Source organism: Saccostrea cucullata, unplaced genomic scaffold (assembly GCF_032062105.1).
Source record: "Saccostrea cucullata isolate Sc308-1 unplaced genomic scaffold, CSIRO_AGI_Scuc_v1 ctg105, whole genome shotgun sequence".
NCBI classification, from domain to species: Eukaryota; Metazoa; Mollusca; class Bivalvia; order Ostreida; family Ostreidae; genus Saccostrea; species Saccostrea cuccullata.
Window position 1 is genome coordinate 6,916 of NW_026919155.1, and position 144,179 is coordinate 151,094.

Consider the following 144,179-nt stretch of genomic DNA (forward strand, 5'->3'; position numbering starts at 1 on the left):
ATAGTTTACGAATGATAATCTAAGTTTATCTGTCTGTAATAAGCGTTAACAATAGATTTTGTTGATAAACATATATTCACGTTTGTAAACTATAGTTTACAATCGTAAACTATAGTTAAGAGTTGTTAATCATAGTTTCACAAATCGTGAAATTAATAGTTATTGTATATTTATTATGGTGTATCCTGAGTTATTTGGACGAAGGGCGGTGTCGAGTGCGAAGCACGAGTCTCCGCCCTTCGTCCAAATAAATCAGGATACACCATAATAAATATTCAATAACTTTCTTGTATCATGGCCAATCAAACGTCATGTCACAGATTTTCAGCATGATTTTTAATTACACCAATGGAAAATGTAGTTTTTGTCAGGTGACCGCATGGATAATCTCTCCTTCCTGTCAGTATTTTTAATAAACATTTTACGTGCGTGTGTTCGTGAGAAAGGACGTCGGATTGCAGCATCCCAGCCCCCCCCCCCCCGGATTTTAGAGTGTGGTGCAAGGGTTTTTTCCTTGTCAACTGTTTCTGGAGGCCCCCTTTCTTTTAAATGTAGCTACGGACTTAAAGTGGCCGAGGTGTGATTCTGAAGTTTCTGTGCATGAGTGCTGGGGGCACCGACCTGGAGCCTCCCCCCTTTCAAAAATTGCTGGATCCACCCCTGGATTGTTAATGAAATTCACAAGAAAACCTTTGGATATCAAAGAAGAAAAATTCGAAGTTGAAGAAAGTAAATTCAAGTGTTATTCGAAAATCAAGAAAAAAAGATACTCGTTGATCATTTGACATATTCGAGAGCTGTCGTATTCACGAAAACGCTGTGTCAGGGTCAATTACTCTTCATCTGTGGATGCAGTACAGCTTAAGCCTATATAACAATAGGTGGGATATTTAATATATTTCTGTGTGGAATTCATGTCAAGAATTTGATTTCTCGTTGCTGTGGATTGAATATTTGAAGAGCTCCGTAAAATCATTTCGTAGTTTGGGATATATACGTACTGTAATTTATGTGAAATACTTTTATTTCACTTGCAGAAATTTTGCATTTGTATATTACAATATTTCATTCTGTAATTCAGATTCAATATACATGTAATTTAAAATGATGAAATCGCCTTGGTGTTCAATAATTTATTTACACGGCACAGATTTTGCTGGCTCCGCCCATTGGTGTATCTCCAGTTATTGTACACTTGACTTCAAAGGAAAAACACCGCAGCCATGATATAACTATATTTATCAGATCGTTAACTATAGTTAACGGTTTGTAAACTATAGTTTACAAATCGTGAAACTGTATTTATCAGATAATCTATGTTTTGCAATCGCAAATGATTGTTTTCGGTGTTAAGTATAGTTTACGGTTGTGAAACATAGATTATCGCGTTAACTATGGTTTACAGATGTGAAATATAGATTAACGTTGTTAACTATAGTTTACAGTCCGTAAACTATAGTTTACAACCGATAAACCTAGTTTATCGATTGTGAAACTATGATTCGCTCATTTTTGTGAATTTGGCGTGCCATACTAGGGACTCCAGACTGTTTAGCAGTCTGACGATACAGAATGTCAGTCTTGTACTCCAAGTAGCCAAGACAGCTTCTGCGTATAAAAAGACCCTACTAGAGTACTAGTATATATCACCTGAAATGTAATGCATAATACATGTAAATATACTTCGGGAGTCATACTCAATATTGTTCTGAATCATTTTACAGATTTAATTGATATAGAAATGCATAACTGTAAAATAAATCTATAAAGTATGGGGAAAATATGTATTATAGGTTAAATAGCGACAAAGTCGCCATATATTAGACAGAAAATTGCCACTCTTCTCGAATCTTGCAAAAGGATCATGATACGTCAGACATACTACCGACAATTCAAGGCAGCAGAACGTGGTCATTCTTTGGTAAAACCATAAACGTATAGTGTTATATACATAAATTAGTAGTAATATTAATTAGGAGAAATTGAACTGTTAATGAAAATAAATTATCAAGTGGAGTTTTCACTTCTTTTATGTTGAGTATACATTCTTTGGTATATACATGCGCGGATCTAGAGGGGGGGGGGGTCTGGAACCCCTGGAATTTGCAGAGTTAATAAATGTATATTGTAAACCAAGTAAATGTTGCCTTGGACCCTCCTAGAAAACACGGATCTATGTGATATTGGTATGAAAAAGTCATTAGTAAGAAGATTAAAGTCATCCACTACCCCTATCCCACGAAATAGGTTTTTCACGTTTGTGAAATGAGTTTAGGTTTTTTTTTTTTTTTTTTTTTTTTGCTTGTCAAGACTCAAATTTCTGGGTTGGAATTTTTTTTGACTGGGGTGGACCTCTCCTGGAAAAAAATTATGGATCCGCGCCTGATATGAAATACTTCAGCTCGACATAATTTTTGTTCATAAAGTCATATTACACCAGAGACGTAAAATATACGTCTCTGATTACACAGAGGCATTCTTTCTTTTTAAAAAGCTGACAAGTACAAAAAAAGTTTCCAAAAAAACTTTGTACGGAAACAAACACCCCCTTAAAAAAAACCCCCAAAAACAAAAACCCAATAACTTAACTTCCAAAATTCAAAACATTCTATTTTATGATTGATCATTGATGGGATTGAGGTCCTCTCCTTTTTTTGGACAATGAATCCAGTCTGATAAGTTAGCCTCAGATGCAGGAAGGATAACTGAATCTGTTTGCAAGTTACTACTGGAACTCTTCTACGTTTGAAGTTACGATATGGCGGCTATGGAAAATGGCCTCCAAATCTGAAACCGTAAGGATAACATACAAAGAACTGGAATCCTCTGTGCAAGATAAAGACAGACTAAATCGAAATTCTGACAGAAGCAATAACGATGGTAATATTTATTTATATAACGCTCGTACCACAACAATTCTTCACTGAAACATCATGCAGTGCTACTTTTGTTTTCATTTTGAATTTTAAGAATTCTTTTCACCATATTTTGCCCAACAGTAGCTGCAGGTCTGTGGCTCTCCGAAAAAAATATATTAATAGACCAGAGAGCTACAGTGCCACCCATTGAAAAAACTATATATTTATTGCGCACAAAAAAAGTGCTCTCGGTTCTTGATTAATTCTTCCAAATTCTTACCTGAATTGCAACAAATGGAGGATTTTAAACATTCCTTTCTCCTCTATCAAGTACTCTCGTAGTTGACATCTAAACGAAGCATATTAGACCGAATTATCTTTGAAACCAAAATGGCAGTATAAATAAGCGAAATGTTCTATGATTACAATATTAGGGTCAGGAGGACTATTAACAACAATTATGAGGAATGTTTGGTTGTGGAAACAGCGAAAGAATATGTTCGGAACACGCGGTTAGTAATGCTTTGAGATCACAGATTAAAAACATGATATAAATTGAGAACCGAGCGCACTTTTTTGTGCGCAATAAATATACAGTTTTTTCAATGGGTGGCACGGTAGCCATGGTAGCTCTGCGATCTATTAATATATTTTTTCGGAGAGCCACAGACCTGCAGCTAGCCCCACAGGTACCATGTTGTGAGACTTATACAATATGCATATTACACTCTTATGGAGACTTGATAGTTATTAACTGTTTTATTTCCCCCCTTTTTTCCTCTTTACGTTCGTAATAGTAATGTGTTGCAAGCATGTTCTCGTGGTTAACTTACCAGGTCCAGTAAAATCATTAGATTTAGTTATATAGCTTAAAATTTCCTTGACGAATATACACAGTTTTCAGTAGAAATTTCCTCTGTTTTTACATGTTGAACTATTGAGCTTGCTTTGCAAGCAGCAATCCATGCTCTAAGCTGTGCTAGCAATTATTTTTTTAATTTAATCATAGTTTTTCAGCTAAATGCAATCAAATTTCATTGTGTGTCTTCAGCTCACTGCCAAAAAAAAATTGAGTGGAGTAATAGGTACACTTTGATATAGCTGCAGAACTGTAGCTCTCTGCTTGAAAAAATATGGACAGATGAAGAAGAGAAATACATATCCAAGCGTTTTATTTATGGCTAACGCCGCCGCCTTTTCATGATTTTTGTCATTAACTTCACTGTTGTTCTGTTGAAAGGTAACTAAAATATCGGGAATTGAAGTTAAATCTTAAAAGGAAAGGTTAATTTTAAGACACCATTTCAAAGCTGGGGAAAGCGTTTAATACAAGAAATAATACCAGAAGTGAGCAACAAAAAAGGGGCACCATATATCAAAGGTTTTTACAATGCTTGGATCTGTATCTCTCAATCTGCTTTATCTCTCTGAAATTAAACAAGCAGATAACTACAGTTCTGCAGTAAGTATAATAATTAAAAAACAAACTTGTTTACCAGTATGCTCTGCATTATGATTCATGCTGCACTTTCTACCTACAATATTGTTACAAAATGTATATGCAGCATGATAGGATGTACAATAGTACAATTCTCAGTTAATCTTGGACTTTCAGGAAGGCGTGGCATTCTTGGTGCTAAGTAATAAGTGTCTGTAAAATGGTGAATAGATTCTCTTTGGTTAAGAAATTGATAACATCAGGAACTTTAAAATGTTGTTGACAACGATGAAACGACTTAAGCCCCTTCTCTTTGCTGTACAAGACGCTGTATTGTTAATTTCTACACTTGTTGATATTTGCTGAATTTCTATTCCATGTATATTTCAACAGTGAATGAAAGCTGTATAAATTTCAGACGTTAATTATGTAACATCGAGAATGCCATGCCTTACTGAAAGTCCAGAATTGTACTATTTTGTTTCTAAAATGTCTTAAGCAATTATTAATTTATTTTACATGTTTTTCACTAGCTGCAGAACTGTAGCTCTCAGAAAAAATATATATTGACACTAATATTTTCCCTGAGAGGTTACATACAGCGTGACGGTAAATACAGAATATTATGTGCATTTCAGAGATTAAAAAAAAGAAAAATAAGAGGCCAACCCAAGGTATATACCAACCCCCGAGAAGATCTCCGAAAGTTTTAGAAGCAGGCCGAGTTCCGGAGGGTGAGAGCTGGGAAGGGGATGAATTTCCTAGTTCAGACAGCAAGGAGACTAGTTCAGAGAGAGAGGTGAGAAAGGCATCATACAACTAAATCAATGATAAAAATTTGTAAAATCAAAAATAAATGAAACTTAGAAATGGAAAGATATACATGGTAACACCAGTGATGTAATGTAAATCTGGGAATTTTTACGTCAATTTATTTTTGCGAATTTAGGTCAAAAGGCTGTTGATTAATTGTTACGTTTCAAAATTTAGCGCATTGTCATTGGCGCTAAAAATAAAAAGCACTTAAGGTTTTTGTATCTGTTTATGTTTCACTTTAGTTACTTAGCACAGTTATAATACCACCAATATACTCGCAACATGGTCAAAAATTGCAGAATTGCTCCGAAATAATTTTGAAGAATCAAAAGGATTTGCACTGAAAATAACTTCCGAAAAGATTAATTATAACAAACCCTTTTGAGGTTGTGTAAGCATTTTAACCTAAAATATTATCCAATGATTAATATTTCTGAACATTGTTGTAAAGAATTATCATCAGCAAATCTACATAACATAAGTCATTGTTGTAAAAAATCATCAAAAGCATAATAAGACGAAAATTCAACTAATTTTCTCAATGTTTTTTCTCACCTAAAATTTAAATGCCATGTTTACACAACGGTAACCATGTATTTAATACATGGTAATATAAAATAACTGGTCTCTCTTTCTTGGCAAAATAATTCAAAAGAGCCATCCTGCCTCAGTGCGTCCGAAAACCATTGGACGATATTGAATATAGTGAGGGTAAAATAAACACACAATGCCACTCACCTATTTTTCTGAGTACACACTTTTTTCTTCAGTAAGCAGTACTTAAAAAAGAGTGACAAAATGGCTAATTTAAAAACAGTTTCTTATTGGTAATAGTTTTTGGAGATCAGGTCTTCCAACAATTTATTGGGTACTGATTGCACCCTGTTATTAGCAGACCTTTTTTTGTATCGATATGAAGCAGAATTTGTCAAAAGAATTGAAGTGTAAAACTTTACATGAGGCAAAAACATTTGCTGTCTCCTCCATCTCAACATTTAGATAAATTGACTACATATTATTGTTGCTTTCATTCCTATGTAGACTCAATACACCCCAGTGATCTTGAAATAAAAGATACCACAAAGTCTGACACATTTGTTTCATATTTTGATATTTTACTAAAAAAATATGTTAATGGTAACCTAACAAGTTTTTTATCATCAACTTCCCTTACATATGTCATGTAGCAATGTATGGTAAACCAACTATTATTCGCATGGGAGTTCTGTGACCATGCAACTTCAACATGTGAATATTAATCGCTATGGACTAATAATTTTGCTTATTATTTGAAGAGAATGTTTCCTATGTCATGAAAATTAATCATCGCAGATTGATTTCAAACGGACGAATCGCAAATGAAAGATGATGTGAATGATAGTTGATTGACAGTATACACTTATCATCTGTATATGGGGTTTATGTCTCTCAGTTGATCTGATACACAAATGCATGTTCTACATATGAACAATTTCTTAAATGAGGCAAACAGACTTTGCTGTATAGGAGCCAATTTCTTAAAGCATTTTACCTACATTGAGAATGTACATGTAAAGTATCAAATAGAGTGATATCCTGAAACGATCTGATGAAAAATTTAAATTTGCACACATTTTCTTGCTGATTCTGACTACATGTAAATGTATTCATTTAACTCTATATTTCAAACTATGAATTCTGTCAGAAGCAGTAATTTTTTCATTTACATTTTTTGTAGATTGATGATGTAAGTTCAAACATAAGAAACCTAAATCTTGGCAAAGAGAAAAATGAACAAAAGAAACAGAGATCCAAAAAGCCAGAAATTCAGAGATATGTTCCAAAAGGGAAGATACTGGAACAGCAAACAAAAGAGGATGACACATCAGAAACCGAACCAGCCCAAAATGTTTCTCCACGAAAAATTGATCTAAAGAAAGACCAGCAAGAGTTAAAAGTAACAGTTGTAAATGAAGGGGTGCCCCCAAGTGGTCAGTTGAATGCGGGTGGAAAGACTGAGGCCAAGGAACCCCCAAGCCCTCATAATCCACTGGACAGGTCAATATCAAAGGGGGAGTCTCCAAGATATCAGTCCAAATCTGATTCTCTAAATCAGTTCAGGGGCAGTCAGCAGCCAAATAAACCAAAACATCAAAAAGATTTTGAAAATAAACCAAGGAGTGGACGAAATGTAGAGGAGAGAAGATTTGGGGGGAGTGAAAGTGAATATAGGAGAGGGAAACAGCAGGGAAGTAAGGTACCTGATAGACGGAACCGTGAGGAGGAATTCAAGAGGGGGGAGGGGAGGAAAGGGGAGCATGGCAGACCAAGAGATGGAAGAAGATCTGGCTGGCAAGAAGAGGAGCCTAAACCACAAAGACAGCCCAAGGAAAGGAGAGACAGAGGGGCAGAAACCAGCAAAGGGAACCAGCAAAGAGTGCAGAATACAGAAAGTGAAGAAGGTATACAAAGTGTCATACCAACAATGGTGTTTGAGAGGAAAAATGGGAACAGTTCTGAGGTGGATAGCTCTAAACAAGTCCAGAATGCAGCAAGTGTTAGCAGTGGAAATGGCAAGCCAGGATCTAAAAGATATTCACTGTCAGCCATGAGGCGTCCTAGGGCCGGCAGTATCAGCAGTGATGTGAGCAATACAAGTGATCTCAGCATGGACGAAGAGACCACAAATAGAATTCTGGACTGGAGTGAAGAGGTGGAGAGGGAAATGGCAGAAAATGTTCATGATGAAACAAGAAAACTGCAGGAATATCTGGATCAAAAGGGTGGATTCAATGACTGGGATGGGGCCATAGAAACAGTGGACAAAGCCAGGCAAGCTCTGGAGAGAGGTCAACAATCACAGAGAAGTATGGAGGAGGAAAGGAACTTTGGAAAGCAAGGAGGCAGGTCATATGGAAATGTCAAAAATGTTAAGAATGACAAGAATTTAAATGCTGGTCATAAGGAATTTGAAAATGGTTTCAGACAGAGAAGGAACAGTGATGGAGCTAGAAGTCGAAGAAAAGACAACCGTAGAAAGGGCTCCAGTACTGGAAGGCGGAGTCGTGATTCTAGTGTGTCTAGTGCTCACAGCGTCAGGAGCTACCACACGGAGGATGATGTGTACGGCACAGACACCTGGCCCCGGAGACGGAATCGTAGGAGAGGGAGTAACGCCAGTGTCAAGGAATCTCGCAGCAAGGAAGTTCTGAATGATCCAGCCAGTCTCAATCTGAAGGTCACATTCGCAAGAGATGACAAAAGACAAGTTATGATGAAAGACAGAGAAAGTCCTAAAGGAAGAGGAAGGGGTAGAGGAAGAGGACATAGAGAGAACAGGGATGAATCAAACGTTGGGAGACATTCAGAGGATTATCGTAGAGGATTTGAAAATGAAAAACAGGGAAGGTATAATGATAAATCTGCTGGGAGTGAACGTCAGCGAAAATTCTCAGGGGACCAGAGAGATTGGCATGGACAGTATGAGACAAAGGGAGGGAGAGAATATGGCCGACGTTATGAACATAGAAACTTTGGAGGTCATCAAGTAGATCATGAGGAAAAGAAAAGCCCCGAAAGCCCTGCCCACGGTGGAGGAATAATAAAACTCCCAGCCAATACCGATACATCAGAAAACCACTCTCAGGGCCATATCAATTGGCATCATGGAGAATTTCATACCATGGGCCACAGAGGAGAAAGAAACAGGAATAGCCATAGGGATACGCATGCCCATGGCAGCCCAGGTCAAAGAATGTTGTTTGATCCCAAGAATCCTGAGAAGATGATAATGGTGCCCACCCCCACATCTTCTACATCTGGATCCCAGCTCAAGTTCAAGGACCCCTCTGGTCAGGAATCCCCCCAGTCTCCCCCTACACAGCAGCACCCCCTGATGCCCCCACCTGGAGGTTTCCCACCGATGCCACCCCAGTACAGAGGCTACCCCCCGTTTTATGCAGGCTATGATCCTCGCTATCAGGATCCTATGTATGGGGGACCGGCTATGCCTGGTCCTTCCATGCCAGGATACTACTATGGATACCCGGCTATGTACAGAGATAATCCCATGTTAAGAGAAGATGGTACAGAGTTTTCAGGGTAAGCTGCATATAAAACTAATAAACTATTATAGAAAATGTAAATTTTTGTCATAGCTATTTATAAGTATAAGTAATTCATTTAAAAAATTTTAATAAAGATCACCCCTCAAGTAAAGACAGGTTTCTGTCTTTAAGACAGGAAAATTTTTTTGAAACTGAATGCTGGTTATATTTCAGGGATGGTGAATTAGACCCTATGTATGCAGGTCGATCCAGGGCTCAGTGTAGGATGATGGCGGAGCATCTGTTCCAGGAGGCGTGTCACATGGACTCCCAGATGACAAACCTTGTGTCTAGGAGACAGTCTACTGAGTCAATGCAGCATGTTTACAGATTAAGGTAAGGTCAAAGGTCAGACAAACCTTGTGTCTAGAAGACAATCTACCGCGTCAATGCAGCATGTTTACAGATTAAGGTAAGACAAACTTTATATATTGAAGACAATCTGCTGAGTTATTGCAGCATGTTTATAGATTAAGATAAGGTCAGAGGTCAGACAATTCTTGTGTCTAGAAGACAATCTACTGAGTGCAACATATTTATAGCTCAAGATAAGGTCAGTTAGGTCACAGGTCAGACAAATCTTTGTCAATAAAGCAATCTACTTAAACAGTGCAATGTTTACAGATTCAAGTAAACTTTCACACCATTACTGGTATAATTTTGTGACATTCTGTTTACAGACAGGAACTGCAGCAGAAGTTGGAGCAGATTATCCTGCTGGATGTGGAGGTGGCCAGTAAACACAATGTGGAACAGCTGTTGTGGAAGTCCGTGTATTACCAGGTCATAGAGATGTTCCGCAGGCAGCTAGCCGAGGACAAGGAAGACAAAAACATCAAAACCGAACTCTCCAAAATCCTGGATGAGGTATTGTCAGTCATCTTAGGATGTGCCAAAAATTATATTTGAAGGAAGTTACAATTTTAAGGTTTTGTGGGTAGTTTGCAGTCTTATAGTGTATATCCTTTGAAGGTTAGGTATGCAAAAAAAAAATATAAATAACAAAACCTTTATTTCATTATTTAGGGGACAACCTTCTTTGACAAACTCCTCCAGAAACTGCAGCAGAAGTACGGGTTTGACGTTGAGGATTACCTGGACTCGAGTCTAACTGTTCAAGAGAATCAGAGTAGAAATGTTAAGCTGGCCGTCCTCAGTATACAGAGACTGATGATCAACCTCGGAGACATCGCTCGCTACAGGGAACAAATGAATCACACCGGCAAGGTCAACTACGGGCGCGCCAGAAGGTCAGATTTCTTACCACCACACAATGGAAATAGTTTATAAGAGATAAGGAAATTCTGTATGTAACCTTTTCATTGAAAGGTCAAAATTAAGAATTTAAATATATTGATGAAAAATGAAGATGTACCTATTTGATGTTGTAATTGTGATTTTTATTGAAGTAAGAATTTACTTTAAATGGTGTAACTTTAGTTGGTATACCAAAGCGCAACAACTGGCTCCAAAGAATGGTCGACCCTACAACCAGTTAGCAATTCTGGGATTGTACACAGTAAGAAATTAGTTTATCAAAGGAAACTGTTTAACTATTTTAAGTTTTTTGGCTGCGATACAGATCTCAACCCTCCTTGTAATTTTCTTTTTAAAAAGTCAAATTGATTATTTCACTTGTAAAAAAAATGATCATTTGATATAATAACAGAGGAGGAAGTTAGATGCGGTTTATTACTACATGAGAAGTCTGGCAGCCAGTAACCCCTTCCTTACTGCAAGGGAAGGACTCCTCAATCTGTTTGACGAGGCAAGGAAAAAGGTATTAAATAAAATGAGATTTTTTGTGTTTTTTTTTAGACTGAAAAGAGCATGTAAAATATTTCTTGACTACCTTTGAATATTGTTTGTTGTAAAATGAATAAATAGAGAATCCTTGGCATTAAGACTAGATAAAAATGAAATGGGCTAATAAATTCATATGAATGAAAGACGTTTTCTAAGGTAACTACAGTGTATATTGTCCCTATTTGATCAGGCCCTGGCTGTTGAGCAGAAGAAGGAGGAAGAGAGAGAGAAGCTGAAGAAGCTGGCCCCCCAGAAGCCTCACCACGGACAGAGGATCGAGATCTGGGTGTCGCCGGACGGGACGAGCTCCGAGGGGAAGACGGAGGTCGGAGGGGAGGAGGACCTGGACAAGCTGGAGGCTGTGGAGGTGAGAGATTATTGCACAACAATGACACATTTGAACATACTAGTACATATATTTATTATATTTGCATATAAATTATTGTATTGTATATTGTGCAGTTATTTAATTCTGAGGGCTAATTTTTGAATGCAAAAGATTTGAAGAGTGATATATGATTTCACACATTTTTGCTAAAACAAAAGTTTCATTAAAAGAAATTTGTTTGGAAGTCGGTTGAGGTTAAATTTGTTAGTGAGGGTTACTGCAGAAATTAAACTTGTATGAAATACATGTACACTGATTCCTGAATAATCTAGGTATGCTGTAAACATACAAATGGTTTTATAAAGAAGTGAACATAGCCATCAAGTTACTGGAAAACAAGAATTGTTTTGAAACAAAGTTTTAAACTTTCTTATATTATTATCATATTGTCTTTGGCTTTTGCAGCTGAACAAGAGATTTAACCTGAGCTTCCTTAATGTTCATGGAAAGCTGTTTACAAAAGTTGGGTATGTACTTGTGAAAATAATTTCATTGTAGTTGTGCAAATAATTACAATTTTAAAAATAAAACCAAATTTACAGATACAGTAAAACAAGTATGAGGCTATTTTAAAAGACTGCTAGGTGGTTAATTTAAATGTAATCATGATCAGGTAGTGTATAGTGTGTAACAATCTTCTAAATAAATGAAAGGCTTTATTTTGAAATTTATTTTCAAATGTTTACACATGTTATTTCCAAATTACACATTCTTTTACATTTAGAATTGTTAATTGATATTTGATATTACTATTAATGTGTAATTGCAGTTGCTTCTTAAATAAGTACTTCATGTTTGGAAATAATTTAAATTTATTGTGATATCATTAATCAAAGTCATAATGTAAGATGTAGTAGTTCACTATATCAGAAAAAATATCTTTTATCATACTAGCACATTTTTCGTTTTTATGAGTTTTTATTTACTTGATTCATGTATGAAGTATGTAAGTTCAAAGATCTAGAGAGCTCTAAAACTGAGATGTGCTCTTTTCAGACGCGAGTCATTTCCAGAGTGTTGTGGGCAGATGTTAAAGGAATTCCAGGCCTTATTGAGATACGGAGCCTTGCCACCAAGCCGACTCATTCAACTCATGGCCATCAACATGTTCGCAATAGAAAATACAGCTTTGAAAGGTTAAACACATGTTCAAGTGTTATTTGCTCAATATCTTGAGAACCTCATGCTTGACAGACAATAGAATTGGTACACTTCCCCACCCCCTCCCCTCTCAAAGGAAGACATGACCCTTGTAGATTAGATCAAAAGATCAAAGTCAAAACCTAGACATACAATGTAGGAAGATATTAGGGTCAGGGGGATAAATGTTCCAAACTTTTCTTGTTTTACAGCAAAAGCTGAGAGTGAAAACTTGTTGAAATAATTAATTCTCTTTATGTATTTGTTTAATACAGATTTATCGATGGCGGAGGACTTCCGCTCAGAGCTCCAGGAGCACGCGGTACAGCTGGGTCTGGACATGTTTGGTATCTTGCTGGACTGCTGTGCCCAGGAGCTGACCAAACATCTGGCCTCCTCGGACTACCCCAGTCACATGTTCAGTAGCGAGCTGGAGGAACTGATCCCAGGGGTCAAGAAGTGGACAGACTGGATGTTAGCCAACCTCAAACTGTGGAACCCACCCCCCTCTCTCAGAGACACCACACTGGGGTAGGTCAAAGGTCAGAGGTCAGCACAGACTGAAACAGTGAAGTTCTTGTATGGGGAATACTTCAGAATCAAACAAAAGAATGTATAAAAGGGCTATCTTAAAATTTATGAATTAGTTTAATCTTTAATCAGAGTGCTGCTTTAATGAATAGGTTATGGATAATTTCATAAAAATCTTATTTTTTTGCTTGAAAATTGCTTTTGTTGTAATATTTTGAACTGTCTGACCAATTATTTTCCTTTCTTATCATCATTAAATGCTAGACTGACTCTAAATGAAAAGTTTATATTTATAGTGAAAAGTTAAGCAGCTTGTAAAGTTTCTTATTCAGTTGAAATAAATATCAATTAATTTGTAATCATTGAAGTGGACAAAATACTTGTACTTACGTTTTAATTTTTCATGTACAGACCTGGTGTGGACGTTTGGAAAGTAACTGCCAAGTTTGCCAACATTTTAAAAGATGTAGACATCAGTCATGTCAAGTTATATGAAGATAAAATTGAAGGTAGGAAACAAAGTCAGAACAGCTATGTGGATACACTATCTAAAATCATGTACTCCAATAAAATTTTAGAAATGATAAAGAGAAGCTGTCAAGATGAAGGTTTAAATGCAGGATAGTTAACTGTAATAATCAGGAAGCACAAGTTGGTATTCAGTTTTTAGATGTTTACCTAATATCTCGAAAGCCATTTATTGGTATTTACTTTCAGGATGTGAATCTGTTGTTTTATTTGAGGACACCATGTTGTCTGGGTTTGTTCCCCTCATGAGTGCCCCAATCAAAGTGGCCTATGTTCACAGTACTGTAGACAAGGTAAGTGATAGGTCAGAACATTGAAACATGGAATGCATGATCTGAGAAAAAAAAGTTTTAAAAATTTTATTATATCTATTTTCAATTTTTTAAATTGAATCATTCAATATTAAGTGTAAATTTAATTTTGAATCCAATGTTTTGGATCATGAAGACTGTTTTCAGCCTTTTGATCTCTCTGCAGGACATCGCTCGGGACTGTCTGAGGATACAGGTGTTACAGGAGTTTGCTGATTACCTGTGTGGAGTGGAGCCCCCCATGTTAGAATATGACGTAGTGAAGAAGGAATACTACTCAGTGGCGCCCTCTACTGACTACAGCGAGGCTCCCCATGGGGACCTACCCTCAGATTCAGATGAGGTGAGACACCTGAAAATTTCAGTCATGAAGGGTTGTCTGTTTGACTGTTTACTATAATTTTCTGACACCTTCATGTGTCATTCATCTATTTTTCTCATAGCTTAAGTCAAAAGAGATATCAATTTTTGCTTGTTGATACAGGATGTATTGTATAATAACTTAACATTTAAAGCCTACTCTCATCAATATTCCATTGGATTGAGGTTCCTTAATACTTATATATATATATTATATATGAAATGCACATAGTTAGGGTGGTGTTATTGTCTTTCAGGAAGCTGATGTAATCATTGAGAGTGAGGAGGAGGTCGCTGAGGGGATGGAGGGAGATGAACATGTCCGACTGCTGAGACAGAAGAAGGAGGAACTCAGGAAAAAGAAGGAACAGCAGCTCAAAGACAAGGAAAATATACAGGTACACTAGTACATGATTTATCTTAGACCAGAGAACAGCAGCTCAAATACAAGGAAAACAATTTACCCCACCTCTGTCGATTTTTCCATGAAATCCTGGCTTACGATTGGTTGAAGTCTGTCACGTGAAGGCGGTGGATTACTTATACCCGGTCTGTTGTAAATCTATACCCGGTCGATGTATTACGTCACAAACACAAACGTTACGTCATAATAGGCACATGATAAGCGTGATGAAGCATTTAGCAGAGAAAACCATTTATAAACTACAGATAAAACTTAAATGTTTCATCGGTGGGGTAAATTCGTTACATAGTCTTTTAGTGACAGGGTATGGGATGATTCCTGGTTAGTAAATTTCATACCTGACTCAGCTCCGCCTCGCCAGGTATGAAATTTACTAACCAGGTATCATCCCATACCCTGTCACTAAAAGACTATGTAACTAATAATACAGGTAGACTAGCACATGAATTATATCAGGCTAGCAGCATAACGTAAGGTAATAAAGCTTAGTCCCTCTAGGTGTTAGTAGCTATAGAACTGGAATGTATTTTTTGAAGTATAGCACAAATCTCTTTTCTAAACAACATATGTGGTGAGTAACAGTTGGTTTCTTTCACTGTTTTATGAATTTCAATGCATAACGAATTATTTTATTTTACAGAAACTGATAGAGAAGGACAGACACCGGTGTATAGAGTTGGAGATCCACCCCATTTTCTTGATTCCGGACACCAACTGTTTTATTGAACACTTTTCAAGCCTAAAACAGCTCATTCAGCTGAAGAAGTTTACTGTGGTAGTGCCTTTAATAGGTAAACATAACATTATCACAGATACTTGACAGTAATGGATGTAGAACTGATATCATGTTTAACTGTTTCTAGTGTATGATGTATTCAAAATATACTTGTTGTAGTTATTAATGAGTTGGACGGATTAGCCAAAGGTAGCAAGGAGGGACAATACGACTCAGCGGATCAGGCCGTGAAGGTCGCCGAGAGGTCAAAACAAATGGTGGAATTCCTAGAGGAGGAGTTTGACAAAAAGAACTCACACCTGAAAGCCCTGACCTCTAAAGGGAACGTACTGGAGACCATCTCATTCCGAAGTGAGGAGGGGGATAGTAGCGGGGTAAGCTCTAACGAGGGTCTATTTATATACATCAGTGTGGTATGCACTACTGACAGTCTATTTATGTAATCAGTGGGGTAAGCACTACCAAGGGTCTATTAATGTACATCAGCAGGGTATGCACCAAGGACTGTCTATTTATGTACCTCACCTGTTGGTCATAATCTTACATGTCAATTTGTGAGGTTTATTCCGAAATTTTATCTTTCTTGCGACAGTTTATTATTTGTTTATTGTTGTTTACCTCTCTTATTTGATTTTTTTTTGTATTCAATTAATTTGTACTTATCAATACAATAGTACATGTGCACTATATTTATTATGATTGGGGCTTTTACAATGGTGACATCAGAATATGGGTATTGTATTGTAGGGAAATAATGATGACATCATCCTGTCCTGCTGTTTACACTACTGTAAAGACAAAGCCAGAGAGTTCATGCCAAAGGAGAAAGGTAATCTCATCGGACCTTATATCAGCAAGGTTTCTGGAAGGAATTGAACACTTAAGGGGGCTCTCTACACCTATAAAGTATAACTGATTTTTGTTGCATGCATTTGTTTCTAATAATAGGCCCCATATCCAATAAAATAAGGTTCCAAAGTACTTCAATTTATTTTTTAGAAATATTTGAAATATTTTATTTATTTTGTTAAAATCCCTCCTATCTATATTTTTAAAGGCCCAGTGCTTTAAATTTCTCTTCAAAGTTTAGTGTTATAAAATATTGAAATAATAACTAACAAAGATAAAAATAAAATCAACATAATTTTTATTAGCTCACCTGAGCCGAAGGCTCAAGTGAGCTTTTCTGATCAAAATTTGTCCGTTGTCTGTCGTCGTTGTCGTCGTCGTCGTTGTCGTTGTTGTCGTCGTAAACTTTTCACATTTTCATCTTCTTCTCAAGAACCACTGGGCCAATTTCAACCAAACTTGGCACAAAGTATCCTTGGGTGAAGGGGATTCAAGTTTGTTCAAATGACGGGCCACGCCCTTTTCCAAGGGGAGATAATCATGAATTTGTTAAAAATTAATGGCATTTTTATAAAATCTTCTTCTCCAGAACCACTGGACCAGGAAAGATGAAACTCATGTGGAATCATCCTCAGGTAGTGTAGATTCAAGTTTGTACAAATCATGACCCCCGGGGCAAGGGTGGGGCCAAAATGGCCGACCCAAGTTTTACATAGGAATATATAGGAAAAATCTTTAAAAATCTTCTTCTCCAGAACCACTGGGCCAGGAAAGATGAAACTCATGTGGAATCATCCTCAGGTAGTGTAGATTCAATTTTGTTCAAATCATGACCCCCGGGGCAAGGGTGGGGCCAAAATGGCCGACCCAAGTTTTACATAGGAATATATAGGAAAAATCTTTAAAAATCTTCTTCTCCAGAACCACTGGGCCAGGAAAGATGAAACTCATGTGGAATCATCCTCAGGTAGTGTAGATTCAAGTTTGTTCAAATCATGACCCCCGGGGCAAGGGGTGGGGCTAAAATGGCAGACCCTAGTTTTACATAGGAATATATAGGAACAATCTTTAAAAATCTTCTTCTCCAGAACCACTGGGCCAGGAAAGATGAAACTCATGTGGAATCATCCTCAGGTAGTGTAGATTCAAGTTTGTTCAAATCATGACCCCCGGGGCAAGGATGGGGCCAAAATGGCCGACCCTAGTTTTACATAGGAATATATAAGAAAAATCTTTAAAAATCTTCTTCTCCAGAACCACTAGGACAGGAAAGGTGAAACTCATGTGGAATCATCCTCAGGTAGTGTAGATTCAAGTTTGTTCAAATCATGACCCCTGGGGCAAGGGTGGGGCCAAAATGGCCGACCCAAGTTTTTCATAGGAATATATAGGAAAAATCTTTAAAAATCTTCTTCTCCAGAACCACTGGGCCAGGGAAGATGAAACTCATATGGAATCATCCTCAGGTAGTGTAGATTCAAGTTTGTTCAAATCATGACCCCCGGGGCAAGGGTGGGGCCAAAATGGCCGACCCAAGTTTTACATAGGAATATATAGGAAATATCTTTAAAAATCTTCTTCTCAATTACCACTGGGCCAGGAAAGATGAAACTCATGTGGAATCATCTTCAGGTAGTGTAGATTCAAGTTTGTTCAAATCATGACCCTCGGCCCTGGGGAAAGGGTGGGGCCAAAATGGCCGACCCAAGTATTACATAGGGATATATAGGGAAACATTTTAAAATCTTCTTTTCAAGTACTTCAAAGCTATGATTAGTGATACTAATATGGAATCATCCTCAGGTAGTGTAGATTCTAGTTTGTTCAAATGATGAACGCCTGGAAGGGGGAATTCAAGCCCGATGTGCTCAGGTGAGCGCTGTGGCCCCTGGGCCTCTTGTTTAAATTTACAAAAATAGACAAAAGAAAAACTAAAACAGCATTTTCTTGAGAATAGCTGGTTGGATCCTCTTCAATATCTGAAAAGATATATAATATCAAAGGGTAAAAACAATGAAAAAAAGAAAATGAAAAAAATTGAAAAACTGTCAAAAATTTATAAACATCACAAAAATTCAGGTGTGAGAGATCCGCTTTAAGAGTGGACTCAAATATCTTGGTACTGTTGTTTTTAATATAAACTTCAAATAAACTCTACTTGCACAAGTATTAAACAAATGTCACGCAAGGACATTGAAAGAAGTTCGTATTGAACATGTATTTGTTTTCCAATGAGTTTAAGCAAAAATCATCGCGTTTCCAGTCAATGACAAAGACATGCATTTAGTGAATTCATGGCATTGAGAAAGGTAGATTTACTTACTGTTTTTATCCAACTTGCATGTGTTATCCAGTGCTGTATATAACAAAACAAGTTAAGATGGTAAAAGGCCAAAAGCGGTAAAAGAAATTCCTATAACCAAATGCACATTTCGTCTAAAACCTGCACATTTCCCATACTTGTAAACAGCTGACAATCAATGGTGATCAAACGTTTGGGTCATGCGAAATTTCACCGGGTATAACCATTCATTCGGGTGTATACAAATCGAGAACAGAGTATCCTCTAGTCGATGGGAAGATAATACATATGTCTTATCTTATCAAATTTGCATTTTGGGGGGATATATTTTGCTGAAAAGCATATATGCTTATTGGAGAAATAAATTTCTGAGTGTATGGTGTTTTGACACGTAATGATGAATTAGCATATGGACAAGCCATGTTTTATATCATTTGTTCTCATCTAAAAATCTTAATTTAATAAGTTTGTAAATGTATTATTTAACAATTAAATAAGTAGAAATTGAATAAATTGACAAACAGTTCATTTTTAAAGAAAGTATACGTATTGGGCAATGCACTGTATTAATTGATGTGATATAATGCACATTCCATCCACAGTATCGCATGATGTGTTATACTCAGTGATTTATCGGTGTTAAGTGAATTTGAATCTGATCATTTGGGATCAAAATGGCGTTTTTACGGAAGTACGCCATGTTGTGACGTAGAGAGCCCCCTTAACATTTTTCTAGCTTTAAACATATGTTTTAGTGTTTGATGTAAGTCATTCAATTTATATTTTAAGCACATGCACACAATGTATTATGTTTTTTGACACATTGCTTTGCAAAATTTTATGATGTTTCAGATGTTTGCCCTAAGTTTCTGTATTAACCCTTTGTGTGCTGACTTGTTTTGCGTGCGCTGTAACCTCAGGACTGAGTTGTTTTGTAATATCAACAAAATTATCACAATGGTGTACTAAAATGCAAATATCTAAAATTGTTGACAACCAATTTGCTTGAAATTTGGCAAATATGTAGCAAATGTTGCGTTTTTTAATCTATACTATTTTTAAAAAAAAATCTAATATCTTATGTTGCCGTGGAAACCAAATTTTAAAAAAAAATATTTTAAAATGACTTTTTAGCATTTTAACTATATTTTTCAGGGGAAATATTGCACTTTGATGAAAAAAAAATAAATCAATTGCTTTAAAAATTCAATTTTAGTTTAATATTATGTAAAAAAAAAAATTAATTTAAACAATAACTCAATGATAAAGTCAATGTTATATATACCGTTATGTTGTAAAAAGTCATTGTATACTTATCTGAGTAAGGGATATATTCATGTAGGTTTAAGTGAATTCTGGATTTAAGTTAATGGATTTTTTCAGATTTTAACTAGAAAGAGTATAAATTAAAGATTCAATAAGCCTGTAAATATAAAACCAGTGATTATTTTAAGAAATATTGGCAATCATATAAGAAAGTATGATCCTCAAAGAATATGCAGTTTTCGAGGTTGGGAAATCTTGGAGCAAATTGGCACAACAATGAACTAATTGCTGTTACTAGTATTCATTTTCAAATTAAAGCAGTCAATATGTTAAATAAATTTAAAAAAAAAATAAAATAACATTAACACTAAGTTATAGAGGTCTTATTTTCTAATGACTGGTATCTAACAGCCCTAAATATATACTCTAGTAATTCTCAGATCTTTTTTTTTTATTTTGCTTTTATTGAAGAAAATGTATTTCTCCGTGTTATTTGTAAAGTTAACATATTCATCAACTTTCCTCCCACAGTACTTCTCACTCTGTAAGAAATGTGGCATTTATTTTAGAAGTTTTATTCCTAGCTGGCAACAATAATTGCCAGCAGGAAAACTAGTATTTCAAATTTTAGAAATTTATAAGCACCTTTAACAGTCAATTATAACGTTTTCAAAAATTACATCGTTCAATGTGGTCACTGGTGAATAACAGTTTTTATTTTTTTCAATTGATTTTAGTTAATGATGGTTGACAGATATGTACCGTAATATCAATCAATATATTATGAAACACTTTTAAGTTTATGCAAGTCTAATGGTATGGGTCATGGATATAGGCCAAGTAAGCTCAGTCAGTAGAGCATCTGACCAGTGATGCAGGGGCCCCTTCTTAGATTCATGGTCCAGCCCTGCATTTTCTCCTTCCTTGTTACAGATTTGATGCTATTGACCCCTCTGGATTTGCAAGTGAAAGTCCTGTCAGGGGCTAATAAGAATTTAGGCTGTGTCTGCAAGGATAAAGATAACTTTAAGGAGGGATATGTAATGGTTGTGCTATGGGTATCAACCTGGGTAGCTCATTCGGTAGAGCACCTGACTAGTGAAGCAGGGTTCCTGAGTTCAATTCCTGGTCCAACCATAGTTACCATACATTTTCTCCTTTCCTATTACACAAGTTTTGAATGTGCCTGAATTTTTACTTCTAAATTAAATATTATTCCTAATACTAGTAAAGAAATTTATATTTCATTTCCATGATGGGATTTCTTTGTATTCTTAGTAACTATTCACATTTTCATATTTAAAAATAAACATATCTTTGGAGACCAAAATGTAATCTTTGTTGATAAGTAATTGTACAGGAATTTGCATTTTTGAAAAAAAAATTTGACCATCATTAAAAAAAAATTCTCACAGTAAATCTTAGCTTTTTTACTTTATTCATTCAGGCATATATGATTATCTCTTATATCAAATGTACCTATCTTACTGTTACATATCTAGAAGGGATGGAATGTAGAAGCTTCTTGGGCCTTATAAATTTGTAAACTAGAGGATATATTACATATTAACAGGTAAAAACATGTACAATGTGTACAGTTATAACGAAGTCACTGGGACCTATGAAATTACTTCACTATATCTGTAATTCGTTATGTATGTCGCTATATCCGTAAATTCGCAATATTTGTGTTCATACTAAATGAGTTTTGCTGTATTACCCAGTCTTTATTGTAATTTATTGAACAGATGTACATGCAAGTGTACAATTTACAAATTACTCATTCTAAAGACTCTGATCTTATGCCTACAAAAATGACAATTCATCTTAATTTTTGTAGAGTTACCATATATTTAACCAGTGTTATGTGTGCATGTATAGGTTGGGGCAGTCTCGCAATGTGCAATTTCATATGCTTTATTCTGGCAAAAGTCTATTTTAAAGAAAAAGAAAATGTCTCCCTGATACATGTTCTTAAACTTGGTTTAAAAAAAAATATACTGATACATGTAGTACCAATTATTTTCACTTACTAATTAGGTCCCATGCAAACTAGAGTATGTAAATGCCTTGAAGAAATCTAACTCTAAGATACCAAAGATCCCGGAACATATATTGGTTTTGAAATTAATAGAGTCTATATAATACTCGTCAAGGAAATAACAATGGTATTTTATTACTTACTGAAATAAAACAAAGACCACAGTTTACACAAATGACAGTCATTTCAGGGAAAATTAGAACTTCAAAATTTTTTCATCACTTTTTACCATTTTCAGGCCTATATGCACATGATCAAATGCATCAATGCATCTTTTTTGATAACTAGCTTACATTTGAAGACACTTTATAGAAAATATCAAGTTTATTTTTAATTTTTAATTGTGCTAAAAAAATTTACAATATATCTGACATACACTGTTATAAAAAAACATTTGAAAGTTTTCCCAAATAGTGGAACATCAAGCAGCTTTAAACCAGAATTTTTAGGTGTAATTAGGGCCACTTAATTGACTCAATTATTGTCAATTATAATCTTCATATTGTGTAAATTTCGAATACGAGTATCATGAATTAATTTTGCTTGATCACAAAAATATGTTAATGGATATATATTCTCTATATATCTCTTTTGCACTTACTTATTAATGCAATAACTCATTGGAAAATTTTCTACAATGTTCAAGGTCCTCCACATTTATTACTTTTATAAGGTGGAACCTTTTTTATCTTTCAACATTTTTGAAATGGTCTTTTGATTTTTAAAAAAATTGTTTACTTATTTATTTATTTATCATAAAAAAACAAATGCTTTTAATTAACAAGATGCTTCAAATTATTTTTTGCAAACCTTTATTTCAAAGCAAAACTTGATTTACGTATGTAAACAACATGCACAGTGAGGAAAAGAAAAACGTCTGTGACTTGCCGGTTCAATCTCGCGCATTAATTTATTGTTTTCATTTAGACGATGTAATGTATGTCTACTTACAAAACACCATATAAACAAATAATTACCACCGTATGTCCAAAATATAAAACTTTGCCGACCATATAAGCTCTCGATATGCTTCAGACTCAAGTTGTGCAAACTTTCGTTTTAACAGCAAGAACTTCGCAAGGTTAAGGTCAAGTCAAGTTAACCAGAGTTTTTCTGCTAAAATTTCGACAATTTCTAAGTAATTTTATGTCTACTAACACAAATTTATTAGAATTATTGATATTTAACTATTTTTTGGATTTATTTCTTTATTTTCCTTTATATTAGGGCAAGTTAGTAGATATTTATTACATGCGCGTTTTTTCCCTGTTTCCAAAAATAGCGGACTGACTTTCATCGTAACAAACGCCAAACACCTTCACTTTAAATCACAATTTCACAAATAATTCGCATATTTTCACATCTTAATTACCTATTTTTCAATGTTTTGTAGTTTTATAATACATATTGATAGATTCTTAATAACTCACAACTCATTTATACGTTTTATACTACGTTTTATGTGACGAAGCGCAAATTCCAGACTCAGACCCAATATATTGGGTTCCCGCACGGTAGCGTTTGTGGTCAGACCCAATATATTGGGTTCCCGCACACAAAGGGTTAATAGAAAATAGATCATTTCTCATGGCAGAGATGAGCATGAATATCTCGAGTCTGATTGTATCAAAATTAAAGTGGAGACTACAGTGTATCCATGATTTATAAAATAGTCATTGGAAAAGATGTTCATAAAATATTTTACTTGTATTTTGCTTTTTTTTGTTTAATATCTTTTGATACGAATAGTTGCATAGATATTTGACTAGCAAAGAATGCTTTAAAATAGTTTGGAGTAGCAATGTGCATTAAAATTGCCAGAATGATGATAATTGACTTTCATTTTCAGATGCCCCCGTGAGGTTGTACAGAGAAGTGGTGTTGTTGACGGACGACAGAAATCTACGACTGAAGGCTCACACCTGTAACGTACCTGTCAAAGATGTCCTGTCGTTCCTCAAGTGGAGTAAGATCACCTGAACTGACCCGTGAGATGATGGCATCAGTTCTCCTAGGACCCGGGCCTCTGGAATGCCAGCCTAGTGTGTCAGCTAATGGCGCTTGGCTCATGTCCTTTATCTAGTGTGAACAATTTGTCTGTTTGGCTTGTGTTAATTATCACAATGGCCCGTACAAGATAACCAAATAATTTCAAGGATACTACTTGTAATACTGAATGGAAATTTCTACTTTTAGCTTAACCCACACAGATTTCAGGAGTACGTCAGAAGAGTGGTGTTTTCTACTGTTGTGTAGATAAATTATCTTTAGCTCTAGTGAGTAATGGAGGAGATTTTTCCTTCGTGTATTTATAAACTGTGACTTTTTGAACTGATGGGACAGTGAGTGTTTGGACTGCATTGACAGTGAGTTTTATATTAACCTTTTTAACCCTGATAATTGTGAAATTTGTGATATTGTCAGTTACATGTTGCACTTGTTCTGCAACATTCATTGACATTTATGGAGTTTCTCAAAGTTCTTAATTCTGAGAGGAGGAAAAATTCATGATCTGGGAATCACCAAAGAAAGAAGTAAATGTTTGAAAAAACAGTTCTGGTGTGAAATATTATTATGGCAGTTACAGAATGACAACTTAGGATAATATTCTAATGAAAGAAGCAGCAGCTTTAAACCTTTTTACTGTTTTATGGAGTTATACAGCTTTAAATGGTAGAATTCTTTTCCTGAACCCCCAAGCAAACTTGTGAAGACTTTTAGTTATACATGTAGTTTCTTGTTAGAGAAGTTGTAAATGTATAATTTGAAAACATATACCTATGTTTGTACAACATGAACAAGCTTTAGAACCTGCTTGTTAGTCAAGATCAAAGACCTGAACACAGTTATGTACACATATACGTATCACGATAGGATTTTTTTTTTACTGTATATTGAAAAGCAAAGATTCCCCCTCCAAAATCATAATAATTTGGCCGGAATATAAATTGGCAGTAAGTGTATTCATTTGTTTGTAAATGTCCTTTGTAAAGAAAAAAAACAAAAACAAGTGAACTTGTAAAAAAAAAAAAAAAGAATTTAAGGTTTGAATAGATTTGGTTTGTTTGAATTAAGATTGATTTTAAATTTTAATCAATTTACTAGTATAGGCAAGAAACTAAGGTTTGAAAGAGGGGTGGGGGGTTACAATGCTTAGGGCTGGTCAATGAAATGTACTGGAGTTTTATTATATACCAGTATACTAGTATCACTGCTCTGTATTGTGAAATTAATAAAATAATTTCAGTGTTTACTGTTTGAAAAAGGTTCAGTAGAAATGACATCACTATAAATCTGTGACTACAGTGTACATTGAGTTAACATTAAGAGGTTTGTGACATGTTTAGGGTTTACTATTTTAATACTTTTAGTCTCTATTAACATGATTAATTTGTTATTGTGGGGTGTTATATTTACTTAACACTTTTATCATTATTTTATGTAGAGGTTACTGATGTTATTCATTTGCCTGTGTTGTTTTATGAACCTATAATGAGAGACTTAAGGATTGGTGGTCCCCTGCTTACACCAGGGAGTGAAATCTATGGGAATAGAAAGCATCTCCTCATAAAAGATTTAAATACTGTAAATCACTTTTAATTCGAGAGGATGTTATTTTCGTGTAATTATGCAATATGGTCTACACAGGAAAATTTTATTCTTACATATATTTTTATAATCAATGGATATATTCAGTGATTCCTGACAATTTAAACACACTTACCTGGTATATTTACCTATCTCTAACAAAAATGAGATGTCATGGAAATTAAGTGATCTACAGCATGTACAGTAGCTATCAGAATTTATTTGTTTAATAGCCTTCACTTCTCACCGTGGTTATAGCACAGCTATAAATGTTGTACAAGATGTACAAACTTGGGGATGTTTGTCAATTCTTTGCTCGTTGTCTAATTTTTGTTTTTACTCTTATCAATTTCAGGTACTCTCATGTCCATTCAATTCAAGAAATAAAAATGTTACATTTTTTAATTCATCTTCTCCAAGTTCTATTGAAAAGATATACAAAATTATATTATTTATATACAAAAATGCTCACTAGATGGGAAAATAATTTTATTTTTAAAGGACCACTGAATTTCAGAAATATTTTATTTCCCTTCTCTCTCTGTTTTGAACAGTTAAAAATGTTAAATTCAATTTCATAATAAGTTTTCAAGTCAGTATAACAGGGTAATGTTTGGATTAATTTTTTTTTCAAATTGCATGATTTATTAATATGGAGTGATGGTTAAATTTCATTGTGTATTTAACGCTTATTTGTTGACATTTTTTACATTTATACTTTATCTATTTTCTGTATATCTGTGAAATGTCAAGTGCTCCTGACCTTCGTATTGTGTCAGCAAAATTCCTGTACCATTTTACTGATGGTTCATTATGTATAATCATTATAAATAAATCAGGTATATTCATTTACTGTGTCTTGTTTCATGCAACTGTTTTTTTGAAAAGAGAATTGTGCATAGGTATTGCATGATTTTGAAGTTTAAACAAATCAACTTTAAAACAATAGAACTTCAAAATGTGTGTTAACTGGGAACATAACCAGCATTAGGTACTTTTGGTGTAGATTTTTTTTTTAACTATAACGTCAATTTTTTCTTGTGTGGAATACAGGTACTTGTGGATAGTCCCCTCTCTGCACCATCAATGGCTAAAGAATCATGACTTTTGATGTTAAAGGGTTGTATTATAATTACAGTGAAAATGCATTATTTCTGGAAACCATTCTGTTCTGCTGCTGCATATTAAGCAATTAAACTAACTGAATAGTTATGACAACCAAGGATGCTTGCTCCTTTATAAATTTCATGGCCGTTGGGTCAGTTGTTTGAGTAGTGCTATGTTTATTTTATAGTGAAAATGCATTTATTCTTTGAAGATCTTCCTCTCTGCTCCTGGGAATAAGGCAACCAAAGAAAGGCTTATTTTTTGCAGCCTCTTGTTCAGGGGTTAAAGGTCTAGGACAGGGCCTTATTGTTGATTATCGTAAAACACGCTTTAACTCTTTTCCCCCTGTTGCCACCATTTGACGCACTTGCGATTTCCCTAGAGTGTTTATCTGGCTGCCCCCTGAAGCCATTTTGAGTGACTTGAAATGACTGACCATTACATTTAGAACATGCTAATTAAGTACCTAAACATCATCAAAGTGTCACATATTATATATCAATGTTTGGGGAATGGATTGAACTTTAGTATTGTCATATAATTTTCTAAGAATAATTAATCTACAATTAACAATATATAGGTGAAACCAGGTAAAATGAATTTTTCACAACTAATCTTCATATTATCCTTTATATGAGAGAAAGTTTCTATAAAATATAACTGTAAACTTAAAATATAATACCAAACCAATAAAAAGGCTCATTATTTTATGTTAAATTAATATTAATTAAGATAGATTAATAATGATAGGTAATTATCTTCGACTTGAGCCAACTAAACTTCACAATTATGTTCAAGCAGGCATGTTTATAAATATTTTATATAATTATTTAGTTGACCACTTCTTGCAAAAGTCTTGGGGAAAATAAATTAATACATGTTTTTATCTAAATCAATGCCCTGATGAAAAAAATGCTGAAAGTAGATTATTTAGTACTCATAAAATGCATGGGAAATCTGTGGCCGCTATTGTTGTTCTTGTTAAAAAGTCTATGATGTTCTTCCTCTAATTTTCATTGTAAAATTTTATTTCTATTAAATTCAACTTTAGAACTGATGTAAAAGCATTGTGAATGCTAATACAATCCAAGGTGTGTTACATAAAATGCAATATTAAGGCCGAATTTTGCTTGTGACAAGGCCCAATTTCTTCTTGAAAACAGACTGGGTGCCATTGTTTTCACACATGTAAATCTCAAGTGAATTCACACCAAGCTGTGACTTCACTAATTATAGTAACATTACCTAATGTGTAATACACATGATTGGCTATCATTTAGAGCTGAATTTATTTAGAAACAGGGGAAATCACAGAGCTAATTGAGGGTTGTTGTGTGTATGCGTCAAATGGTGGCATCAGGGAAATGGGACATAGCGTCAAATGGTGGCATCAGGGGGTAAAGGATGTAATGCATTATTAGGGGGAAAAGAGTTAACATAAGGAAGTGCCGAGATTGGAGATCCATCATATCTGTAAGTTTACAATATATTCCGCTTTTAATACTTATACACATGTATATGATAGATATTCACTGTAAATATTGTAATAATTAAAGGTTGACATTGGAAAGAGAATTAGACAAAAAAATTATTTATATAGTAAAGAAAACGTATTTTATTCATAGTTTTTAATGGTCAGGTGGAGTTGTCAATAATAAATTAAGAGACAATATTGCCTTATCCTCGTACATTAACTGTTCTTAGAACAAGAGAGTCCAATGTGAGAAGGAATTAAATTAGATTTCTGTTGTTTTGTTTCCTCAGAATGGTGATAAAGACAAAGGGGGTTAAATCCGGACAAGAAAAGAGATCTACTTTGAGCACTGCACTACATAATTTGATGATCATCACACTACCCTTGCATTTGGTCAACATACTGTCGTTTATCAGTTAATTTGTTTTATTTTACACTTCTTTGGATCTTTTACGTTGAACTCCGACTAACTTGGGAGTTGGATTCTGTGAAAGGAAAATCCTGTGTACAGCTACCTTTGCTATGGAATAGGCAGTGAACAGATCGTCAAAACAAGCCCCTGTTTTACATCCTAATTTATGTTTTTGAATCTATCTGGTCTACCCACTACTCTCTTTTACTTTTAGTTTATTGCAGAACTAAGAGTCAAACAAGTCAGAGTAAGTATCCCTGTCTAATTTCACTAACTCAATCTTCCCATCACGCCCTGCTAAGAGGAGACGTGACGAGGTCACGTGATAGGACATCCAACCCACATCCACCAGTCCGGTCTCTCCGATCTTCCCGATCAACTTTCCCAAAGTATTCAGCTGATATATCTCGCCATTACTCAGTAGGACCAGGAACTTGTTTTCAACTTCCACAATCCATGTCACAGGATGCTTGAATTTCCTCTCCCACATCAGCTCTTTTTTCCACGAAATGCACAGAAGTTTTCTCTGGTTGAAGTCCGGAAACAGGAATTTATTACCAAGTTTGTTTTCAAGGAAGCATGAAACGACACTATGTCCTCTGATATGAACAGATATGTCCACAGCTCTGCTTCTTTGAAACCTTTTATCGTGTAGAATTACTTTGTAATTGTTAAGAATGCAGACCTTGGTTCCATTCAAACTTATTAAGCGTCCATTGGAAGCCAGTAGTTTGCTGTCTTTTTCTGTGATATACGTACCACAGTCTGTGTCAATAACTTGGAATGTTACGAGATTCCTGCCTGACAACACGTACAAACTGTCATCCGGGCGGACGGCAATGCTCGAGGGCCTTAGATCGTCACTTAGAAGACACACGCTCTGTATTTCGTTTCTTTTGCTAAACAAGATCAGACAATTATTGGCTTTGTCCATCGCAAGAATTCTTCCATCGGACATAAACGCTGCTCCACAAAGCTCACATTTTTGTTTCTCATAATTTGTTTTGCATTGAAACTCGGTCAGAAACGAGGTCCTCCACAGTACTTCGAACTCAGAACCTTCCACCTGATACACCGAAGAGTCAGTAGAAGCACTGATATCAAAAAACGCGGATACATTGTTCCCCTGTGGAGCATTGTTTGTAGACCGGCTCCTTGCCTCCGGTTTTGTCTTTGATGCGTTGGATTTCTCTTCAAACAGTTCTACCACGAGTTCGACGTACTTGTGGTCCTTTGTAGATCGGAACAAACGGTGGAAATCACGGCAGGCTGAGCATAGGAATTGTCTGCAGTCCGTACAGATGACCACAGCTGATACCGTCTGGCCTTTACCTTTACAAACCTCGCACAATTCCGGCATTTTAGAAAAAAGTTCAGGTTTCGTACAACTAAAACGAAAGCGACCTTTATGTAGATTTATAGAAAAATTGTCCACGTAAATAGTACACAAGACTGTTACATTTTCCTCAGATCTGTTGTTGTCATACAACAGTACATTTCTCCATAAATGCAAGCCCGAAATGTTTGTGAAGTTTGATATTCTCCTTTGTCAACAGGTATCTGGGCCAAAATGTCACGTTCGATAGTAACGAACAATTCAGGGTAAACGCAACTGATAATAATAATACCAGTGAAGTTTAAACTCATATCTGTGTTCAGTCACTATTTCTGTTGGTATTGCTTGCCAGAATTGACAAAGATATGTTTGTAATGTTTACAGAAAAATTGCGATTTCGTGTGATTGTTATAAACTCTTCTAAAGTTTTTTTTTTTGGAAACAATGAGACTTTCACAAAAATTATTATTCTTTTTGTTTATTTATTCTAAATTACCAATGATACTCAACAGTTGAGGAGATATTTGATTGTATTATAGACTCCTCCCCCTTTCGACCGAAACTTGTATATTACTAAACTGTTCACATAATATTGTCATGACATATTAACTCTATCTTCTTTTTGATATCAGAAGTCAGAATAATTTTGTTGTCTTGCTCTACCTTGTATGACAAATAAAAAGTCATGGAAGAAAGTAAAGAAAGTTCCTTTTTAAAGATAAAATAAAATGACCATGCACTTTTAAATTTGATAAATTGCTATTGAAAACGATGCCGTTTATTTAATCCCTCTTCTCTTATGTTTTCTACTAGGAAATCTGCATAACATCAACTATAGAAATCTACCGAAGAACCCTTAATTTGTTTTATTGTCCCAAGCACTGTCCTTAGCGCATGAAATTGCTGTATATATTAGCTGCAGAAATCAATTATCATGTATGAGATTCTTAACATACAGGCGTTATCGTTGTCAAACAATACAATGTCAGATTCTTATTGGCTTAGAATCATAAAACTTTGTCAGTTGATGCACCTTGGGTTTTCGGAGAATTCCGACCAAAAAGTAGGTCACAGTGACCTACCTTTGAAATAATATGGCTATATTTTAATATATATCAGGTACTTGTTGGCTTAAAATCATCAAACTTTGTCAGTTGTTGCATCTTGGGTTTTCGGAGAACATCGACCTAAAGTAGGTCACGCTCAGGTACTTAATGGCTTAGAATGATGAAACTTTGTCATTTGATGCACCTTGGGTTTTCAGAGAATTTTAACCAAAAGGTAGGTCACAGTGACCTACTTTTGCAATATTATGGCTATATTTTAATATATATCAGGTATTGATTTGCTTAGAATCATCAAACTAATTGTCAATTGATGCATCTTGGGTCCTTGGATAATATCAACCGAAAGGAAGGTCATGTTGTCCTACTTTTGAAAATTTCTTTATCTTTCATATAATAAGGGGCTTAAAATCATCACACTTCGACAGTTGATTATCCTGGGCTCTCAGTGATTTAACCAAAATTTAGGTCATGATGACCTACTTTTGCAATTTCAAGCCTTTATTCATATACAGGCTTCCAATAGAAGTGATAGATTGTACAATTTATCGGAAGAGCGATTCAAGACCCTTGGGCCTCTTGTCTCACTAAATTCACTATTAAAGCATAATATACATGTATGCACACTGAAATAGGCTTTTCCTCTATTTTATAATATTCTTCAGAGTTGCTGACATCAGACACGTCAAAGTGTTGATTTTAGTTAGGATATAATTTCCAAGTAATGTCCTATACCTGTAATAGTAATTATTATTTTCTAACTGAAAATTCATCAAATGTCTGTTATACAGAAGAAACTCTCTACTTGATAATTAGCGAACTCGAAGAGATATTGCCTACGACAACACCTTATTTCTAATTTGAAAACATGAATTCAATACATGTATTTTTAAAAACTATTTATTGTTTGTTTTTATTCTCTGTGGTCGAATTTTCACACACCATATTGAAGAGAAACTAGTTTTTGTTAGAGTTCTTTATTTGGAGCAGACGCTACAGTACAGTTGTTGTCCATCTTTATATGGCGGGCACGGTAAACTCCCACATTTGGCGCTGACGATGTAAAACAGTTTGCCGTCTTCATCAGCGCTACTATGATCCAACACCTCTGGGTGCCGGTGTAACGTTGAATTTTGACCCGGGTTGAAAATTGACCCGGGGGTCATTTTTCAACGTTGAATACTGAGACCAAAGGTGTTAAATTTAGACCCTAATCTGTTGAAAACTGAGCCGGGTCGTGGAATTTTGATCATGAAACCGGTTCAAAATTCAACAGCATAAAAACACATTTTTATGATTGGGTTTTCACTACTGTGACTTAATTCAGATAGGTATGAGGCCCTGTTTTGGTATTTACTGGAAAAAGTAATATCCCCTATTTGAAAAAGTGATATCACCTGTTCCAATAGAAGATATCACCTATTTGATTTGAATTTGTGATATCACCAATTCGAAAAGTGATATCACTTATTCGAATTGGTGATATCGCCTATTCGATTGGGTGATATCACCTTTTCCCGTCGAACAGCTGTAGTTTTTTTTGCTTACAAATTAATTTATTTCACTTATATATCATGTAAACAACAAGAAAATCGTAGAAAACGCATGAAAACTGGGTAGTCCGAATTTTCTTGGTTCCAGTGGTAATCTATATATTATAGGGATCATTCATTAATGACTGTTGTAAGAAACTCAAATAGGTGCTATCACCTATTCGAATAGGTGATACCACTTATTCAAATAGGTGATAGCACCTATTTAGCACGAAAAGGTGATCACATGGTTAAGTATATAACAGCATAAAGACTTGAGTTACTCTTTATAGAATCTGAAATGCATATTGACTTCATGTTTTTTTTCTTGTGATCATATGCTAAATTGCAGGAGTCCTTTTAGAAAATTTCATTAAAGTGAGTGACATCGATCCCCCCCCCCACCCACCCCCCGCCTGGTTTTCTCATAGAACAAGTGTTAAAATGGAGATAATTTTTTGTAAAAACAGAAATAGTATTGATTTCTCAATTAAAGATAATAAAAAATATGACTTGATGTTTCTGAAAAAAAAAATTACTACAACTTGTATTAATATTTTTTAATGTTCCGTAATTGATGAGACGTAACAATGCCTTGAAGTCTTTAATTAGGATCTACATGTACTTTATATTTTAAGACATATTGGATATCTTTGTCAAAAATTGATACGAGACATAATCAAATAATTAAATTAGCATTCTGAATAACTAAATCCTCTATAATTACTCCACCAATGTATAAAACGAAACACATTTATTTAATATTAAACAGCAACAGCTTAATTTATGCTGATCCCTAGTCTCTAAGTCTTGAATAGAGAAAACTTGTGCCTTATTCCCAAAATTTTCAAATTTTGTTTTGTCAATCTATGTGATAAAATGATTTATATTCGATAATAATGTGAAACTTTACATTCCTATTTAATTGAGTTTACAACCAATTCTAGTTTAATTTGTCATATTTCCCAGAATGCAATCATGGCAATTATTGAAAAAGAAAAAAAAAACATCGCATAGGAGATCATAGAGATAAAATTATGTAATAAGATGAGAAGTTTATCGAATAGGAATCGTAGAAATGGATGCTAGTATGTTTTCGAACAACAACTTTTTTGCATATGAACCTAATAATTATCGAATAAAAAAAAAATTATCGAATAGGAATGACAAAATTAGCGACTAGCAACCGATTGTTTTAAATATTAATGACATCGAATAGAAACGCATGTTTTCGAGAAAAAAAAATATAAAAATTTTATGATATATGAATCATATTGTCACATTTCCTGTAATTGGAATAGCAATTTATCGAATACAAATTTCAAATAATGGAATAGAAATAACAAGTTATCAAATAGATATCACATTCTATAGAATAAGAATGTTTTAGAATAAGAATAATCTCATTCTCAAGGTTATGGTCCGAAAGCGATCAAGCCTGAGACAGCCTATCGACAAATAAGTTAATTGTTACAGGGATTTCAACAATTTATTTAAAGTCAGCATTACTTACATGCTATGGTCGCTATATTGCTCTTTTCACAAATATAACCTATCATTGGAATCATTTTGGTCGATGTGTTTCATTCTAATTTTTAGGCTATAAATTTTGTTATTTTTATACTGAATTTGACTAGATGGGATGGGATGTTCCACCCACCTGATCAATATATATAGGGCTACTTTCTAGATTGCAGATTTTTAAGATTTTTGTTTTATGCCCTATTCGTTGTTTTGTAGTTATTTATGGATGCCATGGATTTTGGAAAGTATTGTCAAAAATAAAGATGTCATGCTTGAAGATAACTAAAACCGTGCACTGTTCAAAATGTACATGTATACACGGGGTGATACTGTATGTTTATTTCTATTATTCTTGAAAAGGGAAAAAATTGAAACCGAAATATAAATAAAGTGATACTGATAAATCCCGTAAAACAACTTCCCAGCTAAAAAAAATGTTCAAACTTTGAGGTGGGGTCAATATTCAACAGGGTCAATTTTCAACTTGTTGACGTCATCAGGTGTAAGAAAAAAAATATCAAGCTGTTGAAAAATGACCCCGGGTATAAATTCAACGACTTTTGGTCTCAATATTCAACGTTGAAAAATTACCGCGGTTCAATATTCAACGTTGAAAAATGACCCCAGGGTCAATTTTCAACTCGGGTCAATATTCAACGTTACACCGGTCCAAACACACAAACTGTGAGGCTGCCACATGGCTCATAGCGCCACTGGCTAGAAACCCCGAGTACTCGGTCTTCCATCCGCTGTAGCAATGTTCTCTACTAGCCAGCATGATGACACTAGTACTACGTAAACTTCTACAGACGGCACACGGAACGTCGTCATTATGGATTCCAGAAACAAAATTGCCCTGATACTCTGAACCGTAAATGGAGCTGGAAGAGGACAGGATATTATGGAAGGTGGGATCACGTGGTAGACAGACATACTCCGCCGCGCCTCCTGTCTGGCTATACGGTGATCCTCCTGTGTAGCCTAAGAAGAAAAGATTGATATGTATAGGATATATTATAAATACACAATCCAATGTTAAAGACAAAAATACGTTTACATTTTTGAATCTTTATCTTTTAATGGCTCCGGAGGATATAATTTTTGAAAACTAGAACATGTTGCTTCTCACCCCAATACACCAATTCCGAGTCGGCGTCGGGACAACTCTTTTTTCCCCATCGAACAAAAGTAGCCCCACCGAAGGCTGAAATTAAATGTTGAAGGATTGTTCAAAAAAGTTTAAAAACTGAAACATTTTGATACATTTTGACTTGCAAGATATTCTTGTTTTGTAACAAACTCTTGAGAGCCATAGAGCAAAATGTTCGAACCAAATTACATGTATATATTCCTTCTTATACCCCCCCCCCCCCCGGCTGAAAAGTTGGAGGGTATATAGTGATCGGGTAGTCCGTACGTAGGTCCGGGGGTACCCATCTCTTGATAATCCGCAACTCTTCATTTATCACTGAATGAAATTTTGAAATTAAAGGAAACTTTCACAGAATCTTTGTTACATAGTGCCATTGTGAATGAAAAGCCAAAGGGTTCAAAATTCCAACTATGTAATTCATAAAATGTGCACATTTAAACCTTATTTGTAAATTGTAAATCATAATTTCATAATTTGTCAATTGTTCTATATCAGTTTGTCAATTGTTCTATCACAATTTTTAAATTGTAAATTATCCAACATAACTTGAAAAGTGTAAAATGTAAATGCAAATAAATTGTGTAATGCGTAGACACACAGAACTTTTCGTATATACAAAGGGCAGGCGGGGGAGGGTCCATCCATGTCAAAATATTCCAAGCCAGAAATATATTTGCTTCAGTATATACATTAAATAACTCTGCACATTTCGGGGGGGGGGGGGGGGCTGTAGACACCCAAACCCCCCACTAGATCCGCGCAGGAAGAGGTGCCAAAAAATAGAACCCGAAAGCTTTTTCAGGTTTATAAAGTAGAATCAAGACCATGCACTAGTATCGAAGGGGGGGGGGGGGCTCCCCCTTCCCGCTTTTTCCCAAACATAATGTTTTACTGTAATTTAGTACCAAAACCTATCATAATTATGGATCGAAAAATTGTCTTGTGAAATATAAAGTACCATACTACTCCCTCCCCCATCCCCGCCGGGTTTCTCAGATAAATGTGTCAATTACTTTTCTATGAGCCCTTTTAAAAAACGATGCTACATACATGAAGACTAGATTTTTTTCTATGTTCTGTTTTTGTGTGATCGTTGGTCCCAAGGCATGGAAGCTTTTTTCTGAATTTCATTTTGTCTCAATAGGGATGCATGGAATAAACTATATGTGCCGATGAACACCAACAAAAAATGCTTCATAAACTTCTGGGATGTATTAGGCTCTATAGAATCATCTGATTAATGTATAAAAACTCTTTGAGGGGTGCAAAGAGGAGGACCCCTCCCCTTCCTAGTCGTGTGGTAGTCTTAAATCTGAAAGTTTTTACTTTCCAAAAGGCGTTATTACGCCTTTTTTTTAAAAACGCGTTATTACGCCTTTTTTTAAAAACGCGTTTTTACGCCTTTATAAAAGACGTTATTTTGCCTTTTAAAAAGGCGTTATTACGCCTTTTAAAAGGGTTATAACGCTTCCTGAATAACCATTATTTTGCATTTAACAGGCCTGTGCTTTTACCCCCCCCCTTCCCCCTCCAACCACCACAACCACCCCGCACTCTACTGGCCAAACTCGTGGGGGGACTTCTCGGTAAAACTTTGTTTAAATGCAATGATTTGCCACAGTTTTACACACTGCAACAAAATGTTCAGGAACCAAGCACCCAGTAGTTAATTATAATATCTAAACTGTAGCACTTTGGGGGGGGGGGGGGGGTTACCCCATTCGCACTCGTACCACAGGCCTACTTGAAAAGGAAAATGGAAAGGCGTTATTTTATGTTAATAAATATATGAAAGATTTAATTAAAACCATCTTTATTACATTTTCAACAATGAAATACTGTAATTTATCCATTGAATAAAAGTGATATCTTGTCACAATGTGATAGGATATCAAAATGATATCCTGTCACAGTGTGACAAATATCAGAAGTGCAGCAAAACTCTCGATTTACCTTCCCATAACAAAAAGTGTTGTAAAAATATTCCTTGGACTGTATTAATATATAGAGAGAGTAAATAAACCATTCTGACAAAGAATAAGACTGTCTATGTTACTGAAATCCATGTTTAAGGATGACGTTTACTCAGGTTTCAGAAAACAGAAAGGAAATTTTAGAAAGTATAATATGTTAGATCAAAAATTGTTCTAAATGGATAAAATGAGCAAGTTTTAAATCAAAATCAATTTAAAAATTTAATATTTTATTATTAAAAGAAAATACACAGGAACAAAAGTCAACGCATGGTAATGCAGAGGAAATTCGGACTAAAATTTTAATTTTTTTTATTTTTGTTAAAATTTTTTATTTCTTGCCATTTAATTACAAAGTAAAGGTAACATGTATTTTTAAACATCATTCTGCAAATATTATATGTGTTAAAGCTCATAAATTATTTCAAAATGATCGAATACTGTGAAATAAAGAAATTCCAAAATATGAACAAAAACCATTCCAGACAACACATCTCAATAATTTGATCATTGACCCCATATAATATTAATACCATGAGGATAAGGGCAACAATAGTAATCTGAAGCTATAAATAATTTAGAGTTCTTATCAGTCAGATTTTTTCAATATTCGATTAAAAATGGGGGAAAATATAAATATGACAGAGGAAATTCGGACTGTAAAAATCATCACATTTACGGCCCAAACTCCAATCATTTCTTTATAAGAAGCAACGCTGTTCCATTGCTATAATATTTCATTATTTAAAGAGTTTAGTTGCTTGTAATATTTTGTGTGTGAAGAAAAAATTGGTCATAGTGTGAAAAATTGAGGTATTTCTCGAGGAAAAACTCAGGAGCCACTAGCATGAAAAGTAGGTCATTGACCTAGTTATTTGAAATTGAAAATTCACACAAGAATCATAGGTGTACAATGTGCAATAGGTGGTTTTTCGTTCTTATCAGTGGAATTTTTGGTCATTTGAGTAAAGGTATACCTTAAGGTAGGTCACTTGTCAGCTTTATGGAAAAGTTCACGCAGAACCTCTTACTTCAAAACTATTTATCAAAATTCAATTTTTATAACATATTTAATTGCAACAATGTTAATGTTTAAACATTCAACGAAAAAACTGCTCAAAAATCTACAAAGAAGCAAGATTTGTGAGGGACTATATTTTGTGGTGGAAGGATATTTAGCAGATAAATCTGCAAATCTGCACATTTATTAAATTTAATATCTTGGAACTTTAGCCTCACATACTTTTACTCAGAGAATATTTTCCATTATGATATTGCTAGGAATATTTAATATAGGTCTTAATTTATAGTTTTAGAACAAGTATTACACCTTCCTTCAACAAACTTTGCCAAAAAATGAAGATATGTCAAATAAGTCAATGTAAAATTTGCATCATTTTTCGCCTGAAAATCACATATTTTGACCAATATTTCAAAATTAACATCACTGACCCCAACTTTTTCTTTCATTATTTTAAAGTACTCGATACTGATCAGCACTAAAGTTGTAAAAAGCTTGATTTAAGAAAATGTTTCATTGCCTATTTAGTTTTTAGTACCCCAAAATATGTTACTTTTTAGTGCAGAAAGGTCACACAATAATTTACGCGCATTAATTTGCAAGATTTTTTCAATTATAAATATTATTCAAAATATTTTACATAAAATAAGATAATATTTTTTGCCATGGTTACATCTGATAAAACATAATTAAGGTTTAAGTAAATAACCAAAGAGTTCAATTTTAAGTGCAAAAAGGTCAACTTCATTGTACCGTAGATCAGTAAGATGAACACTGACCACCTACTTTCTCTGTGATTTTGCGTCACTCTGTATGAGTACTTATCCAAAATATACTTCACAATAAATCCTTGATTTAACAAATTTCACGAGTGACATACCTTAAAATGTTTTCAATTTCGTATCACTTAGCTATGACGTCTCAACCGCTCAACTATGACGTCATATAGCCTATGACTGTATAGAAAAAAAGACAAATAGGCAACGGGAAAATCAAAGAAAATGTAATAAACAGAAAATTCAATGTTTTGTAGTTGAATATGGAATTTATTTCACTCGTGAGACAGGATTTTTTTTTTAATTTTCACTCGTGCTTCGCACTCGTGAAAATATAAAAAAAATCCTGTCCCACTTGTGAAATAAATTCCATATTCAACTACAAACATTGAATATCCTCTATTTATTTATGCAATTCTCTATATTCCTGCACATCTCACTGACAACCGTTTGCATTCGTATTAAGAGAAGGCAACACTCTACTTGTGAAGATACGATATAGGCAGATGTATCTTGGAGCTTTGCTTGCCATGTATTAAAATTCATGTCATTTGAAGATATTTTTCTCTCTTCTTGGAAAAAAGCAGGCAAACTATTTGCATAGGTACTAGTATAATGAGCAATTGAAATCAATGATCCTTGGTAGGGGTGTTCTGGTATTAAAGAAGGACTTAGTTGGTTCAACATTGAAAATATATGACGCATTTAAAAATCTTTTCCCTGGAAATCTAATTGTTATCTGTTTTAATTATTTTTTGAGAAATTAGTCCTGTATCAAATTATGAAATTCATATCGCAAAGGTAAGATTTCTGCAGCCCCCCCCCCCACCCCACCATTTGGTTGGGCTAAATATGTTTCGTCATGTATTCAAAATAAAGACGTAATAACGCCTTTTGGAAAGGCGTAATAACGCCTTTTATAAAGGCGTAATAACGCCTATGGAAAGGCGTAATAACGCCTTTTCAAAAGGCGAAATAACGCCTTTTAGAAAGGCGTAATAACGCGTTTTAGAAAGGCGTAATAACGCCTTTTCAAAAGGGCGTAATAAAGCCTTTTTAAAAGGGCGTAATAACGCCTTTTAGAATGGAAAGGCGTAATAACGCCTTTTTTCGCGTTATTACGCCTTTTCGAAAGGCGTTATAACACCTTTTAATTTTTTTTCTCTCTAGATTGATCCTAGTAGGCTTTCGTAAACACATGATCACTTCAAATAATTTTGATTTAAACTTTCCGTATATACAAAAAATGTGTACTTTACAAAGACATGAAAGGGTCTGTCAATACATTTTTCGGGATGTTCCGGGAATTTTTTTCTAAATGAGGTGGTAGGTTCATGTGTCCACTAAAAAAAGTCATCCAAACGCAAAATTCCTATTTTTCGTGTGTGTGGGAAGGGGGGGGGGGGGGGGGGGGGGTAATGAACATTTCTCGTTGATAAACTGCTTCAAATATTTATATGATACTTCTACTTATTTACATATACGAGATGTCCATAATATTGAAAGCCAACGTGTTCAAAATTCCAACTCTGTAATTCCTGAATTTGTAAATTGTAAATAATAATTTCATAATTTGTTAATTGTTCTCTCACAATTTGTAAACTGTAAATTAATCAACATAACTTGAAAAGTGTAAAATGTAAACGCAAGTTATGTCAATGATCACGTATAATTCGAAGACTTGCGATTTGTCAACCTGTGAAATGTAAATTGTACTTTCGTGTATTTGAAAATTATGCAAGGTTGCATTATTCTGACGCCTATTTAGACGAAAAGGGGGCGCTATAGAGGTGACAGGTTAATTCGTTGCTTAACAATTGAATCATTTCCCCAATTCGTCCTACCATAAAAATATAGAGAAAGACTGATGAAATGTTTATGAATTAAATTTCATGTCTGTCCGTAAGACTCTTTATAAATAATAATATATTAGCAGGGGTATACTCTAGTAAAAACTCCCAAAAATCCTGTTTAATTTTAGATTTTGACATTTTAAAAAGCCTTTTCTGGAGTGTTACTGGCAGATTCGGCAGAAGGGAGGTTGGGGGTTGGAGAGGTCTGGACCCCCTAGGATTTTCAATAATCAATTTTGTAAAGTAAAACAATCAAGAAGTAAATAACCTTGACCATAACTTTCAGGAGTTATGGTATGGAAAGCCAAAGGGTTCAAAATTCCAACTCAAGGTACCAACATGCAGAAGAGAAAATCAATGTACTTTTTTTTTTTTTTTTTTTTTTTTTATAAATTTTAAACTTTCAGGACTTGATTTACAGAGTTGGAATTTTGAACCCCTTGGCTTTCCATAATTGTGACCTCTTGTTTTACTTTTTGATCCGACATATATTTGGGTTTCCCAGAGCAAAACATGGACACTGCCATTCTTTCTATAATTATATTGAAGTGTACATGTATGCCCATCTCTTATCTGCAACTCCTCCTATACCACTGAATAAAATTTAATGATACTTTCACAGATTCTTCATTACATAATGCCATTGTGCATGTGCACCTCTTATTTTACTTTTCGATCTGACTTATTTCGGGTCTCCCAGATCAAAACATGGACTAATGCCATTATAACCTTTAGGGAGGCGCGGATATCATTTAGTGAGCTGATCTTGTTTTAGCTTTGTAAAACAGAGTTTTAACGTACTGTACAGTCACTTGATCAAAGAAACGTCATCTCCGTTAAACCAAAAACCAAACACAAAAAACTTATCCTTATGTATGTTTTTCAATATATTCCCTTTACAGCTTACCAGTTATTTGTTTGAACATATAAAGTATATAATTTTGATGACTTGTAGCTTGAAATTCTTACACAGATTTTCCAGAAACTTTTCATATTATTTATATTCTTTAAAGCTACATTCTGGCGTTATCAGGAAATAATGATAAAAAAATAATAATCCTAAGTTTATAAGAAATATTCTGCAGTTATTTTTTCTATATCTTTCTATAAGTTTTTCTGTATAAATAATTTTGAGAGGAACCACAGACACTTGACTTACATATTTTTCTTATTAAAAATATCCCCCATACCTAAGAATTCGTGAACTATTAGGAAAGGGGTTATTTTTTTTAAAAAATATGTAATTGCAAGTGCCTCTGATATGAACCTATCTTAGTTTATACATGGTTTTTTTTCTGGAATGCTATGTAATGAATATATTTGTTATGGGTTTTCAAATATAAAAAGTTTGACTAATCCTAATTAAAACGCACCTTTAGAATTGTTTGCCCTCAAAGTTTCCACTTCCCTCGTCAAAGACTGGATTTTAGATTCCATTTCCTGAAGCCGATTTTCAAAATATTGAGGATCACTTATCAGTAACCGTTTCTGCTTCTCGGACTGAGTGCAAACAAAATTCAGAAGGGGGAACACCACAACGTAGAGGAGGAAATTTCGCGACATATTGCTAATTGTACAATATGGTCTCTTTTAGTTCCTTAGATTGTTAGAATTCCCTTATCTTATCTTTCTAAAGTGCATGCAGTTGTAATAACAATGAAGAAAATTTTCATAAAAAGGACAGGAGTTTGAAAATATTTAAAACACAATGTAACTTTAAACGTTTATGATAGTTGAATTATGATTTTTTTGTCCCCCGCTTGAAAAGTGGGGGATATTAATTTGGGTCTGTCCGTCCGTCTAGCTGTCCGTCCGTCTGTCCGTCTTTCTGTCTGTAACGCTTTCGTTTCCACACGATATCTCGAGAACCCTTTGAGCTTTCGCAATGAAATTTGGCATAGCAACTCCCTATGGACTAAAGAAGAATCCTATTGATTTTGAGGTCAAAAGGTCAAAGGTCAAGGTCATAAATTCGCAAATTCTGTCTTTTATAACACTTTCGTTTCCGCACGATATCTCGAGAACTCTTTGAGCTTTTGCAATGAAATTTTACATAGCAACTCCCCGTGGCCGAAGGAAGACCCCTATTGATTTTGAGGTCAAAAGGTCAAAGTTCAAGGTCATAAATTTATACATTCTGTCTGTATGAAACACTATCATTTCCGGGCGATATTTCAAGAAGATTTTGAGCTTTTGCAATGTAATTTTATACTAAAACTCCCTAGGACCTCTCTCACCCCCCTCAAAGTGTCCCGCCCTGTTTGTTTTATTAGTATTTATTGAATTATATGTCGCTATTTTTAGCACAGGGGCATGAGGAGAGTTATTACGTATAAAACAGGTTCTCGGTGGACTATATATTCTTATTACATCTATTAGAACTGTTTAATACAGGTTAAATTAGATATCATGCATTGTGTAAAATTTTCACAATATCGAACGTGAATATATACCTATGTGACTTCATAAAATAGCATCATAATTTATATGAATTATTAAAACACATCTTTTTAAGGAATCATGGTTAAATAAAGCAATATTTTGGAATTTTGTGCATTGTTGCCTCTCGAATATGATTATCCAATAATTGTTTTTCGAGTTTTGCTGTGTTTCAACGATTTTATTTTGACTTCTCTAACAGATTTTATTTAATCAAAAAAAAAAAAAAAAAAAAAAAAAAAAAAAAAACAAACAAAAAAAAAAAAAAAAAAAAAAGGATTGCTCCAATAAAATTAATTTTATAATCACAATTTGTAAGCAAGACAGTATATGCTAGTACACGTAGGTTTAAAATGTAATACTAATATTCTAGTCCAGTATAGGTACATGAAGGATATGGAGATAACGAACAGTATTCAATATCAAATTCCTTAAAACAATACAAAATAGGAGCATAGCAAACACATCGGAGGTGGGATCAGGTGCCATGGAGGAGTGAGAATCCCGCGCATGCTGACCGGTCACACCCGCCGTGTGCTCCTTGTCATGATCGGGAAATAATGGAAAAATCTGTCGTCAATTCAGTGTATAAATAATCGACTAACAATTAGTATGAACAAGCTAATTCAGGGAATTTTTGTCCCCCGCTTTGGGAAAAAAAGTAAACCATGCGCAGTTCGAGGGTAAAGGGGGGTGGAGTCGGATCCCCCTGACTGAATTATTATGCCATTATTGTAGAAGTATTAAATGTATACATGTATACTGAAACAAATAAAATATGCCAATATGGATATAAAGATTTGATTGCTTATTCTTTATAATATGTGTAGAAGATCCTTTTTACATGTATATGGAATATTTATCACACTGTAATGATGATTTTATGAGTTTGTGCAAGCCAGACCTCATAAATTTTTCATTTCACATGTTGAATACTATCATTTTGTTAAAAAAAAAGTATTTCGGAAAAAAAGGCAATGAATCATCCGAGATTCGAGCCCAGGACCTCTCACATATGAAGCGAGAGACATACCACTAGACCAGGAACCGCTTTTCTTGATTGAAATTTATATGCAAGGATGGAGTCACATACATGTATATATTTACGTTCGAGATTGTCAAAATTTTATACACAATGCATGGTGTCTAATTTAACCTTTATTAAACAGTTCTAATAAATGTAATAAGAATATAAAGTCTGCCGAGAACCTGTTTTATACGTAATAACTCTCCTCATGCCCCTGTGCTAAAAATAACGACATGTAATACAATAAATACTAATAAAACAAACGGGGCGGGACACTTTGAGAGGGGTGAGAGAGGTTTTAGGGAGTTTTGGCATAAAATAATAATGCAAAAGCTCAAAATCCTCTTGAAATATCGCCCAGAAGGGATAGTGTTACACACAGACAGAATGTATAAATTTACGACCTTGAACTTTGACCTTTTGATCCCAAAATCAATGGGGTTCTTCTTTAGTCCATAGGGAGTTGCTATGCCAAATTTCATTGCGAAAGCTCAAAGGGTTCTCGAGATATCGTGTGGAAACGAAAGCGTTACAGACAGACAGAATGACGGACGGTTAGACGGACAGACGGACGGACAAACCCAAATTAATATCCCCCACTTTTCAAGCGGGGGACAAAAACGTCAGTCAGCATTTGATTCAATGATAAATTGTATTTTCTGACAAGGTCATTGTATCGACCAAAGAACTTACGAAATGATGACTTTAAACGAGACTGCTGATATTCTTGTTTTATGAACTCGTTTGTCAATAATTTACCTCGTTTTAGAAATTGTTCATGCGTAGAGCATGCTCTTGCGTATCGAATCAACTGAGATATATAAACGCCGTATGTAGGTGATGAAGGTATATTGCTGCATAAGTAAGGGAAGTTAATTGACGATAGAAAAGTTAAAGTTATCACGTTTATCATAGAGCTTGGTTTTTAGATTACCATTAACGTCTTTTTCAAGTAAAATATCCAAGTATGAAACAGATGTGTCAGACTCTGTGGTATCTTTTATCTCAAGCTCTCCTGGATATATCGCATCGACATACGAATGGAAATTACCATTGTTAATTGGCAACACGTCGTCGATATATCTAAATGTTAAGTTCTTTTCACGCATAAGATTTTGCACATATTCTGCTCCATATGAATACAAAAAAAGGTCTGCTAATAACTCCTGCATTATTGGTGTGAGAAAGCTTCTATTCGGTGAGCAGAGTTTTGACACTGTTTTTGGAGATAAAGGAAATATACTGAAAGGAAAAAGAGGGTAGCAAAATATTCGAAATTTTTTTGACCGCATGTCCGAAAATTGGTCAGATGAGATTGAATGTTAGTTACTTTGCACCAAAATTAGTGTTTAGAATTACTCAACCGTGAAATGTATGACCTCACTTAGAGAAAACGTTAAAAAGCCCAAAACACGTGCAAATTGATGACGACGAGTTTGTCAACAAATCTTTCTGTACCATTTGATGCACCTGAGGTATACACATTGTTTTTCAATATTTACGGACGATATAAATCTCTTGCACATTTGGTACAATTTACGGAAGTTCCATGAGGTCTGGTTTTCGAAATGCCTAAGTTAGGATAAAGGCAACAACGGGTTACTGAGTAGCTTCTTGTAAATTTCCCCCCATAGATCGTGTTGCGCATTGTTAGAGAGGGCATAGAATGGTTTCCAACCAACCGTTACGATGACGTTGACGCGAAACAGAGTCACGTTAAGATCGGGTTATTCGATCTGCCACCTGTTTAATCGCCACCTTCCTATAATAATCATTTTATTCACCCCAAAACTGAAAGAAACCTATTGTGAAATTTGGGCTTTTGAGTCGGTAAACTCTATGTTGCGTTCCTCTCATTGGCGCATACGCGCGCCGTCTGCCTTATTTTTCGGCGTAGTTACCCATGCCCAGTATTGCCAGGGTTTGAAAGATAAAACACTTTGATGAATTCCATGCAAAGGAGAATCAGGAGAAATTGTGGCAGATGCACGGGGAAGACATTGATAAAATTGAGAGTTTTCGATTTTCACTTTTGGGGGGTATCGTCAAATAAGTTTCAAGAACTCATGAATTATAAGAAAAAATCAAATGGGATTTTGGTAACATTTTCTTTAAGATGATTTTAAAGGTTCGATAGGAAGACGGAAAAAAAAAATAAAAAAAGATAAATATATTTAATTCACCTCAAAAGTTTACCCTGCGTTTCTTTTTCCTTTCAGCATATAAAGACAAGCATGTCAAGTATGGTTTTATTGATAATTATTGTAGGAGAAAATAAAAACGATCAGTTTTTCAGCGCATTTTTTCTGAAAGTGATTCTGGGGAGAGGGGTACTCCTTGTAGTTCGGAGTTGGATATCATTGTGTTATTATTATACTAAGAGAAAAAAAATGCATGTTAATAGGATAGAAATAATTGCTTGGATGTTGACTCTAAGAAGAGATGCAAACATGATAAAGAAATGAAACCCATGGAGATAAAGAACAGTACTCGGTCAAGATCAAAAGTCCACAAAAACAACACAAAATAGGAGCAAAGCAAACACGGGTCTTCAAAACATCAGAGGTGGGTTCAGTCCCCTGCCGACTGGTCACACCCGCAGTGTGCTCCTTGTCACGAACGGGAAATAACGGAAAAATCACTTTCCACCAATTTGTTTTTAGCATCTATTTCTTTGACGATTAATTACTAGTATATCTCTCAAAAAGAGTATTCAATTATGAAAAACGCAGAGATTCGGTCGACGCTAACGCAAATAACGTTTTTTTTTCTCAGACTCGATCAAACAGACAGGATTTCAGTGATATAATAGAATTTATGAGACAACAATACCAAATGTACAATATACAGTTCAATAGCAACAATTCGTATAAAGTATGTTTAATTATCTTCAACAGGAGCACTATTGGGGAATGATATTTTTAATTTGGACGACTGTTGTTTGTTTTTAGGTGGACCTCCAATTTTGCGCATTGGTAATCCATCTCGACTAAACAAAGGGAAATAACTGGGTGAATTAGTTGTTCTCTGAAACCCTGCAATCGGTTCTCCCGCCAATTTCGTCACCGGCGCCGTGTTTGCCGGTTTCACAGGGGGCTTTTCCTCAGATGGAATATCAAACTGCACTCTGAGGGGACTTCGGGAAGTTACAGTCTGTGGTTTCCGTTCTGGATAGTTACTGCTGCTGAGAACATTTTGTCCCTTCGTCATAGACTCTCCGAGTGGTCGTGTTCTAGGAGTTCTGGCGAAGTTGTCGTAATTAGACATGTCAATTATTTCCTTATCACCCAGTACCTTCTCAAACCACTCTTTGTCCACATCTACTCCCGGAAAAGTTGCCGTCTCTACGGTTCCGGTTTTTCTCTCCTTTTTTGACCTTTCACCCATCATTCGTGCGTCGGATAAATGGTTACCGTTGATAATATCCAGTAGCGAACGCGGTATAGGTTCAGTAGTATGCTGACTAGAGTGCCCGTAATTCACATTTTCAAAACTTTTTCGGGAATTTTCTGAGGTCTCACTTGCATCTGAATACGGCGAATCACTTCTGTTGTCAGTTATTTTTGGAGAATTGTTTAAATCGTTCGTAGAGAAAGACACCACCCTAGATTTGCAAAGAGGTTGTTTTATCACTGGCAATCTAGGCAAACGAGATTCAATTTTTACTTTACTGGAACTTTTCTCTGACTTTTCTTGGTCGTCCGTTCTTCTGCGTTCTTTCACCTCATCAGGACTAATACTATTAATGTTGTCTACTGAAGTATATCGTATTGCACTATTTTCTAAATTCTTCTGACTCTTCTGTTTCCCTACAGGAATGATATCGTCATTTCTATTCACCGTTCCTAAGGGTCGTATTTTTCCATTTCTCGTCGGCGATTCAATTCCACACGGGGAAATCTTTGGAAGAAATGACTCACTTTTCTCATTCTTCGAAGCCAAATCTTGATCCGACTGGCTTCGTCTTTTCTTATTCTTCCCTATTCGGAACGGAATATTTGGTAAACTTTTCACTAACGACCTTAAAACACCTCTGTTCTTTTTGTGGTACGACCAGACCTCCTGCCTCTTATTTTGGCCCGAGTCTCGAGGATTGTCGATCAGGCATGTCCGGATCCTAGCCCAGCTGCGCTCCGGTGGTTCCCTCTCTGTGGCAAAGCCGCCGACCTGGAACCGCACAATCGGAGGCAATCTGCTCGTGTTAACACCTTCCATTGTCAATCCAATACGCTACAGTGTTGCACAAAGACAACATGACCTATACCAAAGATGGATATCAGCGATATTTAAACGGAAGCGCCGATCCGAGATAACCAACACTGAAACAAGAAAAATAGAGGAATTCATTGCTCTTTGACATGTGTTTTACATTTAATGCTTTAGTTAATCAATACTGATATTTCAATAGCAATGACAATAGCAATTGGAATTTTGTTACAAATGCTAAAAGATAAGATTGTACCCTAGCTGGAGGAAGGAGAATATTACAATACGGTAATTACAGCAATTAATGGGTTTATTAGAATTAAAAAGTAACATTTAGTGTATTGAATAAAATGTCAATTGACGTATTAACCAAACTGATACATAACTAAAATGACGATATCTCTTTGAACTTAACATAAAGATAAAAATAAGGCTGGCATTAACATTTGTGAATTAAACGGAAATCATAACAATTCTTTCAAAAGATGACAAATAAAGTATTTTGAATTTGTTTGCTTTTAAAGATATCAATAAAATTATCTTTTCCCGCCATTATACTCCAACCTCGCAATTGTTTTCATAGAATTGAGCCTAAAATTTAAAAGTTGTCCACTTTTATTGCAATATCTACAGGGATGGTCCGATTTTAAAGTATTAAACTTATTCAACAATTTCTACAGATCGATACAGTATTTGGTACAAGTGTTTACTAATGTAAGCGCTTTAACTGAATTTCATCGGTAAACCTTTACAGAGTCGAGGATAATAGTTTAAGCAGGCGCTGTGAGAGATTGATCGAGGCAGTGCAGTGGCTATTGATCAATATATCAGGCCCTGCATACTATACTTGGTCAATCTTCGTAAGGTGCCTAAACTTCCTAAACACATCTTCATCAGATCTTTTCCGTGTCAAGTTAACAGGAAATACAACAACAAAGAACACCCACTCCAAGGCACATATAAACTCATTCATAATTTCAGCGAAATAGCGAAATCCCCCCCCTTTGACATCCCCCCAAACACAAACATAAACAAAATTCAAAACTATTAATTAATTGCAATAATTGCTCCCCCTCCCGTCCCACTCGCACCACATTTAAACACCGAAGAACTAAGGAGAATGATTACCCCCCCCCCCCCCAAAAAAAAACCCACCCTCCTTATAACCCCCCTCACTTCAAACAAACACTCACACATCCAAAATTCAATAATTCAGTGCAATTATTGCCCCCCTCACCTCCTTCCGTCCTGCTCACACTACAATCAAATTTCAGCACACCGATGACTCAGGAAAATGACCCCCCCCCCCCAAAAAAAAAAAGCCAGAAAAGTAGGTTTGTACTGTTTGTAAAAATAAGTTTTTTTTATTGTGTTTTAATCATATAATTATACCAAAATTTTAATATATTTTCCCAAGGAGGCATATGATACATATATATTAAAACTTACCTGTTATGTTAATTCCTTGGTAATATATTGCATCTTTCTGTTTCCTTCAGGAATCTGTTATTCCAGTTCAAAAGAAAGTAACTATCTGCTCATAATTGTTACTGGAAGAGAAATAATTCATTTTACAACGTTAATCTTTTTAAGATTAATTTTATAATCCTGAGAAGGGGGTCTAAAAATACCACACTCTTCTAAATAGCTTGTATTTGACATACTTTTCCAATACGATTCAATACATTAATGTATTGAAGAAGATCAATTCTGGCGAGGTATATTGCTTGTTTACGATTGCTGGTATTGTGTAGCCGCTACAGAGCCAACATTAAGGCTATCAAATACCCCCAACAAAAACGTGAATCGAAATTTAAAATTGGTAAAATAAATTGTGTTGGATCGTCAATATTATTTCTATTCATACTCTTCAAAGGATAAACATGTAAAGCCAAAGATGTATAACAAACTCGAGTGGAGGCATTTTCTTGTCCCTCCACTGAAATAGAATATTAATATAAATGTTAAAACTGTACACCGGCAATGATTTTTCTTTACAGAAGCAAAATGTAACGATTTTTTTTTTTCGATGTAAAGCAATCTTGAAGTGTCTAAAAATAATCTCTAAAATCTTGAATGTTTCTCGATTTTATTAACACATCGAATCAAAACATTATGATTACTTGTAAAATTAACTTCAAACAGAGGAAAAATTATTGGAAATCTGTTTTCTGATGCCCTTTTAAAAACAGGCGATATCCTTTTATCAGAATTTTTTCCAAGACACACTGTATCAATATAACGATACGGAATGTCAAGAAACTTTTAAATATTCTTTTATTGTTTATCTAAAATCCATTTTTTCCTTGTGTATCATAAGCCTAGAAATGGACATAAAGTAGTATACTCACTACTTTAAATTACGATTAATCTTTTCTTAATGCTGATGTTTTGTTTTTATAAAATGTCTTCACGTACTTATCGTCAATTTAAAAACAATTCCTCGACCCCAAGCAAATATATATATATGCTACTCTAGTGTAATTTAAATCTCTTTTCGAATATATATTTTTAATGTTTATCGATAAAAGTCTTCAATACCACTGAACTTTATATGAAAGAAAAGTAACTGAAAGAAAATTCAGGTAAAAATATCGGAGAATTTAAAAAAAAAAAAATTAAATATCCTAAAAAATACTGATATAGTTACCATTTTTTATACATAAGACTAAAGGAAGAAATTCGAACCCAACCTACCTTGTTTGTGACGATTAGCGTTTTTACCAACCGTAAAAATTCAGATGATATATAAGTATACACGTGTACTTTAATTAACTGAGTTTTCCGCCAGTTATATATTATTCATTGGATCTGTCGGAATCACATTCGTTAAATTGGACATTGGGAAGAGGAAGTCGGGGATCACGAGAGCTGTCAATCCATTTAGGGATAAATAATGTATATATTTATATATCAAAAGAAAGAACAGCACATTACTTATTCAACATTCCATGCAGACCCTGGGGTCGTGTATTGAAAGAATGAGACTGAAACAATTAAGCAATAAAATGGTGAATTCATTAAAAAAAGGAACAACTGTAGTTTTCTAGCATTAAAAAAATTGATTTCAATATTACATGAGAGAGAGAGAGAGAGAGAGAGAGAGAGAGAGAGAGAGAGAGAGAGAGAGAGAGAGTTAAAACACAACTTTTTAAAATCCAATTAAATATAATTCATCTATAACACTGACCTTAATATTTGTCGGCGTTCTTTTCGGTCTTTAAAATAAAGGTGACCAATAGAGAAAGTTGGCGATAAAAACCTCAGCCTAAATCTTTAATCCCCCACCCAGTTTATCATTTTTAAACACATTCATTCTCATTTAGTGCAAACAAACCCTGATTACTGGGTCTAATTCTCTATACCATTAATCGATGAAAGACTAAGTATACTGAAATAAAATATCGATTTACAAGCAAATGAATTGCACCCTTTTGTCATATTCCTGTCTAGAATTGCAGTTATTTGAAGTGAACTGTTGATATGTGTGGACATATCTAATCCCAAACAGGTGTAGGATAGATGTGTCCTATGACTTGTTAGCTGCAGTCATTTAGAAGAATATATATTTGACAGGCCTCAAATTATCATGTCAATATTATAGCTTTATCGTACATGTACTCCCACACCTCCACAAAATTTCTCTTTTTTTCGGAGATCTACAATTCGATTGTAAATACTTTTTTGTGTTAGTTTCATTAACCGTATAATAATCAATTGTTATTTTAATTGATACTGATTAAAATTTCATTAAAAAACTATATGTTTTACATTGCTAGTCAGATTCTGCCAGGAATTAAAAAAAATATCATTGTGAAAAAAGACATAGAAATGAAACAGTTGAACTTTCTGCAAAATCTTGCTCTCGATCATTTTTCTTGTTCCCTTGATCCCATACACATTATCTGTAATTTTTATATAATCTATTATTTTTAAGAAAATTTTTTGTCAAAAAGGCATATAAAAGGCCATGAAAACAAAGATAAAATGTTTTCAACTATAATAAGATAAGGTATCAATAATTTCAATAAATATAATGACTTCTTTTCTTTTCTTTAAAAAAACTTTTCAGGTTTCAATTGATTTAGTTGATGAACTTTTCAGTTAAATCGTATATTCTTATTATTTCCCAGATAAAGAAAAACATTTTCTATTGTTCATTTAGAATTTGCTTTCCATGTTTATATAGACAGGTCGTTTTCAACCTTTTTCTCTCGGATACAAGTCTGTTTTATCAATTGTCGTGTTGTGTTATTGACTTCGGTATAGCTTCCTTCCTCTCCAATTTTTTTTTACCTGGGACAATAGACAGGAATCCAATGGATTTTGATGAAATGAAACACATGGAGATTACGAACAGTATTCAAGATCAAAAGTCCATAAAACAGTTCAAAATAGAAGCAGAGGAAACTCCGACCTCCAAAACACCAGAGGTGGGATCAGGTGTCATGGAGGAGTTAGCATCCCCAGCCGACCGGTCACACCAGCCCTGTGCCCCTTGTTAGTATCGGAAAATAATGAAAAAATCCGTCGTCAATTCAGTGTATAAATAATAGACTAACAAATCGATTGAAAAACGTCAGTCAGCATTTGACTCAAAGATAAATTGTATTAGCTGACAAGGTCATTGTATCGACCAAAGAACTTACGAAATGGTGACTTTAAACGAAACTGCTGACATCCTTGTTTCATCAGCTTGCTTGTCAATAATTCACCTCGTTCTAGAAATTGTTCATACGTAGAGCATGCTCTTATGTATCGAATCAACTAAGATATATATTAAATCCGTATGTATAGGCGATGAAGGTACATGTATATTGTTGCACAAGTAAGGGAAGTTGACGACAGAGAAGTTCAAGTCATCACGTTTATCATAGAGTTTGGTTGTTAGATCACCATTAATGTTTTTCAAGTTAAATATCCAAATATGAAACAAATGTGTCAGACTCTGCAGTAGTATCTTTTATCTCAGGCTCACCAGGATGTATAGTAACGACATAAGAATGGAAATTATCATGGTTAATTGACAATACGTCGTCGATATCTAAATGTCGAATTGAAGGCCACGGCAAATGTTTTCTTCTTTACACGCAGAAGATTTTGCACAAATTCTGCTTCATATGAAGACAAAGATAGGTCTCTTAATAATGGAGCGTCATTGGTACCCATGGGAATTCCAGTAGATTAATGGAAGACCTGGTCTCCAAAAACAGCATAGATATTTTCAATCAGAAACTCAGAATCTTTTTGATGTCAACTTCAGAGTACTTGTATGTGCAACCAGAGTGTGTTTTAACATAATAATTTTTCAAATGACCAATTACTAGGTAAGAGAATTTACGAGTTCTATTTTTACTGAAAAAGCAGTTGTCAATGATATCAAAAAGTCTAAACTTTAATTTAACATGGGGAATGGTTGTGTATAAAGTTGAAAAGTCGTAAGATTTTAAGCTATTAATGTTGGTAAATTCTCTTGATTTCAAATTGTCCAAAAGTTCCTTGGAATTTTTAAGTATCCACATCTGATTTACACAACTTCTTAAATATATTGTTGCATAGTACTCTTGAAGTTTCTCCTTCACTACTTTTAAAATCTTAGTGAATCTTATCTTATGAAACTAATGACTTACAATGTGCAAAATTCTATATTTCTGTACTATAAATCAATGTAAACTATTATATGGAATGTGTCTAGTAATCTTATGGACTTGATCTTTGATCTTTTCATTTTAACTTAATTGAGGTCATCTTTGAACCACAGGGAGTTCAATGACTTTTTGGAAAAAAAATATCACCTGAAAATGAAAGTGTTATAGACAAAATGTATTACCGAGTTAATTTATATTCGTCTCTTTTGACCTCAAAATTAGGTCATTTGGAAATGTGATATAAAATTCCATTGAAAAACCTCAAAGACTTTTTAGATATCGCCCGAAAACGAAAGTGTTTCAAATAAACAAAATGAAAGACAGACGGACGGACAGACTCTTTATATCCTTCACTCTCATGGAAAAAAAGACACTTTAATTTGTTTTTGCATGGTGCACAAAGAAAGACTGGCACAGTAAAGCCAACAAGAAATTAATACAAAATATAACTGAATGTGAATTTATGTGAATGATTTCATTGTGTCCTATCTGAGTTAATCTCAATAAATTATGGACAAACTAGTAGAAAGACAAATCTCTATATCCCCAACTGTCACTGATAAGCAATTATGATATAAAAGGACTAAAGGGTTACATGAAACCTAACAATACAAATCTGTATTAATGTATTAATTTCCTTAGCGAATTCGGCTTCTGAAAGAATGAAATCTATATAACATTACATAAGGACAATTATCATGAATTGAGACCACTTGTGTAGTTAATCTTTCTAGGACAGATAATGGTGTTTGAATTGCCATTATTTCTGATCTAAGTCCAGAAAGGTACGTGAAATGATCAGGTAAAAATGAATTTAAAAAATTACAATACAAATAATTTATCAAGTATCTAACAATTCATCTATCGAGGGACTTTAAAAAGAACTTACAAGTAGTCAAAACATTTCACAGTGCCGTTTGTTTACACAGCTTTGCACTCTTTTCAGACTGACTTAAATTTTTGTTCAAATATTTTCTAAAAACCGCTAAAAACCGTACAAAATTAAAATATTTCTCTTGGTGAAAAGAATCAATCAAATTGAGAAATGAAAGAGGAATTTTAAAATAAAAATTAGTTTGCTAAAACACTAATTACAAGGTTTACTTGAAAATGACCTCGGAAGAGAAAAAGCTACATGTTTACAATACTTACTGAATGCAATATGTCTTCGTGTCCAATTCATGACTAAAACCGTCGGTTTTAACACCTAGATATTGCCAGCTATTTCCTGTCAAAATATTGTGTTTTAAATCAAAACAAACAAGACGTAAAGAACTTTAGTGACCCGCTAACACTTATAAAAAGATAATAATTGTGCAGACAATTTTATACTGATTTAATATAAAGTGTCTGATGCCATCTCGGTCTTATATCTGATTAACATGCAAGGGACGGTCTCCTCCGCCGATTGTATTTGTTCTTAATGTAAACCAAACACTTTAAATTCAGTGACCTTAGCACTATTGCCGAAGACCCGATCCAAGGTTTATATATATTAAAAAACTGCTACCAGGGATTTGCACATGGAAGCCATACACTTCAACGTGTTGGAAAAAAGCCTTGTTGCTGTGTTTAATGAAATTTACACACTATAGTATGTGTACTGTATATATATGCTTTACGGATTGCTTGTTAGCCTTTATACGTATATTGCAGTCATTTATTATCAAAATGTTATAAAAGTGACATATAGGAAAATCATTCCATCTAGGTATCATCAGGGGAGGTATAAACTCCAGACAAATAGACGGAGATATTTCCTGCAATTTACGCACAGTTTTATTGAAAGAAGGTTTGAAAACCAAAACCACGGGCCCCATATCATATACAAATAGACCACCAAAGGAACAGACTCAAATGATTAGTTTTAATTTATACAAATAACTATGTATGTAGCGAAACTGTTTTGGAGAAGGCTGGCGGAAATGGGGTTGGATGGGGGCGGGGAAGGGGGTTGAGTACGGGGTTAAAATAAGCATTATTTATTATCCTTTGCATAACTAATGTGTTTCACACAAACGGATCTATTTAAATTTATATTATGAATGCCGTTATATGATATCAACCTTGTGATAAAATATCATTCTCTACAAAATTTAGATTTATTTCCCGTAAAAGCAAGAAAATTACGCGTATTTTAAAGTGGGAGAAAAGTATGACAGCATGCATGATGATTATGTCTATGTAAGATAATAATAAGCTTGAGTGAAACTGCATGGTTTCTGGCATTTATGGTGGCATATATCTATCCCCAAGCTTGCAACGTATGACAACATACGAGGTCTGCATGTTCTTTCTGCAATGAAATATAAGGAGATAACGAACAATATTCAAGCTCTTAAGTCCATAAAATAATACAAAATAGGAGCAGAGCAAGCACGGGCCTTCAAAACAACAGAGGTGGGATCGGGTGCCACGGAGAAGTGAACATCACCTGCCGACCGGTCTAACCCGACGTCTTCTCCTTGTCATTATCGGGAAATAACGGAAAAATCCGTCTTCAATTCAGTGTGTTCAGAATGGACTAACAATTACGTAGTATGTAAAACGCCAGTCAAGGTCATTGTATCGACCATAGAACTTACGAAATGATGACATTAAAAGAAAATGCTGATATTCTTGTTTCATCAAGTTGCATTGCAATAATTTACCTCGTTTTAGAAATTGTTTATACGTAGAGCATGCTCTTGTGTATCGAATCAACTGAGATATAAAATCCGTATGCAGGTGATGAAGGTATATTGCTGCATAACAATGGGAAGTTAACGATTGAAAAGTTAAAGTCATCATAGAGCTTGATTGTTAGATTACCATCAACGTCTCTTTCAAATGAAATATCCAAATATAAAACAAATATGTCAGACTCTGTGGTATCTTTTATCTCAAGCTCATCGGGATATATCTTATCGACATAAGAATGGAAATAATCATTGTAAATTAACAACACGTCGTCGATATATCTAAATGCGAATTAAAGGCCACAACAAGTGTTTTCTTCTTTTTAGGTACAAAATTTTGGACAAATTCTGCTTCATATGAATAAAGAAATGGGTCTGCTAATAACGGGGCGCAATTTGTACATGGGAATTCCAATAGATTGTTTGAGGACTTGGTCTCCAGAAACCACATAAAATTGTCAATCAGAAACCTAAGTATCTTTTTGATGTAAACTTCAGAGTACTTGTGTACGATCAGAATGTTTTTTATCAAAATAAATTTGCAAATGACCAATAACAAGGCAAGTAAATTTACGAGTTCCATTTTGAATGAAAAAAAAAACAACAGTTGTCGATGATATCAAAACGCCTGGAATTTAATGTATCGTGGGGAATTGTGTATAAAGTTGAAAAGTCGTAAGTTTTTAAGCTGTTGATTTTGGTGAAATCTTGTAATTTCCGAAAGTTCCTTGGAATTTTTAAGTATCCTCATCTGATTTACTCAAAGCCATAGTTCTAGAAAATTAGATTTTCATATGGGAAATTTATTCATAAACACTTGTAACTGACACCATTTATGCAAGATGTTGAAAAATAATTCACATTTCCATATTATAATTTTATTGCAGTTTACATACATACGTTATACATGTCATTTTTATATATTATTTTTGAAATATATATTTAAAAATATTGAAATATTTCCAACAATCAAAATGAGTTCTAATTACCATACCAGGAATGGATTCCCAAACGTCATAAAAATACTTAGAAAGACACATAGCAAGTTCCAGTAAATGTTCGATCAAACCTCTTTCTTTACTCCTCCCTTAAAACCGTATAATATGTGTACTTAAAAAGGCGGGCTTCATATATTTTAGCGGCTTTGGAGTGGATGTGTGAATTCAGGAATACCGCTAAGACAATCATACACGAATAAAATATTAGTATACGGCGAGGAAGTTTAAAGCGCAAATTCATGCACATGCAGTATTAACAGCAGTGAAGGAGAACATTCGGGTCTGTAAAACAATATATGCGAGAATATGTGCATACTGTAGATTCCTTATTTTTCGCGAGTACTTATTACCGCGAATGTGCTCTTCAGCGGTAAATCACGAAAATAATAACTCGCGAATGGACTGTTTATCAAGAGATTTTACATAGATTTCAGCACCAAAAAAATAAAGGCGAGTAATTTTAATTCGCGTGTGGTGCTTCTTGCGAAATAACGCGATAATTAATTCCACGCGTATATTTAGAAATTTAGATGTATTAAATGTGGATACTTAAGAATGTCAAGGAACTTTGAAAAATTTGAAATCGCTAAATTTCTACCAAAATCAATCACATTAACTCTGTTATATACAATCCTTCCCCATGAAAAATAAAATTCAGCAGGTTTTTGTGACACCATTGACAGCTTGATTTTTTTTTTCAATGAAAATGGAACCCATAAAATTACTTACCTTGTATTTTGCAAAATCATTTGGTTAAAAACATTTTGACTATACACGCATGTACCCTGAAGTTGATATTATAATCGTGCTTGAGTTTCTGATTGACAAATTAATATTTTACATTTGTGGCTTTTGAGACAGGTCTTCCAACGTTTTGTTTGAATTCCAAGTTGATTTGATACACACGATCATATGCTCTACGTCCTTTCTTTTTCTAAAACGAGGCAAGTTATTGACAAAAAAGTGGATGAAACAAGAATATTAATTAACAGCTTATAAAATATTAAAAGTCGTCATTTCGCAAGTTCTATTGTCGATACAATGACCTTATCAGCAAATACAATCCAACATTAAGTCAAATGCTGATGAACGCTTTTGATTATAACATTGTTGGGACATTAATTAAACACTGTATTCTCTTTAGATTTCCCGGTTTTACCGATCTTGACAAGGTGCATGCAGTAGGTGTGACCGGTCGGCAGAGAATACTTATTTCTCGTTGGAACTTTGTCCAACCTCTGAGGTCTGTGTTTGATCTGCTCCTGATTTGTATTATTTGTATGGACATTTGAGCGTGAATTCTATTCGTTATATCTTATTGCTATACCGGTGCATGTATTACGATACATGTATTTTGATGATGCAATAAATAAAAAAAAATATTTAACTACAACATTTATAATGCAATTATCATTGTTTCAAGGAAAAAAATTACCGAATCTATCTTTTTTTGTTTGATTTGACAAGAGTCCCCCCCTTCCCCCCACCCCCTTCTTGTTTGGTTTGACAAGAGTCCCCCCCCCCCGCCCCCCAAAAATAACATGCATTTTTTTATTAGTCATTGCAAAGTATTTACTAGTAGACAATGCATTGTTGCAAGAGATTTTAGAAGTTTATTTTTTATACATAACTCTAATACATACCCCTCAAAATTAAAAGATTTGCTTAAAGCTTCAATACATATACAGTGTATCTCTTAATATAGATACAAATTACAAAGTTTTTTTTAACAGTCTAACCCTATTAATAAAAAGTTAATTGTTATTTGGATTTGGAAAAAAATTAGATGAGTATAAGGTCATTCGAATCTAAAGCAACGGGTCACTACCCGATTTAAAGAACATGTGTATGAATACAGAGTGATTTCGCTTGTTCCAGATGTATTATCAACCTAGATTATCAACGTAGGAAAAGTTATTGTTATTTGGATTTGGAAAAAAAAATTAGCTGAGTATAAGGTCTTTCTAATCTAAAGAACGGGCCACTACTCGATTTAAAGAACATGTATATGAAGACAGAGTGATTTCGCTTGTTCCAGGTGTATTATCAACCTAGATTATCAACGTAGGAAAATGGAACCAAAAACCAATATTTACGTTCGCTGTATTTTTCTACCAAGCGAACTGTGAAATTGATTTGAAAACCATTTTCGTGTATACTCACGCGTAGAAATATACATAGAGAAACTTGCGTTAACGCGATGTCACATATATTGAGTCTGCAGCGACGTTAGTAAAATGCAATCATATAGGGCAGCGAGAAATTCAAATATTGAATATAATTTAGATGCTCACTAACATGTAAAATGTAAATATAAGGAATGTTTTTAGGTTAAATGTGAATTATTGGTGTGTGAATCACAGACTTGCACATAGGCATATTTTTCATGAAGCGCTAGCGCTATTCATGAAATATGCCTACGTGACAATTCTGTGTGATTCACACACCAATAACTCACACAAAACTTAAAAACATTCCTTAAATAAAAGGCAGTATACAATAAATGAAGAACATAAGGACATTAACTATTATTGTATATGAGGTTAAATATTATAAACGAATGAATTGCAATTTTTAACTTCGAAGCTTCGCAAATCTTTGTTCGAAGCAAATATCAAGCAAATATTTATGCTTTTCCTAGTTTAGAAATCTCAAATGATTCAAGAATCAATAATATGTTTATTTTTTACCTGTTCTTTGAATTCAAAGGTAAACAAAACTAATGCAAATCTAGTTTCATGGCTTAGAGCAACATACGTAGATGAACCGAAGCTTTTTTCCTTATTTATTAAACTGGGACGGTAGGAAAAATGAGACTGAATTTAAATCTTTATTTTTCAATATCTTTGCAAGCAACATTTTGATCTCTATTTATCGCTCCAACTTTGATTGACAATTGAACAAAAATGAGTTCAATTAAACTGAGAATGCTGGCATATTTATTTGACTAATGAAGGCCCTGTTGTAATTGAGGAGGAGATTCGCCTGTTTATGCCCCCTCCCTGCTCCTGAGGGCAATGAGTTGAAGAAATATGAAACTCCAACACTCGAAGAAACTTTGATACTCTCATCGTCTACTTCTACTTCTTACATAAGAATAAATCCTTATGAGCAGCACACGGGGTTATGTCTCCCAGCTGATATGTTAAAAAACAAGTTGATTCGATACGCAATTTGCATAAGAATATGATCTACGCATTTTCTAAATCGAGGTAAGCTACTGACAATACTAACAAAATTCTTTAATATCAAAATTTTGCAAGTTTTATTGTCGACACAATGATCTTATCGGGAAATAATTTAATTTTAGTTGTAACACGTCATTTGATTGGTTAAACGGTTTTATCCATTTTGTATAACATAACTTGCCTAAGTCACAATGAGTTACGTCAAAAACGTATTACTCCGCTTAACGTTAACTTTTAAAATATGCGATATTTGAAGCCTTTTTTCGAAGGAAAAAAAAATGGAAAAATTATCTCATTGTCTATATTGAAATTAAATTACTAGTATAAGGAATGAAGCTTATTTCGAATTATGTTATACGATAATGACAAGGAGCACACGATGCATGTGACCGGTCGACAGGGGATGCTCATTCTTCCTTGGTTCCTGATCCCGCCTCTGATATTTTTGAGGTCCGCCTTTGCTCTGCTCCCGATTTCTATCGTTTCAGTGGACGTTTAAGCTTGATTACAGCTTGCTGTCTCCAATGTTTTATCCGCTAAATATTATTTCCTTTAAAAAAATAAATAGATAAAACCAATATTAGTCAGTAAACACGCTTAAGCATTTCAACTCTACAGACTTCATGAGCAGTAGATCTTCCATCAATGTAACATCATGGCGTAAATATCAATAATCCAATGTATAATATACTTATCCTTACCTTTAATTATTTGTAAAGATATTATTTAACACAACAAAAAAAGGCTCTCTTTTACGGAAGCCCATTAGTGCCAACCTGTATATATAAAGGAAAAGCAATATATAAAAGCAAACCTCGATATATAAAGGAAATGCGATATATATAAACAAAACCTCGATATATATATAAAGGAAATGCAATATATATAAACAAAACTTCGATATATATAAAGGAAATGCGATATATATATAAACAAAACCTCGATATATATATAAAGAGAAATGCGATATATATATAAAGAGAAATGCAAAATATATAAACAAAACTTCGATATATATAAAGAGAAAAATTTCCACCGCTTGACCTTTAACATGTTTAGTGACCTTCATAACAACAGAGACTTCGCCAACATACGATAAGCAGCTCCCGATCTAATGTTTTGATTGCGAGCAGTTGGTGTGGCTGTTTCAGGATGGTATTCAGTGTGTTGTTTTCTTTATTTGTGTATCTTGATAATTATAATGATTAAAACTAAAGCTAAAAAAACTGCTGTTCTTCTTCATGTGCCAAAATTATGCTGATTCTTTGAAAAAATTATGTACATTTATATCTAAAATTAATAGTGTTATCTGTGTCTGCTCCACTGTATTATATGTACATGTATACATGTATATATGTTTCTTTATGTTTCTGTACCTTGTGTACCATTTACAGTGTGTGAATGAATTAAATTGAATTGATTTACATATCAAAGACTTCAGAGACTTTTCTGCTTAAAATGTATATTAATGCTGGGGGTCTTTTCAATCGAACTATAATTCGATGCAAACATACAAGTGTGTTTTATCATGCTTTATACGTTTTTTTAACGTTTTACTATGTTTTTTACATGATGTATGGAGGATTTCAAATCGATCTAATTTACGACGTGGGACAAAAATCCGCAGTTTAATTATGTGAGTGTGCATGCACTAATTCGTTTCTTTTAATTAATTCCCAAATGCTTGATATTTTTTCCACACCATTAAAGACCCTAAAATTATTACAGTATAATTTTACTTGTCACTTTCTTCCCTCACATTCAAATGAAGTGGGTACCTTCATCCTTCCCCTTTCTCCCATTCCGAACGATATTGATTATTTTTTAACAATCAATGGGCATACTAGTTAATTATTTTTAAAATGAATTTAAATAAATTTGAATTAGGGCATCAAAAAAGAGACTTTCTGTTAAACATTATTTTCATAAATTCTTGGTCGTGAAACAAAAGGTAGTACTCCTAAGTTTTTGTAAAACAGTAGACAAAATAGCTCTAGGTTGTAAAAACGAATTTGATCATATATATATGTAAAGCCAATGCATAATAAATATTATACTTATTTCATTAATATATATACTAATAATTAAATCAAAGGCGGATCCAGGACCGCCGGGCGTGCACCCCCCCCCCCCAGTTTCAAATATTTGTATATATAATTTATAGGTCCATTATCATAAATTCCGCACAGCCACCATGCAGATTTCCTGGGCCTTGTACTGCTCCCCCCCCCCCCGTTACGAAATTCCTGGATCCGCCACTGTAAATACACTTCTTCTCAATTAATTGCATTAGTTTAAGTAATGTAACAACTACAGTTCATTGATATATGCATGTACAAACAAATGAACACTATTTCATAGCAACATTTTGCCGATTCTGGGAGAGTTATAAATGAGTACTGTATAACTGACCCGCCCCCCCCCCCCTGCCAGGAGCTAATCTGTATATAATCTTGATGGACAGTCGAGCGCTACAGGTCACGGAGTGGAAAATTTTCTCTTTATATATCGCATTTCTCTTTATATATTTTGCATTTCTCTTTATATATATATCGCATTTCTCTTTATATATATATCGAGGTTTTGTTTATATATATCGCATTTCCTTTATATATATCCCAGTTGTGTTTATATATATCGCATTTCCTTTATATATATCGAGGTTTTGTTTATATATATCGCATTTCCTTTATATATCGAGGTTTGCTTTTATATATTGCTTTTCCTTTATATATACAGTTTGGCACTAATGGGCTTCCGTACTCTTTGTTTGTTACTACGGGAATTAATGTTGCAGCCATTGTAGAAAAAAATACATCACCCATGGCCACTCACGCGGGTAATACATTTTTTTTTGCTACAGTTGCAATATCATTTCCCGTACCAACAACAAAAGAAAAAAATATATTGCTTGAATTTCATCATAAAATAAAAAGAAACTTACACATATATGCAATTAACTTTTAGGAAACAGTAGATACTGTGAAAATAAGGGAGTAAGATTGCCACGGACAACCGAGGCCTTAAACATGAAAATAATTAAAATCGCGGACTGATCGATAGGAGAGCATTTGCTGGACCCGGCAATGTATCTTTTGTTAGGAAGTTTATGAAAATTATGCATCTATTCTAGATAGGGTAGATCAAACTCATATTGGTTGACTTGAATGTGCTTAAAAATATATTTAAACACTAAAATGTGATTTTGTAAGTATTTGGTCACTATCTACTAGAAAGTGAACTGTGAATAGCGGTGTATATGTAGGTTTTATAGGGATTTTTTTTAAGTTCCTCCAAAAATACTGTTCTGATAATAATGTACTTATATTAAAAAGAGGATATTGTTACTAGCCAGTTTGCTGGAACCAAAGCATATGGCTTTGGGTAATGCTTAATGTAATGGTAATGTATTGGAATGCATTACTGCATGGTAGTCAAAGTAATGCTAGTAAAGTGTAATGTCAAAAATTCTACATTACATAAATGGTAATGCAATGCATTATCTCCTCGAATCTTTAGTAATGCTGGAATTACAAAACATTTTGCATATACCTAGAGTCCTAGATGTATATTTGAAAATTAAAATGGACTGGAAAATTATTGTTTTGATTAAATATTTTTTATAAGTGAACGATACGAATGAAACAACTTAACCTATTTAAATAAACTCTCCGTATCGATTCAAACATATATTCTGTTGAAAGTACAATTACGACGCATCCACGTAAAAGTTGTACTTTAAGTACTCATTTCACAGAAAACGAGATATTTGGAACAGAAAATTAGGCGCGACCTTTCCGTATGGTTGCAACGTCCACATAAACAATGTAAGGTATATTTGCCTGTGTGCCTTTGTGAATTTGATGGGACTTTTACAAAATACACTGGTCGCTCGCTTGGTGCAGTTGTAAGAGCGTTGCTCTCGGAGTAAGGAGCTAATCCTTACATCGCGGATTCGAATCCCACGTGTAGAGTGAGGCGATATAAACCAGTTGCGAGGCCCAGTATTACAATACGTGCTCGAACGAAAATCATATCTCACTGTTCGATGGCCCTAAGTGCAGGTTTAATTTGCCAGTCCTGAGACTATTGGAGAGTGGTGATGTTTCAGACGGAGTTTATATATTTCAGTTGATTAGATACGCAAGAGCATGATCTACGTATGAACAATTTCTAAAACGAGGTAAATTATAGACAAGTTGATGAAACAAGAATTTCAGTATTTTCGTTTAAAGTCATAATTCTGTAAGTTCTATGGTCGATACAATGCACTTGTCAGCAAACGCGATTTATCATTGAGTCAAATGCTGGCTGACGTTTTTCATACTTATTATTAGTCCATCATCTATACACTGAATTGACAGTATTTTCCCGTTATTTCCTGATCATGACAAGGAGCAAACGGCGGATTTGACCGGTCAGCTGGGAACGCTCATCCCTACATGGCATCTCATCCCACCTCCGATGATTTGGAGGTCCATGTTTGCTCTGCTCCAAACTTGTATTGTTTTTTTTTTCTTTTGATCTTGAATACTGTTCGTTATCTCAATATGTTTCGTTCAATATGAGTTTAAAATATCCTCAAAAGAGATTAAAAAAACGACCACACATAGTCGTAAACTTAGTCATAGAGACATGTATCTTGATACGTGCCGTCTCCTTAATTTATTTTTTAATTTTAAATCAACAAACGATAGGTCTTCATCGAATTCGCTCTAAACTTTGCTCGGTTTCCTTGAAATTATTACGAGGGACGTTCAATAAATAATGTCATTAGCTCGATGGCATACAACATAGTAGTCATATGACATAAAGCTTGACTTTCTCTCATTATTGAATCTTTCATGAATTGATAACAGTTTGTGTGACCACTTTTTATCGCATTATTATGGGAAGCTGGAAAACAAGGGCTATTCGAGACACTGCATTAAAAATGAATGGTCAAGAATCAGTAAACTAGAGTAAAATTGAACGCTTCATTAAAGCAGCTGTAAAACTTGTTAATATCCCAAAAATATATTAACTGAAATATGTGAAATTTACAGCAACCAATGCCTGTTTTATAGACAGGTGAACATATAGATTTCAATAAACAAAAATTATATAATGGGCATCAAAAATGAGTACCGTCCTTGGCAACAATGACTTACAACAACCGATGTAAATTTGCGAAATTTCAACAAATTATCACTGATTATGTTTTATTGACTTTAAGACACATAGCAAAATTGATAAAAGTCATTTTGGGTATAGTTCATACTGTTTTAAAGATACATTTTATAGTAAAAAAGTTTAATACTCAAAGGTCACCCTATATTTTGAAAAATGGGTGAAAACGACAGCGTGTAGGAATATCCAAACAATTATTTCAAAAAATCAAAATTTGTACTTATCCACGTTTGTATGAAATTCTAACAGACAATGAAACTTGAATCCATTTTGCTTTAAGCCCTCAAAATAAATTTACAATAAGATGTACTTGACAAAACTGCAAAGGCCTAAGAAGAGCAAAAAATTGCAGGAGCATAAAACAGTTTTATTTGCAATTTTCTTAAATATTAGCGGTCTTGTTCTTCAAATTCATATTCATGGAGGAAGTTCAAATTTCTCGAGGAGTCTAGAAAACAATTTTTTTGCAAAAAAATTGAAAGGTTTATGAGAGAAAGGAAACAGAATGAGGAATTCACTACCTTAAATGTCTTCATGACGGCGTCCAAACCCACCGGCGAAGAGTAAAGGAGTTTTGGGGATAAACAGAAAGTTAATGTTTTGTCACACCAACAAAATTTGCCAGATCTTTCAACCTTTGACTTGTTTCATTTCCTAAACTTAGAAAAACATCTATCAGAAAGAAAAAAAACAAGTACAGCAAATCATAGGATCTGCCATATTCCAGTATACGAAGGGTCATACTCAAAAATGTGTTCGAAAACAATTAGAAATTGAATGAAAATGTTAAGGATATGTACGAAAGCCCAGAAGGCTCACTCGAGATTCGAGTTTCCAAATACGAGATTCGAAATTCGAGATTCAAAATTCGAAATTCGAGATTCAAAATTCGAGTTTCGAGATTCAAGATCCAAACGAACCAATCAAAAGCGGGTTCAACATTTGATTACTTCCCTTTATTATGTTTTTACTATCAAGAAATAGTTCAATATAATTATATCAAATGGTTCATTTGATTAAATTACAATGCAAGAAAAAGTGTTATATATATTAGATGGAAATTTAAATAATTAATGGAATTTTGAACAGCAAAAAATATTTTAATTTATATTATAGATTCTTAAATATTAAATAGATTTCATATATCAGGAGTATATACATTTTTGAATTGTCTACTAAGCGTTCTTCTGTTAGGAAAACTACAGGTACTTGTGGGTGGGACCCCGGTGGGACCCCCCCCCCCCCCCCCGCACACTCTCTTTATATTCAACCCAAGGGCTTATTGGAAATTTTTTTCATAAGATATATTTATTTAACTTATTCATCATGTATACAATAACAAAAAAATGTAAAATCCCCAGAATAATCGCTCAACATCCCCCCAAATACCCACTATACATTATAAGAGAAAGATATGCCACTCCAGTCTGTTTACGTTGTACCCCCTCTGGTATTAAATGCATTTATTTTGTTTTAACTTTAAATGTCGATTCACACTGCAGGCGCAGATCCAGAAATTTTTCAAAGGGGGGGGGGGGGGTTGAAGTATTTTTCAAAAGCGGGGGTTGAAGGCGAAAACAGTTAAAACGTACGTTGTACACATACATATAGTTAAATAACTCAATAGAATATCGATACAGGGTGGAGTATGGTTTTTGAAAGTGGGACGTTGATCAATCTGGGAAAAAGTACTTGTATACATTACCAGAAAGTTTTTGAAAAAGAAAGGAAAATAAATCTCCGAACCTGAAAATCCTATTTTGTAAAGGGAGGGGTTTTATTTTGTTTTTACAACCGAACTTCTTTATATAATACAACATTAGCCTTTCACCTTACATTTCCTATAGTAAAAACACAACGGAAAAATTGGAATTTTCTTATTTCTCTTTCTCTTAAATTGCAAATCCAAAGGGGGGGGGGTTGCAACCCCCGTAACCCCCCCCCTCTGGATCCGCCACTGCAGTCACTGTCTCTAAATATACAATGTATTTCTGTCTTAGTCCATGCTATCGGACTGACTCTGCATCACGTAATAATCCCACATTTTCTCCGTAAACAGCATTCTTTCTTGTAAAGTGGGGTAATAAATTGTGTTTTTTTGTTTTGTTTTGGTTTTTTTTTTTTTTTTGGTTGAGCGATTATTCTGGGGGTTTTACGCCAGCGATTTTTTCGTATTGTAAGGTTACACATAACAGAGAAATGAGCCCTGGGGTTCAATATCAAGGGGGTGGGGGGGGGGGTCTTGTCCACACGTACGTTTTTCTAAAAATTAAGACAAGAAACATATATTGACGCAAGCGTCAAAAATCGGCCGCAAACCAATTAATTGTTCCTTTTATGGTCCCTCTAGATCCGCCACTACATTTCTTCTCTTTGAGTTGTAGCGGGAAAATTCTTGGCACATTGTAAAACGTGCATTATCCTCGTCTGCTAAGGGCCAAATCTTGTAATATTCTGTAGCCTGCTAAGTCTTTTAATGAATTAACATTTAAACATATGTTTCAAAATGTTTATATGTGTACATATGTACACGTCATTTTAAAATAAATACGTACAACAAATCCCGTTTGAATAGAGAAAGTAAAATTGCGTAATATACATAACGCGGTCTTTGCTTTAGACTACGCCCAACACATGTCCTAATTTTCTCCGCACCTCAAACATGTCTAAGTTCATAAATAGGATTGGATGAAATATTTACCTCATTCTTCGTAAGAATTTTTAATTTTATGTTTATGGTGCGTTCTTCTTTAACCTTAAGACGCTGTTTTTAATATACTACTATATTAATGTTAAATATTTTTTATTTAAATTGTTTTAACTCCGCAGAAACGCACAGCGACTTCGGACTTTCATATCATAGAGCCGCCTCCTGGCTAGTAATTAGTTGACGATACAAAAATATATGTACTCCTGATATATGTAATCTATTTAATATTTAAGAATCTATAATATAAATTGATATATTTTTTGCTGATCAAAAATCCATTAATTATTTAAATTTACGTCTAATATATATAACACTTTTTCTTGCATTGTAATTTAATCAAATGACCCATTTGATATAATTATATTGAATTATTTCTTGATAGTAAATACATAATATAGGGGAGTAATCAAATGTTGAACCCGCTTTTGATTGGCTCGTTTGGATCTTGAATCTCGAAACTCGAATTTTGAATCTCGAATTTTGAATTTTGAATCCCAAATTTCGAATGTCGTATTTGGAAACTCGAATCTCGAATGTACGAAAGCCCAGAAGGCTCATTCGAGATTCGAGTTTCCAAATACGAGATTCGAAATTCGAGATTCGAAATTCGAGATTCAAAATTCGAGATTCAAGATCCAAACGAACCAATCAAAAGCGGGTTCAACATATGATTATTTCCCTTTATTATGTTTTTACTATCAAGAAATGATTTAATATAATTATATTAAATGGGTCATTTCATTAAATTACAATGCAAGAAAAAGTGTTATATATATTAGAGGGAAATTTAAATAATTAATGGATTTTTGATCCGCAATGAATATTTCAATTTATATTATAGATTCTTAAATATTAAATAGATTACATATATTAGGAGTATATAATTATATTTTTGTATTGATGACAAATTACCGGCCGCCAGGAGATAGTCGGTTATATGATATGAAAGTTCGAAGTCGCTGTGCGTTTCTGCGGAGTTAAAACAATTTAAATAAAAGATGTTTAACATTAATATAATAGTATATTAAAAAGACGGTCTTAAGGTTAAAGAAAAACGCACAATAAACATAAAATTAAAAATTCTTAAGAAGAATGAGGTAAATAATTCATCCAATACTGACTTAGAAATTTAGGTATGTTTGAAGTGCGGAGAAAATTAAGACATGTGTTGGGCGTAGTCTAAATCAAAGACCGCGTTATGTATATTGCACAATTTTACTTTCTCTATTCAAACGGGATTTGTTGTACGTATTTATTTTAAAATGACGTGTACATATGTACACATATAAACATTTTGAAAAATATGGTTAAATGTAAATTCATTAAAAGACTTAGCAGGCTACAAAATATTACAAGATTTGGCCCTTAGCAGACGAGGATAATGCACGTTTTACAATGTGCCAAGAATTTTCCCGCTACAACTCAAAGAGAGGAAATGAAGTGGCGGATCTAGAGGGAGTTTAGTTTTTTCCTCTAAGAGAGAGCAAGGATACCAACATATTTGCTGCATTTTTATTAAATTAAACTACACTGCATATTTAATTTTAGTTTTAAACTTTTAATGTAAATGCCATACAGGCCCACGGTTCAAAAGTTGTTGACGCAGAGTACCAGGGGTTAATACTGAACATGCATTATATAATTAAGAAAATCATGCAATGTAGAGCACAAGCTTTTAATATCACGAGGATATATATTAAAAGATAAATATAAGATATTTTAAAAACAGACCACCATAGTCTTTAGTTGCTTCATAAAAGGAACATTAATTGGTTTGCGGCCGCTTTTTGACGCTTACGTCAATACATGTTTCTTGTCTTAATTTTTAGAAAAACACAGGTACGTGTGGACAAGACCCCCCCCTTTGATATTGAACCCCGGGGCTTATTTCTCTGTTATGTGTAGCCTTACAATACGAAAAAAATCGCTGGCGTAAAACCCCCAGAATAATCGCTCAACCAAAAAAAAACAAAACAAAAAAACACTATTTATTACCCCACTTTACAAGAAAGAAAGCTGTTTACGGAAAAAATGTGGGATTATTACGTGATGCAGAGTCAGTCCGATAGCATGGACTAAGACAGAAATCAGTGGCAGATTTAAGGCACCCGGCGCGCGCCCCCTTAAAATTGTCCAAGTTAGCATAAAACATAGTTTGTCGAGAAAATGTTTTAAATGTCTACTCGGTAGACCTCATGTTTGCCCTACAAAACCTCTAGAATCCAAGAGCTTCCGGGGCCTTCGCCCCCTGGGCCCCCATCGGGGCTTTGCCCTGGACCCACTGGGGGCCTCAAGGCGGCACCCAGACCCCCTGCCTGAATCTGGCGCCCCCTAACTTCAATTCCTGGATCCGCCCCAAGAAATACATTGTATATGTAGAGACATGTGAATCGACATATAAAGTTAAAACAAAATAAATGCATTTAACACCAGTGGGGGTACAACGTAAACAGACTGGAGTGGCATATCCTTCTCTTATAATGTATAGTGGGTATTTGGGGGGGGGTGTTGAGCGATTATTCTGGGGATTTTACAATTTTTTGTTATTGTATACATGATGAATAAGTTTAATAAATAAAACTTGTGAAAAAAATGTCCAAGAAGCCCTAGGGTTTAATATCGAGGGGGGAGGGGGGGGGGTGGTACCTTTCACACTTCAAGTACCTGTGGTTTTCCTAACACAGGAAATGCATAAAAATTAAGTTTAGTAGACAATTCAAAAATATATATACTCCTGATATATGAAATCTATTTAATATTTAAGAATCTATAATATAAATAAAAATATTTTTTGCTGATCAAAATTCCATTAATTATTTAAATTTCCCTCTAATATATATAACACTTTTTCTTGCATTGTAATTTAATCAAATGACCCATTTGATATATTTATATTGAACTATTTATTGATAGTAAAAACATAATAAAGGGAAATAATCAAATGTTGAACCCGCTTTTGATTGGTTCGTTTGGATCTTGAATCTCGAAACTCGAATTTTGAATCTCGAATTTCGAATTTTGAATCTCGAATTTCGAATCTCGTATTTGGAAACTCGAATCTCGAATGTACGAAAGCCCAGAAGGCTCATTCGAGATTCAAGATTCGAAATACGAGATTCGAAATTCGAGATTCAAAATTCGAGTTTCGAAATTCAAGATCCAAACCAAACTAACCAATCAAAAGCGGGTTCAACTTTTGATTACTTCCCTTTGTTACGTTTTTATTGTCAAGAAATCGTTGAATATATTTATAACAAATGTATCATTTGCTAAAATGATAATGCAAGAAAAAATGTTTTATGTATTAAAACAAAATAAAATTAAAATTTGGATTACATTTTGAAAAATACATATATAATTTTATTTTTCTAATTTAACAAAATAGTAAATACGTATATATGGAATATTATATGGTCTTATCGTTGACTTTCGGAACAAGTAGGTCAACTAATTTTATTTCATCAGATCGTTGCTGATGGAGAATGTTGCATTTGATTATAATTAGATATGAAATGTTATGAGTCGTATCTACACTGCACAATAATTTAAGGGTATATATTTCATTACAATTATAAAGGGTACACTTGTGCAGTGAGACTTGACTGCCGAATCAAACTGTAGCGTTATATAAGGTTTGATAAGAGTATATTTTAGTCTTTGGTCATAAAGCTATGGTTAGAGACTAAAATATAACACCATAACGCTATATAGTTCTGCATCTAATTTAGACTCATCTACTATTTGATATAAGATAAAATAAATGCCGCATTTATTCTAATTCATATTGCCAAGCTGTATTGTAGATATAATTTTTAATTAATTCAAGAAATCAAAGCCTTAGATGAAGATAAGTAATTGAATACTTAATTTTTATGTATTTCCTCTATCAGGAAAACGAACGCGATTTTTTTTATCAATACTACGTCGTCTTTCATGTTTCAAGTCTTTCGGTGTGTTTGGAAAAATAGGCAAGCGGGGTGGATAGGGGTGGAGTTATTGTTAATCTTTAGACACTTGACACGTATTCATAACTTTATTTATATGTCATCAACCCCGTAAACAAAGTAGACAATACAAAAATATATATATTTCTGATATATGTATTCTATTTAATATTTAAGAAGCCATAATATAAATTGAAGTATATCTTGCTGATCAAAAATCCAATGATTATTTAAATTTCCTTCTAATATATATAACACTCTTTCTTGCATTGTAATTTAATTGAATGGCCTATTTGTTATTTATATATTAAACGATTTCTTGATAGTAAAATCATAATAAAGGGAAGTAATCAAATCTTGAACCCGCTTTTGATTGGTTAATCTGGATCTTGAATCTCGAAACTCGAATTTCGAATCTCGTATTTCGAACCTCGAATCTCGAATGAGCCTTTTGATTGGTTAATCTGGATCTTGAATCTCGAAACTCGAATTTCGAATCTCGAATTTTGAATCTCGTATTTCGAATCTTGAATCTCGAATGAGCCTTCTGGGCTTTCGTACGAATGAGCCTTCTGGGCTTTCGTACGAATGAGCCTTCTGGGCTTTCGTAGATATGCGTTTTAATTGAAAGAGAATATTTTAGTTAAATCATTAAGACTAAGTCATAGAAAGCGGTTTTTGTTTCTTTCCGAGCCCCAATGACATTATTTATTGAACGCCCCTCGTATTACCTAGGGTATGAATGTTGCCCAGCACATACACTTGAAGACGTTACATCATTACATTTCCGTCCTCTAAACCTTAAAGAAATAAATAGATGTAATGAACATTTAAAATAATACAATATATATACGAGGGTTGTCCCGTAAAATCGTGGACAAGTTGTCTAGTGTTAAAAATGAACATCGCTGCGTCCTGAAATTTTCACCATTATTTAGTACATATTTTAGTAATATACACAGCAAATTTCAGATAAATATATGCATAAATAAACAAATTATGTGATTTTATGCCATGTATTGTGTCACCTTACGGCGCATGGATTATAACGTCGAAGTGTCTAAAAAGCGTCACGTTTTATCTTTGCTGAAAATGAAGTTGGATGAGTCCGACTTAAATTTAGGAATTTCATTGATACACATTTTTTAGTCTCCATAAACAGTCGAAGAACCATCTGGCACCCTTATGCGATGTTCTGAAGATTTATCAGTAAGTTACGGACAATATTCTCACCATCATTCAACTAAGAGAAAATCTCATATTTGGCGGTCTACTGTGACAGCGTCTTTTGCTATTACATTTTAGGAGTTTCTCCGTATGTTTTGTACTCCCCAGGGACTCCATCAAAAAAGACTTCGCTAAGAAAAATTCTATTTCATTTGTATACTTAAGATATGGTGATATTTTTATAACCTTTTTTCTTCTATGTTCATTTCAAGTCTCTAAAGGTGTCATTACGACATTGAATTAAAACGGAACTGCTCTCTGGTGGGCCGTAACGTCATAAAACGTCGCCATTTCTCGTGTGTTGTGTTTACCACTTTCCCATTTCGAATGTTTTAGAAACTGCCAAAAATTAACCAAATGCCTTAAAATTTCAATCCAAATCTTATGTATTTAAAACTTTTATTTTGAATTCAAACTTGTGTATTCTTTAATAAAACCTTGGTTTTTTGTCCGTGCGCCGTAGGACAATACCCCGTGCACATTCAAGCATAAAATCTTTATTTTTGCCTATATTTTAACAAAAAAATTATCATGCACTTAAATTTGATAAATAAACATTTACTGAAACTTTCAGCTTAGTGCACCCATTACTTTTTGAGAAAAACGCTTTGTCCATGATTTTACGGGACAACCCTCGTAATATATTATATATTTAATATATCATATATATATATACTTTCAAAAAGTAGGTCACCCTCAACTAAAGATATGCTTACATGTATTTGTACAGATTATTTTTGTTATCAAAAAGATAATCAACGATTAAACTTCATTTTATTGATGACTCTTAAACATGAGTGAAATATCAATTAAGGGACTCCGATCCTCAGCCAGGAAGGACAACTCTTTAATTTATAACTTAAGACCAATTCTCTGTAATCACCAAAATATTTTGGCACGCATAGTTACAGATTTGAATTTTTATATCATAATTTAATACAGGTGTGTGAGTGATAGTAAAATCTAAAAATAGTTTTTGAATTGTAACCTTGGTTGCTATAGAAACGGGATATAAACTTTCTCATTTTTGTATATCATGAAAATCTGTACTTTTCATAAAAAAAACCATGTCTAGAAATGAACAGAGATATCTAAATTTGTTTTTATTGTTGTTATCCAATACTAGAGATTCAAACAACAATGTTTACAGTTCAAATTTAATCTTACACTCGTAAGTGGTCATGTTATGCATCGCAAAATGTCAAAAATATAGTAAATTTTGCTTAGTTTTTTTAAGACATAAAACAAAAAAATGCAGCCATGTACAAATTAAGCAATAATAAAACATGAAAGGTTGATATTTGATTATAATTAAACAATTAAAAAATTGGTGGGCAAATGATATGTGTTAAATAAATTCAAAGGTGAATATCCATTTTTTTCTGCATTTTGAAGCATTTTTTGCTTACCAATTACTTCCCTTTGATTACTCTCTCGCGTTTGGAGGTAAAATATGTAGGCACTTGTAATGGTAAATAAATAATTTGGTGAGAAAACTTAGCAAAGCGGGTCCGGGGTTAGAATTGGCAGTGTGGAAGAAGGAAAAAAAGCCAAGATAAGAAGACAAGAGGTAATTATAAATATTACAAATGCTAAGTATGCATACTTATTTCTCCATTTAATTGGCTTGCATGCATGTAACCTGAGATTCCTCTGCTTTGAAAATTGTGACACATGAAGGGGCCTCTGCCCTGACTCTCCCCGGTACATTTCACAATTGAAAAAATACATAAAAATACGTATAGATGGCAGAGCATGAAGACATACATCAGGTCAGACACAATCTCCTTATATTTATAAAACCAATTCCAGTACACTGAATTGATTTAAAAAAATATATAGATATCAAGGCCTATACTTCAAAGCAACTTTTTAATTTTTTTTCTTTTTATTCAGAAAAGAAAAATAATCGCAAGTAAATGACTACACGTGTATTAATATTTATACTAGGGAAGTTTTAAAAACAAAAGCAGAGATAATTTGAAATTTTTTTGGAGGGGGGGGGAGTTCTCCTTCAGTGGGTTTGAAAAATATGTCAAAATGGGATAATGATAATAGCTGATGTGAAATATATCCTAAATGAAATGCAAACTTTCAGTACCAAAAAGGGGGGAAGATTATATTTTTAATTTTTTTTTTCTTGCAAATCTACAATGCCTCAATGGAGAATCAATTCTCTAAAAGGCAAAATACAGAAAAATTGCCTGCAAAGGTCAATGCTTTCCATACAAATTTATGGGACTGAAAAAAATTATAGCCTAATATTTTGCACTGTAAATTTCTATCCCATGTGTTCATAGCATTATTGATCAAGTAGTTCTTGACCTGAATAGTTTTTGTAAGGATAATACATGACTTTCCTTTTGATCATGTTGACAGAAAGATAATTAATATATATACTGTATAATCCCTATTAACCGCCCCTGCCCCTAATAGCACCCCTTAGGTCTTTTTCAATTGTCAGGAAATAAGGGCCCCCTGTACAGTGATAAAAATCAATAAGAATGGTATAACATATATCAAAAAATTGAAGAAAATGAAAATGAAACTTGTCTATTACCCAATATCTCGGTGGAAAATTAAAAAATTAGCATAATTTAGGTGGATAATTTTCACTTTCGGTAAAGTTAGACATTATGTTAGTGGTTCCTTGTATTTATTTTTTTTTCAAAAGATTTTTTGAACTTAAATTTGACATAAATATCATAAAGAGAATACCAAATAACCGCCCCCTTTTTGCAAATTTCTTAGCGCCCGGGGCGGTTAATAGGGATTATACGGTACGTATTGATTTTTATTATAAAGTTAGTCAATTTTTATCTTGAATTTAGTGATTTTTAACATGATTAGATTCTTATTTTTTTTTATTGTTTTCAAAGGATTCACCAAAGAGGATGAAAAGGAAAAGGAACATAAGCAAATACACATGTAAATCATGGCTATAACAGAATTCGAATGAAACCTTGGAGTTAATTTTGGAAAAGACAATTTCAGAAATTGGGACAGCTAACCAGTTTCAAAAATCAAATCTAAATTGTTACAAAAACACATCACTACATGTAGTTATGGTCTGCTTATTTCTCATTTATTGATCAAAATGATTTTTTAAATCATTATAATATATGTATGTATCAAAGAAAATTTGTTTAACAGTTTAAGTTGAACAACTGTCAGATTGATGATTAAAAAAACACCTTTCTTGATTTAGGATATGCTTTTACATTTATGTATATATAGTAAAACTCAGTTATAGCGAAGTCACTGGGATCTTGAAATTACTTCGCTGTATCCGTAATTCTTTATATCCTTATAATGAAATCGTTAAATTAATTTACCTGGGGATCCAAGATAACTTCGCTATATCTGTACATTCGTAGTATCCGTGTTCGTACTAAACGAGTTTTATTTAATTCAGTTTGATGTTTGTCTTCACTTGAAGATATTGAAAATTGTATTTACTTCTGCAGGTAGAAAAAAGTCAACTTAAATAAATGACTGGAGATGCAACATCATGAAGTTTATAATGAAATCAGTAACGTGCAAAGCTGAATATTACAAAATCCCCAAACAACGGTGAAGCCTTGGAGATATGGCATTGACTTTTTTCATTATAAAGTACCAAGGTGTCCATTACTAATAATTTAGTTTCCCAAACAAGGAGCAATGTAGCTGGCTTGTCAGAGTGATTTTCCTGAAGATGAAATTGGAAATGAGAATATTCATGTGTGTCTCCATACTGGAAATTCACAAGATTCAACCATATTTCTAATCGACTCAGTGAGGTCATTATTTAAGGAAGCTCTTAACAGCACACTAAAGAGCTCTACTTGAAGGAGTAGTTGTATGCAGTAAGAGTGATCTGCCCTTAGAATTTGGATTAAAAAAAATGGTTGCTTACCTATTTCACAATTATTAAGGTTGAATAACCCTCTGACAAGAGAGATAACTTTCTTCAGACATTTTGTCATGAAATTCAGTAATGTCAGAGTTTACAAATTTCATTCAAAATGACCATTTTATAGTAAACTCAATCAAACTTATTCTGTGGTACAAATGTTGATTTCTAGTTTCTATTGCTAGTATATTTATTAATTATTTATAATAGTTTACTTAAAACATTTATATTTAGTTCCTTTAAACAGAGTAAATTGAGAAATCTCTATCTCTCATAATTCTTTTAATTGTACAGAAATTTCAGATGCGGTATTGTTTTTAAACATTAAATTAATATTTTGTTTCATTAAAAAATATTTTCAAGGGAAATAATGAAACGATAACTCTTGTTTATGGATGCTTGTTATTTTACATGCACAGAAAACAATTTGTTATTCTGATTTAAAAAGCAGCGCTTCAGTATGTTTTCTAATGGGAATTAGATAGGTATGATAGTAAATATTATTTTTATATAAACCTCATATTTCAAATTTAATTGTGAGATAAAAAATAATTAATCTTTCTATTTACCATATCAAATTTTCTTCACATCATGATTTGACATATTATTCATTTCTGAAAAAGTAAGCAACGCTGCACACTTCAAACTATTTTCCATTTGAATTTAATGCTATAGTTGTTGCTGAAAATCAATGTCTGGATTTAAAAAAAAAAGTCTTGAAATTTGGAGCAGAGGGATATTGCCCCTTAAAATATTTTTACTAGCATTATCTTAGACAAAGAATAAGTAATTGAATTAATATTCAAGTTAATTTTAAATTCCCAAAACTCAACAACAGTGTTTTCTGTTCCTTACCATTTATGTCACAATTATTAAAATATTTTTACTAGCATTATCTTAGGCGAAGAATAAGTATTGAAATTATTTTCAAATTTATTTTCCTAAAAGTCAACAATGGTGTTCTCTGTTCATGAATAATTCATAACATTTTTTGAGAAGAAATAGTGCAGGTACTTGTTGGAAATGAACTTATAGTCTCAATGTGCATACCTTTATATGATAATTTTTTCATTAATAAAAAGTCTGTAGATCACTTCTTGATACACATGTATTGTTTAGAGCTACTTTAAATTGCATATGATATGGTTTGCTAATTAAAATACATTGTAGCTGATAATTTTGATAGAGGTTCGAAAAAAAATTCACAAGCCAACAATTCTTGTCCAATACTTTATAGCATTTTGTGCTATCATATGTAGCAAGTAAATTTGTAATTTTTTGTGTTTTGGTTTGAAGTATTTTGTTTTATGTTCATAATTTATAAACACATGTAATTTAGAAATTACGATGCAGCTTTATTAACTGCAGTAAGAGTAATAGAAGACTGTTTTTATATTGTGCTAGAAATTGGGGGAGGGGGGTCTATATTTATGATCATATTCTTGCCTATAGATATGAATAAATATTCTTTTATGGGTCAGCCGACAATGTCTCATTGATTTTCAAGATTTTAAGCTTAAATTCATTGAATTTTTACTTAAAAAAATATCTTGTTATATGAAATGTTCATCAAAGCTGTATTTTGGCGAAATGCCAATTTTATGAATTTTCATTTTATCATAGTCAACATTTGTTGTTATTTGCCCATGAATGTTTTTGAATATTTTCATTACTTGTGACAAGTACCTTCAGATGAAATAAGTGATACATTGTGAAAGTTCTGCTAATTTTTTATTTTTCTTCCCAAAATAATGTTATTTTTCAGTTTTGACTAAATTTCGAAAAGTTGTTATTTTGCCATTGTTTGACAAAGCATTACAAAATTTTCAAATAATTAATCAACATATTAAAGATATCATTTGAAAGTGTTTATGTTGTAGTTTCATGAGAAATTAGCAACAGGGTTCTAATCATAAATATGGGTTCAGCACAGATGGTGTAAAAAGTGTAATTTTAGCAAGATTGCCATGCACAAATTCGCCCTATATGTCAGAAATTTTGTATCCCGGTTACCATGGTGACAGAGGGTGTCCAGAAAAAAATTATGCCATACATATAAGTTTTATCCTAGGAAGATACTATATGCCAAGTTTGAAGAAAATCTGAGACTATGCGTGCCAGACCCTTTCAGAATTACTTTGGTGATTACAGAGAATTGCTCTTAATTCAAAAAGTCTCAAAATAAAGCTTGAAAATTAAATCTTCTCATGCAACAATTTTCATTATATATCTCTCAATGTATTTCAAGGTTCTTTGAAGTTCTCAGAAAGGTCTAATTAAAAGTCGAAATTTTTACCCCGTAAAAGCATTTTAAAATTACTTATATCAAGAAATTGGTGTTCATTTTAATCTTACCATAGAAACCAATGTTTATTGACATGATATGAAATAAAAAGTGATTTATGGAGCTTTGCAATGACAGGAGAATCTTTATAAACTTTGAATTGTAAAATAATAGAAGTAAATAAAAGAAATTAAAGTACATTATATGTATAAAAATTGTGGAATTTCTTCAAAAGCCTGGATACCTATGATTTTTATTTTTGAAATGTGTTAATTGATCAAATTTGAATTGGAAAATGCATAGCAGGTGTTTTTATTCGCAATTCCTGAAAATATATTTGAGATTTACTAATTGTCTCTATATAATATGATTAACTTGAAAGACGAAGTTTGAAAAATTATTATGGGTAAAAACACATTACTTTGAAAATTCAGCGACATTTTTGTGAGCATTTTCAATTAGTCAATGCTTGATTTTCAGAACCTGAGGATCGGATAACCTTAATATCCTCCTGGGGGTTCTTATTTTGTAGTTTAGGGTATCAGAATTGACGTTATTGGCCTTGTAATCTGAAGTTAATCATTCCGATTCACAGGATTGTATTCGGTCGATCACACTCACTGCATTGTCAGAGGCGGCGGGGAGGATACTATATTGAGACGTCGGTAGACACGATTTCAATCGGGGTTTTTCAAAATATACTGACCAGTATTCAAATAGAAATGCGTGACCAAACAAGTTATCCACCTGTACCGAGTAATCTTTTTGGAGACTATTTTAGGAATAGGACAAGGACATTAATCCCAGATGCGGTTTGATTTAGCAATGTACAATTGATAAAGTTCATAAACAGTCGTTCATTAATAAAAAATAACTTTAAGATTTGAATAACTTTTGATTTTTAAAGTAAATTGTTTGGTAATATATCATTATGCATGTATAAACAATTTTGTTCTCTTGATTGTTTGATTGATTGTTTGTTTGTTGTCTTACGTTCCGTTCAGGAATCTCTCACTTTTACTCATCATATGCCAGTGAAGGGCCTCAAATTAAGACAATTACTCGACACTTAGGGCCATTGAGCAGTGAGGGATCTCTATCATGCCCACGCCTGATTTGACACAGAGTCTTGGTTTTAAGGTTTCATCCATCCCAAGGACCCGCTACTTTCACTTCAAAGTGCCAAGCACTTGGCGAAGGAACAGTTTCTAACTTATCTTTTATTGAATTAGGTCAGTCGGGGCCGAGATTCGAACTCACGACACTCCGATCATGGAACAAGCATTCTACCAAGTGAGCTACAGTCACTGTTTATTTGATTGTTTGTAAGTGATTGTCTGAAGGTGAATACCTAGTAAATAACCATATTTTTAGTTGTTCAACAAACCTCATCCATCTTTGTTCGCATACCTATTGGACATAGTTATTATATTGTTATCAAAACATCTTAAGAATTCAAAAATAATTTAAAAAGTAAAATTAAAGACACTTTAAACTAGTCCTGTATTTGAAATATGAAAGGTGCAGCTCTGTCAATAACTGCAGAGCCTGAAGTGTGAACATGGCACCTTGTTTACTATGTGTAGTGGGATTGCTGAAGTAAAGAAATAACTCAGAATAATTATTTTAGTTGTAACGAACGGACATAAGGAAATACATAAATAGGACTCAGAAGTGGCGACAACAAAAACTTTAAAATAGCTTTTCAGCGCAAGCAAGAAGGAGATAAAATTGAAAAAAAAGACAACATAGAAAAGTGGAGTATTTAATGAATAAGAATGTACGTGAATACATGTATTTATTATTTATATAATTTTTCAAGGAGAGGATTTATATGAATTACACATGTCTTTCAAATTAGCATACATTTTGAAAAAAAAAATACAGATTAACACAGGAAAATCGGTGTTGGCTAAGTTGGAATAAGGTGCAGGTGGAGCACAAAGAAACAAATAACAGGTAAGCTATAGTCGGTTTAAATGAATTATAAGCTGAATAAAATACTTTATAGCATATTTTGTAGATGACATTATTGTATTGTTGAATCTCATTATATCAATAATAAAACTAATCAATGGAAATATTTAAATAATCAAAAGGTTCATAATTTTATTCATAGAAAAGAAAGAAAATTCCACTGCAATCAAGTCTGAAATATAAGATAAACTTTTCAAAATTTAAATTGAAAAATTCCTTGAAATTGTTTAAATATGAAACAATTTTCAATAAAAAATAATAATAATAGAATTCTACATAATTATAGATTAAGGCATTGATGTTGTTCAGTATCACCATCCTATATGCTCAAATAAATACATCCAATTACAACTCCTAACTTTAAGAATGTTTAAAAATATTTTCCTTAATTTTAGTCTTAAATTTTCAATTATTTTCTTCAGTATTTATTTTTTATTTTAAACATGGAGAGTGATATAATTCTTTTAAAACATTTAGATATATTAAATTAATATTTTTCTAGATCTTTTTCAGAAACTTTGCTGTTAATTCATTTTTTAATTAATTTTCAATTATTTTCATCAGTTTTTATATTTTTATGTTAAATATGCAGATTTATATTTCTCAAATAATTAATCTTTTTCCCCCTTAGAACTTTGAACTTTTTATATACGTTTTTTTTAAATGTATTACTTGAATATTCATTTGGATTATTTGACACTTTTTATTTCAAAGGTAGTGTTTCTTAGGTAAACTCAAACGTGAAAAACAGATCATAGCCTGCTGATTAACCAGGTAAAAAAATCAAAATGTTCGCTTAAAGCCGCTTAATCCGATACAGGCACATATTATCTTACACTATAAAAGTATGTCATTGCATAGATGATATATAAAAATAAATTAAATCATTGATTTAATAGTTTATTACAACAATCCTTATATGGAAAACCTAGATCAAAAACCTTATTGACAAACAGAAGTTCCTGACGGTGTAAAAGTTAAAACTCATGCTTTTTAAATAATTTTTGCAGAAAAAAAAATATTTTTCTCATGTTTTTATATCTAATTATGAAGAAAATTCAAACCCGAGTATTTTTTCCATTAGTAGAAGCCTAAGTCATAATTCATCTTTTAAAAATTAAGAAATTAATTGAATATAATCCATAGTAATTTTTATATTAATATGCATATTTAAAGAATAAAGGAAAATCATATATTTTTAAAGATTTTTTTTAAAGGAAGTTTACTTACAAAGTCTAAAATATTGTCCGTGTACAGGTATAGATACTTTATTGTTATAAAAAAAATTGCTCGGGTTTGATCTTCATGATATATACATGTAAGCGATAAATTTAATTTTTCGAAGGTGATTTCTCGCGATATCAACATAGGATTATTTTTTGTGTGACCTAACAAAAATAATTTTTTTAACTTTTAATTTTGAAATTTATCAAAATTTAAAAAAGACTTTGTGTGGATGAAATAATATTTGACAAAAGTTGAAACAATTTATAGACAATTATTTTTCAAAAAGAAAAACGATTGTAATTTTTTAGCGATAAGAATCGGACCAAGCGGCTTTAAGTGGAAACAGGATTTTTTTTTTTTTTTTTTAGAAATGTTAGCTATTGAAAATAAATCGAAATACAACCAAACTGAAATGGCGACAAGAGCTAAAATGTAAGACAAAGGTTACAGGCTAATCTGTCTTTTTACACGGAGAAAATTAAAGATTTTAAAATTAGTAAAAAGAAGTAAAATTAATCTTCTCGTGTCTAACAAAACTGCAGCAAATAAGCATTGGAGACGTAAAGGAATTTTTTAAGAAATGAAATATATGTGGATAACGAATAGTATTTAAGATCAAAAGTCCATAAAACTGTATCAAAGGCCTGAAGGGCCTGCGAGTTGACTCGCTCGAGTTAATTGAGCTTTTTCATACATCTGGACACCATATTTTATATTCAGTTTATTTTGCGTCTTAAGAGATTGAATATTTTAAGTCTTCATGTTTGGTAAAAAAATAAAGTGTATATTGCTTTTCCTTTATATATATACAGGTTGGTACTAATGGGCTTCCGTATATAATATTGTGAGACCTGAATTCTATAATGAATTTAAGCACACATTAAGCTGCAGGGGTCAGTGTTTAGCAATTAGTTTAAAGATTCCCACAGCAAATCTGGATTCTAAAAATAGATTTTTCAAGCACACTAGCTGCAGCTAATGAGAGCATGAGGTGTTTGTGTTAAGGAGTATTCTAGGTCAATTCATAATAAATAAACTTCAGATGGGAAGATTAGATCCACCTAACATGCCTGAACACATATTCATACCCAGTAATTGTACATCGTACAGATATTTAATCAAAAATTTCTTTAAAAGCATGAAAACATAAATAATATAACAGTATGAAATTTTATACAGTTTTTACCTCTTAAGTTTATAAAGTCACTCAAACAAAAGCATTTTTTGCTAGAATTATCATATTTGGCGTATGGATCACCTTGATCAATGCGTGATAAATTTTACAGCTCAGAAACAGCTGCGTCAACAAGGAGTAGCTCGCTACGCCAGCCAACTCAATAAAAGGAATATAGCAAATTCAGTCCTCCAAAACATCAAAGGTGGATCAGGTGCCATGGAGGAGTGAGCATCCCTTGTCGACCGGTAACACCCGCCGTGTGCTTCTTGTCATGATCGTGAAATAAAGGAAATAGCCATCGTCAATTCAGTGTGTAAATAATGGACTAACAATTCGTGTAAAAAATGTCAGTCAGCATCTGACTCAATGATAAAATGCATTTGCTGTCATTGTATCGACTATAGAACTTGCAAAATGATGACTTTAAACCAGACTGCTGATATTCTTGTTTCATCAATTTGTTTGTCGCTAATATACCTCGTTTAAGAGATTGTACACATGAAGACCTTGCTCTTGAGTATCGAATCAACTGAGAGATATAAACTCCGTATGCAGTTGATGAAGGTATATTGCTGCATAAAAATGGGAATTTGACGATTGAAAAGTTAAAGCCATTACGTTTATCGTAGAGCCTGGTTGTTAGATTACCATTAACGTCTTTGCAAGTAGAATATCCATATATAAATCAGATGTGTCGGAGTCTATGGTATCTTTTATCTCAAGCTCACCGGGATATATTGTATCGACATACAATGTAAGAATGGAAATGACCATTGTTAATTGACAATACGTTTTCGATATATCTAAATGTCGAGTTGAAGGCTACAGAAAACGTTCTCTTTTCATGTACAAGACTTTGGACAAATTTTGTTTCCTATGAATACAAAAATAGTTCTGCTAATAACGAGGCACAATTAGTACCCTGAGGTATTCCAATAGATTGTTGGAAGACCTGGTCTACAAACACCACATAGATATTGTCAATCAGAAATTCAAGCATCTTTTTGATGTCATCTTCAGAGCACTTGTGTGTACAATCAGAATGTTTTGCAGATGGCAAGGTAAGTAAATTTACGAGTTTCATTTTTATTGAAAAAGCAGCTGTCAATGATATCAAAAAGCTTGAACTTTAATTTATCGTGAGGAATGGCTGTATATAAAGTTGAAAAGTAGAAAGTTTTTAAGCTATTGATTTTGGTAAATTCTCTTGATTTCAAATTTTTAAAAGGATCCTTGTAATTTTTAAGTATCCACATCTGATTTACACCACTTCTTGAATGTTTTGTTGCACATTACTCTTGAAGTTTCTCCTTTACTACTATTAATCTCTTAGTGAGGAGTAAAAATGCTTAGTTGAACATTTACTGCAATCCGCTATGTATCTTTGTTTGAATAATTTTTTATGAAGTTTCGGAATCCAGTATAGATATGGTACTTCAAATTCATTTTGGTTGTTTGCGATATTAAAAATATTCAAAAATGACATATGATTTTGAAGAATTTCTTCCTTAGAGAGGGAACTGTAAATATAAGTTCGATTACCACTTGTAGCATTAAATCCATGTTTTTCTAAAACCCAATTTATATAATCTAATATAAACTATATATAAAAATATTTACAAACAAAGACAATGTTTTACTGCTTTGTCAGCAGAAGGCAGTACGTTATGATCATGTAATCTATCTAATTCTTTGTTCATTTCCGGATTTTTGCATAAAGAAGGATACATGGTTTTCGTACTGCTCCTCAATCTTTTACTACGCGATTTTAACATAGATATGATACATTTAATCCATTCTGACGAAGTGTCAACGTCGTCTTCTTCTTATTTGGCCCATCGCCAAGCGTAATCTTCTACAAAATCCATAATATTTATGAGTATCTGACACCCGTAGAAGGATCGGGGTTACTATATTAGGGCCTTTTAAAATTAGTGATCTAAGATCCTCAATATTAACTATATTTACGTCACTTGCAATAACGTGTCCAGCAGCACTATAGTTATGGGGTGAAGAAGACATGAACACGATGGAGGATTATGTTTCAGATACTTGATATTCAGACCCTATAAAGTTTTCTTGTAATTCAAAAAAAAACTTTGAAAGCAAAAGTCGATGTATATTTGTAGGTAATACAAGGTGTAATCTTTAATTTGATATATGGTGGATTACAAGACTGGACCCTTTTGTGATTAAAAAAATAACTTATATTAACCGCGTCAATTCCTTTATTGGCATATTGAAGTTTAAGGAAATGACGGATTGTTTTAGCTGCATTTTCTTAGGTAAAATGTGGAGGTTTAAAAGTCTATGATTTGAAATATCCATCACAGATCCAAGCCTATATTCTGTTGTCGAGGAATCAAAAATGGACTTTCCTTGGCCTTTTCAAGAAGACTATTTAAAAGTTTGAAATGGACAGGGGAAAGTTTGGTTCGAATATGATGCAGACCTAACTGTTTATTTATATTAGGTAGAAATGAATCAAAAAGAGACATCTTGTATTAATGATTTTTTGTAAGACCGATGCCCATGACTATGATTACGTCTCTGTGTATGGTTAAAAAGTCCCATCACATTAACATTGTTACACTTAAGGAATGATTTTCTAATTCTTGGCCATATTATCTTTATTATTATAATCTGGTTTCTAGTTTACGCTTTATAATCCGCGAAGCGGATTATAAAAAAGCGTAAACTGAACCAAACCAGATTATACTCGATAATATGGCCAAGAATTAAAGTCATTCCTTATAATTTAATTTTAAAATAATTAAACAACTTTTGATGTAAAATTGTGTTGCTTTTTATAAGTTCAAATTTACCGCGCAATAATACAACCGTAGTAACGGAAGTGATTTGAAGCGAGGGGAGGTAATAACTGATACATAGATCTAGCAGCCATGATGTTTGTTTACAATGTTTGTAATACACACAAGTTCTATTATTTTGTTATACGTTGGCCCCCAATTGAGCATCATGGGTAGACAACAACCGGGCTACTTGTAATATGCATTTTTAATCATGAGGTAAGAACGAGTAATTGTTTAAAGTTGAAGGTACATTTATTAAATCTGGATTTTTCCATGGATTCCGAGGACTGGAAATGAGGGGACTGCATGGATATGATGATTAAGCTGGTCGTCAAGGGGGTGTGTCCCCATACCAAACCAGATTATACAAAAAGTTATGCGTTCCTTTTTGGAAATCAACCAATGAGAGGCGAGAATACAAATAAAATTAAATTATTGTAGAATGGAAAGATTTTTTTTAGGATTCTTCACTGTTATCAACACCTTTATTATTATTATTATACAAATGACTTCTATTTCTACAACAAACATATAGTTGATACACATATTACAATGCTTCATTAACTAATTCCTTATCTTTGGAAAGAAATGTATGGTTTTTGTCGGCAAATGTATCCCTCTTTATTAGATGTATTTCGTGTATCCTTAAAATTCATAAAAAATCTCAAAACAAGGAAACATAAACAAGTAGGGTCTTAGTTTATGAAGGCCGATGTAGAACACTGAAAAGTGTAAATTCTTACAATTTACTAGTATCTGTTAATTGTCTTAAAAACAACACGTCTGTTACGATTCGTGTAAATAGGAGTAACTTTTGATGCTATTTAGATTCAAAGTAGCAAATGACCGTATGTACACTAGGGTTAATGAATAGAAAATAGGGGTTAAACGGAGTAAGTTTCGTAAAAAGACTGAAGACATTATTTCTCCCTCATTGCTGAAAATTTTATTGAACATCATCATAAGAAGAAAAAAACAATAACTTTATTGTGATATAAACATATGGAAATCTTCAATGTTTATGTACAAAGAAGATTTCAAACAAGTTTTTAGTAAACCGTGGAAAAAATAACTGTGGTAAGTTGAGCTTAAATCAAAATAATTATTTTGGAAGAGGGCAAAATTTGAACAATATTTCAGAGCTTAGCATGTAGTTATACAAAGATAATGAACATAACCACAGATGATGACGAAAATGCTACACAAGCGATTACTAAATGGAATATTTTGAAGGAGCTAAACTACAATTGGTGACAAAAAGTAAAATGGTTTTTTTCAATTGATGACAAAAAGTGATTTTGTTTGGTACTTGTTTTCCTTTTTACTTTTTTGATTGAGTTATTGATGGTATTTTGTTTCACGTCTCAGTAAAAAAAATCACTAAAACAGAGACCTTACCTTATATACCATTGAACTTGCCAAAATATATTTAAATATTTTTATTTAATTTTCCATATTTTATTCAGCCTTTTTGTCTGCTTTTAATATTGAAGTCTATGTGCATGTATATAAAATGATAATGATATGGTACAATCTTCTGTATTTTGTTATTATAAATAGGATAAACTGAGTTCAAAATGAGTCATTTTTTAAATTTTGCATTTACTTTTCTTCCATGCGTTTATGTGTATTTCCAGTGTTAATTGTGTGCGAATTTTCTCTTTAATCGTAGGTTGCTTACATTAATTAATACTTTCAATAGTCCAGTCCAAAACTCACCTGATTTTGACTTTGAAGAGAAATAAATCAATTTGCAGTTATGTTTGTATATTGGGAAAGTCTGTCGGATGAGACCGAATAAACATCTTGTTCCCGTATCTCTGTAGAAAGATCCCTCATTGTTCAAAGGGCCATAGTACACAATACAGCTCTAAATGTGCAGCCCTCCACCGGCAAGTTGTTGCGTCAGAAAGGATGAAACAAATAAGCAAACCAGGAAATGCTGTCCAAGTCTTTGGGGATTAAAAGCAAACAATAAAATTTTGCTAGCAAATGAGTTTCATTTACTGTAGATTCCTTATTTTTTGCGAGTACTTATTATCGTGAATTGGCTATTTAATGTCAAATCGCAAGAATAATAATTCGCGAATGGTCAATTGATGAAGAGATTTTACACAGATTTCAGCACAATAAAAATAAAGGCGAGTAATTTAATTTCGCGTGTGGTGCTTCCCGCGAAAATACGCTATAATTAATTCGTAAATTTAGGAATCTACAGTATTAAGGAAAGTAATTTTTAAAAAATTATTTCAGAATACATATGAAATACTACTATGTAAAACATTAATCATGGCGACATTCAACGAAGACATTACGTAGAATTAATCACCACCAACACAATTTATTATAAAGAGAACTAAAGTATACAAGCTTTTCCTATGTGATCACTGTATTACCGAGCGATGTTTCTGGAAATTTAACTCCGAAAAAGGAGGTTTGACTTAAGGAGCATCTGATTTCAAATCATTGATCCAAACCAGATATAAGACACGATCTGAGTTGTATTTAATGAATGGTGGCTGTAATTGAATAGGTACGGTTTACTAACTTCATTAACATCAGCCGTCCTCCAAGAGGAGAATTACGCAGACAGTAATATATATAAACAGATCTACCACAAATGTACATATCCTTCTGTTAATTTTCATCAAATGATTAAAGCTTTACCATCTGAATCAAGTTTTGTTGAATATGGTAAGTTAATACTTGTTAGATTATGTATTCAATATTTTAGAGGTAGATATTGAATTATTTTTCTTAGATTTTTAACCTGTCGTTGCACGGGGGTATAAATCAAATAGTAGAAATAAGGAAATGTTGATTTTTTTTAATATGAGACTTGCATGGTACTCACAACTTTGTCTTTGATGTAAAAACATGGTTTACTAGTATCTTTTTTCATGACCCTGGGGATTTCTGAAAAAAACAAAACAAAACTAAACTACCCTTTGTGATTCAGTTGGACCCTTGGTAGCTACAAATGTACAAAATGACTAGTTGTATTATGACGTCAAAAATTTTGGCATCATACGGAAATCCTGAAAAGTTCTTAAAAAATAGCCGAAGGTATAAGTTTTAAAAAAATATTTTGATTAGATTTCAACTGCTGGTACAGAATATTTTAATGTATATTATGAAAGAACTGATTCAGAAGATAATAGTCCATGTTTTAGTTTTCGAATTGCATCATCGCAGGGATGGGATCATACTTTAATTCTTTGCAAAATGTGTTGAAATACACATATTTTCATAAATATTCATGAACATTTCATTTTCATACAGCCTGTTTTTGAATACCTATTCTCCTAGGGGATTTGTTTTTGTATAATAAATGAATGCAATAAGTCTCATCTTTATATTGGTGTTGAAATAGGACATTTGGACTAGATCATTCTATTGGTATAAGGACAAGGTCATTTTTGTTGTTGCGAAAATGAAGCCAGGTCTTTGCCCTGGCAATGCATTTTTAGAATGATAACCAATTAGAAAACTCAGATATCAGACTTCTGGATTAAGTTGTCAGAACGTGATTTAATAATTGATAATTAATTAGAAAAAATAAGTGTAGAATACTTATCATTCAAATAATAAATCAATTGAATATAGAGCGTGTGGATAAAGATAGGAATTTTCATATGAAAAAGAGCGTTTTGAATATGATACTAGTTATATATACATATAAATGGCGTAAAAAAGAAAAATTTAGCCTAATTTGCAGGATCCGTTAAAAAAATTAGTTGTCTGTATGTAAGCTTAAACCGTCAGTGATGGAAAAACGATATTTTCTCTCATAAGAAGTGTTATATTGGAAGCTATTACGTAACAATATGTGTACCAAATAGCCCATACCTACTTTTAGCACATTCGTTTTCTGACCCTTTAGAATACAATGTAGGTCCAGAGATGTTAAGCACTTTCGAGAAGGACGGTGTTTTATATATCGTAAGTAGTATTTCATATTTATGAATGCAGTTTAATATATTTAAATTACTAAGAACCAAAAATAAATAAAACATTTCTTTCATACATAAACACATTTTTCATTCAGTCATAAAAGGGAAAACAAAAAATTTGAAAGAAAAAACCCTGTAATTTTGTAGTGGTTTCAGTACTTAGAACCTTGTCTGTTAGAACTACATTTAAGAGATTTGATTAAAAAATGGAGATTTGATGATATTTTAGCAGTAAAATTGAGCCAAAAGGTAAATGGTGTACGGTTCATTTTAATTAAGATAATTTAAATTCTTTGAAGCTTTGCTTCTCCTACAATACGTGCCCACATATGGTAGATTTAATGAATAGAATCGTACTTTAAAGGTAGATTCTCCAATGACCATCTTTGATTCCTCAATAGAAGCCATTCTACTGCCGGGTCTACTTAGTTTGTGGTTTTAATTGAAAACAAATACCAGGAAATACCTACATTGTAATTGAATTGTGATATGCTAGAGATCTTACAAGTGGTATAGGTTTTAGGAGGATCTTCATTTAAAAAAAAATTAAAAAAAGAGCATAGATGGGAGGTGTCTTCAGATTTTGAAAATTTGATAAATGAATTATTTTAATGGTATTAAAAATCAACAGCTTAGTAAAATGTGGTGTATCGAGATTTAATTTTTAGGTAAACTCAACCTAATAACATATATATTTTTTACCTTCATTTTCATTGTAAATTTTGCCCCCACATAAACAAAAGAAATATACCAATATATCATACAGTCTTTCAGAAAACAGTTATATATTTAGACATGCTTGGTCTTTTCCAAAAATCAAATATAGATATGTAGATTTCTTTTGACATGATTTCAAACTGAAATTCCTTTAAATTGCAGTATTTTTTACAAACTTCAAATCGTAAAGTAAACGAAAAGTCTAAATTAATCATAACACCATTATAGCTCTTATTGCAAAACGACAGTTTAATGCTAGAATTTGAACTTAGACATTTAATTGTATTAAAATATATACATGTGTAAATGAACGATTATCAATGATCACAAATATATATGTTCGCTTGCATGACTATTTCTAAGAACTGAAAAATGTGATTTGCTCACACCTTCTTGTCGTCTTCTGTAAATCTGTTCGAATTGAACTTTTATAGGACTGTTACTCCATAGTCTAATTAAGCTTGTTAATTTAAATTTGGTACAGATGTACAGATATTTTATATTATTACCTTTCGACTTCTCATCTCATTTTCTGTGTTTTCAAACAGACGTTAACGATTATCGTAATGAATGCTATCCGAGATTTACAATACCTTTGTTGATATGTCGATGACCAAGCGCCATGTACCTGCCCGTCATATGAAAAGTATAGGCATTGCTTCAATTTTTCTATTAACTTTTTCCTTAATTTTTTGAAGACATATTTTCGTCTCAGAATGTCAAATGTTAGAGAATATGATGTAAGCTTAAGCACATTTAATCAGTTAATCTAGTGCCAGCCAGAATGGAGTCATAGAGAGTTGCTGAAAAAACTCCCTTTTCTTAAGTAAAGCAGCACATTCTTGACGACGGTAAAAAATTGTTTTCGCATTTCTTGTATTTGTTTTTAAAATATCGATACATACGAGGGGCGTTCAATAACTAATGTCATTGGGGCTCGGAAAGAAACAAAAAACGCTTTTCTATGACTTAGTCTTAATGATTTAACTAAAATATTCTCTTTCAGATAAAACGCGTATCCGTTACATTTTCATTCAATTTCTAATTGTTGAACACAGTATGACCCTTTAACTGGAATATGGCAGATCCTATGATTTGCTATACTTGTTTTTTTTCTTTCTGATAGATGGTTTTCTAAGTTTAGGAAAAGAAACAAGTCAAAGGTTGAGAGATCTGGCAAATTTTGTTCGTATGACAAAACATTAACTTTCTGTTTATCCCCAAAACTCCTTTACTCTTCATAGCCTGTGGGTTTGGACGCCGTCATGAATACATTTAATGTAGTGAATTCCTCATTCTGTTTCCTTCTTCTCATAAACCTTTCTTTTTTTCTGCAAAAAATAGTTTTCCAGACTCCTCCAGAAATTTGAACTTCCTCCCCGAATGTGAATTTGAAGAACAAGACCGCTAATATTTAAGAAAATAGCATATAAAACTGTTTTATGCTCTTGCAATTCTTTGCTCTTCTTAGGCCTTTGCAGTTTTGTCAAGTGCATCTTATTATAAATTTGTTTTGACGGCTTAAAGCAAAATGGATTCAAATTTCGTTATCTGTTAGAATTTCGTATAAACATGGATAAGTACAATTTTTGATTTTTTAAAATAATTGTTTGGATATTCCTACACGCTGTCGTTTTCACTCATTTTTTCAAAATATAGGGTGACCTTTGAGTATTAAACTTTTTTACTATAAAATGTTTCTTTACAACAGTATGAACTATCCCCAAAATGATTTTTATCAATTTTGCTATGTTTCTTAAGGTCCATAATCAGTGATGATTTGTTGAAATTTTGCAAATTTACATTGGTTGTTGTAAGTCATTGTTGCCAAGTACGTTACCCATTTTTGATGCCCATTATATAATTTTTGCTTATTAAAATCTACATGTTCACCTGTCTATAAAAACAGGCATTGGTTGCTGTAAATTTCACATATTTCAGTTAATATATTTTTGGGATATTAACAAGTTTTACAGCTGCTTTAATGTAGCGTTTAATTTTACTCTAGTTTACTGATTCTTGACCATTCATTTTTAATGCAGTGTCTCCAATAGCCCTTGTTTTCCAGCTTCCCACGTTGGAATAATGCGATGAAAAATGGTCACACAAACTGTTATCAATTCACTAAAGATTCAATAATGAGAGAAAGTCAAGCTTTATGTCATATGACTACTATTTTGTATGCCATCGAGCTAATGACATTATTTATTGAACGTCCCTCGTAGATCATCGTTTCGGAATGTTAATCTGCGTTTCTAAAAGTATTATTTTCATTTCATCATTATCTTTATTTTTTTTCTTATAAATGTTCAACTGTATAAAATATCAATCCTTCGAATCATTTATCTTATTTTTTGTAAATTCATATTTATGTCATAATTCCTCTTTTGTCTGATAAATCTGATTTAGTATATCTAAACACCCGTTATTGTATTTAATTATTCTTATGTATATGTACCCCTCTGCTCATCTGTATACCTTTTACTTTTGAGTCATGCTTCGTTGCTTTTTATATAACTATTTCACACCATCTATTAAAAAAACTATAATTTCGCTACTTTTACATCATTATCTTTACTCAAGAAAATCAATTGAACCATCGACTAGAGTGTAAATTGTTTAAAAACTTAATTTTCTCATATATGTCAAATAATGCAATTTGATTTTGTAAAACAATAAATATAGTTCTTATTTCATAGATGTCATGTATGAAATACTATATATATATATATATATATATATATATATATATATATATATATATATATATATATATATATATATATATATATATATATATATATATATATATATATATAAATAAAAATTTTTCATTTTTTTTTATTATCTTTCAGTGAATATGTTTTTATGCAATGTAAATTAATCATTTGCTACAAATTTCGACTTGAAAAAAAATTGATTTATCAAAGACCGTAACACCTTCTATGTGATATTGATGAAAGATAATGTGATGTTTGAAGCAATTTTAAGGGCAGATGAAACAAATTTTTTTTTCTTTGGCGGAGACTTTATATCATGTCACATATTTAGAAAAAATGGATAATTCGTTGAAAATTTCTCCTTAGTCTTGGATTTGGATTATTTTATAATTAATTTATCCCCTAAATTGATCTCATATTACATTTACTCATTAACCTGTTGTATTTTTTGCACAAAAGATATAACTCTTGGAAAATATTAGTTAATTTTCAATAAAATGACAAATATGGACAAATCACACTCAGTAAATATTTACAGATCAAAATAAATTTCAGAATATGTTAATTTGGTACTAAAAGTATAATATAAACTTAAGCCGGATGAATTTTATGAGGAAAAGGCAAAATGGAAAATATCAGCCTATTAGATTTTTTAGATTTTTTTTCTACCATTTTGTTTTTCTTCATAAAATTCACCTAGCTTGGTATATTTTTTTAAAAATGTTTATATTACTCTGTTAGCACCAAGTTAAACATATTCTGAAATTTTTATGCATGAATTTTTTGGAGAAGGAAAATGAAAGCATAATTTTTGCATAAACCGAATAACATTCAATTTTATTCAATTGCAGGGAAAATGGATATCAGCAATAATCGTCTTTCTGCTTTCTCTCATTCCCACAAACTGTCAACACTGTACTCACAGACTGAGTGATGACGAGTTTGAAAGACAACTGCAGCATTTGCATTTCGAAGCAAATGGAATTGAGATTTTGAATAGCACTTTTTCACAACCCATTGATAATTCCCGGTGCCTAAATCCTTATTTAGACGCGTCACCAGTATTTCTAAACGAACGCTCGCTTTGTCCTTGGGATTTGGTTGAGGACGTAAACGAGAACCGATACCCCCAGGTTCTTCATTTTGCTCGATGTCGGTGCACGACTTGCATGGATGGAATGGAGAACTATGAATGTAAACCGGTGTCGTATCGAATTCCCTTGCTTGAAAAAAGATGTGTAAATGGTGTTTACCAATACGTAAAAACCTATTTAGATCTACCCGTTGGATGCACTTGTACAAAACCAAGAGTAATCCAAGTGTCTAAAAGAGTACAGAACCTGTATATTCCGAGGATGGTTTCAAGAGCGCTGGGTCGAAAATACAAGTATATATACTGATTTTTGTTAAATTGTTAAATCCTAATGCAATAGAAAATGATATGACGTAAAGTTGTTATTAAAATTGGACACATTGAATGTAGGTATAATGTCCAAAGAATAATTCAAAGCAAAATTATTTACTTTGATATGAAAAAAATATGCATAAAAAACCCACAAAGATTTTATTCAATGTTTAATTAAATTAAAATTATCTTACTGCATAGAAATATTTTCTTGTATAGAAATTATTATTCTTAATGGATTTTTATTGATGGTAATTATTTTCCTGCCGTTGGGATGTACAATTGTTACCTTTTATATACTTCTTTAATGATAAGAAAGTTTCCTTTGAAGAAATAAATAAGAAATGTTTGGTACATGTATTATATAAGAAAAAGATCATACTTTATAAATAATAGTTTTTTAACATTATGAGATCAATTTTGTTATGGTTTATAAGAGAAAGTTAAGGTAAATTAACGAACATCTTTTCGGTATTAAATAAAACTACTGACTGTTATGTGATCATGAATTTCAATTTGAATACGAAAATGATTGATTAACAATCATTGTTGTTTTGATTTTTCAAAATAATTCAAAAAAGAAGATAAATAAAGTTACTGCAACCTTAATTTTGTCCATCTTTCTTAAATATTGCATTGTGATGATGCATGTTTGAGATACTGTTTATATAATTTTAAAATCTTGGACACAAGAGTAAAATGACTACATAAACACGCATGAGAAACGAAGGAAGAAATGTCCTTTAGTTGTTTAATTATCTTAATTAAATATGACATAGATATAACAAATGAGCTTAACAGTGTAACAAAGACATAAATATTAAAGATCCAGTATTCAGTTTTTAATCGACAATAGAAAAAGCTATATTTTACATTGAAAAATTATTTTTTAAATAAATATGATCATTTGTAAAAGTCGGGAAAAGAAAATTTCTGCTCATGCTAGGAATGCTGCAATACATAAATATAAAGAAAAAATGGCATACAGAAAGTGAATGGAGACTTGAGGGTAATTTTTCGTCTCAAAACCTATAAATGAATAATTCTATAATTTAGAAGTTAGCATCTTTTTTCAGATATTCTTAAATAAAATTACAATGCAGCAAAAAAATAAATAAATAAATAAAAAAAACCTTCCATTTATTGCTGTTTCATGAAAAAACCCCACTAGTAATAATAATAATAAAAAAAGAATATTATGAATAATCTGGAAAAAATTCGCATTCATATCATTTGGCTCACGTTAATTTCTAAAAAGTTTCATTTCATTCGGAAGATAAACATCCTTGATAAAAACACCTATAAATGAAAATCTTGTAAAAAAAAAAAATGAATGTTCAAGAAAAAGACTCTTAAGCTCAAAATTTTATTGAGAAACCTTTTCCCTATCAATGATCTAATAGACTTTAAAACAGGAAATGCTCATTTATATTCAGAACTTCATATAAAACTTATCGCAACTTGAAAAACAGTTTGCGCAGTTTGATAAAACATACATGTAATATATATAAGTAAAATTATGACAACCGAGATGACTTGAACATTTCCACTGACAACTTTCCTTTATTACGTAATTATATTACACTTTCTTCGGCTTACGGCTCTACCAACTTATTCGCTACTCAAGTAGTTTTTCTGAGAAAGATTTTTTTTTAATTTTACGAGGTACGATGGCCGATATCAGCCTGTCTAAAAGAAAATTACAAGACCTATAATTTTGTCTTTTGTACATGTACATTTCTTGAAATTTGTACATGTACAAAAGACAAAATTGTTTCATATTAATTATTGGGCCTTTGTCTAATTGACTATGAATAGTTCCGTCCATCTGATCAATAAAAAAGATTCACCGCGGGTTTGACCGATGAACAGGGTATGCTTAGTCCTTCTAGGCATCGGATCCCACCTGTGGAATTTCCAGTGGCCCGTGTTTTATGCCTTTTTAACATATGTGTATGAATTGGTTGATGGATTTTTATTTAGATGGATCACTGTTCCTTATCTTTACCTTCTACATCCATTCAGTTGGGTTAGATTTGATATGTAAGGTCAGATTCAAGAGGAAGTAACGTTAAAGCTCCACTGATCGTTCATAAACGTTCCTTCTTCCTTAGCTGAAATGTTGAAACGCTTTAAACCAACATACCACCCAATTTGACACCCGAAACGTTGCTATAAAGGGACAAAATTAAAATCATAAGAATATAAGTTGCTATATAAATCAATCCTCCATGGTATCTGATCCCATCTTTGATGGTTTGGAGGCCCGTGTTTGCTCTGCTCCAAAATTTGTAGTGTTTAATAGACATTTGAGCTTGAATACTGTTCATATCAATATATTTCATTTATGTGGAAATGACATAAGGTGATAGGTGTCATTTCAGTTGGAATTATTTTCTTATTCAATACATGTAATAACGTGCAAAATGATTCTGCAAATCCATTATGGAAAAAATTAAAATATCTTACATTAAATGGTTAAAAACTAGACGTTTCAGTTTCAGCTGAGTGTACATGAAATAAAACGTATTTTTTGAGAGATTGAAAAGATTTTAAAAATGAATATCCAAGATAAGCGTCATGTCTTCGATACGTGTACTCTCTTGCTGTGCGACAATAGACAAGACCTTAAATATTTTAAAGAGCGTTGCATATACACTGAATTACATTTTAAAGCAACAGTGAAAATACGTAGATTGCTAATAGAAATATGTCGATAACTTTATACAGTTAAAGATTTCATGGCAGTCTCTGCTTTTTTTTTTGGTCTCGTATATGTAAGAAAAAAAATATATAAGGATAACCAAGAGACATTTCTACATATTAAGGAAAACCATTAGATAGGTGTATATATCCTAGGAGATCACCACGAGACATCTATCAGGAACAAGCAACTATGGACACGCCGTCTCACACTCGTTATAAAGAATATGATATTACAAGAAAATAGGTTTTCTGATATAAATAGCAAAATCTAAGCACTATAATGGTGACATGTAGATATTAAATAGGTTTGCCTTTGATTGTTTCTCTGAGAGGCAATCCCCTACATTAAAGGAAATATTTAATGCAGTAAATGGAATTCAAATAATAAACCTTAAAAGTTTATATTCAGGATTATCAATAATTATATAATAAACAATACTTATGACCGATTAATTGGATAATAGATAGTTATGAATAATTACACAGAGACATAATCTGACTATTAAGTTGATGTTACAGGGTTATTTACAATCTTGTTTAAAGCCAGTATTTCGAAAATTGTTGTATTTGTTATGAGGCGGATCGACAGAGGATGCTTATTGCTTTAAGTACCTCGTTGATTTGTTTCCAGCTGTTCGTGTCTTTGTCTTGTCAACAGTTTGTACTATTTATGGGATTTATGAGCCTGATCACTGTTCCTCAACTCCACTTTTCCCATTATGCTATCACATTCTTACATATGAGAGAGGGAGAGATAGGTTCGACTCAATGCAATGTTTTGCTTTTGTTCCGTAGTTGATCTGATGTCACAATACGTAACATTCCCTTGATCACTGATTGATATTTTCTTGCCGGGTCTATTAGGAATGTTCAGATCCTTCTGGTCGACATACCCCTCATTCTCATGTGACCGAGCTTCATTGACTGTACTCATCGGGAGAGTAATGGCGGGCAATATCGTATATCCTTCTTCTTCCACGTTTTCTTTATATTTATCGGACAGTGTTCGGTTATTTTTCTCCGTTTTCGTGGTGAGAAGCTCCAGATAAGCATTTTTTTCAATAGGCTTTAAATATTCATCATCTAATGGTTTATGTGTATCGTAAGTATCGGCGTAGGAATACTCGGGACCTTCCTTTATCTCATCATATACTTCTTCTTCTACATGCTGATGATTGTGTGGAAATGACCGGTATCTATTATTAGTTCTTGCGTTTTGCAGAACTTGGTCTGACATCATATTCTCTGGAAATGTCTCTTTTTCTTTCTTCCTGCAAAACATGTCATGTATTTGAAATAATCCAGAATTTTAAAGGTAAGGAGAATAAAAACAAGAAATTTTCCTATCATAAGGTATATGAAGCTAATGATTTTAAAAAAAAAAGCTAAAACTGAATTATACACTTAATATGCAGCTTGAATCGTCAGAGATCAGAGATCGTTGACAGTTTCCTCTAAATAACAGAATGGCCAGGGTTTTTCAAATTCATTCTAGCTCACATTTTTGAATTTTTTTTCGATTTATATAGTCCATTCCATATTCCAATTTATCATTATTAATATTTCTAGATTTCTAGATTTATCTGCTGAAAATGTCAGTGAAACGGAATAGTTGTTGTTTAGTTTCATATAAACGTTAGACCTACGTTTTTGTTTAAAGTCTTAAACACTAAAAAATATTAATTTTACGATCATTTAAATAGTCTGAAATTGCCAAAGTTTGGAAACTGCCCGGAAATAATACATGATGTTTTAGAGAGTATTGAAACCTCTCTGGAGACGGTGTTTGCTGTAATTATGAATTGCGTGTCGTATTATACCTTGTAGTAAAACCTTGATATACCTTGTAGTAAAACCTTAAGTTAATAAGGCACACAGTTGCGGAGGTCACTGAGCCTGAGAATTTACAATAGCCATAACGTAAGACCTGAATAAGGCAGTCAATTGGTTATAGAGAGAGAGGTGGCATACCACAGATAAAGGTGGGGGAAGTGCCAGGAGTCAGTATGTTTTTAGTGTCAGGACCGAAGAAATTCATTTGCGGGAGACACCCGTTGACCACAGTTAGTGGTTGTCCAATCAAGAAGAAACCTATTTGTATTATTGTATTATAACTGTATATTGGTCAACAAAAATCTGAGTTAACAGGTTAACGAACCTAAGTGTAACGCCTAGTGATACAAGCCATATCACCATACACCAAGCTTGGCCGCGTTACACGTTACAGTAGCTACTATTTTATTGATGATAAAACATCCATATGTTCCTAATTATTCATTTTATATTTTTCTGCCATGGAACTTAAGTCAGTACGACGGCGTATTCGCGCCATTTGACAATGTAGACAATTTTTTAAAAAATCGTTTGAACGATTTAGAAAATCGTTTGTACGATTTAGAAAATCGTTTGTACGATTTAGAAAATCGTTTGAACGATTTTTTAAAATCGTTTGTACGATTAAGAAAGTCGTTAGTGCGATTTAGAAAATCGTTTGTACGATTTGTATTTCTTGTTATTACACGCTGAAGCCTGGTAGAAAACATTGCACAAGTAGGACAACATATCCACGTCGTTGAAGGGATATTTCAAGATGGGTTTCACTTTTCGGAAATTGCACATATCCTTTCGCAATCTCACCGAGTCTTTGTTAGTGAACGAACGAACGCTGGAAAGGACAACAGCTAAGTTGGGACTGTTCAGACGAAAGAACAAATTCGACATAGGGGATGTAGCTCTTTTCATCGAGGAAACAAATGAGTCATGTTGTCAATTGCAGGGATACAGGTGATTGCACTGGAAAGCTATTATGGCAGGATTTACCGCTTCTATTTAGAAAATCCGCACGGAGTGTGTTCAAGGGAAAAAAACAGATAAAGACGAAGATTGTAACAAAGGTCCATGACAACAATATTCATACAGTTTAATTAACAAGATACAATTTATTATAAGTGTTTCTGTATCAGTTAAAGTCAGCAGCGAAAGGACTTCTCTATACAATAGCTTTACCAGGCTTCTTATCCAGTTCGCTTCTGTTTCGAATCAGAAGAAAAAATCATACAACGATTTTCTAAATCGTTCAAAAGTTTTTTTTTTAAATCGTTCAAACGATTTTTTTTAAAATCGTTCAGACGATTTTCTAAATCGTACAAACGATTTTCAGAATTGTACAAACGATTTTTAAAAAATCGTACAAACGATTTAAAAAATCGTTCAAACGATTTAAAAAATCGTACAACCGATTTAAATTTTTTTTTCTACTTTGTCAAATGGCACGAATACGCCGTCGTAAGTCAGTCATTGTAATTATGTAAAATTCTGTTTTAAGAAGCATGGATATGAAGGAAAAGCCTTTTACTTTATTTTTTTTATTATTTAAAATTCATTTTTATCTACCTACTTATGACCTACCTACAGACAACTATGAAGATACCAGCAATAATAATGAGGAATACAAGACCTCCAGGTACCCCAGTAATCAGCGGTAAGTTCTCTGTAAATTAATGAGAGGGATTAATCAAACAAATGTTCTACGTGTAATGATGTAACACTGTTTTCATGAACTTGTTGTTTTTATTCAGTCATTTGTATGCAGTTTTTTGAAATAATGTCTCCTATTTCAAAATACTATTTCAGTGAGTTAATTAATGCAGACAAACAATTCAAGTATGAATGTAAAACTGGTATGAAAATTGACACGAAGAAGCCTTTCTTAAAGATGAAAATCTCATATTTTAAATGCTATTGTAAAAAAAAATTAAATATTTTCCAGTATAGAGCATCCAAGGCATCTCTATCGTTTTCTTGATCCAGGAAGTGCCTTAAGCTGTTTATGACCCCAACCTGTGAAGAAGTCTGGAGTCTGAGTCGTCGGGGCACCTGCCATGGTATTAACCGAGTTTGTGATCGAAGGTGAGATCGACATTTGTGTTGTACTTCTAATTTGCGACGGTGCAAAGGTACAGTCTAAAAAAGAAAAAAAAAGTATCTCTGTGAATAACGCTTAGATCACAAATTTGTCTAAAATATTTTATTAGTCCCCCACAGCGGAAACCAGAGGTAACTACAGATTTTCCTCCTCGTCTGTCTTTCTGTCCGTATAGCTGTGCCTCCGTATGTCCGTCAGTTTGCCCACTTGGTTTTCCGTTCCTTTTCTCTTAATGTGTCCAGATATGGAGCTGAAATTTGGTGTGTGCATGGGAGTATCTTGCTGTGTTACAGATCAAGTTTGCATTTTGTTAATCTTGGATTTTTTTTGACTGAATTATGATATTTAATGTGAAACAGATTATACATTTGCCAGACGGGTACTAGTATTGCTAATTCTAGAAACATGAAATAAAAACAATGTACTATTTTCATTTGTATTTCTATATAAATTATCGATAAAGCAAAAAGTTCGTATATCAATATGTTCAGCTGCATAAGTCTGCGCATTTAGATTTTGACCTGCTAACAAAATGAATTTTTACTGCCTCCATATAGATGCATTTTGTGTAATATATCCATTTCTATTTGTTTTCTGTGTGCATGGGAGGGGATTATTGGATTTGGCATAGGAAACTTCGTGTAATTAAAATCTATTAAACATTTCTCAAATCTAAATTGACAATTTTATTTTACAATAAAATAGAAATGGAAGGGATCCCTGTCTAGTGTGTTGGGTATGCCAGCCTGGGGATATCAAAGATTATGGAAAGCCCTTTTACTATTTATTCGGAAAATAAAATTTATTTTAAATTTAGAGAGACATCTTTTAAAAAAAAAAATATCTCCCAAATTAAAGAGATATCTCTCATTTTTAAGAGATATCTCTATAAGAAAGAGATATCTCTAAAACTTAGAGAGATATCTCTTTTAAATAGAAAGATATCTCTTCCACTTGAAAAGATATCTCTTTCTCCTTGAGAGATATTGCTTTTGTGAAAAGAGATCTCTTTGAACGTTAAAAAGATATCTCTTTCTCTTAGAGAGATATCTGTTTTACTTTTGGAGATATCTTTCCAAGTTAAAGAGATATCTCTTAAAGTAAAAGGTATATCTCTTTTAGTTTATCTTAAGAGATATCTCTCAAAGTGAAAGAGATATCTTTCAAAAGTGTCTTTAGAAAAGAGATATCTCTCAAACAAAAAGAGATATCTCTTTATTGCAAAGAGATATCTCTCTTCATTATTTTTATTAAAATTGCGTTTTTAATGACTTCTCCCTTTATCGGAAGTAAGCTTTTATCCACGGAAATGGATTAAAGTATTTAATTTGCAAACATATTCATGATATTCTACATTATAGCTTTACTAAACGTGACAAGTAATTCAGTGTTGTCTAGATTTCAAATGAGTAATTGTTGATTATTTCAAAAGCTGAGAAAATTCGGTCCACTGCATTTGAGCTATTATGCTTACTTTCGTTTTCCTGAATATTAAATTTTTAGCATTGTTTATCAACGAAGTTGCAATTATTATTTGTTGTTTCAAATAAGAGATTTATAACATTTTTGTCTGAATAGTTCATATATTATTCTGGATATGACATGCTCAGTCTTTTTTCGAGCGAAATAATTCCAGAGACTTTACTTCCTGTTTCGCTTTCGTTTGAAAGGGGGGAATAAATTATTCCATTTTAGGGATCACTGGAAAAAAGATATCTCTTTCATTAAAAGAGATATCTTTAGCTTATGAAGATATATCTTTTTGAAAATCTAAAGAGATATCTCTCTAACTAAGAAAGATATCTCTTTAATCTTGTTGAAGAGATATCTCTCTAACTTTCAGAGACATCTCTCTCGCTTAAAGAGATATCTCTTTAGCTTATAAAGATGTCTCTCTAAGTAAAAGAGATATCTCTCTTACAAAAAGAGATATCTCAATTGTTTAAAGAGATATCTCTCTGAGGTATGAAGATATCTCTAATAGTCAAAGAGATATCTCTATAAGCTAAAGAGATATCTCTCTATGCTTACGAGATATCTCTCTTATTGAAAGAAAATTTCTAGTTCACGAATAAATAATAAAAGGACTTGCCATAAAAGATAGCTGGAAACGTGCTTCGCCCGCTATGCAATTTTTTTCCAGTTCCAGCGCTTGCATACCCAACAAACTAGACAGTGATTCCTTATATTTTAGTGCGAAGAAGCGATGACATTATAACTCAAGATTATTTGAATTAATATCTAAGAGTATGTATATTAAAACATTCATTGTCCCCCGCTTTCGCGTAAATGAGGGGACATTAAATTTCATTCGTCTGTCTGCCCTTCAGAATACATATGATAGGGCGTACAAATTTGACACTATATGCCATAAATAATGACATTGCATCCACTAAGACACCGAAAGCGAGAGACCACAATTCTTAAAATTTGCTTGTGTTTGCTAAGTGTCCAATACAAACTTACTGATGACATCGCATGAATCTAGTAGAGGATCAAAAATCAAAATGTTGTCTATACCAAAGATACTGGATATTCCACCTCTCCTAGCATGTATGTTGATCTTCAAAAATGAAAATTCAATAATTACCTTGCCATTTGAAATCTATACCTCTCTCTCTCTCTCTCTCTCTCTCTCTCTCTCTCTCTCTCTCTCTCTGTTAATTTAACATATACACGAATGTGTATATTTATTACATAACTAGTAAAATAAATACAGGTTTTACGGCGTATGCAATATCTCTTATTTCAAAGGGCTGATATGGATAAGCAGGGTTGAAACGTATATATTACATTTTTTGTAGATTAAACATTTAAAATGCAGTTCTTATTACGAACACATAATTATTTCGTTAATTTTATTCTAAATATCTGTTTTCATAAGATTATGGAGTTGTATATGCTCCAGTAGACATGTGCTGTATTTTACTACTAGGTTTGTACCGTAATCAAATATAATGTAATATCTTCGTTTTCCTGTCACATCCTTTAGCCCGAGACACCAATATCAGCCAGAAACATAAGGCTAAAAGCAAAAGTGTCTCAGCTGAAACCGAGTGTGATATGGAAAAAGAGTATAGCTTATTCTTATTTGAAAAAAAGGGTTATTTATTTAACCTTTTTGAAGGAAAAAAAGGTTAATTTATTTCCTTTCACTGACATATAACGATGCACATACTGTGGATAGTGGATTTATTGGTAGTGCAATGCCAACACAATGCCATTCGTTGCCTTGATTGCCCTCCTTTACCAACAAAGGCTGAACTCCTTCCTCCGTAGTGACGTTTACCCAGAGGGACCCCATTTGTGATCCCCACATATGAAAGGCAAAAAATAGACATCCACCATTAGCATTTGGGATCTCCAGGATTGCATCCGTCACAGTTTCATTTCCGTAAAAATATGCATAGTATTCTGCAATAGTATTAATTTTATAAAATAAATTGAAACAGAAGGATGCTTAAAAAATTATTATGTATATTCTACGAATACATACCTCCTTGGAAAGCAGTCTTTGGTCCCGAATTAGCTAAGGGAGTTTCGAATCGAGATACCTTAAAATTAACATTTACCCATCCACAAGCATTGCCATCTTCGAATCCACAGAATGTACTTTCCACTAAAAGAAACATGAATAAAAAACATGTTCCAAAACAATCCTTATACATGTTTTAATAACTTCATTAGGAGTTATTAATAGCCCAAATACGATGCATTGACTAGCTCAGGTTTTATGCCTATTATTGTTAACATTTTCTGTTATAAAGCTAAAACTATCTGTCTGTTTTTAAGCAATTAATATTTTATGAGGAGTAAAAATGGCATTTATAGAGCAGTTTCTGAATTAGGCTAATATTATTTTGCATACTGATTTTTTTCTTAGATATTTCTAAAATACTTAATCAAATTAGATAAAGTCTACAAGTCTTATATGTGTAGTTTGAGTATCATTGTACGGTGTGTTTTTATGTATAGTTAATGAATATTTACATAAATTTATGCTATTTCTCTGTTATAAAAATATACTAAACGCTATCATTTTTATTTTTGTATGAAGTTGTAACCAGCAGGGGGTTAAAGATACGTTCATGATTATTAAATATCAAACATAGCAATAAAATCTATACGAAATCTTAATACATCGTACTTATTTGAAAAAGTTAGAAAAGCAATGAAACACAATTTGTCATAGACATTAAACATCAAGATTTATTCCCATTAATACGTAATCAATATAACTATATACCTCCCGGTATTAAGTTGAGAGTAGACGAGCATCTAAGAGTGCATTGGTACTGAAAAGTAACTATGACATTGCAGTTTTTGTCATTTAACAATTATATTGAGCATACGAGTATGTTCAGTTAAAATGGTTTCGTTTAACTCTCAGCTTCTATAAAGTAGGATGATTAAATGATGAGTTCAAAATTCAGTTACACAGAGTCAGTAACCTGGGGGTCGTAACATAAAGGATACTTAAGTCTAAGACCGTGCTTAAGTAGGACTTAAGTACAGGCTAAAACTTAAGACCGTAACTAGAAGCGTGCTAAGATTTGGCAATCTTAGCAAAACTTAGGCAGTCGGTAGAGGTGACTTAAGTATATCTTAACTTTCTTGTACATATATTTAGAATTATTTAATGTAGACTTTCGATGTTCAAACATTTCTCTATTCATAATATACATTAAAGAAAATAATTATCTCTATTTGACGCTGCATAATTTAAGAATTTTACTTTTTCGTGGGGGGAGGGGGGGGGGGGCTGATCACTGATTCCAATATTACTCCCAACATAGCATACATATAAATAAATAAAAATAATTTTAGGGATCACTCCCAACACAGCATTCATGTAAATACAAAATTTAATTTTAGGGATACATCTGAAATTAGTGGGGTCTCGGTTATAGAAATAAATTGAACACAGTAATAAACCATGGATCAGTATGTTCACTTTGAAAATATGAGTTGAAATAATTTGTTAAAGACAGAAAAGAAAGAGGGTGATGACAGTAACAGTAATATTATAAAAAGTATCTGTAAAGTATAAAATAAATATAGAACGCGAGAAGTGCGGATTTAGACAGGGCTCACTACAGTTCGAGATCGAGAGAGAGAGAGAAATTGCTGTTAATAGGAGACATATTTGTTTCCAAACATTCCGAACAATTCATTACATAATTATAATTTTAATATGAAATCTAATCTAAAATAACTTAAACCGATAGGCAAGGACGTCAACTTTTATATGTAATTAATTAAAACCCTAACTGAATAACTTTTAGCAATATATCTATACAAAATCAAAAACCATTGGTTGACGTATATGAAATATTTTTAACATAAGTTTGACTTAGCTAAGACCTCGCTTAGTTCACTTTATGTTACGATTTAAGACATACTTAAGTAGTACTTAGACAGGTCCTAAGATTGTGCCTAAAACGTACTTACGACGCTACTTAAGTCAAAAACTTAGCAAGCTTTATGTTACGAGCCCCTGTATTTTAAGTCAAACAGATCGAGTAGATTTCAAAGAAACTGATTTTTTTTACCTTTCTGTTAAAAATTGAAGAGGTAGTATAGTGTTTCATCATAAATTGTTGGACACATTTCAAAAGAATCACGTGTTGCAGTTTCATGCAGATAATGCATTGTGTGATTTAAATGCTTTACAATTTCTTTATAAAAAAAAATTAAAATATCAGCATTAAAATACAAATATTTTGTACCAAACTGTGTATGACAAATTGACGGATCAGCATATAATGCAGTGATAAAATCAAAGCGATATACTTTGAATTCCCCAAATTTAGTATCTAATGGTGACCTTTTAGTAAAGCATGCTTTTCATCATGATGCTATACTATCCTTCCAGTAATAATTTGCCACTTTGTTTGATCAAACCTGCTTTACTTTCAAATGTTAATTCACCACCTTATTTCTATTGGGTGCTTGTTTTCAATAAAATAAATACTATTTTGTATATGTGAAATAGAGAATCAAGGAATACGCTAATAATACTGACCAACTGCTTTGAATGATTGTTTACAAACACGCAGTTGTAATAAGAAACAACACGTGGTTAGTTAAAACATTTGTCATCTTCTCTGTTTACATGCAAAATGGTATTCTTTTCATTGAAATCAAAAATGCAAAATACAAAACCAAATCCATGAGACATATGCATGGTGAATGTGATCAACATTTTGTAATTTTGTAATTTTAGCACATTTGATCAAACAAAGTGACACGCTATTATTTGAATGATATCTAGTAAATCAAAATGAAGTAGAATAAATAAACAACTTGTTCTAGGCACTAATTATAAAAGTTATTTATGGCTGTATTTGCAGCACGAAACCAACACGTATCCGACCTCGTGACCTGCTTGTGAAGAGACTCCTTTGTGGACAATGCCAGCTATTATATAGGTGTTAATGCTAACCTTCTTCATTTGAGTTATTGATTTGTATTCATTCTAGATTAATTGAATTACATAAAAAATATATAAATATTGCAGGTGGTTGAGTGTACCATTGAAAATTTTTACCACAAGAAAAACATTGTCAACCGCAGCAGAGGTTGATAATGATTTTAATTCCCTATTCCAATCAAATCAGTTATAAAAAAAATCATACCTTCATGAAAAGAAATTAAACCTAAAATGCATGACAAAATAACAGCTGTCCTGACATCCATTTTGGACGTACGTAGGATGCAGTCACGCATTTAAATTAGTTTTTATTATCAGGCAACAAGGAAATAGAATACCTGTGTCTACATATGTATCTTGCTTTGAAGACTAGTGTAGTAATGTACTTCTGTATCAAATGAATTTTTCTCATGGAGTAATTTAAATCGGAGGATTAATAGGTAAATGAATTAAATAGTATATGTACATTCCAGAAAGCTAAAGGGTCACTGTAGTATTTTTTTCAGTAACTAGGGGGCGAAACCCTCAAGGGATTAAAGGGCTCCCGGCAATGAAGTTTTCCTCATAGGTACATGTAAAACCTATATTAGAAATGTAATGTATATTTTATTTTTATTTCATTCCCTATGGATGTGAGAAACATGGCGTCAATATGGCGTCCATAGTCCTCTTCAAATTGAATTTCGCAGCAATTTCCGCCTTCCCGAGATGTGAGTGAATCGTCACTAAAATTCCAATAATAGTCGTTAACGACGGTTAATGATTTCCAGTACTAAAATAATAATAATTAACATGAAAGTATAATATTATTTTATGGCACATATCCTTGGAATTTTCCTTTTGAATGAAAAAAAGGAATGATACATCCAACAATTATCGTTTTTTAAAAAATATATTTAAAACAATCAAATCAGTAAATACAGACACCCGTAATAGTGTAACATTTCATTGCTAAAGCCTAAAAACTTCTAGAGATATCACCCTGAAATAAATGTTTTACACGAAAAGAGAATGCATGAATTTTTGACCTTGATCTTTGTCCTTTTGACCGAAAATAAATAGTGGTCTTTCCTCCAGTTATTAAATTTCACTACAAAAGTTCCAAAGGTTATGGAGAAATCGGGCAAATACGAAAGTGTAACAGACAGACAGAAATACAGAGTTAAGAACGGACATACCGAAATTAAAATCCCTCAATTTGTTAGTAATAATGTCTATGTTTGGAAAAGAGAAAATAATTTTGATGGAGAGTTTCAATAAATATTGTATATGTGCAAAAAGAATAAAGAACTAGAAAGATCTTCAACAAGAGAACATAATACACAGACACCTAGAAATTTTACAGATGAAATCGTCTACTTATAAGGAATTAATGTTCACTTTTAACGGTCACACCTATATGACTATGTATGGATCGTGTAGAAAATAAATTCCAAAGAGGGTGAAAAAACAGACGTCTAGAAATTCTTTTGAAACACGTCAGCCAAAATACAACACAAAGTTAGGTTTTATTTGCTACCAAGGTCATAATACGGTAATAATATGATAAGTTCATAATACCGGGGGTAAATAATAAAATTTACAAAATGCTGAATGAAATATATGGAGGTAATGAACGGTATCCAAGCATCAAACAATAAAAATCAGGAGCAGAGCAAACACGGACCTCTTTAACATCAGAGGTGGGATCAGGTGCCATGGAGGAATGAGTATCTCCTGCATCAGTCACAACCGTCGTGTGCTCCTTGTCATGATCGGAAACGTACGGACAAGGTCATTGTGTCGACCATAGAACTTAGAAAATGATGATTTTAAACGAGACTGCTTATATTACTATTTCATCAACTTGTTTGTCATTAACTTACTTCCTTTTAAAAATTGTTCGCACGTAGAGCTCTTGCGTATTGAAACAACTGAGAGATAATCAGGTGATAAGAATAATAGTACATTGCTGCATAAGTAAGGGAAATTAACGATTCAAAAGTTAAAATCATCACCTTCATCATAAAGTGTTGCTGTTAGATTATCCTTAACGACTTTTTCTAGTAAAATAAACAAACATGTGGTATCTTTGATCTAAAGTTCATCGGCACATATCGTGTCAGGGAGGGACGTGCTTGCTCCTTTATTGTGCTTGACCACGCCTATGATATTTTTGGAGGTCAGGGTTTGATCTTCTCCAAATCTGAATTGTTTCAATAAGCTTTTGGACTTTTATTGTTTGTTGTCCTTTCATGTCATTGGAAAGTAAAATTCTAAAATTGAGGGTATTTAAAGTTTATATCATGCCTCCTGCAAACCAAGTAACTTAAACTTAATTTATCCGGTGAACTTAAACTTTGTCTTCATGAAAATTCCCTTTTCTACGGAAGCCGATAGATGCCAGGTAGAAAAAATATTTTATCTGGCGGCCGCCATATAAATAACTGCTGGCTGCATGTATTTAAAAATGTATTTGAAACAATTTCAATAATTCTCAAACATCACTTATTGACCAATCAATTCTTCATTGTTGAATGCTAGTTCAAAAATACTCAACCTATGCTTACTTCTAATGAAATATATGGATAAAACGGACAATATTAAAGCCCAAAAGTCCATAAAACAATATAAATCCACATTATTTTTATAGTATCAACATTACCAATACATGATTCAAGCTTAAGGTGTGAAAAACGGTTTCCATTCACTTACCCCAAGATTCTGGAATATTTTTTCTTATCTGTAAAACTTGTATTCTTTATTGCGACTGAAGCGTTAATAATGAAATTCTTTTTCATTCATTATTTTTTAAAATAAAATTTATATTTGTCTACATGTATACTTTTCTTTTACTTAACCTTTGTCTTTCACATCCCCCCACTAAGTAGTCGCATCTAAAATATATATGATTTTTTTTTAATGAAAATAAAAAGATGTCATAGATAGCTTTCTAAAACCAATTTGAATTCAAAGATCAATGTAGAGGTTTTCATCACGACCTACACGTAATATTTTTCTAACAATATTGCCAATCAGAGAGATGGAAATTATTTATATATATACCTTTACACCAATACGTGACAAAAATTATATAATACAACATTATTGGTGTGATAAGTAACCTATTACATAAAGGATTTTTTTTAGAATATCTTGTAGCACAGGTGATCTTTCGCATTGCAAGTTAATAACTTTCGACAAAGAATGATCAGTCTGATGAATCAACATAAGAATTTCGTTAAAATTTTAAATATTGACTCCTTTGGAGAGATATATGAAAAATATCATCTTAAATACAAGTTTACCTTATTGAAATTTGATACAAAACGTTAACATTAAAAAATTATAAAATACACACAGTTAATGAGCATTTTACGACATAAACAGCAACTGGAAAAATTAGAATTTACACTATCCAAGGATGGAGCACTTTTTTATCAATAATAATGATTATGGCTTTGCTCTCCTTAAGCAGAATAATTTTAATTTTTCCATATGTATTCCTGTAAAATTAGCTTATTGTGGCCCTACCCAACCTGAATATGAACAATTCTGAATTTATACTACTTGAAAATGCTTCCTTTGTGTATAATAGCAATCATGGCTTTAGCAGACATTTTTTTCCAGGAGAATTCTTCTATATTTAACCCTCTGCTGTTCCCTCGAATCTGTGTGAACACAATTTAAATTAACTTGATGCTACTATACATAAGGAAGCATATGCATAAATATGACTAGCAATGGCTAACTGATCTTCAGAAGAAGGTTATTATATTAAGGACAGATGATACAAACTTTTGTCAAAAAATTCAAAAATAACAACTTGGGTTATGTTTTAATGAGTAAAATGAATAAGGTTCACAGCGTAGTTTTTAATTTCTTTATTCAAAGTTTCACAAAAATGGGATTTGAAGTGAAAAATATTTGTAAAGTTTAACAAGGATGGTTTCAGAAAGGTAGAATTTTGAACATCACAGAAGGTTTAAAATTTCCTTATATTCATGAAATTTATTATTTGCATCAATTGCAATGATATTAGGCCAAAAATATATACTAATCCAAACATCCCTTTTTTGTTTGTATCATCTGTCCTTAAAAGAATGTAAAAATATGTGGAGAAAATGCACAGCATTCAGGCTCAAAACTACATAAATCGATACAAAATAGGAGCAGAGCAAACACAGACCTCCAAAACATTAGACGTTGGATCAGGTGCCATTGAGAAGTGATCATCACCTGCCAATCGGGTACACCCGCCGTGTGCTCCTTGTCTTGATCAAGGTATAATAGAAAAATCAGTCGTCAATTAAGTGTGTAAATAATGGACTAACAATTGATAGCGTTTGTCAGCATTAGACTCAATGATAAATTACTTGCTGACAAGGTCATTTTATCGACCATGGAACTTATGAAATGATGACATTAAACGAGATTGCTGATATCCTCGTTTCATCAATTTGTTTGTCAGTAATTCAATTAGTTTAAGAAATATAGTTCATACTTAGAGCATAATCTTGCGTATCGAATCAACAGAGATATATAAACTCCGTATGTAGGTGATGAAGATAAATTGCTGCATAAGTAAGGGAAGTTAACGATAGAAAAGTGAAAGGTATCATGCTTATCATAAACCATTACCATTAACGTCTTTTTCAAGTAAAATATCCAAATAAGAAACAGATGTGTCATACTCTGTGGTATCTTTTATCTCAAGCTCACCAGGATATATCGAATCGGCATTATAACAATTGTTACCGGTAATTGACATTACATCATCGATATATCTTAATGTTGAGTTGAAGGCCACAACAAATATTTTCTTCTTTTCACGTATAAATTTTGGACAAATTCTACTTCATATGAAATAGGTCTGATAATAACAGGGTGCAAATGGTACTTATTGGAATAGATTGCTGCAAGACCTGGTCTCCCAAAACAACATAGATTTTGTCAGTCAGAAACTCAAGCATCTTTTTGCAGCTGTCAATGATATAAAATAGTTTTAACTTTAATTTATCGTGGGGAATGGTTGTGTTCTGGAACTTTACTGGAACCCGCTGCTCATTTATGTAAGGATTTTTTTGAAGTTTCGGAAAGACCTTAATCAGCAAAATCATAGCAGAAAGCATTTATAGGAAAGGAATGAAATGCAGATATGTCCATCTAATATCAGTAACTCAAATGTTTCCAAACAAAGACATGGTTCCTTTATATAACATAGGCCTTGAACAAATCATTTTAGTATGTAAATACATCGGTCATGGCATACATACAATCGAGCACTATAAAAAAGAAATAATTTGCAGAACAATTTCTTCCAATTAACAAAATTTCCCCCTTATTTCTTCCAAAGTGTAATTCTATATTTTTCCAGGTGTTTATTTATATAGTTATTATACCCCCTTTAAAAGTGGCAGGGTATGTAGTTATCGGGATATCCGTCCGTTCGTCTGTACCTCGATCCGTCCGTCTGTCTGTAAGTCCATCTGTTACGTTTTGGGGTACACGTCTCTAATCCGCATCTCGTCTTTTACCACCGACTGAAATTTAACGAGACTTTCACAGACTATTCGTTACATAATGCCATTTTGCACCTTCTATTTTACTTTGATCGGACACATACTTCGGGTTTCCCATAGCAAAACATGGACACGGTCATTCTTTCTATAATATTGAAGAGTACTAATCTCTTATCAACAACTCCTATACCAATGAATGAAATATAATGATGCTTTCATAGATTCCTTATTACATAATGCCATTGTGCACTTCTTACTTTACTTTTTGATCTGACGCTGAATCGATTTGTCACATTACCTTTAAAAACAGTATTAAATCTAAGCATTTGAATTTTAATTTCGATTAAACATTATTCTTAGAGGATTGGCTATAGATATTATATAGTGTATAATTAGTAAATGACTCAATTTTGACCATGCTCCGTGACCCATTTTTTAAATCTTAAATCTTAAATAATATTGATAAATATCAAGATATATTCCATTTTTATGTCACTTGAGTTTACTCAGGTGACCTATTGCTATCTGTTTTCGTCCGACGTCGTGCGTCGTTCGTCGTGCGTTAACATTTGAACATTTTCAGCTTCTTCTCTAAAACCACTGAACCAATTTCAACCAATTTTGGCTTATAGCATCTATGGGTAAAGGGAAACAAAAATTGTGAATTTCATCGTCCCTGCCCCCCTGGGGCCTGGGGGATGGGGTAAAAACTATTAAAATTAGTGCAATCTTTAAAAATCTTCTTCTTTACTCAAGGACATCAAGCAGTCATACTGTTGGTATGATTGTAATTAGCATTGAGTCCTCTACCAAAATTATGAAATTCATGGCCACTGGGTCAGGGGTTCTAGTGCTAGGGCGGGGCTATATAGATTATATAGTGAAAATGCATAAATTCTTTGAAATTCTTCTCCTCTGTCCATAGGCATTAAACAAACTAACCAAGTGCTTAGTTATGTTGAAACAGGCTGCTTCTTGCAAAATTGTAAATTTCATGCCCCAGGGTCAATGGTCTTAGTGCTAGGACGGGGCTATAAAGATTATATAGTGAAAATGATTTATTTCTTTGAAAATCTTCTTTTCTGCGCCTGGGTGTTAAACCAATGAACTATGTACACAGTTATGAGAAGGAAGGATGCCTCTTTGAGATTTGTGAATTTCAGAGCCCCTGGGTCAGGGCTCTAATGTTTATATAATGAAAATGGATGAATTCTTTGAAAAACTTTTCCTTTGCTCCTGGTGATTATGCCAATGATGTACATGTAAGTACATATCTATGATGAAGAAAGCTGCTTCTTCCAAGATGGTTAATTTCCGGGCCCCTTGGTCAGACATATTTGGAGGGGGGTGGTACATGTACATAGTCTGAAGATAAATCAATGCTTTGAAATCTGCACTTTGATATTAATCAACAATTTATGATGAAATAAAATCCATGATAAACCAAAATTTTGAAATATGTGGCCCTAGGGTCAGTGGTTCCTGTGGGGTGCACAACTGGTTATAAATAGAAATTCAATTTCTCTTTGTTGCTCTGATCTACTTCTGGTATTAAGTAACCAGAGTAAGCATGCTAAATGTATAATGATGATAAGCAATGGTACCTCTTTCATAATTGTGAATTTCATGGCCGCTGGTTTAAACACGAATCAAATTCATTTGTTGGAAAGTTGCTATGGGATAATCAGGTGACCTATAAGGCCCATGGGCCTCTTGTTTTTTCTCAAATTATTTGAATTTGTTGTTAAAATATATCTTCCGAATTTCGTTACAATAATGTGTTAAATTGAAAACTTATGACAAAAGTCTATGAACTTTTCGAATGTGTTTCGTATATCAAAAGTCAATGCTGAAACTTTTATAATTATTTTCATTATGTTTGTAAAAGATATTGTACTGAAAATTTTTTACAAACACCACTATCCAACACATTCATGTCAAAACATAGTATAGTTATAATGACTTAAATACTAACAAAAACGAAAAGTATTTTAGAATAAAATATAAATAAATGTATTTCACAAATTTCCTTTTTATATGATGATAATAATAATTATAAAAACTTGATTTAGAACGAAAAATGCAAGAATTGAAAATAATTATAAAAAAATAATCATGATATTTCAAATAATTTACAATCTCCCAGATATAACCTATGAACTCAGTATTCTAGTGCTTATGGTTTATCAAATCAAGCAGCCGACTTCGTAGAACAATTGTTAAAGTTAATTACAGATCGGGACTGCGGTGCAAGCAACAGGTACCCGCTCAATCATCTTCCTGTCCAGCATCAGAACTGAAATATCTCTATATACTGGACGACACACCAAACCTGGCACACCAACAGGTCGGTCCAATGCGCACGCAGCTTTCTTGATTCTAATTGGTTCTCGATAACGGTCCTCGTCAATAATCATCGTCCATGGACATAGAGAGGATTCCTCCATTAACCTTGTATATCCGGTGACGACAGCAGTTTCACACAAAGCACTTCTACGGAGTAGTTTTGTCGAATTCGTAGGTGATTTAAGGTCAGTTCCGGGTCGTGAATAATTTGGATTGCTTTTGATTTCCCTTAATGCCGTTGTATTGCTCGTTTGAAAATACTGATAGATCCATAAAGAAATACAAATAAACTGCAAAACATGAAGAAAATCATATTTAAAAAAAGAAATGCAATTAAATAAAAAACTTTTCATATTATTGTTCTTTTTATTGAACATTTTACTTCGCTGTTTATGAGGGTGGTCGTAGCCATTTTCAGACGATTTTGATCGATCTCCTTTAGAATAAAATCTCCATTTAAAGATATATAAAAATGTTCAAATTTCAAAACTAAAATGCATGAAATTTTTCTTTGTCAAATGATAGTTGACAGCTTAAGATATCTTATCTAAAAATTTAAGTTATATCTTAAGTTTAATTTGTTGACCCCCCGCCCCCCAGCCCCCTTAATTCGGAAAAAAATCACCAGGTAAAAAAAAATATTAAATTTACAATATTTTTACAATGTTCAGTTTTTTTTAACTGTTTTATTTTTCATCAGTTTCTGTGACATAGGTTTTTTAAAGAAAGAATTTTATATATACCTTCCATTGACTGATTATGTACATTCTTTCAATAAAGAAGACGTCAAAATTACTTGTGAAGCTATTACTGTTGTTGGTAGTGTTTATTTATTTATTCAAATGAGTTAAAAATTCCGATGAATAATTTGTCATAGGATATTAAAAACTAAATTGGAAGTTTCATGTCACATGAACAAAGAAAACCGAGCATATATCACATGATGATCCAAAAAATGACCAGGTGTTTTTCTTTAGTATTTTCAATTGTATATAACTTTATCTTGAAGGAAAACATATCCACGTTATTTATACAGATAAAACAATATCAATATCGATGTTTTCCTCTTCATCTAAACAATTTTATTTGCTCACTTTTCTAAATTGTAAATAGTTGATATTATATATCATCACAAAAGGGAGAAAAAATTAAGTGAATTTTTATTCTTTGTCAATCTCATCTGACTTGAGAGGGTTTTACAAAGTCATACGTATATATCTCTTCATGAAGAGTATATCAAAAATTTTCATGTCTGCTCTCCATAGTAGATATAGAAAGAAAAATGTACATTATGAATTACAGCATGCCAAAGTTTAAAAAGTTCAAATTTTAGAAACAAATGAAAATAGAGAACATTTTTAGAGATTTGAATCTAAATTTCAATGAATATTGTGTATGATTGATTGATTGATTGTATACTGTTTAACGTCCCTCTCCAGAATATCTCACTGATATGGAGAAACTAGATGAATTTAATTTTCCTATCGTCAACGTCCCTTAATGATGCAGCAATATACCTTCATCACCTGCATTCGGAGTTTATATATCTTAGTTAATTCGACACGCAAGAGCATGCTTAACGTATAAACAATTTCAAAAACAAAGTAAATTATTGACAAACAAGTTGGTGAAACAAGAATATCAGAAGTCTCGTTCAAAGTCATCATTTCGTAGGTTCTATGGTCGATACAATGACCTTTCAGCAAATACAATTTATCATTGAGTCAAATGTGACTGACGTTTTTCATACTAATTGTTAGTCCATTATTTACACACTGAATTGACGACGGATTTTTTCCGTTATTTACCGATCCTGACAAGGAGCATATGGCGGTTTTAAGGGGAAGCTCACTCCTACATGGCACCTGATCCCACCTCTGATGTTTTGGATGTCAGTGTTTGCTCTGCTCCTTTTTTTTTTACTGATTATTGGACTTTTGCTCTTGAATACTGTTCGTTATCCATTATTTATACACTGAATTGACGACGGATTTTTCCGTTATTTTCCGATCATGACAAGGAGCACACGGCGGGTGTGACCGGTCAGCAGCGGATGCTCACTCCTCCATGGCACCTGATCCCACCTCTGATGTTCGGAGGTCCGTGTTTGCTCTGCTCCTATTTTGTATTGTTTTATGGGCTTTGATATTGAGTACTGTTCGTTATCTCCATATCCTTCTCCATATATTTCTGAAAATTAATTTCACCTTTTTTTAGATGAACATGATACTAGTGAATAACAGTCTTTGACTACGAATGATATTACATCTAGTCCTCCCCTTATACCAGTAAAAGCTAAATTCATTTTTCGTCGTAAATGAAAGGTAAAATTTGTCACGGATCATCAGTGTATCACAGTAATGTAAGCTTTGATAAAAACTGAAATAAAGACACATTTTCTGAAACAATGACAAAAATACGATGTTTGGGTTCCTCATCCCATTGTAGATTTTACACTGGGGCAAAATTTTTTGGCTTTTCTTCACATATGAACTGCAGAAGAGGTGAATTTTTCGAAAAAAAAACCACTTGAATTACTTCTTCTACATTTGGAGCACCAAATCCGACATTTTCTCTGATTTAATGATACTAATAAGAAGTATATGAATTTTACAATTTGGAAACGAACACTCCAAATCAAATGCATAATGATGTACTTCATTTTGAAATATTTATAGGCTTTAAAGAAATATACGGTACGGATACAAAACAAATTATTTTCTTTAACTCCAAGAGCCATAACCTCTTTGTATGAATCAGACAAATCTACCCTCATAATTATTTGCTTAGTTTTATTTTTTTAAAAATTTTTACAACCTCAGCAAGACACCGGCTAAATGAGACATTAACATTCTACACCAGAATGTGTTAAAAGATTATATTTTGATTCGAGATATTACAAATACAGTGAAACCTGTCTAATCCAACATGCACTGGGAGACAAATTTAGTGTCGGAATAGACAGGGTGTCGGATTGCACAGTGTTAAAAACAAGGAAAATACTGAATTGGGAAAGAAATTTAACGTCGAAATCCACAGTGTGTCGGATTATTCAGGTGTTGGATTAGACAGTTTTCACTGTATGTGTGTTACTGGTGTTGTAGAGTAGGATTTCCCCCATAGCTAGTCCCCCCCCCCTCCCCAAAAAAAAAAAAATTCGTACTCTAGAGTAGGATTTTCCCTCGAGGGGAAATCTCACTGCAGAGACAAATTTCGCCCTCTTTCTTTCTCAAAGTAGGATTTTCCCACTCGATATAGAGTCAATATAAACCACAGTCGCAATATTTGATAAACGAGAAATTTATTTTTAAAATGTGAATGGGTGTTTTTTTCGACTGATGTATGATATTTCTAAGCATATATTTCAAATCATGGAATTTCAACTAAAATAACTTTCAAAAGAAATATCAGTATTCTCAAAATGTAATGAAACAAACAGGAAATGGAAGTCCTGGATTGAAATATATCTTTAAGTGGAACGATATGCAAACTTGAAATTCACTTAACAAAAAATTAGCTCAGTATCTCCATTTAGAAAAACATTGCAGAAAACCGTTAAAAAATGAAAAGGTCGTAATTCCTTTAAAAAATAGAAAGAAACAAAACTCAAACTTGAACTCATCAAGATATACTACTATACCAAAAATCAGCTCAATATCTTCAAGCATTTAGAAAAAAAAGCGGAAAAACCATTTTGGACACACAGACAGAGAAAAGGACAGCTAGACAGACAGACCGATTTAGGGACGGACAGACCCAGATGAATCTTCTAGTCCTCTCCAGTTTCATCAATTTATTTGATTTATTAAAATGGTTTGACGGTAGCCAAGAAAAATCGGATTTTAAAATTTTCAAGTTCATTTTTCATATACGTTTGTTCAATACATCTGGTCACCATTTTGAAGAAGGGACATTTGTAGCAATGTGCCAACCATTCCTCCTCAAGTATAAGGAGAGCAATTATATTTCATTGGGAGGAAAATTGGCTCTGGGGGAAATCGCACTCTATAACTACTACACAGAGTAGGATTTCCCCCGCCCCCGGAAAATTGACTCCAGTTTGAGATTTCCGTAGGAGAAATCCTACTCTAGAGCGAGTTTTCTTGGGGGGGGGGAGGGATCCTACCCAAGAACCAGTTTTCGGGGGGGTGGGGGGTTGGGGGGGGGAAGCCTACTCTACAAGACCGGTATTATTCTTAGACGTGACCTTGTTTTAATTAAACTGATATATAAAATTCAAATTGAGTGCTCTTTACAGTTTGCAAAAATACGAGAATTTAACTTTAAAACAATGATGATTGATTCCTTGGAATTATATATGTTTACATATGTATATGTCGGTCCTTCATGGATTTCTTTTCTTTCTTTCTTTTTTTTTAATATTTTGCATATCCATCTTCTTTAAAGTTATCTCTTTACAATCGACGGATATTTTTTTCATAGAGCGGAGAGTATTTGATAAATGGCGTGGTTAGAATTGTTGATGTTACAAAGTTGAAGACAGTTGATAACAAAATTTAATTTTGTAAAAAGGTAAATCGCTGAATACACACGCTGTTAAGTAAACGTTACATGTAACTAAGCACTTCATAACATACACCGAATTAGATATAATCAGCACGTCAGGCTGCAAACCAAAAATAAATAAAGAAAAACGAAATTATCAAATAAAGAAAAGGAAATTATGAAATAAAGAAAACGAATTTACCGAAAAAAGAAAACGAAATTTCAGACACTTTACTTTTATTTTAAACCAAGAATCGTTGTAATCAATATCATTGTGTATGTGTGTTTTGTTTAGCGAAGATTTTTCCTGTCGAAGATTTTTCATTCCTATTTGGAGACGCCAACACTTGCCGCGGTGGAGGGCTTAAAAAATTTGACCTACTAATGGTGATTGAGCATTGAGGTTTTTTTGTGTGCCAAAACCTTCTCTGGCACGGTAGCTTGGTTTAGGGTCTGATCCAATGGGAGGTCTTCACGTCCCGCAGTGGAATTCAAACTCAGTATATCCTACTCCGCAATCTAGAGCAAACCTTTTTTTTATTTACTGCACAACACGGGTGACTTAATTTTTTCCAGTTTTTTAATTGTAGATTTAAAGAAAAAAAGCAAGGATTTATTAAATGATTTGGTCAACTTTACATATCCGAGTTGACACTTGAAAAACAAAAAACAAAAGCTTAATTGCGTTTTCAAATTATGCTTTTTGTCCCCCGCTTGAAAAGTGGGGGATATTAATTTGGGTTTGTCCGTCCGTCCGTCTGTCCGTCCGTCCGTCCGTCCGTCCGTCCGTCCGTCTTTCTGTCTGTCTGTAACGCTTTCGTTTCCACACGATATCTCGAGAACCCTTTGAGCTTTTGCAATGAAATTTAGCATAGCAACTCCCTATGGACTAAAGAAGACCCCTATTGATTTTGAGGTCAAAAGGTCAAAGGTCAAGGTCATAAATAAGCAAATTCTGTCTGTTAAAACACTTTCGTTTCCACACGATATCTCGAGAACCATTTGAGCTATTGCAATGAAATTTTATATAACAACTCCCTGTGGCCTAATGAAGACCCCTATTGATTTTGAGGTCAAAAGGTCAAAGTTCAAGGTCGTAAATTTACACATTCTGTCTGTATGTAATACTATCATTTCCAGGCGATATTTCAAGAAGATTTTGAGCTTATGCAATGTAATTTTATACCAAAACTCCCTAGGACGTCTCTCGCCCCTCTCAAAGTGCCCCGCCCCGTTTGTTTTATTAACTAGTATTTATAGTATTACATGGCGCTATTTTTAGCGCAGGGGCATGAGGAGAGTTATTGCGTATAAAACAGGTTCTCGGCGGACTTTATGTTCTTATTACATCTATTAGAACTGTTTCATAAAGGCTAAATAAAGCAAACACCATGGATTGTGTAAAATTTTGAGAAAACCGAACATGAAAACATGAATATATACATGTATGTGACTTCAGTTCTGCCTGTTTAAAGCGACACCGTGGTCTAGTGGTTATGTCTCTCGCTTCAAATTTGAGAGGTCCCGGGATCGAATCTCGGTCGAACCTTTATTTATTTTTTTTTTTAAATACTTTTTTTTTTTACTAAATGATAGTATTGAGCATGTGAAATGAAAAATTTATGAGGTTATAAAATCATCATTACAGTGTGATAAATATTCCATATAAAAAAATCTTCTATACACATAATAAAGAATAAGCAATCAAATCTTTGTATGAATATTGACATACATGTATTTTATTTCCTTCAGTATACATGTATACATTTAATAATTCTACAAATTCAGTCAGGGGGAGCCGACTTCTTCCCTAAGCGGGGGGACACGAATTCTCTGAATTAGCTTGTATTCAAAGTATATTGAATGTTAAATACAAAACGATAAGATGGTCTTTAAAAAAGAAAAACTTAGACTATGTTTCTATCATCATATTATTTTTACAAGATTTAAGATCAACAAATTTTCATATATAAAGCATTTATTTCGTCGATGTGTGAAGTTTTCTCTCCATGGAGCACTGTGAGTAGCATTTAAGGTAAAAAAACAACTATTTCCAGAAATTTTCTCAAAATCACTATACATTTTCATAACAATGTATATGACAAATACACGCTTGTAGCGTCTTTTACTTCCATTCATAAAATTTATCCATAACAACTTGACTCCTAACTTGCTTACAATTGTTCGAGTAGCTTTTAAAGTTAGATTGTCAATGTTTTCAACTTCTTTACCGCGTTCCTCTACTTTCACAAATTCCGTGATAGTGAAGCGCACATAACGTTTCATGACGGTACTAACTCTTTTGACATGATAGTAACTACCTGTTTCTTTGCAGGACGTCCTTTGTCCGATTTGAAGTCATTGCCACTCAAAATATATACAAAAGAAAAAAAAACCTCAATATTTATCTATATCCTGGATTTATTCGGCAATTTTAGAGTTTGTCTTAGAGGTTTCCCGAATTCAAAACATTTCTTTGCTTCTCGGTGATCCGTAACATCCTTCGACGTCATGGTTTGTTATTTGTTTATTTGTTTGTTTTTAGCTCACCTGAGCCGAAGGCTCAAGTGAGCTTTTCTGATCACATTTTGTCCGTCGTCCGTCCGTCTGTCTGTCCGTCCGTCTGTCTGTCTGTCTGTCCGTCTGTCTGTCCGTCTGTAAACTTTTCACATTTTCGACTTCTTCTCAAGATCCACTGGGCCAATTTTGACCAAACTTGGTACAAAGCATCCTTGGGTGAAGGGGAATTTAAATTGTTAAAATGAAGGGACATATCCCCTCGCAAGGGGAGATAATCAAGAAAAGGCAAAAATAGGGTTGGGTCATTAAAAAATCTTCTTCTCAAGAACCACTGGGCCAGTAAAGCCGAATCTTATGTGGAAGCATCTTGGGGTAGTGTAGATTCTAAATTGTTCAAATCATGACCCCCGGGGGAAGGGCGGGGCCACAATGGGGAATCAAAGTTTTATTATAGAAATATATAGGAAAAATCTTTGAAAATCTTCTTCTCAAGAACCACTGGGCCAGAAAAGCTGAAACTTATGTGGAAGCATCCTGGTATAGTGTAGATTCTAAATTGTTCGAATCATGACCCCCGGGGGAAGGGGGGGGGGCACAATGGGGTATCAAAGTTTTAGATAGAAATATATAGGAAAAATCTTTGAAAATCTTCTTCTCAAGAACCACTGGGCCAGAAAAGCTGAAACTTATGTGGAAGCATCCTGGTATAATGTAGATTCTAAATTGTTCAAATAATGACCCCGGGGAAAGGGCGGGGCCACAATGGGGAATCAAAGTTTTAGATAGAAGTATATAGGAAAAATCTTTGAAAATCTTCTTAAGAATCACTAGGCCAGAAAAAGTGAGGCTTATGTGGAAGCATTCTGGGATAGTGTAAATTCTAAATTGTAGGAATCATGACCCCCGGGGGAAGGACGGGGCCATTATAGGGAATCAAAGTTTTACATAGAAATATATAGGAAAAATCTTTGAAAATCTTCTTCTCAGGAACCACTGGGCCAAAAAAGCTGAAACATATGTGCCCATGGAAGGATCATGGGGTAGTGTAGATTTCAAAATGTCTAAATTATGATCAGTGGGGTAGGGTGGGGATGCATTAAGTATAACAAGGGGGAAATCTGGTAAAGAACAGAATGGTCAACGCTTCTCAGGTGAGCGATGTGGCCTATGGGCCTCTTGTTTTATTCTTCTTTTTTTTTTTTTTTTTTGCTTTTTTTTAATCCAGGACACCTGTCCTTAGTAATTGATATATTTAAAACGAATGGACTTATTACATTTCTTTTAAGCATCTTTAGTCAGAAAAGAACACTAATTTTAAACATTGAAATTTTAATTTCTATTTAAAAGGTAGAACCTATGTCGGAAACGTCTTTGTCACAAGATTTTCAAACTTTTCAAAATGATAAATTAGTACTTGCTTATCAATCAGTTTAAAGCTCATGATATGTTTCCTTGTTTTTAAATCTAGTGCAGCCTGTGAAACTTGGTATGGTAAAGTACACACTGCGACTACACATTTTTAGGGTACTTGTCAAGAAGACAAAATGAAAAATCACAAAAATACCTCTTCAAACATCGTCGATTATAGACTTTATTAACTGAACAATATTAAGCAATATTTCTCAAGAATAATTTCTTTTTTATTCAATTGACATAAAAGATAGTCCACATTTAAAAAATAAATAGGCAAATGAAGTCTATTTTTTAAAGTCAATTTTCCACCTTAAATTTGTAAATGTTTTTCAGAAGTCTTTATCACCATGTTTTCAATCATCAATATGATGAAGAACATACCCAAATGATTACAAAAAGTGATAAAAATATATTCCTTTCGCCTCTAACTAATGAGAGATAGGTTATTTACCGATGCTAAAATTCTTGACCTTTTTGCACTTACACGGGATTTAATTATTAATGTCTGTTTGGGGTTACTTTCAGATTAAAAATGTTTACCAAAATTTGTATTTTTTATTTAACAAGATGCCCACGGGCCTTATAGGTCACCTGAGTATCGTGTAACAACTTTCCAACAATTGAATTTGGTTTTTGTTTAAACCAGAGACCATGCAATTCACAATTTTGAAAGAGGCACCATTGCTTATCATTATTATAAACTTAGCATGCTTACTCTATTTACTTTTAAAATATCCAGAGGTAGATCAGAGTAAAAAAGAGAAAATGCACTTCCAGTTTATAACCAGTTGTGCACCCCACCAATTAGGAAACTGACGCTGGGGCCACATATTTCAGTTTTTTTGGAAATTTTATCATAAAATGGTTGATTAATACCAAAGAGCAGTTTCAATGCATTAATTTATCTTCAGACTATATAACACCCCCCCCCATACCCCTGACCCAGGGGACATGAAATTAACCATTTAGTAAGTAGCAAGATGCAACTTTCTTCATTATAAATATATATACTTGGATCATTGGCATAAAACCCAGGAGCAAAGGAAAAGGTTTTCAAAGAATTAATGTATTTTCACTACATAATCAAACGCGCGCCCCCCCCCCCCTTGCACCAAATGGCAAAACCCCTGACACAGGGGCCATGAAATTCACAAATTTGGAAGAGGCACTCTTGCTCATCATAACTATATACAAAGTTAGTTTATTTGATACCCAGGAGCAGAGAAGAAGATTTTCAAAGAATTAATGTATTTTCACTATGTAATCAATAGAGCCCCGCCCTAACTCAGAACCCCTGACCCTAGGACCGTAAAATTAACAATTTTGGAAGACATGCTCTTACTAATAACAGCTATGCACTTAGTTAATTTACTCAATACCCAGGAGCAGAGAAGAAGATTGTTGAAGATTTAATGCATTTTCACTATGTAATCAATAGAGCCTCGCATTAACACAAGATCCCCTTACCCTGGGGTCATAGAATTCACAATTTTAAAAGAGGCACTCTTGCTCATCATAACTACGTACTTAGTTAGTTTATTTAATACCCAGACGCAGAGAAGAAGATTTTTGAAAAATTAATGCATTTAAACTGTGTAATCAATAGAGCCCCGCCCTAACACCAGAACCCCTTACCCTGTGGTCATAGAATTCACAATTTTGGAAGAGGCACTCTTGCTCATCATAACTATGCACTTAATTTGTTTTGTTTTTTTACAACAATGTACCTACTTTGTTTATTTAATATGCAGAAACAGAGATGAAGATTTTTGAAGAATTAATGCATTTTCACGGTATAATCAATAGAGCCCCGCTTTAAAACACCAGAACCCCTGACCCTGTGGCCATAAAATTCACAAAATTGGAAGAGCCACTCATGCTCAACAGAACTATCTACTTAGTTAGTTTATTTGATACCCAGGAGCAGAGAAGAAGATTTTCAAAGAAATAATGCATTTTCACTATATTATCTATATAGCCGCGTCCTAGCACTAGAACGCTTAACCCTGGGGCCATGAATTTCCCAATTTTGGTAGAGGACTCAATGCTCATTACATTCATACCAACAGTTTGACTGCTTGATTCAGGAGTAGAGAAGAAGATTTTTAAAGATTTCAATAATTTCAGAGGTTTTGGTCCCACCCCTCAGGCCCCAGGGGGCGGGGACCATAAAAATCCCAATTTATGTTCCCCTTTACCCATAAATGCTGTCATCCGAATTAAGTTGAAATTGGTTCAATTGTTTTAGAGAAGAAGCTGAAAATGTTTAAATGTTAACACACGACGCACGACACACAACACACGACGCACGACGACGGACGAAAACGGATAGCAATAGGTCACCTGAGTGACTCAGGTGACCTAAAAATATCATATTTGATAGAAAAATTGTAATCAAACACCAAGAATATTAATAAATAACAAAATGATTATGAAAAGGAGTGCATATCAATTCATGATAGATATCACAGAAACGTACAAACGATCGCACGATCCACAACACGTATATCTTTGACCTAAACATATTTCATCAATAATTGGCTACTGAAGATTTCTTAGGATTTTTGCATTCCTTCAAAATGGCTACATACCATTCACATTATTACAGTAAGTTGTATACATTGTAATTTCATTACACAAGATAGTCTTGACAAATCCAATTAAGGTCAAGATCTCGTAAATGATAGGTGCCTACAGGTTTCTCTAATTCCAGAAATATTTTGTCATTAAGCATTATAGCCAAAAAGTATATGGATTGAATTAAGATTATATTTTGGCATGATTTTGAATTGAATTCTGTGAATTTCAAAATGCAGTATTTTCTACCATTTCTATTGAAGCTGTAAAGTACGTGGAAAATTGACATTGAATTAATTATGACGTCATAATGGATCTAACACATTCACTAGTTATGATCTCATACGACGAATGGTTCAACGTTAAGATATGTCACTCGTAAGCTTTTTAGAAAAGTTCACGCAGTACCTGTTACTTCAAAACTATTCATTATAATTTAATTTTTATAAAATATTAAAATTAGACAATGTAAATTATTCAACATTCAATGAAAAAAACTGCTCAAAATTCCACAAAGGAACAAGATTTAAGAGGGACTATTTCTTGTGGTGAAAGGATATTTAGCAGAAAATTCTGCAAATCTGCACAATAATAAAATTTGATATCTTGGAACTTTAGCCTCACATACTTTTACTCGGGAAATATTTTCCGTAATGATATGCTACGAATATTTAAAAAAGTTCTCAATTTTTATTTTTAGAATAAATTTTACACCTTCCCTCAACAAACTTTGCCGAGAAATAAATATATGTTAAATGATTGATTGATTGTGTATTGTTTAACGTCCCTCTCGAGAATTTTTCACTCATATGGAGACGTCACCGTATGCCGGTGAAGGGCTTCAAATTTTGACCTTTACTCGGCACTCAGGGCCATTGAGCAGTGAGGGATCTTTATCGTGCCAACGCCTGCCGCTGACACGGGGCCTCGGTTTTTAAGATCTCATCCGAAGGACCCGCAACTTTCACTTCAAAGTGCCGAGCTCATAGCGAAGGAACAGTTGCTACCCATTTTAACGACTAGGTCAGTCGCGGCCGAGATACGAACTCACGACCTCCCGATCACGGAGCGAGCGCTCTACCGACTGAGCTACCGTGATATATGTTAAAGAAGTCAAGATAAAGTTTACACCGTTTCTTGCCTGAAAATCATATGGTTTGACTAATATTTCAAAATTAACATCACTGACCCCAACATTTTCTTATGTTATTTTAAAGTACTTGATACTTTTGACTGATCAGCACTTAAGTCATAAAAAATTTGAAACAAGAAAATATTTTATTCCTTATTTAGATTTTTAATACCCCAAAATATGTTACTTTTTAGTGCAATTTGCAAGATTTCTTCAATGATAAATATTATTCAAATATTTACGTAAAATAAGATTATATTTTTGCCATCGTTACATTTGATTAAATATGATAAAGGTTAAAATAATTGACCAAAGAGTTAAAATTCAAGTGCAAAAAGGTCAAATTAATTGTACCGTAGCTCAGTAAGATGCACACTGACCCCTATTTTCTCTGCGATTTTGAGTCATACTATATGAGTACTTATCCAAAATACACTTCTCAAAATATCCTTGATATAAAAAATTTCACGAGTGACATACCTAAAGCGTCATTTATTGGAAGTATGGCCATACACATTATAAAGAGTATTATGATGAGTAAATAACTCAATTTTGACCCTGGTCCGTGACCCATTTTTGTTGCCTTAAATCTTTTATAATATTGATAAATATGTTTCTCGAATTTATTTTGTATAATTAGTTGTACGAACATCACAATCCAACATATGTCAATACATAATATAGTTATAATGACTTAAATACTAACAAAGAAGAAAAAGTATTTAAAATATTTTTTTACAAATTGCATCTTTTACATGATGATGATAGAAATAAATATTTCATTTAGAAAGAAGAAATGCAATAATTAAAAATAATTATACAAAACCTCATAACCTCAGTACTCCAGTTCTTATGATTTATCAAAGCAAGCAGCAGACTTGCTAAAACAATTTTATGTCATCATAGTGTTAGGTTTAATTACAGATTGGGACTGCGATGCAAGCAACAGGTACACGCTCAATCATCTTCCTGTCCAGCATCAGAACTGAAATATCTCTATATACTGGACGACACACCAAACCTGGCACACCAACAGGTCGGTCCAATGCGCACGCAGCTTTCTTGATTCTAATTGGTTCTCGATAACGGTCCTCGTCAATAATCATCGTCCATGGACATAATGAGGATTCCTCCATTAATCTTGTATATCCGGTGACGACAGCAGTTTCACACAAAGCACTTCTACGGAGTAGTTTTGTCGAATTTGTAGGTGGTTTAAGGTCAGTTCCGGGTCGTGAATAATTTGGATTGCTTTTGATTTCCCTTAATGCCGTTGTATTGATCGTTTGAAAATACTGATAGATCCATAAAGAAATATAAATGAGCTGCAAAATATGAAGAAAAGCATGTTAAAAAAACGAAAAGAGTTTAAATAAAAAGTTTTTTTTAGTATGCTTCTTTTTATTTATAATTCTTTTGATTGATTTATTTTATTTCGTTTTTTAATTTATTTTATTCAGTCTAACAATATATTATATTTACTAAATTGTAGCAATTTTTAATTTTTTGCTGTTTTTGTTTTTCCTCAGCTTCAGTGAAATAGGTTTTTATACAAAGGCTTTTATATATACCTTCCAGTGACCGATTATGTACATTTTTTTTTTCAATAAAGAAGACGACAAATTCACTTGTGAGGCTATTTCTGTTGTTGGTAGCTTTTATTGTATTTATTCACATCAGTTAAAAATTCCGATGAATAATTTATCATAAGACGATAAAAACTAAATTAGAAGTTTCGCGTCACATGAACCCTGAAAACCGAACAAATATCACATGATATAAAAAATGACCATGTGTTTTCCTTTCTGTATTTTCAATTGTATATACATGTAAGTTTATCTTGAAGGAAAATAAAGAAACGTATCCACATTATTTACACAGATAAAACAACAATATTAATATCGATATTATTCTCTTCATCTAAACAATTTTATTTGTTCACCTTTCTAAATTGTAAATAGTTGGTATTATACACCATCAAAAAAGATTTTTTTTAAACAAAAAATTATGCAAAATTTCATTCTTTGTCAATCTCACCTGACTTGAGTGGGTTTTACAAAGTCATATGTAAATCTCTTTAAAAGATAACTTGAAAGGTATATATAAATTTTTATATGTCTGTTTTCCAAGGTAGAGATAGAAAGAAAAATGTACATTATGTATTATTGCACACCAAAGTTTCGAAAAAATCGACTTCTCATTTCAAATTTTAGAAACGAATTAAAATATAGAAATAGAGACTTAAATCTAAATTTCAATATGTATTCCCTTACTTATGCAGCAATATACCGCTAAGAAATGATGCTTAATGAAATATAAAATTATAATGATATTAATAATAGGGGGGTGTTAATTTAAATTATTTTTTTATTTTCCGTAGCTTACACATCCCGAAAAAAAAACAAAATAAAAATAAAAGTTTGGCTGAAACATATATTTCAAAAAATTGATTTCACCTTTTTTTATATGAACATGATAAATAACAGTTTTTGATTATACAAATATCATATCCACTCATCCCCTGATGCCAGTAAAAGCTAAATCCATTTTTAATCGTCTTTGAAAGTTAGAATTTGTTATGTCACGGATCATCAATGCATCAGAGTACTGTAAGCTTTGATAAAAACTGATATACTGAAACAATTACAAAAATACGATGTTTGGTTCCTCGTCCCCTAGTAAATTTTACACAGGGGCAATTTTTTTCTGGTTTTTCTTTACATATGACTTGCAGGAGAGGTGAATCTTAAAAAGAAAACACCTTAATTACTTCTTATATGTATATACATGTAGATCAAATCAGACATTTTCACTAATTTAACGATACTGATATGAAAAAAAATTATAATTTGAAAACGAAACACTCCAATTCAAATACATAAGGATGTACTTCATCTTGAAATATTTACAGGCTTTAAAAAGTATACGATGTGTATACAAAACCAATCATTTTCTTTAACTTCGACGAGCCAAATTAAACTTCTTTTTATGAATCAGGCAAATCTTCCCTCATAAATATTTGTTTATTTTTGTTTTTAAAATTCATTCTACAGCCTCAGTAAGACGTATGCCATTGAGACAGTCAAATCCTATGTGAGAATATGTTTAATTGGTTGAAATTTTAATTCGAGATATTACAAATATGTGTGGCATTTTTCATAGACGTGACAGTGTTTTATTTAAACTGATATAGATTTCTAAAAGAATGGAACATATACAATTCAAGACCTTTAAGAATAAATGCGTCATTGTATTTTTGATAAACCAAATGATATTTTTAAACATGGTTGATACATTGAAATATTTCAAATTAAAAAAAAGTGTAATACCGTTCTCCAATATTTTGTGGAGTTTCAAATGTTTTCAAAACAATTCAACATTTCTAAAATTTTGATGAAACATTGACATCAGCTTTGGATCGCTTCCTTTTTAACCTCCTTTAAATAATATTTAAATAATAATATAAAATCCATGAAATTTGTATCGATAGCAGACTTTGCAAAATGATGATTTTAAACGGTACTGTTGACACACTTGAAACATCAAATTATTCTACAATGAAGCCATAACGTTTATCATAAAGTTAAATTGTAATCTGTCATCAAAATCATTTTCTAGCACAATTCTAAAATAAAAAAAAACATGTGATAGGTGGTGTCTTTCATTTTGGTTTCAATGTGATAAAGAGTTTAGTTTATAAAACGTATTCAAAATATCTTAACTGAAAGACACTTTTGACCTTTTTATGTAGTTTTTTGAATAAATTCTGTTCCATATGAATACAAACATAGGTCTGCTATTAAGTTTTTTTTGGAATTATAAATACATTTTTGGTATATCAGGTATCCACAGATTACATGGAATTTGGAATTGAGAAATTATTTCCTGCATCTTTTAAACACCTACCTCGGCCGACTTCTCTGTAGAGTCAATTGTTATGCAAAATAAGTATGCCAAATACCAGTGACATAGTATGCAAACTTGCTTGATCCATTTTTATTCCCTTAATAAAACAATATTTTATAAGATGTGGATACTTAAAAATTTCAATGAACTTTTGTTTTTTTTAACTCTGTATACAAGCTTACCCCACGATCAATTAGTCCGTGATTTTTCTTATGTAATTGACAGCTGCTTTTTAAATTAAAAAAAAATGGAACTCGTACATTTACTTACCATATCACTGGTCATCTAATTGTACATGCAGGTACTCTGAATGTGATATTAAAAGGAAGCTTGAGTTTCTGATTTACAATATCTATCTCGATTTTGGAGACCAGGTCTTTCAACAATCTGCAATAATTCCCATGGGTATTATTTGTGCTACGTTATATGCAGACAAATTTTGGTATTCATATACAAGTATAAGAATACATTTGTAGTTGGGTTCAACCTGGCTTAAAGATATATCAACGATCGGCGTATTATCAATTAACAATGGTTATTTCCATTCATATGTCGACACGATATATCCCAGTGAACTTGAAATTAAAGATACCATGCAGATTCTTACACATATGCATCTTTATTGAACTAGATAAAAAAAACGTTAATGTTAATCTAACAACAAAGCGTAATGACTCCAGCCTTTTAATCTTCAACTTTCCGAAATTATTTTGCATTATACCTCTGTATATTTTTCATTATTTTGAATATTTTTATATGACAAATGAATATATTCATTATCGAATATTTATTTATTTTCAAGCTAAAATGTCGGGTAGGATATTAAGGAGCTGTTATGCCAAAAAGGTTAGATTACATGAGAACAACATAATATATATTTCTTCTATCAATTTTTTCATCAATTTTCTTTAGTTGTGGATTCATTTGTTGAATGTAGAGGACGATATATGTATTATCTTCTTATCAGTAACTGTGTTGTAATTTCTTTATGAAATGCAACATTGCACTTAAGGACAGATAATAAAAACAAATTGTGAAATAGGTGAATTTTATGGGGAAAAGCAAAGTGGTAAAAATCAGCCTATGTGATACAATGTATTTCTGATTTTTTTATCATTTTGTTTTTCCTCATAAAATTCACCTGGCTTGGTATTTTTTAAAGTTTATATTACACTTTTAGCACCAAGCTCACATATTCTGAAATTTGTTTTCATTTGTAAATCTTTACTGCATGTGATTTGTCTATATTTGTTGTTTTATTGAAGTATTAACTAATATTTTCAAAGTCTATTTCATTTTCGAAGTCTTAAGAGAATTTTTTTTTAAAAACTATCCACTTTTCAAAATGTTTGATATGATATTAAGACTCCTCCAAAGAAAAAAAAATGTTTGGATTATTTGTCCTTAAAGACAAATTAAAGACGTCTTGCTGGATGTATTGAATTAACGTAACTATATTTAGAGAGAGAGAGAGAGAGAGAGAGAGAGAGAGAGAGAGAGAGAGAGAGAGAGAGAGGGTGTGTGTGTGTTATATGGTAAAAAGTGATGCAAAATATTTTAAGTTAATGGATTAAATTCTGTGAAAAAATTGTAACATTTTATGAAGGATGCTATAATTAATTCTTACGAGTTTTAAGTGTGAAATTCATAACTGACATAATATGTACGATAAAAAATATTCTGATTCTTCCATATTTTTACATAATAATGTTTAAAGAATATTTACAAAAAAGCAACAATGGTTTTTTATGCTACTTTCTTTTAATCTGACCAAACCCTTTTCGTGGGAGGTGTTTAAATATCATTCAAGAACAAATAAAAATCATAACTTCAACGAAATAAATATTTAAAAAAATATATTTTATTGACATAACAGAAGTATACAAAATATTATATTTAAATTAAAAAAATACAAAAACAAAATGCAAAACAACTAATTGATTTAAAAAAATAATAATCTTGAGTATTGTCTTTCCACATACTGACTAGTTTGATTGGTTAAGACTCGTTACAGTCTGGTACTGCCGTACAGGCCACGGCCACACGTTCATGGCTGCGCCTATATCTCCTTGTCTTTCTATCCATCACTTTTACCAGGAAGGTTCTGTACACTGGACGGCATACCATGGGAAAAGAGCCGGACACTCGTGGTCTCTCACAGTCACACACTGCTTCCTTAATTCTCTTTGGTCTTCGAAGTCTGTTCACACTTGTTTGCATTGTCCAAGGGCATATCGATAATTTGGCTATATCTATTGTGTTACAATTTCCTGAAAATGGGCTACATATGCTATTTGTGTCTCTTTTTTCTAAGGTGTGATGTGCTCCGCTCTGTAACTTGTGAAGAATGATTTCTTTGAAATGACTCGTTGTTGCAGGCAAAGCCATAATATTGTATACCAGGGTTATATGTACAAGGATGAAGCCAAGATAATATGAAATTGTACAGTCCTGTAATTAACAGAAAAGAAATGAATTATAAAAAATTTTAAAGTATATTACAGGTAACTATTTTAAAGTTCAATCGCATTCTTTAACATAGTAGTAGTTTTTTTTTAAATAAAATGATTTTTTAGGTATTCTTCAGTACTAACCATGTTTAAGATTCAAGTAAAAGTTTTAAGTGCGAGAGAAAGTTTATAATCACATACTTATATATTTCTGTAAGTTTCTTTTAAAAAAATTCCCTTAGATTACCGGGACAGCATCTGATTGAAATTGCAATCACCAAGGAAGTGAGATTCTGAGGAATGTAAAGACAATCAAACTACGCAATGTAATCTTAAAGGAAGCTAGCAAACACTACGTGATAAAAGATGGCCTAGCAGGTGATAAACACAAACATTGTAGATAGTGTTATTTTTTGATAGTATTCATGATTCTCGCTTGTAACCAATCATATTACTCGTTATATCAAATTTTATAGAAACGAATAAGTGGGGGTTTGAAATCAATGTGAGATACAAATAACAATCTCGACCAATGGAACAGCTTTGTCTGTTAAATGCCCACTTGCACTATCTCCTGTTTGGGATTTATTTATGAATTGGATATAAACAATGAATGAAAGATAAACGTTGATAACAGAGTTTTTCTTTTTAGAAAATACGTTGTTTAGCATGACATGCGTAAATTCTATCTTTAAAATTATGGCTTTCAAGTAAAAAAAAAAAAAAAAGAAAAGCAAAAATCTCAAAACATAGCCTTTACTATGCATAAGTATTCACTGAATTGTCTATAAAAATATTGTAGTAAAAATCTAACATGTCCAGTTGTATTGCTACTATAGAATAGAAACAATGTCATGATAGATTTTCTAAAGCACTTATAATGAACAATAAAAAAATGAAAATAAACAATAAAAATATGCAATAAGAATGAAACTTTTATTTAGATTTCAAGCTGTACTTAATATGATTGAGATCTTGCTACTGTGCATCACATTCGAAACCTAGAAACATGAAAAAAAAAATTGGAAAAAGATCTATCAAATAAAAATAAATCAATTCCATCATAGTAAAACAAGATAAGAAAAAAAATATCCGTTGTCTTCTTTTTCATAAATTTAGAAGACCTTTTACATAAAACTTATTCAGAAAGATTTCTGGATTAAAACTCCTTTATTGCATTGCTAAATTTATTATTTGATGGTGGTCTGTTGTTGCTTCAACTAAAATTCATTTGTTAAGGAAATAAATAGCTAATGTTTTTATTGAAATAATATTTTGGTTACCTTCTTATCCCTTTCCCCAACACATCTGATATCAAGATACTTTCCAGTTTTTCATGCTTTTGATTTTTTATTTTTGGAAAAAAATGTGATTTTAAATATTCCGATTTTTTTCTTCATTATTTTGAAAATCCTTTTGATATTTTCCGTTGCAGTATGTTTCTATTTTTTTTTAAGGAATGAAATGTAATGATAACAAACACTGAATAACCTAAAAAGTTTTTTGAAATAATATAAATTTTGAGCAGAGCAAACGCGGTCTTCTTTACCATCAGATATAGAATCAGGTGCCGTGGAGTAGTAAGCATCCCGTGGAAACCGTTCACTCGCTCCGTGAAATCCATGCCTTAATCCATTGAAATTAAAACTATTTTGACAGTACAAAATATATCAACCTTAAATTGTGAAAAAATTCAGTCAACATTTGACTTTTTTTATTTAATATCTAACAGGCTTATTGTATCTACCACACAATTTGCATAATGTTCGCTTTATTAAAGTCTTTCGATATTCTATTGCCAGTAACTTATTTATCATTAGCTTATCTTGCTTTAGAAATGGTTCGTACAGAGGGCATGCTATAACTATCGAATTAACTGGCAGACGTGAACTCAATATACGAGTAGAGATGATACTGGAATATTGCTTCATATATAAGGAAAATTGACGATAGAGAATTGGAAGTCATTACAGTTAAATATTTAAATACTAGTATAAAAATAGATGTGTCAGACTCTGTGTTGTCTCTAATTTCGAGTTCAATGAAATATATCAAATCAACGTAGAAATAAAATAAATAAATGAATAAATAAATAAATTGATAGAACGTCTTCAATATTGAATGTCACAGCAGGAGACTTCTTTTACGATTAATTTTATATGGATTCTACTTCTTATGAAAAAATAAGTCTGTCAAGAAGGAGGCACAAAACGGGAAATTCCCATAGAAATTCCAACAGATTATCTCCAAACCTACAATGTCATAGATATTGTCAATCTGAAACTTAAGCATCTTTTTCATGACAACTTAGAAGCAGTTTTTTTATACAATCAGAATGACTTTTAACTAGTATAACTTTGCAAATGTAAATGAATTAAATATATAGAAGAAAATATTTTGGTCTTTGCTCTATATATTTCTTTCTAAAGACCCTCTAGATATTGCTAATAGACAACAAATAAGATTTTCTTGCGTTGACTAGTATGTTCACAGTATATTGAAGTACAACGTTATTTTAATTTAATTCTTTGAAAGATAACACTGATTATTATATGATTGAAGTTTAAATGCAGATAAATATAACGTAGTATTTTTCACATGCAGGTAAATATAGCCTAGTATGTTTCCTACATAGTTAGATCTCAGCCAATCAGAACGATAGGATGGTTCAATTAAATAATAATATAAAATTATTGCTGTTTTTGAGGTCAAAATGATGATTTAGCCGCCTTCCGGGTTCGCTGAATATTGTCGTCCTTAGGTGGCCAAATCATCGTATTGATCTCAAAACAGCAATAATTGGATAGTTTAAGTTTCTTTTCAAAATGTGGAATTAAAGCAATAAATGCAGCTTTAATTATGTGTGAAAGTTGCTAATTTCTAGTTGGTGAATCATGTATGTAAATATTAAAACTTGATCGATTGATTAAGAAAAACATCTTCAACGATTATTTTAATATCAATTTAATTTTAATTTAAACAATATTTTACTATGTATAAACATATCAGGATTAGACAGCAGGCGCTGCCTATATAAGTCCTAAATAATAATATAATAATATAAGTTATAAAATGAAATCCATTTAAGACGTTGTCGTGAACGAAGCATGATGATTCAGTTATGGCAGTGTTAAATCACGATGTTTAAACAGATGTGTACTTTACCTAAAAAATAAGAGTTGATATCAGATTATTAGTTTTCGTATGAATATCTGCATCTTTAATTAATTGCAAAAAGTAATCGTTAAAAGGTTATTAACATTGAATTATATCACTTAAAAAAGAAATTGGAATTCGTCAATGATCAACTGTCAATGGACATCTGACTATGTGACAGAGAATTTCTGCTTTGTGCTCTCGAATTATTGAAAATCAAACGATTGCTGTGTTGTTTAAGTTGTTCATTTTTACTTTGCAGTTTAAAAACATTTATGATTTACACGTGCTTAGGCGTACTTTTTCATGGAGTCATAATTCCACTGAATTAAAATTTCTGTTCAATTCTGGGAAAGAAAATTAGGCGATTTTTTTTTTGGCCATTGCTTGTCTTATTTTTGCCTTTAATACATTCTTACAAATATCTACAGAATTTCTGTGACCACGTACAGAGAGTAAAAAGATCTTATAAGAGGAAACGTGTCTACAGTAGCCAGTTTGGTCGATTTTACCAAAAAAAAAAAACTAATTAAAAAAACCTATGAATCAGAGAGTTGATTATACGTTCATTTTCTTTCATCGAAATTTTAAAAATTGGTTAATAGGTATGGATAAGGTAAATTTTTGTGCATAATTTACAAGAGATAATAAAAATTATCTATGAGGGAAGTCATTAGCACTTATCTAGATTCAAAATTCTTTCTTCAAGAAATTTCAAATTCTTTTTAAAATTTAATCATGCAATAAACAGGTCGGAATGCTAGGAAGTCGGAAATATATCTTGGTTGTCAGCGATAGTGCACAAGTACCACCACTTATAGTTAGTCCACTAGACATTATAGTACTTCTAAAACTAGCACATACAGGTAACCAATAATCTACCCAAAGGGTATCTGGAAATAAAAGAAATATTTCCCCTAAAAGAAGGTAATGGTATATATAAGAAGAATTGTTAGCTATTTTCTGACAAAAATTAAATAACTACAGAATATTAATTCACCAGCATTTGATTCTATAAAATAAAAATGGTATGTATTTCAAGACTTAATTTAAAAGTGCATTTTTCAGAAAAATAATTTTTTTTTTGGCATTTCATGAGCAAATACTTAAAGCATAATATCTTTAAAAAATTCAATTTTTATTTTTGCTTAAATTAATTTTTATTTATTTTTTTTATTTCAAAGATATTTCAATATGAAGAGGAAAATTCTAAGAAAAATATAAATATAATTTTTTGAATAATTAAAAGTTTAAAACTAGCACAAAAAATTAGCATTCAATTAAAATAAATAATCATGCTTTTTTTAATTGACGTTTTACATTACTTCTTTCGTTTGTTAGATATTCAGTGCATCTCATCGAGTAATTTTGTAAAATGAAATTATCGTAAATTCAATCCATTGTGAAAACTTAAACTTGAAAGTGACATTTTAAAAAATATAATGTTTTCTTTTACTGTAGAGAACATTTCAAATCTGGATGACGATTACATTGTCCTTGTTTGTGGTAGAAACTATTGGGAGGGGAATAGAAGACTTAACAAAATTCAAGACAAGTCAACAAACAAATCAATTAGATAGGTTTCTAAGAAGAAAAAGAAATGTTCAATACTGCGATGATATTCAACAGTATCATGAAACAGGATTCAACATCAATCACGCCAGTATTTGTCCTTGGGTAAATAAACTGAAAAACGAGGGCAGACAGTTTTACTATGAGGCAGAATGTCGCTGTGTACGACCAAACAGCCTTTACGTCATCAACGACAACATCCGGTGTGTGGAGGTGTTCAAATCTCTCAATTTCGAAAAAGTCATCTGCTCCGGTGGAACTTGTAGAATAGGCGTTATAGAAAAACGCGTTCCGGTTGCTTGCGTTGCAGTCAACTCAGATGAACTTTAAAATGGGCGTTCTACCAAATCACTGACGTCGAATTTACTGCCTTTTAAAATTTGCCATAGTCTTTCATATGTTATTTCCAATATTAAAAATGATTTGCAAGCATGCATATATACAAGTTTATTTATTTCATATTAATAGGATTTTTGTGAATACTCAGTAACTATAGATGATATCTTATCAGTTAAATGTCTTGTTCTGAAGAGTTCACAAGTTATCAATTTTTACAGACTTAAAGTATACATGGCCAACCAGAAATCACTGGATATTCTACTGGAATTTTAAAATTGTTTGAATGATCTTGTTTGTTAATACAACTTATCGTTGGATCGTATTTTGTTTGACATGTCCATGCTGTTATACTAAAGTTTACTAGTTTAAGTACTTTATCTACCTGATCAAAACATAGGGCTCAAGGCGGAAGTGACCCGTCGACAGGAGATCAATAATCTCAATCGCAACTTCTCGGGCCTTTCCGACTAGCGGAAAAACGACCTCGAATGTATATGGTAGACGCCATGACAACCCTCCCTTTTCACGATCTTTGAAATAAATGCACGGAGACCTTTTATCTGTGGAATATGGAGTTTAACTTTATTCGATGTAATGATATTACTTCAAATATACTATAGAAGGGACTTCTAAATCCGTCTATCCTACATTTGAATAAAAAGGAAGATGTATAAATTTTTAACATCCGGTGATGTTAATACATTCGAGGTTGTTTTTCCAACCTCTGACGGAAAGACCCGAGATGATGCGATTGGAATAATCTATGTTTTGGCTCTGTTAACGATTTTTTTGTACGGTGGATTTATGTGATCGAACACTGTTTGTTTTCTTCATCTTTTATATATGATCAATTTTAAACAAAAGCGATAATACAAAACTATTTTTCACGAAAATTTTGTCATTTATATTGAAAATGTATTTGCTACTGATTTTCCTTTTTGAACCTTGATTTGATCAGCGACCTGTCTTAAGTTTACCTGAAACATGTGTATTGTAAATCGAATAGTATTCTTTTAATAGTATGTCAGTCATTTTCTCATCCTTTCTTCATTGAACTGTACATCAACAGAATAAAAGATTTGTTTTGCTTTGTTTTCAATCATTTTAACCCCCCAACCCTGCTTGAAAAGTATTTTTTTGGGGGGGGGGGGGTAAAAGTGTTCTGGATGTCCGTCAGTCCGTCCCTCCGTCTGTTAAATTTGGGGGTACCCATCTCTTATCTGTAACACCTCTTGAACCACTGAATGAAATTTAATGAGACTTTCACATAATCTTTGTTACAATGTACCATTGTTCTCCTCCTATTTTACTTCTTGATCCGAGACATAGTTTGAACTTCCCATAGCAAAATATGGACGCTTCCAATTATTTCTATAATATGGACGAGTACTCATCTCTTTTATCCATAGCTTCTCCTATTCTGCTGGATAAAATTAATGATTTCACAGATTCTATTACCTAATGCAATTGTGCACCTTTAATTAAACTTTTTGATCTAATCCTTATTTCTTGTCTCCCATAGACTTTGCCATTATGATAAATTGATCATATTGAAGGCAGGGTATCATCTAGCCCAGTGCTCACAGTGCCTCTAGTTTTGGATGGCAATAATTTAGTTTATATATTTGAACTGAAAGGTTATATTTTGGGAGATGAAGACTTTAAAGAAAATTAAATAGAAAATGTGTCCAGTATAAATTGGACAGTCAATACATGGAATTGAATTATAGAAAACCAACGATTATTTTATGAGACAAAATTAGGCAATAGAATATTTTCAATAGAAACACTGAGTTCTCCTATATCCTTTTACACCACCGCTGCCTTGAATTAATCTCATTTTCTTAGCAATTCAATTATATACTTTCTTATTATACCACACGCTTGAAAAGCAGGGATGTATAATAGTAATGAGGATGCCCGTTGGTCCGTCCGTCTGTGTGTTCATCCGTCAGTTACAATTTGGGGAACCCATCTCTTATCTGCAACTGATGCCTCTTATACGACTAAATGAAATGTAATGAGACTTTCATATTTTTTGGCTACAAATTTTCATTGTGCATGTCTTTTTTTTATCCGACACATATTTTGGGTTTCCCATATCAACACCTGAACACTCAAGGGTAGCCATCTCTTATCCACAACTACTCCTATACCACTGAATAAAATTTAAATATAATTTTACTGATTCTTTATTTTATAGTGCCATTGTGCACCTTCTATTTTACTTTTTTAATCTCCCAGAGCAAAACATGGACCTTGCCATCATCATCATATCGGAAGAGGGGATACCATTTTGTTGGCTCATTGCTCACATTATGCCTAGTTTATTAACATACAATGTATTAACAATGTAGAAAGCCGAATGTGTTGTTTATTGCATTTTTTATGAATTATATTTTTTTATGAATCCCAGTGTAATAAAGCTGCTTTAGAAACATATATAACAACATCTAATACTCAAACCGAAGTCCATGAAAATTTGGTGGAATGGAAAGCTAAATTGCCTTACTAAATATAAGATGAATACAATTTAACTATAATTTATGGCACTTGAAATGATTTTCCCTGTTTTATTAATAGTCAGTTATTATATAATGATTTTGCACTATGTTATCAGAAATAAGTTGAAGAAAAAAATTGCCTGTTTCTATCAGACAGACCTATGTTATTTTTTTGGAGGGGGGAGGGGGTTATTATACATACAACATATGAAGGTGCAAGTAAGACAAACTCTATAATTATTACCAAGCTGGTATACTTGATATTAATTATATTGTTAAGAATCTAATTTTAATCTTTATCTTTAAAAAAAGATGAATGTATGTGTGATACAGACTTCTGTCAGATCTTTGATAGTTTTTTTTTTTATATTTATTTTTTTTTATTTCCACTCTCATATTTTGATATTTTTTACTCCATGAAATTATTAACACTAAGTGAAGTGCTGAGAGCATTGGCTTATCTCTGATAAAGTTTGTAAGTCGAGTTTTTAAGAGACCAGTTCTGACGAAATATACAGAAATCATGCTGTAGACATCCTGTTTTATTTTTTTTTATCGGCTTGTTTTCCTTTGGTTTCATGTTAAGCGTCATAAGAAACGTCATGAAGATTTCGCTCTTGAAATATTATCAAATTAAACAAAAATATTTATTATGAACAAAATACAATCATAATAATTAAAATTAAAAAATAATAACAAAACATTTCACAAGTCAAATTACAATTTGAAAATGAGAAATAAGAAAGTTCAAAATTAAAAAAAAAAAACACTTGTAAACACACAATATTATACATATAAATATTTCTTTGCTTTCAAAAGTTTATTCACATTCAAAAGACTTATAAGGAAAAACATATCAAAAGCATATGAAACTTTAACAAGGTATAAAACACTGACCCCAGGAAATTCCAAAGGAATAGCTTTTTAAAATCTCAAATAAAACTATATATATAAATAAAATATATGATATTAAAATGTAAATAGAAAGTAAATAAAAAATGATAAATGATATCAAGTATTGAAATGAAACTATATGCATATTGAACTATATTCTAAGAATACATATGTGTTCTTTTTGGCAGTTCAGCATTAACTATGT

General features: G+C 32.8%; 5 protein-coding genes across 5 annotated transcripts in view; 2 read left to right on the forward strand and 3 right to left on the reverse strand.

Moving 5' to 3' along the window:
• Positions 1 to 2,742: 2,742 nt before the first annotated feature.
• LOC134280546 (telomerase-binding protein EST1A-like) lies at positions 2,743 to 26,319 on the forward strand. The gene is made up of 20 exons (XM_062762970.1): positions 2,743 to 2,880; positions 4,935 to 5,095; positions 6,830 to 9,192; positions 9,372 to 9,533; positions 9,878 to 10,064; positions 10,224 to 10,447; positions 10,638 to 10,716; positions 10,867 to 10,977; positions 11,194 to 11,370; positions 11,797 to 11,858; positions 12,388 to 12,527; positions 12,807 to 13,062; positions 13,474 to 13,571; positions 13,780 to 13,883; positions 14,068 to 14,244; positions 14,519 to 14,659; positions 15,326 to 15,476; positions 15,581 to 15,795; positions 16,169 to 16,250; positions 23,729 to 26,319. Exons 1-20 carry the CDS (start codon positions 2,775 to 2,777, stop codon positions 23,857 to 23,859), a joined length of 5,127 nt encoding a protein of 1,708 aa, XP_062618954.1. The 5' UTR covers positions 2,743 to 2,774; the 3' UTR covers positions 23,860 to 26,319.
• A 5,453-nt stretch (positions 26,320 to 31,772) lies between these two features.
• On the reverse strand, positions 31,773 to 42,255 carry LOC134281278 (short-chain collagen C4-like). The gene is made up of 4 exons (XM_062763754.1): positions 42,066 to 42,255; positions 35,046 to 35,120; positions 34,580 to 34,897; positions 31,773 to 31,974 (listed from the first exon to the last, which is right to left on the reverse strand). The coding sequence occupies exons 1-4, from the start codon at positions 42,253 to 42,255 to the stop codon at positions 31,838 to 31,840; spliced, it is 720 nt and encodes a 239-aa protein (XP_062619738.1). The 3' UTR covers positions 31,773 to 31,837.
• Positions 42,256 to 46,953: 4,698 nt separating this feature from the next.
• On the reverse strand, positions 46,954 to 55,293 carry LOC134280301 (uncharacterized). The gene is made up of 3 exons (XM_062762712.1): positions 55,165 to 55,293; positions 49,814 to 49,914; positions 46,954 to 48,477 (listed from the first exon to the last, which is right to left on the reverse strand). The coding sequence occupies exon 3, from the start codon at positions 48,371 to 48,373 to the stop codon at positions 47,039 to 47,041; it is 1,335 nt and encodes a 444-aa protein (XP_062618696.1). The 5' UTR covers positions 48,374 to 48,477; positions 49,814 to 49,914; positions 55,165 to 55,293; the 3' UTR covers positions 46,954 to 47,038.
• A 42,571-nt stretch (positions 55,294 to 97,864) lies between these two features.
• On the reverse strand, positions 97,865 to 109,436 carry LOC134280307 (uncharacterized). Its single transcript, XM_062762723.1, has 7 exons — positions 109,364 to 109,436; positions 106,222 to 106,344; positions 105,904 to 106,139; positions 105,192 to 105,288; positions 102,641 to 102,763; positions 102,209 to 102,290; positions 97,865 to 100,071 (listed from the first exon to the last, which is right to left on the reverse strand). Exons 1-7 carry the CDS (start codon positions 109,422 to 109,424, stop codon positions 99,534 to 99,536), a joined length of 1,260 nt encoding a protein of 419 aa, XP_062618707.1. The 5' UTR covers positions 109,425 to 109,436; the 3' UTR covers positions 97,865 to 99,533.
• A 30,708-nt stretch (positions 109,437 to 140,144) lies between these two features.
• Positions 140,145 to 144,179, forward strand: part of LOC134280180 (uncharacterized) — an 8,247-nt gene continuing 4,212 nt past the window's right edge. The window contains exon 1 of the mRNA XM_062762607.1: positions 140,145 to 140,499. Within this exon, the coding sequence (XP_062618591.1) occupies positions 140,145 to 140,499 (355 nt within the window). The remainder of the gene's footprint in view (positions 140,500 to 144,179) is intronic.

What these genes read in the sequence shown, in the direction of transcription:
- LOC134281278 (XM_062763754.1), bottom strand. Translation starts at nt 42,255, where the DNA reads ATGTCGCGAAATTTCCTCCTCTACGTTGTGGTGTTCCCCCTTCTGAAT. An exon ending in GAGGGCAAACAATTCTAAAG is followed by an intron (nt 35,121 to 42,065) that starts GTGCGTTTTAAT and finishes ATTTAATTTCAG; the next exon opens with CCTTCGGTGGGGCTACTTTT. An exon ending in GTTTGTGTGTTTGGACCGGT is followed by an intron (nt 31,975 to 34,579) that starts GTAACGTTGAAT and finishes CGTTACACCGGC; the next exon opens with ACCCAGAGGTGTTGGATCAT.
- LOC134280546 (XM_062762970.1), top strand. Translation starts at nt 2,775, where the DNA reads ATGGCCTCCAAATCTGAAACCGTAAGGATAACATACAAAGAACTGGAA. An exon ending in TCTCCAAAATCCTGGATGAG is followed by an intron (nt 10,065 to 10,223) that starts GTATTGTCAGTC and finishes TTCATTATTTAG; the next exon opens with GGGACAACCTTCTTTGACAA. An exon ending in TTGACGAGGCAAGGAAAAAG is followed by an intron (nt 10,978 to 11,193) that starts GTATTAAATAAA and finishes CTATTTGATCAG; the next exon opens with GCCCTGGCTGTTGAGCAGAA.
- LOC134280301 (XM_062762712.1), bottom strand. Translation starts at nt 48,373, where the DNA reads ATGGAAGGTGTTAACACGAGCAGATTGCCTCCGATTGTGCGGTTCCAG.
- LOC134280307 (XM_062762723.1), bottom strand. Translation starts at nt 109,424, where the DNA reads ATGGATGTCAGGACAGCTGTTATTTTGTCATGCATTTTAGGTTTAATT. An exon ending in TTTAATTTCTTTTCATGAAG is followed by an intron (nt 106,345 to 109,363) that starts GTATGATTTTTT and finishes TGTTTCTTTTAG; the next exon opens with TGGAAAGTACATTCTGTGGA. An exon ending in AGATTCATGCGATGTCATCA is followed by an intron (nt 102,764 to 105,191) that starts GTAAGTTTGTAT and finishes TTTCTTTTTTAG; the next exon opens with ACTGTACCTTTGCACCGTCG.